The sequence below is a fragment of the Rutilus rutilus genome (genome assembly GCF_951802725.1).
Source record: "Rutilus rutilus genome assembly, chromosome: 13".
In the NCBI taxonomy this organism is placed as follows: Eukaryota; Metazoa; Chordata; class Actinopteri; order Cypriniformes; family Leuciscidae; genus Rutilus; species Rutilus rutilus.
Genome location: NC_140218.1, coordinates 13,895,173 through 14,023,539, shown reverse-complemented (window position 1 = coordinate 14,023,539; position 128,367 = coordinate 13,895,173). Strand labels below are relative to the sequence as shown.

At 38.2% G+C, this 128,367-nt stretch overlaps 11 protein-coding genes across 17 annotated transcripts in view; 6 read left to right on the top strand and 5 right to left on the bottom strand.

Annotated features, from left to right (window-relative positions):
* Nucleotides 1-740: 740 nt before the first annotated feature.
* On the bottom strand, nucleotides 741-3,142 carry tmem18 (transmembrane protein 18). 2 transcript variants are annotated; one of them, XM_084427348.1, is made up of 6 exons: nucleotides 2,961-3,142; nucleotides 2,673-2,790; nucleotides 1,520-1,574; nucleotides 1,337-1,430; nucleotides 1,103-1,217; nucleotides 937-1,069 (listed from the first exon to the last, which is right to left on the bottom strand). In XM_084427348.1, the coding sequence occupies exons 1-5, from the start codon at nucleotides 3,051-3,053 to the stop codon at nucleotides 1,119-1,121; spliced, it is 459 nt and encodes a 152-aa protein (XP_084283474.1). In that variant the 5' UTR covers nucleotides 3,054-3,142; the 3' UTR covers nucleotides 937-1,069; nucleotides 1,103-1,118. The 2 variants fall into 2 exon arrangements, with proteins under 2 accessions (XP_084283473.1, XP_084283474.1); XM_084427347.1 differs by having other exon boundaries at nucleotides 741-1,217.
* Nucleotides 3,143-4,117: 975 nt separating this feature from the next.
* On the top strand, nucleotides 4,118-13,107 carry ccnt1 (cyclin T1). 2 transcript variants are annotated; one of them, XM_084427269.1, is made up of 9 exons: nucleotides 4,127-4,327; nucleotides 5,421-5,502; nucleotides 5,609-5,737; nucleotides 7,345-7,405; nucleotides 8,185-8,247; nucleotides 8,362-8,407; nucleotides 8,808-8,971; nucleotides 9,322-9,392; nucleotides 9,753-13,107. In XM_084427269.1, exons 1-9 carry the CDS (start codon nucleotides 4,158-4,160, stop codon nucleotides 11,019-11,021), a joined length of 2,055 nt encoding a protein of 684 aa, XP_084283395.1. In that variant the 5' UTR covers nucleotides 4,127-4,157; the 3' UTR covers nucleotides 11,022-13,107. The 2 variants fall into 2 exon arrangements, with proteins under 2 accessions (XP_084283394.1, XP_084283395.1); XM_084427268.1 differs by having other exon boundaries at nucleotides 4,118-4,327; nucleotides 8,185-8,407.
* A 2,377-nt stretch (nucleotides 13,108-15,484) lies between these two features.
* pmelb (premelanosome protein b) lies at nucleotides 15,485-32,665 on the top strand. Of its 2 annotated transcripts, none has more exons than XM_084427176.1 (12): nucleotides 15,485-15,617; nucleotides 16,477-16,590; nucleotides 19,037-19,183; nucleotides 19,315-19,455; nucleotides 19,538-19,699; nucleotides 29,688-30,053; nucleotides 30,913-31,104; nucleotides 31,227-31,316; nucleotides 31,396-31,501; nucleotides 31,583-31,788; nucleotides 31,913-32,006; nucleotides 32,195-32,665. In XM_084427176.1, the coding sequence occupies exons 1-12, from the start codon at nucleotides 15,563-15,565 to the stop codon at nucleotides 32,328-32,330; spliced, it is 1,809 nt and encodes a 602-aa protein (XP_084283302.1). In that variant the 5' UTR covers nucleotides 15,485-15,562; the 3' UTR covers nucleotides 32,331-32,665. The 2 variants fall into 2 exon arrangements, with proteins under 2 accessions (XP_084283302.1, XP_084283303.1); XM_084427177.1 differs by having other exon boundaries at nucleotides 15,488-15,617; nucleotides 31,916-32,006.
* A 337-nt stretch (nucleotides 32,666-33,002) lies between these two features.
* On the bottom strand, nucleotides 33,003-36,558 carry LOC311301827 (tubulin alpha chain-like). Its single transcript, XM_084427178.1, has 4 exons — nucleotides 36,442-36,558; nucleotides 34,505-34,727; nucleotides 34,263-34,411; nucleotides 33,003-34,184 (listed from the first exon to the last, which is right to left on the bottom strand). The coding sequence occupies exons 1-4, from the start codon at nucleotides 36,442-36,444 to the stop codon at nucleotides 33,204-33,206; spliced, it is 1,356 nt and encodes a 451-aa protein (XP_084283304.1). The 5' UTR covers nucleotides 36,445-36,558; the 3' UTR covers nucleotides 33,003-33,203.
* A 7,863-nt stretch (nucleotides 36,559-44,421) lies between these two features.
* On the top strand, nucleotides 44,422-47,388 carry LOC311301825 (tubulin alpha-1A chain-like). Its single transcript, XM_084427175.1, has 4 exons — nucleotides 44,422-44,573; nucleotides 45,714-45,936; nucleotides 46,027-46,175; nucleotides 46,254-47,388. The coding sequence occupies exons 1-4, from the start codon at nucleotides 44,571-44,573 to the stop codon at nucleotides 47,232-47,234; spliced, it is 1,356 nt and encodes a 451-aa protein (XP_084283301.1). The 5' UTR covers nucleotides 44,422-44,570; the 3' UTR covers nucleotides 47,235-47,388.
* A 2,251-nt stretch (nucleotides 47,389-49,639) lies between these two features.
* On the top strand, nucleotides 49,640-52,891 carry LOC311302809 (tubulin alpha chain-like). The gene is made up of 4 exons (XM_084428870.1): nucleotides 49,640-49,755; nucleotides 51,064-51,286; nucleotides 51,376-51,524; nucleotides 51,632-52,891. Exons 1-4 carry the CDS (start codon nucleotides 49,753-49,755, stop codon nucleotides 52,607-52,609), a joined length of 1,353 nt encoding a protein of 450 aa, XP_084284996.1. The 5' UTR covers nucleotides 49,640-49,752; the 3' UTR covers nucleotides 52,610-52,891.
* Nucleotides 52,892-53,566: 675 nt separating this feature from the next.
* On the bottom strand, nucleotides 53,567-72,199 carry jph2 (junctophilin 2). The gene is made up of 6 exons (XM_084428869.1): nucleotides 71,407-72,199; nucleotides 64,447-65,266; nucleotides 58,646-58,764; nucleotides 56,299-57,371; nucleotides 55,217-55,313; nucleotides 53,567-55,114 (listed from the first exon to the last, which is right to left on the bottom strand). The coding sequence occupies exons 1-5, from the start codon at nucleotides 71,783-71,785 to the stop codon at nucleotides 55,233-55,235; spliced, it is 2,472 nt and encodes an 823-aa protein (XP_084284995.1). The 5' UTR covers nucleotides 71,786-72,199; the 3' UTR covers nucleotides 53,567-55,114; nucleotides 55,217-55,232.
* Nucleotides 72,200-74,077: 1,878 nt separating this feature from the next.
* On the top strand, nucleotides 74,078-86,752 carry gdap1l1 (ganglioside induced differentiation associated protein 1-like 1). The gene is made up of 6 exons (XM_084428128.1): nucleotides 74,078-74,305; nucleotides 78,589-78,781; nucleotides 81,436-81,609; nucleotides 83,296-83,390; nucleotides 83,491-83,605; nucleotides 84,534-86,752. Exons 1-6 carry the CDS (start codon nucleotides 74,126-74,128, stop codon nucleotides 84,875-84,877), a joined length of 1,101 nt encoding a protein of 366 aa, XP_084284254.1. The 5' UTR covers nucleotides 74,078-74,125; the 3' UTR covers nucleotides 84,878-86,752.
* A 4,897-nt stretch (nucleotides 86,753-91,649) lies between these two features.
* Nucleotides 91,650-93,923, bottom strand: mfsd5 (major facilitator superfamily domain containing 5). 3 transcript variants are annotated; one of them, XM_084427511.1, is made up of 3 exons: nucleotides 93,812-93,923; nucleotides 93,486-93,560; nucleotides 91,650-93,391 (listed from the first exon to the last, which is right to left on the bottom strand). In XM_084427511.1, exon 3 carries the CDS (start codon nucleotides 93,285-93,287, stop codon nucleotides 91,842-91,844), a length of 1,446 nt encoding a protein of 481 aa, XP_084283637.1. In that variant the 5' UTR covers nucleotides 93,288-93,391; nucleotides 93,486-93,560; nucleotides 93,812-93,923; the 3' UTR covers nucleotides 91,650-91,841. The 3 variants fall into 3 exon arrangements, with proteins under 3 accessions (XP_084283637.1, XP_084283636.1, XP_084283635.1); XM_084427510.1 differs by having other exon boundaries at nucleotides 93,749-93,915; XM_084427509.1 differs by having other exon boundaries at nucleotides 93,754-93,912.
* A 1,929-nt stretch (nucleotides 93,924-95,852) lies between these two features.
* Nucleotides 95,853-110,101, bottom strand: nr1d4a (nuclear receptor subfamily 1, group D, member 4a). Its single transcript, XM_084427267.1, has 8 exons — nucleotides 109,472-110,101; nucleotides 102,716-103,015; nucleotides 102,475-102,563; nucleotides 102,248-102,392; nucleotides 98,708-99,270; nucleotides 97,734-97,919; nucleotides 97,218-97,428; nucleotides 95,853-96,495 (listed from the first exon to the last, which is right to left on the bottom strand). Exons 1-8 carry the CDS (start codon nucleotides 109,482-109,484, stop codon nucleotides 96,299-96,301), a joined length of 1,704 nt encoding a protein of 567 aa, XP_084283393.1. The 5' UTR covers nucleotides 109,485-110,101; the 3' UTR covers nucleotides 95,853-96,298.
* Nucleotides 110,102-120,930: 10,829 nt separating this feature from the next.
* rarga (retinoic acid receptor gamma a) overlaps nucleotides 120,931-128,367 on the top strand; it is a 49,812-nt gene continuing 42,375 nt past the window's right edge. For both annotated transcript variants that reach the window (XM_084427642.1, XM_084427640.1), the window contains exon 1: nucleotides 120,931-121,110. The gene's annotated coding sequence lies outside the window, so the exon portion shown is untranslated. The remainder of the gene's footprint in view (nucleotides 121,111-128,367) is intronic.

Here is a 128,367-nt window from a genome sequence, read left to right as displayed (position 1 = left end):
AATAAACTTTTCCATGATATTCTAATTTTTTGGAAAGGGTCTGTACATCACATCATGGAAGAAAAGACTATTGCAACATGTTTCATGCTGACATCCCTGATCCACCAGTCAGCATTAAGTATGTGGTATTAAAGATGCATCATTTATCTAGGATTTGAAAAATGTAACAGATTTTACAGCCATCCATTGTCGCCCTGGAGAGGAAGAGAAAAGGTGGGAAGATGAAGGGAAGATGTGAATATGTAGTTTTAACTGTTGTTGGTGAAATGCTAATAAAACCCTAACCCTACCACACACCCCCTTACAGGCAGCTTTTGCGACCAATTGTAAAGACCTTTTGCACACGCCCATCTTTCGTCACACTTATTACTCTAACCTGCAGATACCCACACTTGCCCTGGGGAATTGGTGTACTGCCCCCTCTACTGGTTAAAGGAAGATACTTCACTGAGACCATTAATAAAAAAAAATATATATATATATATATATATATATATTTACTAATTTAATACTTTTTAAAATTGCAAATCATATAATTAACATAATAGTTTAAGTGAAAGTTAACAAGGTTATTTAAATGAATAAGTATGACCATTAAAAATATAAGTGTTCATGTTTTTACATATATTATGGATAATATAAATTCTAAAACTGTTTATTTCGAGAATTTTCAATGTGGTCTCAGACGTTTGGATTTGTGCATCTGATGTAGTGGTAACATTCAAAAACAAACACAATGATATCTATAAAAAAACAACATTCAGTTTATTCCCATAAATACACAATTTACATGTCCGGCACTCGATAACAGGGAGTTTTAGAGAAACCATTCAATGGTAACAATAAACAAATAAGCAAAAGCAAACTCTGGAATGGTCTATTTTTTATGTACACAAAGCAGTTGCATAATACAGTTGATGGCTTTGTCCAATAGGTTTTGGATAAGAACATGTGCCATGGAACGTTTGCTAGTAGGTGGAGTCCATCAGTAAATCTGAAATCAACACTTAAGAACCTTCACCGCAACTTTTTGTTTTCACCTCATACTAAAACCATGTGTGCTCTCCACCTCTGGACATTATAACATTAGCAAATGGTGCACATCGTGTTCATGTCTTTTATTGGGTTTTCTTGTGGTTCTCCCTGGCAGCTTTTCTCTTTAACTGCAGAATCTTCAATTCTGTCATGGTTGAGAAGGTCCTCCATACCCACACAGCCTAAAACACAGAGAATGAGTTTAAATCAAAATCTTAAACATACTTTGTAAACATAATTAGATGAGATGCATATTGTAGTATTATATATGAAGAAGAATATTCTTGAAGGAAAACATTACCACAATAATAACTGTGTTGAGCAAGAGCGGGACAGAGTACACTAGTGATATGAACATTCCTTTTGAATCGAAGTATTGGAACTTTGAAAAAGACCTAAAAACAAAATACAGACACATTCAGTATATAAGAACAAAATACATAACATTATGTCGGTGGGTTGTGGTGGGTGTATAATTACCTACCTCCAATTCATCGCTGCCAACTCATTCAGATATTCTGCACTGTAAACCATTGAGACTGCAAAACATGAACTACTATGTTATCTGTTGATCACAACACAATCTAAAGTGCCTATTATATATATATATATATATATATATATATAAAATGTGTCCCGCCAAAGCCTTATTTGATCGGTGAGTGATTGCTGCGCTTGTGACAGGGCGAAAATCAATTGAGAATTGACACAATGGTGAAAGATCGGAAGACCGAAGTTTCACGTGGACCATTCGGAGATTTTTTTCCTGAATTTCCGCTAGGTGTGAATTGTGCTAAAAAAAAAAAAAACGTTGCCTTATCGTCTCTGAAAAGCGTTCCGCATATTCAGCTGACATTAAAAACACTTTCAATAAAAAAAAAACGATCTGTACAACACTGAACTCACGAGACGTCTGAATCGGTGTATAACAAATGAGTAACACTTTACAATAAAGTTAAATTTATTAAACTCTAGTTAACATTAACTATTAATAAACTGCACTTCTACAGCATTTATTAATCTTTATTAATGTTAATTTCATCATTTACTAGTAGCCTACATTATTGAAATCAAAAGTTGTATTAGTTAATACAGTAACAAATGTTACTGATGCTCATGGTTCATGTTAGTCAGCCTAATACATTAACTAAAAAAAATAACCACATTTACTCCTCCTAAACACCTCTTAAATGAGAATGTAATTGTGCTTAACCCATTTTTTTTAGTAAGAGTGGTTAGCAAGATTTAACCTTAATAAACTACAGTATAGTACAGGTTATTTATATGACAATGTGATTATATACCAAAATAATTATTAGGTCTAGCAAAGAAGGATTTTATCTTACAAAGCTATGAAATCCAGTGGTAAGTCCAATTTTGACCCAGGAAAAACCCTGATACATGTGTCGATTTGACAGCATTTCTGCACATATATATATGGTGAGATAAATGTATAATTATGTATTTAATATAATTAAATAAATATAAATTATGTTTAGGGTCCTTTCCCAATCTAACCGCATAACATTCACAAATGAGCAGTTAATTTTTCGGAAATGTAATTTTGTATTTCACTATAATTTAATACATTTACCCTTACCCTTACCTTTAACACTTTAATTATTGCTGAAACTCACCCATCAAGAGAAAATGACAGATCTGAAGGCGGTAGTATTTGCAGGACAGGATGGTGAAAGCAAAACAGAAGACATGGAAGGCCAGCAGACAAATCAGCCAGGACTCAGTCCAGTCAACCTGGAAAAAAAGTTTACATGATGATTATTATTACTAGTTCTTTTAGTAATAAATCGTTTTCTTTATTTCATTCGGACCACGTGACCTCGGATGTACTGAAAAATAGCGACAAAACAAAAACTCTGGATTAGCTTTATGCCAAAGAGAATCAAATGTTGCTGTAAACTTACAGACTGTAGAAAGCTCCACAATGATGTGACGCGAACATTGCTGAATCCATCGATTGGAATGGCGCTGATATTTTTAGCTTTGGACTCGGTCATTTTGTTTGACTACACTCCACTAAACCACATACAACATAAACACTTCCGCATTCGTCACTTTCTTTCTCTCGCGACACAACCTGAAGCTCACCAATGGATGGCGCTATTACGCTTCTTAAACATGTAGTTGACGCTAAGACTAAGAGCAGTTTATTCACAGACAGTAACATTAAATATTAAATATTTATTTTCAAATACGGGTTTTCTACATTTTTATATTGAAATAACAGAGAATGCCTTTAAATTCCCGCATCGATTTAAAACGAAGAAAAAGAAGATATGTAGGAACGGATGTCAAAATAAAAGTTCTCTGCAAACCTTTATTTTGCAAACAGCTGGGCGACATGGCAAGCCTACTTATGACAATAAAATAAGATATCAAACGGTAAGAATGTATATGATTATCATATGTATAAAAAAAAGCAGATGTTACAATTTAATGTCAAAGAGAACTATAGCTAGTGTGCATGATGATGACCCCGTTTATGATTCAGTTTTTTATTACTTTTTTAAATAATATTTGGCGAAGCATTTTATACACAAATATAGATTTAAGTCTCCCAGTTTGTAGTATTTAATAATAATAAAAATGCATTTAATTAATTTAATTATCACTTCTGTATATTTTCTTTAAAGTTGGTTGGTTTATCGTTATTTCCTATTTAATTTTTTTTAATCTAGTTTTAAAAAAGATAATAACTTTTTACACTCTCTTATTATCTGCAATAATTTTATCCCTTGGCGTTGAATATTTTTTCTTTTCTTTTCTTTAAGAAAAGCACTTGATTTGTTAAAATCAACTTGAAACTAAATTATTTAGCATTAATCTATAATTTATATTTAAGTTTTCTTGAAATAACATATCCTTACATCTGGATGGTTCAACTGTTTATTGTAATGGCCATTGCAAATACCTACTAAACTGGTCAGGAACTATTTTATTATTGCTAGTGGTAGTATTACTTATAATTTATTCCTGAATTTAGGGTATAAATAAAGTTTGGTTCAGGTTTCGGATTTTTGGTTCAGGTTTGTCGCATTCCAGCCAGCGATGACGCGCTTCCTGTGACGCAGAGAGATTTTAAAACATTGTCCTTCTCAGTAATGGCGGCTACGTTCCCTTCGCCTTCGCTAAATAACAATAAATGGTACTTCACGCGCGAACAAATCGAAAACAGCCCATCTCGCCGAGCGGGACTTGATCCCGACAAAGAGCTCTCGTACCGACAGCAAGCTGCTAACCTGCTGCAGGACATGGGACAGCGGCTCAACGTGTATCTTTTTCAGTTTGTGAGGCGTCGTTCTCGGCATCTGCTGACGCCGGTTTGGGCGGCTTGTGTAGCGTTGAGTTTCAACGTTATAATGACCTGAAACAGGTCTACCAGTAAACACGCCTTTTGTATTGTGAAACGTGTGAATTAAGGCTATTGGAATAAACGAATTATGTCCCAGTTTTGTGTTTTTTGGGGGTTAGTTTAGGCCTCAGGGCCTAGCTTGAGGTGTCTCTCCTACTGAACAATAGCGCAGCCGGTGTCATTGCTTTTCCCACCCTCCGGTTTCCACTATTTTCTTCATTATACCATTTGTTTACACTCCAGTTGTAGACTTAAATGTTGTTTATGCCATTCCAGAGTATGTCTGTTAGTATTGCAATTAAACATATCCTGTCGGGGAGAGATTTGCCCTGTCTGATACAGTAACAGAACATATAGTAATTGGGGAAAGATTATGAGTTGTCCAGATTTATTTTTAGGTTAATTATGTTCCTTAAATTAATGGAGAGCAGTTCAATTCAGTTTTTTTGTTTTTTTTCAGGAGTGGGTGTTTTCACTCTCTGCATTTGAATATTGACAAATATAAATGATTGTTGCTCTAATTAATTAAAATACAAGAATTGAATGTGAATGACAAGCCCATACCACTTTGGGGCGGACGTGTCATTCTAAATATGGTGGTTATGACCCTGTTGAAATTCTGAGTTTGTTGATATGAACAGTAATGCAGTTTCGACATGAAACTGAAGTTACAGTAGTCTTGTCCATGCGAAACGGCTTCTCGAACAAGAAAAGATGTAGATTGGTACTTGATTGGATGGTTGTGGTTTGGTATTGCTGTGATATCATGTGAGTGACAGGTTGCCCCGCCCTCGCGCCAATAAAATCGTCATCAGAGAAGAGATCTTGCTATAAGAGGGAGGTGAAGCTATTTTGATGAAACATTACAAGGGTAGGGTACATGAATAAAAAAAAAATGTGCACAGATAAATAAATTACAATAAATGCAATATTCCATAATGATTTTTAATTTTGATTTCATGGTGACTAATTGCTTTTAATGTCAATGCCATCCTTAACTTTGGACGATCAGGTCACAACTTACAATTAACACTGCCATTGTGTATATGCACCGGTTCTACATGATCCAGTCCTTCACCCGCTTCCACCGAAATGTGTGTGCCTTATCCTTCGACAAGCTTTTTGCTAAACGTTCATATGAAACTGCTGGCTGGATTGGACAGGAATCTAACCTCTTTGTAAATGTCATGTTTTGCACAGGTGATTGCTCCTGCAGCTCTCTTTTTAGCTGCGAAGGTGGAAGAACAGCCCCGCAAGCTGGAGCATGTGATTAAGGTGACCCATGCGTGTCTCAATCCTCAGGACCCGTCTCCAGACACCAGGAGTGATGTAAGTAATGATAGAATTTATGTCAGATTTCTTTCAACTGTCTATGAGTCATTGGTTCAATGTACTTGCTCTGTTTAAATGTAACTTATTAGCAAGTAAGTTATTTTACAGCAACAATTTTCACTGCAATAATTTCGTTTGCAGCAACATTTTTTTAAAGGAATATTTCACCCAAAATGAAAATAACGGAATTTTCCCTTTTTTGAGTGAAACACTTTAAAAAACTTCTTTTTTTTTCATTTTTCAGAGTCCTTGATGAATGGTGGATTTTCAGTTTTGTTTTTTTATAGCCATCTTTCTTGTAAAATGAACTATGTTTTTCCCCCTAACTATTTAGCTTGACAAAAATTCTTTACCAGCTTTTTAACTCATATCAGATCAATGATCGTTTTTATCAAATAGGGCTGGGTTAAAAATATAGATTTCTCGATTTTAAGTGATTCTCGTTTTCAGTTGATGAATGAACAAAACTTTGCAGCGTGCCTCCCATCCAATAAATCACAATAAGCTTTGCGCTTTGATATAAAACAGAGTCTCAGCCTTCAAATTATGTCAATTTAATTATGAAATTCAAACAATAAATATGTTTTTTTCCGCTCATGAATGTGGTGTGACAGATCGCTATAGTGCAGCTCAGTTCAACTGACCATTTCTTCCACATTACTACTAGTTCAAGCAAATAATCATGAATGAACATCAGAAGGTATGCCTGAAAGATACAGTACAGCTTACCAAAATCCGCTTCATGTCTCATGTTAATCGCTTAATCAGTGTTTCAACAGCAGAAATACGTCATTAAAACAGCTTGTAAACAATATATCATGTAATGTTACATTTACCTCGGAAAAACATTCAATGTCCATTAACTCGTTAGTCTTCTACAAGAATGTACTCCAGAGAGCAGCATTTTGCTAAATATATGCACTATATTGCATATTCATTGTATTTTGTATTTAAGTTTTGTTAATGGATATTTGAATCCGTTATGTTTTTATGACAGCCACCATTTAAATTTGTATATTTCAAAAAATGAGTAGAAACAATTATGTCATTAAAAAGTTATTATTATAACATTATTATTATGAAAACTTCCTTTTGTCTAATGTAGCCTATACAAATTGAAATTGTAACCTTTAATATTATATACTTGATCGATATCGAATTGAAATCAGAATAGAATTGCAAGCTTGTGAATCGAAAACGAATCGTGAAATTTGTGTCAATACCCAGCCCTAGTATCAAATGTGAAATTTAATCGCAGAACCACAGCATCAGACATAACATTACTTTTCTTCTCAACAGGTTGTGCAAGCCACAGTTTTCGTATTTCTATATTTTCATTTTGAATCAAAATTATCTAAAACATTTTTTCTCTTAGGTTGGATATGAATAATCTTCTTTCTTCAGTCTTTATCTGTTGTGTTAGTATTATTCATATGCCTCTCACTGTCATATGTTGATGAATTGAAGGGGCATAGCTTGTATAATAAGGTGCCGATTGGCTTGACGCAAAAAAAAGGGGGCATCTTAATTTGACGAGAGCGAGTAAACGTGTAGTCCATGACCAAGAGAACATGTGAGTAACCTGCCTGTCCTCTCAATCTCAGACATACCTGCAACAAGCCCAAGACCTGGTCATTCTTGAGAGCATTATACTCCAGACCCTGGGTAAGTTTGGAAGGGCAAGAATGGGTCAGTGAATCACCATACTAGAGAGATGTACCAAATAACCACATTTATTCTCATTCACTGCTAATTCCCAGGGGTCAACAGGACTGTCACTATCTCCTAATTAAGAGTCATTACTACTCTCACCTTTTCCATTTCTATTTCCATGTCAGTCTGGCAATGCACCCTTCCTGTTTGTGGTTTACGATGCTATCGATTTTGTATGCTGAGCCTATTTTAATCTGGAGTACAGTAGGGATGTCAAAAGTACTGGTTCTAAATAAAAAAAAACATGTAAATGTACCCATCTTTTTGCAGTACCAACTTCAGTCGTCTTGAATGCTTGAATTTTTAGTAAAAGAATTTGTGTAAAAGCATATTAATTTTATAGCATATTAAATCAGGATATTTCACTGGTAATGGTATCAACTACTGACATTTGTTTATCGTGATAACCCTGGTGTAAACCGTCGTCTGTGTCCTGCTTTGCAGTCCTCCGCTTTGGAAAATTCTGTTCTTGTGCCCATAATGGTAATTTGTTTTGAAAACTTTGACTATAACCAAATCGCCCCACAGGCCACTTGCAAGGAGCTTGGCTCAAAGATATCTCACCAGTCAAGCACAGGAAGCCCCATGTTTGTGATTCACTCACTCATCGTGTATATTGTGTGTGGGGGACTTCACCTATATGAAGAGTCAAAGCACTTCACTGCAGTACAAATGAAAAACTAAAAGTCTGTCTCTCTCTCTCTCTCTCTCATCTCCTCTCTTCCCTTCAGCTTTTGAGATCACCATTGATCATCCTCATACACATGTTGTCAAGTGTACACAGCTTGTGCGAGGTGAGAACCAGCTGCTCACTGTAAACTGTCCTTCGTATTGCTCGGTAATGAGTACTTCTAGCCCACCAAGCTCACAGATTTCACATCTGATCACGAGCTTTCCTTTTGTTCCAGCGAGTAAGGATTTGGCTCAAACCTCATATTTCATGGCAACAAACAGGTATGTTCAGATAGCATTACTTATGTAGAAGATACCTTACTTGTGTAGAAGTTTTCTCTGTGTACACTACCAGAACTATGTGAGGTTACAGTTACATCAATCTTTAATCCAAGTATGATGAATGAATCTGGAAATAATGTCAACTTGAGTTTTTATTTGATTTATTTATTTGAAATACAAATAATTTGTAACAGTATATATATGTCACTTGTGATTAATTTAATGTGTCCTTGATTACAAATGTAATAATTTCTTAAAAAAAAAATAGTACTGACCCCAGACTTTTGAACGGTAGTTTATGTATGCATTACTATAGTTCAACAATAGCAATAAATGGTTTCTAACAAATATTTTTCTTCTCCTGTGTTTTTGGTATCTCTGGGTGATCTCATTGCTGCAGTCTCCACTTGACTACATTCTGCCTTCAGTACAGTCCGCCCATTGTAGCTTGTGTTTGTATTCATTTGGCCTGTAAATGGTCCAACTGGGAGATTCCGGTTTCCACAGACGGCAAACACTGGTGGGAGTATGTTGACCCCACAGTGACCCTTGAGCTGTTGGATGGTATGTAAATGTAGCTGTTGTGTGTCTTTTCAAGTGATTTTCTTTTGAAATGGTTGTCTTTTTAATAGAGAGTAAGTTTAATTCTAGAGATCTGGAAAAGTATGTGATTACTTCTCTGTTCAGTGTTTAATTAATGAATGTATTGTAGTTTATTTAGTTCAGTTTACATTTATAGGCAGTTTTACTACGATTTTTAGGAAGTAACCATTGGAAGACCTTCAGTGTAACATTGGACAAAATTTGGGGGTTTTAGCCGGGACAAGAAACGATATAGCCATTTAAATAATTTCTCAAGTAATGTGTGATTTTGCCCCAACTTGCCCTAAATATTTTTGACAATGATTTCACAGAGCTCACTCATGAGTTCCTGCAGATCTTGGAGAAGACGCCCAGCCGCTTAAAACGCATAAGAAACTGGAAGGTAAGTCAGTTTGCCTCCATTTTAATTATATCTGGATAACTGCAAATACTGTGTGCTCACAAAGTACAGTAGTCAACATTTGAAGTGGATCAAAACCTTTCATCAAAGTTATACATGAATTCTTTAAAGAATAGAAAGTTCAAAAGAACAGCATTTATTTGAAATAGAAAAACTTTTGTAACATAAATGTAAAATTCACTGATTGATTTAATGCATTCTTGCGTAATGAAAGTATTAATTTCTTAAAAAAAAAAAAAAAAAAAAATCTTACTAACCCCAAACGTTTGAATGGTACTGTGTTCTGACCATCCAAATTGCATCCTCATAATCTTTTTTTTGTTTCTTTAACTTGTGCTTCAGGCTGCAGGTCAAACTGCCAAGAAATCAAAGGTGCAAGACGGTGATCAGTCTGAAGCCATTATGAACATGATCTCCATGGCATCGTCTGACAGCACGTTGGCGGGACTGATGAGCCTCTCCGCCCCTCCCTCCGGTTCTTCCATGGACTCCTCAGCAGATGATCCCAGCACTGCAGCCTCATCCCAACACTGGCAGCCTTCTGGCAAGGAGCAGCCCACTGCTAACGAACTCCACGCGCCTGCTAAAGTCTCTCTGAGTGAGTATCGGGCCAAGCACGCGGATGAACTGGCGGCGCAGAAGCGGAATTTGGTGAACATGGAGGCAAGTGTGAAACAGGGATACGCCACTGCCGCACAGGCCCTCATGAACCAGCAGAGGAAAGAGAAGCACCATCACCACCAGCAGCAGCAGAGCTCTAGTTCCTCAGATCTGAGCAACCCCTCACCTATCGTCCTCAAGATCCCACTGGATGAGCGAGAACGCAGTTCCTTAAAGACGCGCTTCCCCGTGCGGGGCCAATCAGACGGCGGGGGGCACAGCAGCGGGGGCCACAGCAGCAGTAGCAGCAGTCGTGGATCCGAGCAGGACATTAAAGTGCGGATTCGGGTTCCAGAAAGGCGAAGTGGGTCCGGGGAAGACGGGAAAAGTCGCGAGAAGCACAGAGATCGGTCCAACCACCACCACCATCATCACCATCACCACCACCACTCCTCCTCTTCCACCACCGGCTCTTTATCTGCATCGTCTTCCTCATCCTCAGCACAAAAACACTCAAGTTCTGCCGGCACCTCAGGAAGTAGCAAAAAGGTCCCTGGTGACTCTGTGCGAACGAGCTCTTCGTCATCGTCGTCTCGAAAAAGGACCCACTTGCCAGATCCTTCCACTGGCACCCACCCCTCGAAAGTCAGCAAATCGTCCAGAAACTCATTTCAGTTGCCGACGCTTTCCGGAGTGCCGTCCCACGCGATGGGTCACGGGTCTGACATCCTGAGCCTCTCGCACCATCAGGGAAACTATTCGCACTCCAAGGCGGACAAAGCCGACACGAACGGCCACAATACGGGCGGCCAGTCCAACGAGTATCAGGACACATTTGATATGTTGAACTCGCTGCTCAGCGCGCAAGGGGTGCAGCCGGCGCAACCTCAGATATTTGACTATCGCTCTCAGTACGGAGAGTACCGGTATAGCAGTAGCGCTCGCGGAGGAACCCAGCCGCCACCTTTACCCTCAGAACCACCTCCGCCTCTGCCACCCTTGCCCAAATAAACCCCTTCATCCCCACCATTCATCCGTCCACATACACTGATCAGATCAGTCGTCTTTGGGAGTCCTGGGTTCCTTTTGTGCGTCTAACTTTCTGTGATGTTGAGTTTGACAGCGGAGTAATGTAAGGCAAAAATGTACCTGTATCGTTTTGTGCGGTTGTGTGCGAGCGAGTGTGTTCACAACACCCATCTGTGGCAATAATGTTAAAATAGAACAAAATATTGCAAAAAATGTTATTTATTGAAAAAAAAATTGTACATACTATTTTTGATGTCACTCAGTTTTATATCAGCGCTAACAGAAAAACATAATGGAATTAAGGGTATGTATTACTGAATGAGAGGGACCCATTGTCCTCTTTAAAAAGTGTAACCTTGAATGCAAAAAGGAAAATGTTTTTGGTTTATGTATGGATTTAAGTCTTGCTAACAATATATGTGTCTTTTTTATTGATTATGGTATTTATTATTAGCCTTTTAAAACCATAGTTATTAGCAGTCGTTGCTTGAATGCATCAGGTGATATCTGGATTTTATTTTTATACTGTTGTAACCTGCTTCCCAGTCTGTATTTACTTGATTGATACGTCATGTATGTTTTGAGAATGAACATACGAATCCCCAATATTTGCATCAAAATGTATGTTTCTAATATACGAGTAGTAACTGAAGTAACATTTTGATTTCGTTTGGTAAGTATTTGTGGTCCTTTTTTTTTTTTTTGTAACTTTCAGCTTTGTATTCTGTAAATGACTGAAAATTGACACAAATTATTTTTAAAAATAATTTCCCAAAAACAAGGATATATGCCTAATTTGGGAAAGTATGTCTGGTAAACCTACAATTCAGAGGCAGATGCAGTCATTGTTTTAAATGGTTGTAGAATATCATGCTCATTTATAATACACTATACACAACAGTATGTCCAGCTTGTACTTGTTTCATCTTTTACTTCTGTTTGTTAATAACACAAACCCAAATGGTGTTAGATGCAGGCTATTCGTCATACTATGATGTAACTGACTTACAGTGACCGAGTGAATATGAATCTGTGATGGACAAAAGTACAATCTGATAAAAAAAATAATCTTTCCACCAATTTTCAGTTGAACTAATGTTTGCTTTTTTGCTGCAACTTCATTCATGTCTGCATTTATGACTGAGTCTCATTGAACTGATGGTACTTTTGTCCATCATACCCTTTTTCACATCATATTAAAGAGATCGTTCATCCCCTCCCCCCCAAAAATCTATATTCTTTATAGTAAATCTATATTTACTCGGCCAAAACTATGATTTTCTTCTGTAGAACACAAAAGAAGATATTTTATCTGTATAAAGTCAATAGGGTCCACTGTATGTTTTTGTTTTTTTATCCCCAACCTTCTTCAAAATATCTTCATTTTTGGTTGAACTATCTCTTTAAATATGGCGTCCATTTTATGGTCTGTTAGGTTTATATTAATATCTGTCTCAGTTTAAACACTCAAATCAGCACTTATAGATTGAATGGCGAGCATGCTGACCGTTCATGTTTATTTGTTGCAATACCTCCATTTTTGTTTGACGTTAAGGTGCGTTTACGCCGTGTTGTAATTACCGTAATTACGAGATTTCAGCTCAAAATGACAGCTTTCTGAGAGCTCTTACTTGTACCACCTGACTCTGAACAGAACTCATTTCGAGACTACGGTAATTACGACACAGCGTGAAAGCTGCATTATAACCGTATCAAGGTCATTTTGGTGTTCTCCAGTGATAAGCCATCCAATCCTGATTCATGAAATCTTGCATGAATGCTATACAGTGCACATTAAAACTGCTAGGGATTTAAATGTTTTGAGCCAATCGTTTTGTACCTTTAACAATATTGTCTCCATATTCATATCTTGCTTGATCATGTTTTTGTATGCAGTTAATAGCACAATAATGCAGATTACTATATGGATCAGTCTATGTAACTTTCCTCTGATTAAATGGCATGACTTTCATTGATCAATTTACAGACAAAAAAAAAAAAAAAAATGGAAGCATGAAATTGAGTTTCTACTGTCGGAGTAAATTTTACTTTAATAAATGTTGCGTTCTTTTACTAAGATGTTAGCAGGGATTCCTCCATACTTTGACCCTTTTCCTGATTGTGCCTGTTGATGATGAGGAACATTTCAGGAATATTGTGAAATTAAATGTAACACTATAAGCTAAAATAGATCTGTCACAGTTTTGGCATATATTCCTTATATGATGCACTCCTCATGTCCTGTCCCTGTTTTATCATTTCTAAGTAGAATTTGAAGGTTTAACATGTTTTAGTTTTGTGTTTGCTGGTGTCTAGTCTGCTTCAGTAAGACTAAAGAGAAGGCGTTGTGTGGGTCTAATGCAATTCATGTCACCATTGTATTTTCTATGTACCTCCATTCTCAAGAATATAGCGTTTTATCACATGTATATACTGTTTTCTGTGTTTTAGTGGTACCACATGAACTCTCAGGTTTTGAATTGAATTGAATTGTCGGGGTGTTTCTTGTCAGAAGTTAAGGTTTGCATTTTTGTGAACTCGGTTCCTTTTTATAAATGTGGTTGATGTACAATAATGTTTTATGAGAAACATACTTGTGGGTGTTTTTCTTACCGATTGCAGTGTAAATTGTTATAATGTGACAGACGCTCTACTCAAGCTTCTTGCCGTAAATTCACTTTTATACGACAACTTGACCAGTTTTGCTTCCACCTGATGTCAACAACACCTTTATGGTTTGCCTTTGAATTCAGTTCTGGAATAAAGAGATACAAGAATAAACCAGGAATGTTAAATGTGGCTATTTAGAACACAATTCAGAAAAGCCGAAAATCTGTGTTAACCGAGAAGTCACAAGAGCTGTTGTAATCCCGATTAACTTTCCATTCCAGGCATTGTTGTCTGGCCCTAATGTGTAACTTATTGTTTTATTGACGCCTTATTATTATTATTATTGAGCATTATCTGAATTAGTGGCATAGTTCCGATTTTAGATTTCACCCCAAGATCAAAAGAAACATATTTTCAATTTCTATTATAATGTACCATTAAGGTTGCATTTTGTAGTTATTTTTGTCAATTAAGCAGTGCATTTTCCCCATCCTTATTAGTGCAATGCAAAAAATGTGATGTGAAATACAGTGCTAAATTGAACCTGTTAACCTCTGTGCATTAGTATTCACAGAATGTAGATGATCCTTGCGTGCCCAGACCTGAACAGACTCTATTGTTCTTGGAGTCAGCCATCCTTGATCTCGCATGACACTGTACCAGCCGCCTATACAGCAGGTTTGACACAATTTCCCCTTGGTTTGCATTAAGCATTGTTTCTCATACACATCTCAAAACGAACACTTGCAAGCTTATCTTACCAAACCTCATTCTATTGCATTTGTAAGGATATGTAAAAATAAAAAAATATATATCAGATTTGGCAAAAAAACGTAAGATGCTTATGGCCACTGACCCAATTAAGAAGGAAAGCCTTTAAAAGCGTCAGATTTCCAGCCACTTGCAGTGCTCCACTGATATCACATGTAAGCATTCTCCAGCTTCGTTCCTCATTAAAAGAAGCTCAGCTTGGAAAAGAGCTTGTAATCTCAATGTGACTCTTAAAAAATAAGACCCATTATGTCAAATAAAGTATTTTACATTCTTAAACAAAAGTTTGTTCAGTGGTTGTTTGCAGCGCTTCGGAACTATTTTGTACTTAACATTTTTTTTAAATAAATAATTTTTTTTATCAATCGTAAGTAGATGTTATTGATGTTTTCTTACAAGTTCTTCAAATCTATATTTTGGATTTTTGGTTTCCCCTTATATTTTTAATAATAAAATACTTTAGGTTCAAAGTGGAACCTTTTTTTTTTTTTTTTTTTTTTTTGTGCACATGCGCGACTGATCGGCATAATTCATAAATGAGTTTAATCAATTAGTGCAAGTAATATTTAATGGAATTGTAATCTGATAACTCTTGCACAGCATCACTAGGACATATTGCACATTTATCTGTGTGTGTAGTATCAGCATCCCCGACACCTAGAAGCTTAGAGATGAGGACAAGAAACTCGAGGCTAAAGACAAAGAAGCCCATATAGATATGACTACACCTTTGATTGAAAGTGTGATTATTATATTTTATACTTTAATGAAGTTTTATTTGCCTTAACACTTTTGTTTATTATAAAAAGAAAAGTAACCAATTAAAAGAAATTTAATTGATTACAAAAATTGATTTTTTATTGTTTAAGACTTGAGCAAAAGCACAGTCTTCTGACTAAATTGTAAGCATTTTTAATGCTTATAATTTAGGCCAGACTTTAATTACTTTACCTAACCTGAGAATAAATAATAAGGTTAGAGGTATCAAGATGAAAGTAGCCTACACACTGTGAAACTGTGTGTGTGTGGATGGTCTTAAGTTATGGGAGGGGCTATTCAGCCACAGATGTATGATGTGGCTATATAAAGAGCGATGCTTCTGAAGCCGAAAGTCATTAAAGTGCCAACAACAAAGTGACACAATGAAGCTACTTTCAAGAATACTGATAGTGACCTGTTTGTCTGTGGCTTTAACAAGTAAGTAAAGATTATTTCAATATTATTTATATTTATTGTGTGTTTTATTAATTAGACGCAGCACCATGTTCTTGTATATCATACTTGGAATTGTGTTTACCAGCATTTATATTTAGTGGAGAGGTTTTTTTTAACTTCACTGAAAAGAACACTGGTTATCAGGAAAGTCGAAAGAAAATTGTTCACTTAATAGTTAACTATTTCAGTGAATGTTGCTGGAGGGTATTCTTTTGTCTTTGCTGTACTGTTAAAACCTTCCCTACTACAATTCCTAAACCTTACGGGTGTTTAATGCTGCATGACAACGTCCTTATCTCCTTGACCCCCTTATATTCATTAAAAGTATGTCTTGGAATTTTCCAAGATTAGATGCAATGTGCATTAGCTAATCAGATCAAATAGGAAATAATGTATCCTATGACTTAAAAATACAAAATGACCCAGAAGCATTACTGTAATATGACAAGTCTTTTATACCTTGATTGGCACAGCACCAGCTGTTTCTTGGTTTCAATCATTCAAAAATCTAGTATTGCATTCAGATTTTTGAGTTATGCCTATTCGCTTTGATCGGAGAGCAAGCCTGTCCTTTATGCAGTAAAAACCAAAGTATGGTCACATGTAGCTGACCATCACATGCACAGGATTTGGGGTCACACTGCAGAAAGTGTGCTGAATATCTTATCCGGTCACATGCCCCGACTCTTATTCTCTCAACCAATTGTAGACTTTAAAGTTTGTAAGCGAGTCAGTCAGTCATTTAGAGTTTAAGGGCTTTCAAAGCCGTTTCTCTCAAATCATTTTCAGTTTCCACCAAATAATCTCATTGCAGTTTCCCAACTTTTCATTTCTGCATAAGGACAAGTTGACAGAAGCAACTCGAAACCCAGATTCAATCAATATCAGACATGGAATACAAAACAGTTCCCAGTGTGGAAAGATGGAGACCCACTCAACAAAAACAGCTGGACAGGTAATAAAATTCAGTCAAGAAATATAGGTAACACTTTAGAATACTGTATCTTACTTACTGCATAACTAATAAGGAATTATTGAGGAACTAATAGATAATTATTTATTAACACTTAAGTCACTACTGTTAACTACTAAGGAAGATGTGTTAACTAATTAGTATGTAATAGAATTGTATGATTGTGTTAAGTTTCAGTTAGTTAATCAATAACTAATGAATTATGTCATAACTCTTGAAGGACTATTATTAATTATCTATTAATTAATGTGCAAGAAAAATAACTAAGAAGTAACTACTAATTAACAGTCATACACAGTGGTTACTACAATAAACCGTTTTATTATAGCAGTGGAGTGGTGGATGAAGTACACAAATCAAGTACTTGAGTAAAAGTACAGATAACCCAATAAAATATTACTCCAGTAAAATGATAAACTATTGGCCTATTCATTTTCAAAATTACCTTAGTAAATGTACAAAGGTAATTACTTGAAAAGTAAAAAGCACTGATCAATGTTTTTAATTTTATTTTCTAGCCAGTTTTAGTCATTCTTCAGCACTAATAAGAAAGATAAGTGCAGACATTTACTAGGCTTATATATTGATCTGCAAATAAGGAAACTTTTTATTTAATTACTTTTAACTTATCTATTTTACAAAGGTTTAGATAATACCGTTAATAATGTGTTTTTTACAGTAAGTTTGATTTGAGTCAGAAGTATGTGGTAATTCTGTATTAATTACTAATGAGTTTCCTATATTCTCACTTTAGAATACTGTTCCAGGTTCCAAGTAATTCCTGAAGAATTATCTAATAATTATTTGTTAATTACCAATTAATTTCCTTATATGTTCACTTTAGAATACTGTTTCAGGTTATAAGTAGCCTAATTCCTGGATAATTATTTGATAATTATTTATGAATTACTAATGAGTTCCCTATATTCTCACTTTAGAATACTGTTCCAGGTTCCAAGTAATTCCTGAAGAATTATCTAATAATTATTTGTTAATTACCAATTAATTTCCTTATATGTTCACTTTAGAATACTGTTTCAGGTTATAAGTAGCCTAATTCCTGGATAATTATTTGATAATTATTTATTAATTACTAATGAGTTCCCTATATTCTCACTTTAGAATACTGTTCCAGGTTCTAAGTAATTCCTGCAGAATTATTTGATAATTATTTATGAATTACAAATAAGTTCCCTATATTTTCAGTTTCCCTCAGTCATTGCCTCAAACATGAATTTACTCAATGGCATTCTATGCTGAGGAAAACAGACACACACAGTACTGTATATAAAATATAAAAACTAATCTGAGGTTAGTTTTGTATGACTGTACATTAGTAGTTACTTAGTTATTTTTCTTGAACCTTAATAAGTAGATAATTAGTAGTAGTTCTTCAAGAGTTATGACAGAATTCATTATTTATTGATTAACTAACTGTTACTTAACACAATCATAAAACTATATTACATACTGATTAGTTAACACATCTTCCTTAGTAGTTAACAGTAGTGAAGAAGTAGTTAATGAATAATTACCTATTAGTTCTTCAATAATTACTTATTAGTTATGCAGTAAGTAAGATACAGTATTCTAAAGTGTTACCGAAATATATTTTCTACATCATTACATCAACATGTTAAAAAAATGTGTTTCATTAGTGTTCTGTAGCTCAAATGGTAGAGCATGTTGCTAGTGACCCCAAAGTCGTGGGTTTGATTCACGTGAATTGATAAAAACGTATATCTTGAATGCAATGCAAGGTGATTTACACTCTTAAAAATCAAGCGAAGTGTCAGTTCTGGCAGGTCACGTTAGTCAAGCTCACATTAACTAACTGATCCACGTCTGCTTACAGTAAGGAATACGACGCCTATCACTGTATTCATATGTAAGCTCCTTCAGTATTATCAACAGCTATCGCGTTTCTCAGGAGCTAATTACCCTCCTCTCGTCCAGTCAGGATTTGGCATTCTGATTACCCCTGAATCAGAATAAAATTCTCTAATTATGTTGTACATTTAAATTAATTAATGATATCTGCAATACATGTTGGTTCTGTTCTGTTTACCCTAAGGGGGGTTATTGCTGCTCTCCCTGCTCTTTTCCATGCATGGATGGGAGTTCTTGCCCAGAACGGAACCATACCGCCAATCCAAACTGTATGCTAACTGTCAATCGTATTTGATGATAGTGGTCCTGACAGAAATAAAGGTTCTTTATTGACATCTTTGGTTCCATGTAGAACCTTTAACATCCATGGAACCTTTCCATTCCACACAAGGTTCTTTATAGTGCAAAACGGTTCTTTTGATTATTAAAATACTCTTCACACTAAGAAAAAAAGGTTTGAGGAACCTAAAATGGTTCTTCTATGCGGCATCGCTGTGAAACCCCCCTTTGTCAAATGCATAAATGTACATTTCTACAGGTGGAAAATTGAAGTTTGAAGTGGGAAATGATGCACCCACCTTGACCGGTGCCAGAATCACCTTCACCATTGACATTGTGTTCCCTCACAACCAGAAGGTCCTGCCAGATGGACAAGTTGTTTGGGCAAAAAACGGCACTTTCAACGGTATATTTCTATGATCTTTATCTCGCCCTATTTACAAAGATGAAAATGTATATTCTGCTGCCAGTACTATGACCAACAAAAGTTTAGTTGTATTAATAATAATGCACAAAAATGTCAACTTTCTAATTTAGGCACACAGTTCCATGAAGGAGAGCCTGTATATCCTGAGGAGAACTCTGTAGATGCATGGAACGCTGTGTTCCCTAATGCTCCTCTCCTTTCCAGACAGGGGGAAAAGCAACCTCCCTATGTGTTTGTATGGAAAACCTGCGGTAAGGAAAGAAGCACTTACTTTACTGTAATGTGCAGTTATCTCACCTACTGTACCTGACAATCCACTATTGTGTTTGACAGGTAAATACTGGCAAGTGTGCGATGGCCCTTCCTCATCGTTGACCATCGGCACTGATGATGTTCCTCTTGGCTCTTATATGATGGATGTTGTCATCTATCACTACAGGCAAAAAGATAAATTCATCCCTATTGGATATGCATCCACACAGTTTAGTATTACAGGTAAGCATAATTTAATCAGAATGTCGATCTTTTGTTTAGTTTGTGTAGCACTTGTTTGGATTATACAGTAATTAATTAGTAATTAAGTAGTTTTTTCTGCTGCTTTATTATTATTATTATAATACAGATAATATTTGAATTCTATCAGAAGGACTAGGGATCGCTATGGAGACGGCGGGTTAGCATACGAAGTAACAGACAGACACAAGATTAATTTAGAAATATAATTGTTTCAATTTGATTAGGACGAAAAGTAGAAAATCAATAAAATAAAATAAATGACAGAAACACAATAAACAATAAAACTGACTGCAAATTTCCACCTCGAGTGCACTCTTGTCGGTGTTTTCACATATATACCCACATAGTCAGTTCAACATTCAGGAAAAATAAAATAAATGAAACAGACAGAATATCACAAAAGAGTATAATCTCTCTCTCAAAGGGATTTCAAGTGTCTCTCATGAAAAGTTAAATGTCTCTCAATTCTGGGTGATAGTTGACCATACACCCTCAAGAGGAAAAGAAAAAGAAACAGTTCTTTAAATCGAGTTTGTCGTTCAATGCGGTTTCAGTGGAAACTCAAGGAAAGGATATCGGGCCTCCTCTCCACCACGTGATGTCTTCTTTTCTACAACTGGGTTGGCTCGCCATCAAACTCGCAGTCTACGGAATGTTACAGGAGGTCGTGTAGATCTTCACGAATCAAGAAGGAAGAAAGAAAAGAAAAAAAAAGAAAAACAAAGGAGAGAAAAAAAACCTGGCCTGATCACAGACCAGAACATTCATTAAGTACATTTCAAAATAAGTTCCACATCTAAGATCCAGAATAACATCTAATACACAATTAAAATTTCTTCACGAACTAATATAATCACATTCGTTTACCTCTAAATCACTAGTTCTCTTTCATACAGACACGTAGCCAACAATGGTGACGCTGAACTCTGAAATGAACAAATAATAACCATGCGGTTCACCATGACCGCTCAAACTTAAGTAATTACATACTAGTACATACAAATATCTTTTTCTTCACAGAACTGCTTAACTAAGTTACCTTTATGATCGATTTTTTTTCTTTTGCTCTCACTCGGGCGCACCTCGTGTGTGATCGTAAAATGGCGTCGATGAACTGCAATGTGCAATGGCCATGCGCTCTCACTCAGGCGCACCTCGTGCGTGATCGTTAAATGGCGTCAGTGAACTGCAATGTACAATGACCATGCGGTTCACTTTAGACATTTGTTACCACTCGGATCAAAATACAATTTTTAAAGAAAATAATCAGTCCACAGCAACTAATTTAATGTTTAGTAGCAGTAATTCTATCCTATTATGAAGGATTAGTCTTTTATTTTCATTAATTATGTGATACTGACTCACCAATAATGATTTATTCCTCTATTCAGTCGGCTTCTTGTTCAGAATGCATCAAATTAACTATATCTCAACTTCTCAATACTTTTTTTAAAAGATTTTTAACCTCAGATACATAAAATGGATCGCAACGATGGGATTGCGTCTGCTCTTCTCAATCAAGCTTGTCTCTTCTGTCATCGCGCATGCTCGTCGACACATGACGTTAATGACAAGAGAGCTCTCATTGGTTGATCGCTGAGAATTTATTTTAGAATATTTTCACATATTTTTCTTAATATTCTTAATCTTAATAATCTCTTATCGACTTTTATTAAGGGAAAATCATATAACTAAATTGTGTAAATTAAATATTAACTTTATTTAACCTGTGTTACATTCTCCCCTCCTAAATTCATGCAAGTCCCTTTGCATGTTCTGCTCGGCTGACTGGTGACCACACCGTGTAAACCATTAGGCAGCAAGGGAAGGACATTCAGAGTTTCATCTCCACCAAGAGATTTAACAAAAGCTGAATTCAGACCTTGGAACAAAGATTGGACCACATATATTAATGGGTTTCCTGGCTGAAAATAAGTAAGTCGCTCTGGTTCTCCTCTCGGTCTAACGGAACGCCTCGGTAAGGTGTCTATCTCATCTTCTGATTGTTGTTCGGCTTTTTCACAAACACCTGAACTTTCAACAACACTGGTTACTTCAACTTCATCAACAGAACTGCCCATTACGGCTTCGACTTGGCCCTGACCAGGTAAATTACTCTGTCCAAGGGTGCCGGAAACATTAAGAGGTAAGTGCTCATCGAGTGTGTCGACAGGTAAGTATTCACCCGGTTTATCAACTGGTAAGGCTTCAACAAGTAAATTATTACTTTGGTCGCCCTGCAAGGTGTCGCCGATAGGGAAAGATTGTTCGGCCGAGTTATCAGTAGAATCAGCGTTCACTGTCTCTCTTTCCGTACAGATATCATGAACTGTAGAGAAATGTGCTGTCTCTATACTTGGAGTATGGCTGTACTCGCAATACGAATTTCCTTCTTCGGAATCAGAGAGACAAGTGTCATCAATTAACGGAACCTTAGGATTCTGTCGTGTTCGAGGTCTTGAGATGGATTCGTTTAGAGTGGGTGGTTCAACTTCGGAAGACAGTAAAAACCCACACGGGAGCAACATATCTCTGTGAAGAGTACGCAGAGGACCGTCCTTTCTCTCTGGACGAACAGTATAAACTGGCAATTCAGCTGCCTGACTCACCACAACATACACCTCAGACTCCCACTTGTCTGCTAACTTATGCTTCCCGCGTAGCCTAACGTTCTTCACCAACACTCGATCACCAATCTCCAAAGAGCAATAAGTTACAGATTTGTCAAACCTAGCTTTGTTTCTTTCTGCACTTTTTGACATACCACGTGACGCAAGCGAATAACTTTCTTTCAGATTGTTTTTTAGATGACTGACATACTCCGAATGAGACTGTCGTGGACCATCTTGATACGGCAACCCAAAAGCAAGGTCAACGGGTAACCTGGGTTGACGTCCAAACATCAATTCGTAGGGAGTGAACCCAGTGACCTCATGTTTCGTGCAGTTGTACGCATGAGCTAAAGGTTTTACGAAATCTTTCCAACGAACCTTGTCTTTTTCTTCTAAGGTACCCAACATACTGAGCAGGGTCCTATTAAAACGTTCGACAGGATTTCCCCTGGGATGATAAGGGGTTGTTCGGGTTTTCTTAATACCTGCCACCTCACAAAGCTCTTTGATGGTGCGCGATTCAAAATCTCGGCCCTGATCGCTATGAAGACGCTCGGGGAACCCATAGTGCACAACAAAATTTTCCCAAAGACATTTCGCTACCGTTCTTGCCTTTTGGTTGGGTGTGGGGACCGCCACAGCATATTTGGTAAAGAAGTCAGTGATTACCAAGATGTCTCTCGTATTACTTTTGTCTGGCTCTAATGAGAGAAAATCCATACAGACCAACTCTAAAGGTCTTGTGGCTTGGATATTAACTAACGGTGCAGCTTTTTGAGGCAATGATTTCCTCCTCACACAACGACCGCATGTCCTGATCTTTTGTTCTACCTCCGCAGCCATCTTCGGCCAGTAGAACCGAGACCTTACCAAGTCTAGAGTTCTCTCCACCCCCATATGACCCATACTGTCATGCAAACTGGTCAATACAGAGGGCCTCAGTTTCTCAGGTAGCACGAGTTGATAAGTAACTAATTCCTCTACCTGCCGTTTCCGGTAAAGCACCCCACTTTTTAACTCAAGACGGTTCCACTCTCTTAGAAAAAAAGGAAGATCTGGGAGTTCCCTCCTGACTGTTGGTGGAGGCTTTTCTCCCGACTCTAGGCAAGATACTACTTCCCGAATGACTGGATCTGCCCTTTGATCATCACCGAGGTTCCCTGACAGGTAAGATACAACAGGTAACCCCTCAAAATCACCTTCTTGTTCGTAACTATCAGGTACAGCATCAGGATAAAGTGCAAGAGATTCAACAAACGCAGCACCACACCCAACGTCCGTTGGCTGTCTGACCAGATGTTTCTCACATATAGCCTGAACTACTTCACTTGCGGTGTCACAAGAATCTGCAGCTTCCGTGAGATGATTCTGCATAAACTGTTGAATTCGTTCGTACTCTTTTTGAGATAAAGGATTTTCGGGCAACTGTTCCTGTGGTCGCCTTGATAGACCATCAGCATCAGCATTTAGCTTGCCTGCTCTGTACTGTAACTTAAAAGAAAAAGTGGAAAGGGCAGCAAGCCACCGGTAGCTAGTCGCATCTAGTCTCGCCGTGGTTAGAACATACGTTAGAGGGTTGCTGTCGGTAATGACGGTGAATTGGCTACCATACAGATAGTCTCTAAACTTTTCAGTTACTGCCCATTTAAGGGCAAGAAACTCAAGCTTGTGCGCCGGGTAATTGGACTCACTGCGGGACAACCCTCTACTTGCATATGCAATGACTCGCATCCTCCCTTCCTGTTCCTGATACAAGGCTGCTCCTAAACCCTTGGTGCTGGCATCTGTATGTAGGAAATAGGTAAGTTTAGGGTTTGCAAAGCCCAACACAGGCGCAGTAGTTAGTTTGTCGATAACAGACCGAAACGCTTCCTCACAAAGCGGCGTCCAACGGTTTCCGAACGACTCTTTAGGGTTATGGTATGGACCCTTACTCTCACTCCGTTTACCACCTTTCCTAGTCGGCGGATACCCTACAGTCAAGTCGGTGAGTGGTTTCACAACCCTAGAATAATCTTTAATAAATCGGCGGTAATACCCCGAAAAGCCCAAAAACGACCTTAACTCTTTAAGGTTTGTGGGACTCGGCCAGGTTTTTAAGGTTTGTACTTTCTCTGGATCGGTCTCTACTCCACGCTCTGACACTATGTGCCCTAAATAACGTACAGACGTCTGAAAAAACTTGCACTTTTCAGGGGCGAGTTTTAGCCCATACTCTCTGAGCCGAGAAAGAACTTTTAACAGCCGTCTTTCATGCTCTTCCAAAGTTTCAGAAAATATGATCAGATCGTCCAGGAAGACAAGTACTTCCCTGAGATTGATATCCTCCATACACTTCTCCATCAATCTCTGAAAAGTACTTGGGGCGTTAGTGACCCCCTGAGGCATGCGATTAAACTCCCAAAACCCCAGGGGGCAGACAAAGGCGGTTTTAGGTTTGTCTGCCTCTTCCACCTCTATCTGGTAATACCCAGATTTCAAGTCGAGAACGGAAAACCATTTTGATCCAGTTAAAGCGGAAAACGTCTCCTCGAGATTGGGTAATGCATATGCGTCTTTAACTGTTTGAAGATTTAACTTCCTATAGTCTATGCACAACCGTACATCTCCATTTTTCTTCCGCACCACTACAATAGGCGAAGAAAAAGGGGATTCAGACTCGCGAATAACGTTGCTTGCGAGAAGATCGCGCAGATGTCTGCGGACGGCTTCCAGATCTTGCGGATGGATAGGTCGCGCCCTATGTTTAAAGGGAGTTTCATCGTGCAGATGTATACGATGTTTCACCTTTTGTGTATGCCCAAAATCTAAATCGTGTTGGCTGAAAACATCAGGCATTTCTTTGAGTTTTTCTGAAATCCGGTCCCGCCATTCTTGTGGCAATGGGGACTCACCGAAATTCAAGGCGAAATTAGAATCCTGAGTAGGCAAGTGCTTACTAACAGGGGAAACACTCGGCTGGGGGAGCACGGACTCAACTGCATGCAGCTCTGCTATTATGCATCTTGGGGGAATGGCTATATCGTGCTCGGTTTCGTTTTTTAGTACCACAGGTAACCAGACAGATTGACTAGAAGGAGTAAGTAAGCAGCGCTTCACAAACACACCACCAGGTAAAGAGGATTCAGACGGGTGTTCTACCACTACACACTTATCTATCCCACCGGGTACCGCAAGAGAGCCTTTCACCACGACAGTTTGACCAGCGGACATGACCTCCGGTATGTTGCCTCTTAATCTCACCTGACTCAGAACGCCACTCGTGTTCTGCTTTCGCCTCGTTTCAAGAGTTTTCAAAACCACTCTATACCCAAATAGAGATGGCTGGTGCTTCGGGGATACTGCCACTAACTGCTGCTCATAGAGGATGTCGAGAGTGTTTGTACCTATTAAGATCAAAGGCTGAGTGTGAGACTTTACATCTGGAACGACTAGAGCTACCGTGGCCACTTCAATAGTCGCACCCAAAAACTCCTCAGGGAAAGTGATGTCTACCTTTACGTAGCCTTCGTACGGAACGGAAAACCCATTGGCGCCTTCTACTTCCAAAATATCGTCAAGAGGGTTAATCGGGTGCTCTGAGAGGTGTCGTTCATAAAAAGACTTAGGCACAGTTGTGATCTGCGATCCAGTGTCGAGTAGACAATGACATTTCTTACCAGCTATGCTGACTTCGGCAACACATCTAGCACCAACTAAGCCCTTAGGTAGGTTTGCACTCTGCTTCCTAGGAGCTTGGCATTTCTTGAAGACACGATTTACAATGGGACCACTCGATTTAAGCTCAGTTCCTGTATGTCCCGCAACAGGAACTGCCTCTAGTTTAAATCTACGCTAGTGGAGGGATTCTGTGACTCCCACTGTAACTGTTTCTCCCTTAACAGCCTACGTTTAGTAGCGACAAGCTCGGGGTTTGGCTCAGAACTACAGGACGATGCAATGTGGCCATCCTCACCACATGTGAAACAGTACCACGGTCTAGGTCTATCAGTTGGCTTCTTATTGACCGGAACTACACTCGCAGCAGCCCCCGACTTCCTTTGGTCAGGTGGTGCAGGCCTTTTGACTACCTCTCGCGACGGAGTTCTCTTTGGATGTTTTGGTCGGACTGCAAGATTAGCTAACTGACTCTGCAACTTGACAATCTGCTTCTTTAACTCACGCGTTTCAGTTTCAAGAGGACTCACTCTAGGAGCTTCATCTTGTTCTAACTCAGCAGAAATCCACGCTTTCTGAGAGTGCATAAACGCTCTCTGCTTAGAAGACCCAAGGTGTTGCTTCATTCGAGTTGCTTTCGCAGTATGTCTATCCTCCTCTGTACGAAGCATAAGGAGAAGCTGTGCAAAGGAAGGAGGATTGTTTCGCTTTTGCTCTAGTCGTAGTTCGGCGATCAAGTCATTATCCCAGCAGCCCCTGCAAAACTGCTTTAGGAGATGCCTATCTGCCTCTGCTGGGACAATACCATCTCTTTTGACGGTTGCACTTAAAGCTGACTGTAACCTGTACAGATAAGTAGATGGCCTTTCACCTGCATCCTGCAACGTGTTCATGAATTTCGCTAACAATTCGTCCCCGTCCTCCACAGCCCCGAAAGCGGAGTCCAACAGCTGGAGGTAAGCAGAAGGAGGAGATTCGGGATTCAGATGCTTTATAACATCCGCCGCAGGCGGCAAAAGACTGTCTAGTATTCGCCTAGACGCATGCAAATCGGACAAAGACGGATCTTTCAAAATGAATTCGACACTAGAACGCCAAATGTCGTAATCTACCTCGTTTCCAGGCCTAGGGCATTTTCCTGAAAACACTCTGAGCCTGGGCTGTATCTGCCCTTGAGCAACCACTTCACTGCTCCGCACAACATGCTCAACTACTAGCCTTTGGACCTCAGGCGGGTTGAGAAATTTGGACGACATGCGAAGGGTCGGTTCAATCAAATTGATAGGAGTAGGTTGGGACGGTACATCATCTATCTGACTTGGTGGATTACGAATTGGGTCGAAATTCCCATCCGGAGATGCCCAATATGGTTTCTCACAGGTGTCTTCACCAGTACTACCAGAAACAGCAGGCTCTGGTGGGAGGTCAGCACTCATTTGCGACAGCATTTCACTCAGTATAGACTCAAAGTTGTTTCCGCTCAGTTCTGCTATTTCTTTTAATCTGTCCAGGTAGGATTTTGTTATGCTACTACCAAGTTGCTGTGTAAACACACTGGCTAACGCTCTCACATCATACTTAACACCTGGTTCGCTTGACAGCTGGTGAGTAAACGGCAATTTTGGTCCGAGTGATTGCAACGCTTGATTACTGTTGTACTCAACGATTACGTTTTGGTAGAACTCGGATTCTTTGTCATCGATGCGCACGGTTTTGGCAAATGACCCGTATCGTTTCAGAGCATCAAACAATTCGTCATCGCTCTCAGTGTCTGTTAAACCACTGACTATTACGGAGTTTGGGATAATAATCCCTTCAGCTTCAATAATCTCCATTATCGTCGCTTGCTTAAAAGCAAAAGAGAAAAAAGGAAAATCAAATGTGTAGCTGTTAGTTCTCTGCAACAGCGCCGTCTCCTGGCTGGCTCGCCAAAGTTTATGTAGCACTTGTTTGGATTATACAGTAATTAATTAGTAATTAAGTAGTTTTTTCTGCTGCTTTATTATTATTATTATAATACAGATAATATTTGAATTCTATCAGAAGGACTAGGGATCGCTATGGAGACGGCGGGTTAGCATACGAAGTAACAGACAGACACAAGATTAATTTAGAAATATAATTGTTTCAATTTGATTAGGACGAAAAGTAGAAAATCAATAAAATAAAATAAATGACAGAAACACAATAAACAATAAAACTGACTGCAAATTTCCACCTCGAGTGCACTCTTGTCGGTGTTTTCACATATATACCCACATAGTCAGTTCAACATTCAGGAAAAATAAAATAAATGAAACAGACAGAATATCACAAAAGAGTATAATCTCTCTCTCAAAGGGATTTCAAGTGTCTCTCATGAAAAGTTAAATGTCTCTCAATTCTGGGTGATAGTTGACCATACACCCTCAAGAGGAAAAGAAAAAGAAACAGTTCTTTAAATCGAGTTTGTCGTTCAATGCGGTTTCAGTGGAAACTCAAGGAAAGGATATCGGGCCTCCTCTCCACCACGTGATGTCTTCTTTTCTACAACTGGGTTGGCTCGCCATCAAACTCGCAGTCTACGGAATGTTACAGGAGGTCGTGTAGATCTTCACGAATCAAGAAGGAAGAAAGAAAAGAAAAAAAAAGAAAAACAAAGGAGAGAAAAAAAACCTGGCCTGATCACAGACCAGAACATTCATTAAGTACATTTCAAAATAAGTTCCACATCTAAGATCCAGAATAACATCTAATACACAATTAAAATTTCTTCACGAACTAATATAATCACATTCGTTTACCTCTAAATCACTAGTTCTCTTTCATACAGACACGTAGCCAACAATGGTGACGCTGAACTCTGAAATGAACAAATAATAACCATGCGGTTCACCATGACCGCTCAAACTTAAGTAATTACATACTAGTACATACAAATATCTTTTTCTTCACAGAACTGCTTAACTAAGTTACCTTTATGATCGATTTTTTTTCTTTTGCTCTCACTCGGGCGCACCTCGTGTGTGATCGTAAAATGGCGTCGATGAACTGCAATGTGCAATGGCCATGCGCTCTCACTCAGGCGCACCTCGTGCGTGATCGTTAAATGGCGTCAGTGAACTGCAATGTACAATGACCATGCGGTTCACTTTAGACATTTGTTACCACTCGGATCAAAATACAATTTTTAAAGAAAATAATCAGTCCACAGCAACTAATTTAATGTTTAGTAGCAGTAATTCTATCCTATTATGAAGGATTAGTCTTTTATTTTCATTAATTATGTGATACTGACTCACCAATAATGATTTATTCCTCTATTCAGTCGGCTTCTTGTTCAGAATGCATCAAATTAACTATATCTCAACTTCTCAATACTTTTTTTAAAAGATTTTTAACCTCAGATACATAAAATGGATCGCAACGATGGGATTGCGTCTGCTCTTCTCAATCAAGCTTGTCTCTTCTGTCATCGCGCATGCTCGTCGACACATGACGTTAATGACAAGAGAGCTCTCATTGGTTGATCGCTGAGAATTTATTTTAGAATATTTTCACATATTTTTCTTAATATTCTTAATCTTAATAATCTCTTATCGACTTTTATTAAGGGAAAATCATATAACTAAATTGTGTAAATTAAATATTAACTTTATTTAACCTGTGTTACATTTGGTTTTCAGATCTAATGAAACTATTTATCCCTGTGTTTCTAGACCAGATTCCCTTTGCGGTTTCCCTGACTCAGGTAAATGACAAAGATGAAGGCGATCGGAAATTTATCCAGAACAGAGCGGTGGCCTTCAGCATCACCCTTCACGACCCCAGCCAATACCTGAGCAAATCTGACGTGACTTTTAACTGGAATTTCGGGGATGGCAGTGGCACTGTAATCTCCAGGGAACTCACCGTCACGCACACTTACATGGCATCTGGTGCCTTCAAGCCTCAAGTTATCGTACAAGCAGCTATTCCGGATTCATCTTGTGCAACTCCACCAAACCTTCCGACTGAGACTCATACCACTACCAACACCCTCACCTCTGAGAGCCCCATTGTCCCAACTGAACACATCACTACAGGTGCACAGCATTGTTCTATGTGTGTGTACAGGTTTGGCTATAATTGTGAGGGCCAAATGTCCTCACTTTTATAGTGAAATATTATGACAAACCACTAATGAGGACATTTTACTGGTCATCAGTTAAAAAAGGCTTATACATCGGTCAAAACATGTTTTTCAGTGTTTTTCACATGATTCTGTGATGGTTATGTATGGTTATATATATGGTTATATATATATAGATGGTTAAATATGAGGCTTATGTTTGGGTTGGGTTAGATAGGCAATAGAAGATATCATTAACCTGATATAAAATCAATGGAAGTCTATGCAATGTCCAAACTAATATAATGAAATATATATATTTAGTTTGTGTGTGTGTGTGGAGATACTAAAATACTACATACTAATTGATAGATATTTAGTGACTTACTTTTCGCGGAAAACGTAGAACACTCAAGCTCTGGGGATCACATTACGTTTCTTGGCTCGTTGAGTCGTTACAAGACCAAATTCAGAGTCAGACTCGCTCCGACCAATTCATTGAATCAGTGAGTTGTGACTGTCTGCAATCAGATCACGCCAATTCGCTAATGAATCGTTCCCTGTGATTTGTTAACAACTTCAACGGGTTCATCGAAAATAATCGATTTCAAGTGAATCGAACATCTCGGTTTCGAAATAACGTGGAACGAAACGATTTAAATAAAAACATCAATACAAATTTAAATATCCTAATAAAGTTTGTTACTGGCCACCACTGTTTATTTAGATATGCCTGTGTGAAATACGAGAGAGCATAACATAGGCTATAAAAACATAAGTCAGTGCTAATTCTAGAGTAAAATTATCCTACTTTTTACTTTATGAATTTACAGATGATGCTTCCAGTAAGCCTTCAGCTCCCATTCTGAAATCCACTCCTGCATATACAATGAAAACCATTCCACCTGCACCTACAAATGAATTTCCAATAAGATCCAGCCTTGAGAAGGTCTTTAACCTCAGATCTGGATCTAAGATGTCCGAAACAGTGAATACTGCAACAAAGACAACACTGAAGACAACTAGTGAGTTGCAGTTTTCTTTTTGTCTTTTTTTTTTTTTTTTTTTAGAGATATTTTGAATTATAGTTAATTATAAATGATGTAAATATATATTTAAATTTACATATGATTTTCCAAAACATCAGCTGCTGACATGGAGGCGATTGTGGAGGAAGACACAAGTGACTGTGTTATTTACCGTTATGGATCCTTTGCCACAGATATTGAGATTATTGGTGAGATTCTTTGACCACTTGTATTTTAATGATGCATTATAGACCTTCATTGAAGAATAATGTATGTTTGTATCCTCAGAGGGCATTGAGAGTGTGCAGATCGTCCAGGTGGCTGTAGCTAATGGTTTTCTGCTAACAGAGATGGAGCAGAATGCTGTTGATTTCACTGTTTCCTGCCAGGGAAGGTGAGGTCTGGCAAAGCATGAAGTTGGAACCACAAAATATAGCCTGATGGAGAATTCATGACCATACCTGCTCCTTTTTAGCCTACCCACTGAAGTGTGCACTGTAGTGTCGGATGCAGACTGCCATATGCCAGTTATGACCATCTGCAATGCTGTGAGCCCCTCCTCAGACTGCCTACTCATCCTTCGACACTTCTTCAACGACTCTGGGATCTTCTGCATCAATGTGTCTATGACGAATGATGTCAGTCTGGCTGTCACAAATGCCAGGGTTAATATTAACATAGGTGAGTTTATTCACTGTTGAAATGTCATGCATGGTGCGCCAGAATGAGAACAGTTCTTCAAAATGCTCAGAGCTATTGTGCTATTGAATCATCTTGCATGTCTCTATCTCGGTGCCAAATTTAGCAGGTTCTAGGTTGACATCTGCAGGTGTCGCTGCCCTGTTTTTGGGCATCCTGACTGTTGCATCAGCATTGGGTGCAGTGGCTTTTGCATATAAGTGAGTCATTTTAACACAGCGTAATATCCACGCACTGATTTATTTAGCTGGCATGAATCATTCATGAATTATTATTAATTATTCAAAGTGTTCCTTTAGGTTTACTAAAGCTTAATCAGTAATCAAATTGGTGTGAACATTAACTGGTTGGAAACCAATAAACTGGCCTTATTTTTACACTTTTCTAGACGTCTTAAAGGGTATCAAAGGCTGACTGAGGTCCCTGCATGCCAATCCAACAACGCTGGCGTGAGCTCTGTACCAGCGCTCTTCTGGAGCATGGTGAACCAGCAGATGGTGGATCAGAAAAAAGGAGTAGTGTGAATTTTACTTTAAAGCCAATGAAAATTGACCTGAAAAAGAAATGTTACGTTAGCACTATTTTGAAGTGTAAAAGCATCAACCTTTTTTACCATTTCATTTTTTTAATCTTTAATGTTTGGATTTTTATACACATATTTGACCCCAAATCATTTTCTACAAAACCTTGTTTTTAATTACAGCATTTGTCTTAAATTTTGTACTTTAAACTTGAAGAGGAAACAACTGTCATTTGAGCCAACAAAGCATATTTAACAACATGTTGACATTTAAATGACCTCTGGAACCCTGCATGTTTTTTTTTTTTACGCAATTGAATAAAATATCACAAAATTTGCCATTACTTTCTGGCCTCATTATCTTCGACATTGGTGTCTACAATCAATTTAATTCAGGTTTTTCACTATAAGACCTTTTAATACCATGACCTGCTTTCCTTCTTTCATGCAAGCATACCACTGCTGTAACTCATTTGCACCTCCCTAAAAATCTAGAATGGCCTTAATACCGACTGCTGAGTGACTACTAATCTACTTTTCCTTCATCTGAAGTTGTTGGAAGCCAAACAAGGTTAGTAAGCAGATTACTTCTCTTGAATGCCCAGAAAGTCTTAAAACCAAAAGCCTATGTTAACCTCCACAAAAAAAGATTTTTAAAACATTGCACATAGACAGATTTTTGATCACCATCAATTTATTCAGTCAAAATTTGGCAAGCAAATTCCACAAATAAAAGTCATACTGGCCATATAAATAAAACAACTGATCAAGAATGTGTCTCTAACATTTAGGAGTAGACTTTACACTTGATACCTCATGTATATCGTTTGTAAATTAACGGTCTACTGTTTTCAATCTTAGACATTTAGTGACCATTTTAATACTCCTCGCCCTCTTCCTCTCCTTCACCCTCGATGGAGTCGACACCGACCTCCTCGTAATCTTTCTCCAGGGCAGCCATGTCCTCTCTGGCCTCTGAGAACTCACCCTCCTCCATACCCTCACCCACATACCAGTGCACAAAGGCACGCTTGGCGTACATCAGATCGAACTTATGATCCAGACGAGCCCAGGCCTCAGCAATAGCTGTTGTGTTGCTCAGCATGCACACGGCCCTCTGCACTTTAGCCAGATCACCTCCTGGAACCACAGTGGGAGGCTGGTAGTTGATGCCAACCTTGAAACCAGTGGGACACCAGTCCACAAACTGGATGGTGCGCTTGGTCTTGATGGTGGCGATTGCAGCGTTCACATCTTTGGGCACAACGTCACCACGGTACAGCAGGCAGCAAGCCATGTACTTGCCGTGACGTGGGTCACATTTCACCATCTGATTGGCTGGCTCGAAGCAAGCATTAGTGATCTCAGACACAGAGAGTTGCTCATGGTAAGCCTTCTCTGCGGAGATCACTGGGGCGTAGGTAGCCAGAGGGAAGTGGATACGAGGATAAGGCACCAAGTTGGTCTGGAACTCGGTGAGATCGACATTGAGGGCACCATCAAACCTGAGGGAGGCTGTGATGGAGGACACGATTTGACTGATCAGCCTGTTGAGGTTAGTGTAAGTAGGACGCTCAATGTCGAGGTTCCTACGGCAGATATCATAAATGGCCTCATTGTCTACCATGAAGGCACAGTCAGAGTGCTCTAGGGTGGTGTGGGTGGTCAGGATGGAGTTGTAAGGCTCTACCACAGCGGTGGAGACCTGAGGAGCAGGGTAGATGGAGAACTCAAGCTTGGACTTCTTGCCATAGTCCACAGACAGACGCTCCATCAACAGAGAGGTGAAGCCAGAACCGGTTCCACCACCAAAGCTGTGGAACACCAGGAAACCCTGGAGGCCTGTGCACTGGTCAGCCTGAGAAGAAAACCTGTTGGTCAGTAACCCAACATAATGTATAATTCATTTTATGTTTGTTTATTTGCAACTACCAACCAGTTTGCGAATCCTGTCCAGCACCAGGTCAATGATTTCTTTTCCAATAGTGTAGTGACCACGAGCGTAGTTATTGGCTGCATCTTCCTTTCCTGTGATGAGCTGCTCAGGGTGGAACAGCTGACGGTATGTCCCAGAGCGCACCTCATCTGGACAGATAGGTCATCATGAGTAAATGTTTAGTAAACTGAGTACTCTGACACACACAATATCACAGATAAAATGAAGTCCCATCCTCTTACCAATGACAGTGGGCTCCAGGTCTACAAACACAGCCCTGGGGACGTGCTTTCCAGCTCCAGTCTCACTGAAGAAGGTGTTGAAAGAATCATCGCCTCCTCCGATGGTCTTATCACTGGGCATCTGTCCATCCGGCTGGATGCCATGCTCAAGACAATAGAGTTCCCAGCAGGCATTGCCAATCTGGACTCCAGCTTGACCAACGTGGATGGAGATGCACTCACGCTGTAGAAGGGAATGGGGAAATCAATTTTTATAGTTTTTATAGTTAACAACAAAAAGCCACAAATCTTTTTATAAGGTCGCTGGCTCTCAAGACATGCTCAAAGGCTTTCTTTTGCTCGTTCTGTTGTCATTTGAATGTGTTCAGTGTTTTAGGTACAACAATGGACATCTGACTGACATTGCATCAGAAACACACCACCATAATGCGCTGTAAAAACCCGCTTAAACATTATTTATCTTAAGGTCAGACATACAACAAGTGAACTGCATAGTAAAGACTTAGTAGGTTACCAAAAAGGAAGAACAAAGAAAGCAGTCAGCTCTCTTTATTCAAAGGGAATGAGGCAGCAGAATGGGAACAAGGCGGATGCCCCACCCACACAGAAAAGGCTTGCCAGACCGTGTCTGACTAGCCATTGAAAGAGAACAATAAAAATGTTGACAGAAATCTACCTTTTCCCATTTATCTGTCATCTCAATGGTCTACGAAAGAGTATGGATTTCAATTTTGGGAGCATTAGTTATAGTAGGTTTTTAGATGCAGAAACTGAATGGTATTTTCTCAAGGGCTGTGTCCACTATTTGAAGGGAATTCAGAATATTCTTTGATTAATATGGATTTTTTAATGATCAATTCTTGAATATTTATATTTGGTCAATGCTAATCTTGAATATTTGGTTGAATCTTTGAATTTCCCTGAAGACAGCATGATAAAAAATTAAACAGAAATTAAATGAAAACAATATCAGCAAAATAATAAAATGCATGAACACCTTTAATGTAAAATCTCAATGGAGATAATAACAGCTGTGGAATAGAACAGGAATAGAAATCCAGTCATCTGCTGCACAGGCCTGGCATGAGCTCCTGCAGACAGCTGCAGTCCCCACCCAGTTTACTCCTCATGCAGATGGGAGGAGGGGTGGATGCAAATTTCAAGAAAATTCTATGTTAATATCTGATGGGGGAAAAAGATCTATCTATTTGTGCATTTTTGTTAAGACATCATTTAAGTCACATTCATCAATTAAAATACATGGTGATTTAATTTATACAGCAATTGCAAAAGAATATATATTAGATTATTATATCGTATATAATATATAATGATTGAGACAGTGATAATGCACACTGTTTTGACAATCATATTCAATGCATAGGCTACGTCAAAAAAAAAAAAAAAAAAAATCACTTCATCATGTCAGATGGTTTTGGACATGCACCCTCAAAACAGGTGTACTAGCCTACTATAGCCTAAATATGATTTATAACCAAAAAGGGTTTGTGCATCATCCAAATTTGATTATGTTATTTATAACGGCATTTGACCATCAACGCGTAATTTCGAGCATATTCTGAAGGCACCGTTATGAATGAATGGATTGATGAATGGGTGAATGTAATCGGGATGGCGTTTGCAAAGGCATTTATAAACTAAATGTCAGTACGATGAATAACATTTTTAACTGTAGCATTCTTTGCATTACAGCACTTAAGATTATTAGCAAAAATAAATCTTTGCCGTCGACACGTCGTCGCAATGTCGCGAGCTTTTCCTCCATTTTAAGGACAGGGCGCGCGCTGAATGACAAAGAAAAGCCGCTCGAGCCGCTTTGAAGAATACCAGACGAGCATTATTATGACAAGCACTTTTGGGATAAAAACCTTTGCCGCGTCAATGTTTGAAAGGTAAAGAAAAATAATTATACTCACCATTGTTCTGGAGGGGATGGAGCGATGAGGAGAATATCACAAGGCAGGCAATTTCTTTTTGGGGGGAGTATACTGTGAGTACACTGTCCAAGATTGAGTCAGTCAGTTGAGGATGAAGGGGAGGAGTTGAATGAGCATGACGACGGAACGAGGAAGAGAGATTAAAATGTAGCAAGTGTACAATATAAATCAGTGTAATGCACATCAGATATTGTTTTACCGACTAGTGCATTTCTAGTTTTGATATTCATACAGGAATATGAACCTGTTAACATTAGCCTTGTATTTCAACATTGAATCAATGTCACCTTGCTATCTGGGTCCTAAGATCTGCTGAATGAAAAATGTCCGTTAGGACACATTTATACATTTATTATCTATTCAATGTGTTATTAAACCTGTGATAAATGAAGATATGAAACCATCATGAGAATTTTTTATTTTGTAGATTAGAAACTTTTGTAGATTAACATGCAACATACTGTTACACACGTGTTACCTTTTCAACTGTTTACGTTCACTTAAAGGCCCTTGCACACTGAGTCCGAAATTTGAGTCCGAAACTTTAGTCCGTCAAAAATAATAATAATAATAATAATAATAATAATAATAATAATTCGGATCGGGTTCGATTTTCTGCGTTTTTCGCATCCATACCAAGCATTTGAATGGTGTTTTGACAATTCAGAGCCATAGAATGACGGATACGAAAAAACGCATGCGAAAATTTCGGATTCAGTGTGAGAGAGCGAGAGAGAGAGAGCGCACTTCTGTTGCTTTTGATTGCTGATCGCTCACTTAGCAAATATGCGTCATTTGAACTAAAACTAAATCGGATGTGCAAGTAAAAACATGAACTATAACATGACTTACGAGTGGTCCCCAACATTATTACAGGAAGGTGGTACAGTAAGTAAAAAGTTTTCTGTGCGTAAACATCCGGATCTGGATCCCAGAAAGCTACCTCTCAGCACTTGAATGGACAAATTCACACAAAATTATGTCAAAATGCCTGTATAGGCAAGTATCCATGTGGAACATAGTCGGTTATGTTATGTTATGTCTTAAGGCCCTTGCACACTGAGTCCCAAATTTGAGTTCCAAATTTAAAGAACAGTCAGGCAATACAAAAATTTGTTTAATATGTCCCTGCTGACAATAACAAATCCAATATGTTTTTTTTTTACCAATTAATGTTGGGGACCACTCTTAAGTCATGTTATAGTTCATGTTTTTACTTGCACATCCGATTTAGTTTTAGTTCAAATGACGCATATGTGCTAAGTGAGCGATCAGCAATCAAAAGCAACAGAAGTGCGCTCTCTCTCTCTCGCTCTCTCTCTCTCTCTTTACCATCAGTTAATGTGAATAAAAGCCTAGTAAATTCAATCTGTTCATTATAAAGTGATTGTCTTTTCAGAAAATGTGGACTAAACCTCTCAATTCATATGGATTAGTTTTACAATCTGTTTATGAACTTTTTGAAGCGTCAAAGTGCAGTTACGCAGCTGTCAATGGAGGGACAGAAATTAAATTAAAAAAATATCTTCATTTTTTTTCCAAAGATGAACGAAAGGCATATGGCTTTGGAACAACACGAGGGTGAGTAAATGATGACATCATTTTCTTTTTTGGGTAAACTAACCCTTTAATGCATCTACCGTACAGTCTGACATTACATGAGAACTGAGATCCAACAGTGTGCGAGATGGTTCATACAGTCTGACAAGCAACATTGTGCACCCAGCTTTAGGCTACTGTTTGAGAAAATATTGATACCAATTAAATATTATTTCTGACTAATACTGAATAAAATAATCATTTAATAGGTTAAGAGACCAGCACAAAACAGCAAAGACCAACCATATTGGATTTGTTATTGTCAGCATGGACATATTAAACTAATTTTTGTATTGCCTGACTGTTTTTTTTTACAGTGTTGAGTTTGTGAACGCTACACTTTAAAGTATAAAATCTCTGAATGTAGAAACAGTCAGACAGATGCTATCAGACCGGGCCTAGTGTTGCATGGTACCATGAACCCTCTCACTGTCCTGCTTGCAGTCTCTCCTCCCTCTGTGTCCTAGATTTTGTTGAAATGATGTCATCGTGTTCGTCACGTGGGCTGTCAATGCCAGTGAGCTGTTCACATCTGCTGGGTTTCTGAAAAACTGGAAGCCTGTTTGTGTCTATTTAAACACATTCCTAATTGCAGGGTCTGAGTACAACCAACTCAGTCTTATTTCCTTTATTTTATGTTTAAATACATATAACGGTATAACCTTTAACTATATCAGTTAATACCAAACTTTCATTTAAATCACATATTGTTTCTCCATTCACAAGTGTGCTTACAACATAACAGAAATCTCAAAAAGCATCATAAAGTGAAGCCCCGTTGGCTGGAAAACTGCAGGGAACTCTCACAGCTGCCTGCTACTATGAGAATAGGAAGGGAGGGACGGGTCTGTGTGCAGTTGCCAGTGGTGAGCAAACTTTAAACATAAACCACAAACCCTATTTGGCATTATGCCATTGGCTGTGTACTTAATGTCAGTCTGTAACTCTGAGTCATGGACTTTTTTACATCAGCTAAATGCTTGCAGTTCTCTACACATGAATACAGTATTGCTCCTTTAAAAGACTGCTTTTGTTGTTAGTAAGAAGCCTCCATACTTTTTAAAATCATCATAAAATCAAAACTGACCATTCTTGGGTTTTTTATGGAATATTGCAGTATTTATAACAAATTATTTATACATGCATGGATAGGCATAATTTGTGTGCCCTCATAATCTTTAACTAAAATAACTAGCCTTTGCAGGAACATCTTCTCTTCTCTAATGACGTGTTTACTGGTGTGAGGGCGGGACAACCTGTCAGTCACATGAGATCACAGCAATACCAAACCTCAACCATCCAATCAATTTCTCACGGACAAAATCAAGTCCCGCCCTACATTTTTTCTTGTTCGAGAAGCCATGTTACTCGAATATATGTCACAATAGGGAAGAAAAGACCAGTCCCGGCGCCAGGACAAACGACTTGGGTGGGCTTTTACAATTCTCAGGGGGGCTTGTGTGAAAATCGGGAGGGGGGGTGTAATTTAGCCTACTTGTTTATTTATTCATTTACTTGATTTATTAATTTTATCACGGAATATGACGCGCGAAATATGAACCATCATTTTGCAAGCAATTGTTAAATAAAAATAAAAAGAGTTGAGATCATCATAGGGATAGCCTGGAAAAGACTATCGCAACTTCCATTTTTTCCCTCAGTCTTTATAACTTCAAGATGTTAGGAGGATATTAATTCCAATAAATAACTTTAGAAACCTTAAGAGGAGCATGCTCACTGATAGCCTATGCTATTCTGTGTTTACACATAAATCAAGTGACAAATTAAGTATCAATATTAAACTCTATTGTTCATCTTCTGATATCAAAATGCCTCCGGTGTAGATAGCAGTTAACATCTGGAAGTATAAGGTGAAAGAGAAGCTCTCAATCTATATGAAAAGATAATCGTATCATGTCCGTCAGTGTTTGCATATCAATTTGCATATCAGTGTTTTATCTTCCTGTTATACCCCCTCATGCAGGATAGCAGTAGCCCTTTTTTACGCCTGCGTCATTGACAATATTGATTTTTGGTCCTTGTCTTAATGGGTTGTGCACTGCAGTGAGCAGGATCAGAGATTATGCTGAAAAAGCAACAGAGATGCAATCTGTTTCAGAGCAGTTGATTAATATGGCATTAAATCTTGCCTACAAAAATTGCTAAATGAAAGGACTATATATATATATACACATATACTGTATATACAATAATGCAAATAGTTACAAGCATAATCACATTAATAATGAGTAATTTAAAAGAATACCAATAGGTGTATAAAATACTGAAAAAATGTAAGAATTACAGAGAATTCCTAGCCTGTAGGAAAGCATTAGTATTCTAAACATGTACGAGGAGCTATGTGAGACCGGTAGGCTTACTGTTTTCACTGCTCAAATGTTGTTAGCAACCAGCCTATAAACAGTGAACACTCATGCATAAAAAAAAGAGAGGGAAGAGAGAGAAGAGGGAGAAAAAGGACAGGCTAAAGTAAGAATTTTACATTTATCAATGACAAATCAATAAGTCTAAGAGGTTATGTGCATTGCAGAAGAATGGCAGCAGAAAACATTTGCATGCAAGTAACCATGGCGGAAGACAAACATCTGATGGCTCATAAAATATATTGATACTGGAAAACATAATCTTTTGGGGCTCACATGAAATATACTAGAGGAAATGTACCTTTATCCTCATAATATTGCATTTCATTGTGTTTATACTAACATAACTCTCAAGTTTCAGTGTTTCAGTGTCTCCTAGACTGCCTGTCGAGAAGAGAATAGCTGAAAATATTTACTTTGGGCCACTTGTATTTAAGATAATATACATTTCATAATTTTCATAATTTATTGATTCTCCCTAATTATATAGCCTCCACTTATATCAGAAGGTCTTCTAGGTTTGTGGAATTTCACTCACAGACCAGCCACTAGTCCGGTGGCTATAATTAAGAGGCAACACAGCATTTATCATTTCACTTTTTCTCAGGGTTTTCTCAACATTGCGTCGAATCAACTCCTGACGAACACATTAACTATTATTTGAATTATCACTCCGTGAGTCATTTAACCATATTGTTATGTCTTTGGAAGGCTTTTGTCTTTCAAATAAAAATGTTTTATTATTATTTTTAAATTATTTATTTAAATTTTACATTTCTATGATTTACATAATTATAGCTTTTCATTAAACTCACAAACCCCCTGGACTTCAATCAAGAACCCTATGAAACACTAATGTAGCGTTTAATGAACTTCATAGTTGATAACAAAGACTGGGATATATTTTCTTTATCTATGTATTTTTTTATCAATATGGTACAAGATTATTAAAAAATGTGTAATGTAATGGATTACATTACTAACTTGTCATACTTTGGAATCAGTAATGAACACTTTATATATATATATATACTGTATATACATGCATACATACATACAGATCAAAAACATTAAGGTTTTTTATTGTTTTTGAAAGTATTATCTTCATCTCACCATGGCTGCATTTATTTGATCAAAAATACAGTAAAGAAAGTAATACTGTGAAATAGTATTACAATTTAAATGAACTGGTTTCTGTTGTAATATATTTTTAAAATGTAGGCTAATTTATTGCTGTGATCAAACTTTCATTATTCAGCATCATTACTTTTGACTAGTAGTGTGTATATGTATATACAGTGGGTACGGAAAGTATTCAGACCCCCTTAAATTTTTCACTCTTTGTTATATTGCAGCCATTTGCTAAAATCATTTAAGTTCATTTTTTTTCCTCATTATTGTACACACAGCACCCCATATTGACAGAAAAACACAGAATTGTTGACATTTTTGCACATTTATTAAAAAAGAAAAACTGAAATATCACATGGTCCTAAGTATTCAGACCCTTTGCTGATCATCCTTGAGATGGTTCTACACCTTCATTTGAGTCCAGCTGTGTTTGATTATACTGATTGGACTTGATTAGGAAAGCCACACACCTGTCTATATAAGACCTTACAGCTCACAGTGCATGTCAGAGCAAATGAGAATCATGAGGTCAAAGGAACTGCCTGAAGAGCTCAGAGACCGAATTGTGGCAAGGCACAGATCTGGCCAAGGTTACAAAAACATTTCTGCTGCACTTAAGGTTCCTAAGAGCACAGTGGCCTCCATAATCCTTAAATGGAAGACGTTTGGGACGACCAGAACCCTTCCTAGAGATGGCCGTCCGGCCAAACTGAGCTATCGGGGGAGAAGAGCCTTGGTGAGAGAGGTAAAGAAGAACCCAAAGATCACTGTGGCTGAGCTCCAGAGATGCAGTCGGGAGATGGGAGAAAGTTGTAGTAAGTCAACCATCACTGCAGCCATCCACCAGTCTGGGCTTTATGGCAGAGTGGCCCGACGGAAGCCTCTCCTCAGTGCAAGACACATGAAAGCACACCTGAAGGACTCCAAGATGGTGATAAATAAGATTCTCTGGTCTGATGAGACCAAGATAGAACTTTTTGGCCTTAATTCTAAGCGGTATGTGTGGAGAAAACCAGGCACTGCTCATCACCTGTCCAATACAGTCTCAACAGTGAAACATGGTGGTGGCAGCATCATGCTGTGGGGGTGTTTTTCAGCTGCAGGGACAGGACGACTGGTTGCAATCGAGGGAAAGATGAATGCGGCCAAGTACAGGGATATCCTGGACGAAAACCTTCTCCAGAGTGCTCTGGACCTCAGACTGGGCCGAAGGTTCACCTTCCAACAAGACAATGACCCTAAGCACACAGCTAAAATAACGAAGGAGTGGCTTCACAACAACTCTGTGACTGTTCTTGAATGGCCCAGCCAGAGCCCTGACTTAAACCCAATTGAGCATCTCTGGAGAGACCTGAAAATGGCTGTCCACCAACGTTGACCATCCAACCTGACAGAACTGGAGAGGATCTGCAAGGAGGAATGGCAGAGGATACCCAAATCCAGGTGTGAAAAACTTGTTGCATCTTTCCCAAAAAGACTCATGGCTGTATTAGATCAAAAGGGTGCTTCTACTAAATACTGAGCAAAGGGTCTGAATACTTAGGACCATGTGATATTTCAGTTTTTCTTTTTTAATAAATGTGCAAAAATGTCAACAATTCTGTGTTTTTCTGTCAATATGGGGTTCTGTGTGTACAATAATGAGGGGGAAAAAAATTAACTTAAATGATTTTAGCAAATGGCTGCAATATAACAAAGAGTGAAAAATGTAAGGGGGTCTGAATACTTTCCGTACCCACTGTATATATACTCTGTTGACAGAATGTGGTATTGGTGTAACTAAATAGGGCCAGATGGAAGAGTGGGTATTAAAAAGGATGGGCCATCCCCTCATTCCCTGCTGGGGCAGCTGCATCCTCCCCCTGTGTGCTGCTATTCAGATTCAGGGTCATGTGATCTACACATAATGGCCGTTAATGTAGGCTTGTGTGTTGGATACTAGTCAGTATCTAAGCAACTCCGTTATTCATCGCCTAGCAACGGCTGGAGGATGGGTGGAGGGCATGGGGGGTTGGGTGTCCTAGTCCCATCATGGCCTATATTCCTAACGTCTATGCTGGGTCATTTCATCCCATAGCTATTTATGACTCAACATTTTTAAGAAAATATTCAAATGCATTTGTATTCCTTTCTGAAGAGGAATAGTGAAGCTGAATAAAGGCTGCTGATTTTCATAAACTATAAACTATTATTTCTTGAGTTAGTGTGTGTTTGCTACATCCTGTAAATCCTTTATAGTTTCACACAAAGCCTTACAACTTACCTTTTCACCCCAGGTTATCATTAAGTAATTTCAGCCCATTTCTTCTTTTAATTTGCTCAATTGCACCTTGGATATGCTATATACAAAAGTCCCTATTTTAGTACCTTTTCTAAGCACAATTTAAAGAATGGGAAAAGAATATGTGATAACTAAGTCCAAAATGTACCCCAGGCTAATCTCTTAAAAGGGGCAGAAGGTGTCAAAGAGAACAGATGGAGAATAGGTTGATCAAGTTACACAAAGTTGCTTGTACATAAAGGTTTACGTATACAAGGTGTTCGTCTAAAATTATCACTAATGTAATATGATACAAGTGTTTTAGAGTCATTAAAAGCATAATGGGAGGGGTAAGGGAGAACAACTAAAATTGATACAAATTTTAAAATCATAATTTCACCTTTTCTTCGTTGATCGTTGATTCCTGCACAATCATGTCTTGGATTAAAACGTTATTCAGTATTTCAGATGTATTGGGTGAGGTTCTGGGAGGTGTTTCACTAAGCCTAATCTTTCTGACAACCAATAGAAATTAGTCTGCCTTCTGAACTTGGCAGAACTCATCGCGTCTGACCAATCAAATGTGAGAAACGTAGTCGCCAGGACAACACGTATATAAAGTGAGGTCAGTCCGTTATAACGTTATTATTCTTACATCGACCCCTCGTTGTCGAACTGTAAGATCTCTCCGTTGAGAATCTTTCTCGCCCGGCCAAGCAACACTTCCAGAAACAATGGTGAGCACAATTTCATATACTTCATATTGCTTATTTTAGGGAAAAAAAAATGTAATTCAACGTATTTACTGTGTATTATGCGTATAATATTTCGGATTTAAAATAGAATATGGAACAAGAAAATACACCTTTATACGTATTCTGCAAAAAAGCGGTGAAAAAAAAAGATTTAGTAAATAATGTATTTAAAGGTTTTTTATTTTATTTTATTTTTTTAAGCTAATGTATGTATTTAAATGTGTGCATTTTACGTGTAGTCATTGATGCATTAATAACCTAAGAAAGAATGTGAAAAATAAGAGAGGTTTTATTAGGGGTGTGATGCACGCTAGAACGAGACAACAAAGAGAACAGAGCCGCATAAATGATCTGGGTGTAGCCGTCTCCTCCATACTGTCCGGTATGGTTTCATTTTGAATCATGGACAAAAAAAGAGATGCAGCGCCTCCCAAAGGATATGGTCGTTGGTCAGTTATTTATTTTAATCATATGTCCTATTAAGAATATAATTTAAAAAAGTTTATTCGAGGGACGAGTAGCGCGATTAAATTTAAAGTGATAGTTCACCCAAAAATGAAAATGATGTCATCATATACTCACCCTCAAGTTGTTCCAAACCTGGGTGTATGAATTTATTTTTTAACCAAACATTTGATTGGCCCCATTGACCTGGAAGTCAATGGGGTCCATCAACTGTTTGGTTATCGACACTCTTCAAAATATCTTATTTTGTGTTGAGCAGAAGAAATTAATTTATACAGGTTTGGAACATCTTTAGGGTGAGTAAATGATGACACAATTTTCATTTTTGGGTGAACTATGCCTTCAATTATTCTCAGAAATCGTATCACATTTCAGGGCTGTTAGTGAGGCTGTTAAATATTCATGGTGATGTAGGCAGCATCACTAATGCAGCTGATGGACATTATCAGTAAACCAGCAGTTGAGGGTGTAATGTGATCTCATGATATCTAACATGATATCTCACTGGTATACGACTGCGCAGAAACAAGATATACAGGCTGTAGCCTTAGAAGTTTAGATGTGAGATGAAATAAATAAAGCTTCGCTTCACAAGAGAGTGATATTTACATGTTTTTTTCTTTAGTTAGATTTTAAACTTTGCACTTTCCTTCACAGCGTGAGTGCATCTCGATCCACGTTGGTCAAGCTGGAGTCCAGATTGGCAATGCCTGCTGGGAACTCTATTGTCTTGAGCATGGCATCCAGCCGGATGGACAGATGCCCAGTGATAAGACCATCGGAGGAGGCGATGATTCTTTCAACACCTTCTTCAGTGAGACTGGAGCTGGAAAGCACGTCCCCAGGGCTGTGTTTGTAGACCTGGAGCCCACTGTCATTGGTAAGAGGATAATACTTCATTTTATCTGTGATATTGTGTGTGTCAGAGTGCTCAGTTTACTAAACATTTACTCATGACCTATCTGTCCAGATGAGGTGCGCACTGGGACATACCGTCAGCTGTTCCACCCTGAGCAGCTCATCACAGGAAAGGAAGATGCAGCCAATAACTACGCTCGTGGTCACTACACCATTGGCAAAGAAATCATTGACCTGGTGCTGGACAGGATTCGCAAACTGGTAGGTAGTTGCAAATAAACAAACATAAAATTAATTATACATTATGTTGGGTTACTGACCAACAGGTTTTCTTCTCAGGCTGACCAGTGCACAGGCCTCCAGGGTTTCCTGGTGTTCCACAGCTTTGGTGGTGGAACCGGTTCTGGCTTCACCTCTCTGTTGATGGAGCGTCTGTCTGTGGACTATGGCAAGAAGTCCAAGCTTGAGTTCTCCATCTACCCTGCTCCTCAGGTCTCCACCGCTGTGGTAGAGCCTTACAACGCCATCCTGACCACCCACACCACCCTAGAGCACTCTGACTGTGCCTTCATGGTAGACAATGAGGCCATTTATGATATCTGCCGTAGGAACCTCGACATTGAGCGTCCTACTTACACTAACCTCAACAGGCTCATTGGCCAGATTGTGTCCTCCATCACAGCCTCCCTCAGGTTTGATGGTGCCCTCAATGTCGATCTGACCGAGTTCCAGACCAACTTGGTGCCTTATCCTCGTATCCACTTCCCTCTGGCTACCTACGCCCCAGTGATCTCCGCAGAGAAGGCTTACCATGAGCAACTCTCTGTGTCTGAGATCACTAATGCTTGCTTCGAGCCAGCCAATCAGATGGTGAAATGTGACCCACGTCACGGCAAGTACATGGCTTGCTGCCTGCTGTACCGTGGTGACGTTGTGCCCAAAGATGTGAACGCTGCAATCGCCACCATCAAGACCAAGCGCACCATCCAGTTTGTGGACTGGTGTCCCACTGGTTTCAAGGTTGGCATCAACTACCAGCCTCCCACTGTGGTTCCAGGAGGTGATCTGGCTAAAGTGCAGAGGGCCGTGTGCATGCTGAGCAACACAACAGCTATTGCTGAGGCCTGGGCTCGTCTGGATCATAAGTTCGATCTGATGTACGCCAAGCGTGCCTTTGTGCACTGGTATGTGGGTGAGGGTATGGAGGAGGGCGAGTTCTCAGAGGCCAGAGAGGACATGGCTGCCCTGGAGAAAGATTACGAGGAGGTCGGTGTCGACTCCATCGAGGGTGAAGGAGAGGAAGAGGGCGAGGAGTATTAGAAATTACAGAAAGAAGTGTGCGTCTAGGAACCATGAAATGGAAAAATGTAATGAAATGAAGGTTAAATGAAAGTTAAACCTCACAACCAATAAAAATCTTGTTGTTACAGTTCTTTTGGACATCTGAAATAAACCTTCTTTAAAACTAATTAAAGGGTGTCTTGTGTTAAATTGTTGTGTATAATTATATGAATAATGTATAACAGATATAGCAATGGTAGTGTTTTAAAGATCAACCATCAAACAGGTGAAGTATAACTATTATTAAAATGTATAAAACGTTTTGAAAAAAAGTGGGAAAGCATGCTTAAGTTCAACCATTTTTCAACATGACATTTAATCAGTAGCGGCTCCTGGCCTTAAATTTATGTAGGGTAGAGTCTGGGTCTTAGTGCTAGTTTATGATTAAACCTTTTTGTAAGCTTTATATTCTAATCGCTGAACACATCAGACACACTTTTGGCAGAATTCAAGAATAAACAAACTATTTCTCCTAACTTACCATCCAAAAAGTAACATCCATGGCTGCCAACTCACGCTTTTCGCACTTTTCATATGCTCTCACACATCCATTTTCCTACGCAGAGAAAAATAGTGAAGCAAAGAGGAAACTTACACCGACAGACAAGACAGAGCAGGTTACTTTTGATATTAAACAAATTCTCAGCTCTCAGATTCTGTACATTTTATTACGAAATTCAAACAATAGGCCTAAATACCATTTTGGCGCTTGTATGTGACATGACAGATCGCTGTAGCGCCTCAGTTCAAGCGGCTCGTGAACCGATCATCTCTTAATCTTTAGTTAATAGTAAATAAACACGCATGAACAATAAGTATGTTAAAAGATATGGTACAACTTACCGAAATGTATATGCCTCATACATACAGTTGGCTAATATCGATCAATCAGTGTTTTTCAACTTTGGAAAGAAGTCAATAAAACAGCTGTAGAACAATATAGTTACAGTTACCTCAGGAAAGCCATTTAATGACCATAGCAGGTTAGTTGGCTAGAAATATAGCTATAGAAAGGAGTATTTTGCTAAATATGTGCACTAGCCTATATTACATATTTATTATATTTTTACTTAGGCTATATCATTAAATATTATAACGTTGTTGTTATTATAATAAAAAAAACGCATCATATTTAATTTGAGTTGTTATTTTTAACCTTTAATAATAATACCAGCTGACAGGGATCTCTGTATGTTAACAGCATTAGGTGACTTTTTTTTTTCTTGAGAAAAAGAACATGTATCTACTGTAATAATTATCCAAATGAATCGATATTGAATCAAGATCGAAATCAAATCACAAGAATTGAATTAATTGCATTGAAATCGTGACATTTGTGTCAAGCCATAATAACAGTAGCACCGTCATTGTACGTAAACATTAACATGTTGTCACTAAACATAATAAAAATCAGTTTAGTTACCAAATGTTTTGACAACCACAATACACTTATTGTGATGCAAGGTTTTCTTTTTTTACATCCCCCCAATCCACCCCTTTCCATAATTCTCACTCTAAGCTAAACTCAAAAGTTGGCAGCCCTGCATGAACACAACAGCAGCATTAGCCTACGCAATAACAATCTGAACATTACTGCAGTAAATTACAACAATTTTAATGGAATACTTTTTTGACTATTGTAACTATTTTTATTCTTTATGATCCGGTTTTAAAACAGATCAGATCTCTTCTCTGCAGCAACATGTCCATGAGAACAATTCGGTCTGTGTAACTATGTGGGCAGTGCAGATATAACATTACATTTCATGCAAATGCCATCATTGTGAGGTATTCTGATGAATACATATACTTATATCATAAAATGAAGGGGAAAAAACTGGGTGTATTTTACTCATGAAAATTAAAACCATTATCCGAATTACTGAGACAGTTTACCCATGCCAAGTCTATGATTAATGATATAAACGCTGCCTTTTCTTTCAATGGCAGGTAATTATGTATGCAAATAATAATCAATGCACTTATTGTCAAAGACTTGGTTAACTGGTAAGCTAATGAAAAATAAATGCTAAATACAACAGCCATCTGCCCATAATTATGTACAGTGCTACACACCCTATTTTAAACAAAACAAAAACCAATCAAAGACAAAATAATGTTAATTTTCTTTAATTTTTTTAAAAGGTCCATTTTATGACCAACATTCATCATTACACACCGGTTCGTACCGCCTTGGCTTTAACAGATTTTCTAAAACAAACGTTATTGTTCAATGGTTAGAATCAGCCAATGGGGTGTCACTGATTCTCAACCAAACCAATGGGAATGTGACAGGAAGCGAAACGTCTCCTCGCGCTCGCTCCGCCTTGTGACGACTGACAGAAAAAGTATAAATATTCCCACCCCGCATTTTCCAAACACTTCATTCTCTCACCAGACTCATAAAAGTCAACCTGTGAGAGCGTTAATAACAGAAAAAAACTACGGTTTTCTATCTCCTCATTTTTTTTTTAAAGCGAAATATTCATTTTTAAAAATGGTGAGTATAAAGCTGTTTTTAAATTGTGTAATTTATGAAAGAGGTATTGTTATTTATCATTAAGATTATGTGTTTTTACGTCATCTGTGTAACGGTTCTTTTACTGGGCATTTAAAATTATAGATTATTATTTTAACATTTAGGTGATATACTTTGGTTCTGATTTTTTTTTTTTTTTTTTTTTTTTTTAAAGCATCAAACATAACCTACGAAATAATATTGGTCTCATTTAGGTAGTTGGACTCGCGGTTAATTAATTAATGAATCATTATTATTATTATTATTTTAACATGTTTAACTGATTGAATGCCAAGGAAATCGGTTAAAATATATATTTGATAGAAACATGACGTCCATGAAGCTTGGTATAATTTGGCGCACAATTCAATAAAAAAAAATTGCCGTTTTCTACCTTGAAATGACATATAAAAACGCAAATCTCATTATCAAGGTCGCTGTAAAGAGGTAAGAGGATTTACTGACGTGTAACGTTAAAGTGAAACATCCTCCTTTTGTTCTGATGATTCTGCACAGTCACTTCCATAGACAGTATAAGAAGCAGTGGGTACCGGCACAGGAAGTGAGTCAGGAGGACCACGTGCGTTCTAATGAAACTTGATGAATACTCTTGTGTCAAGAAGTTTAAGCCTTAATAAGTTCCTCATGGTTATGCTTAGTGGCCATCTGGTTCATGCGCATGACCAGCCTAAAACAGAGAGGTGTTTAACCCAAATTATTTTTAAATTGTATACAATATACAAGGCTTAAATGCCCTTCCATTACTAAAATTAATGTTGTAGCTTGGTTTGAGGGCTGTTTTACATTGTGTGTGCTTTAAATTCCATTTTAAGTGTTTAATGAAACTCTTAAAATATGTTTTTGTACTTCTAATATACTTAAAAATTTGATGATGTAATTTTAAAGGAATGCAGGCTACACTATAATAAAACCAAGCCAACCCGCCCCCCCTTCTTTGAAACAAGGGCTGGTCTGTTACATCAGCTGTTTGTGTGGTCCGGGGTTTGTGCAACTATAGCAGTTTCTGATTCGCAGCGGAGGCATTTTCTATCAGTGCTTCTTCAATGCAATACTTAAAATAAATAAAAAAAATGCTTGGGTATACAAAGATTCCATTCCTGTATATGTTAACTTGCGCATCATCAAAGAGCCTTTTGTTTGTTTTATGACCTAGTAAAAGTGGTTTTAATTTGTGAAGATGCGCAACTGAATGGTTAAATCATTACTTGCAATTAAAGAATGTTGCCTTATGGTGTGTAATGTCTATAAATCTATCTCCTCTCTTCACAGCGTGAGTGCATCTCCGTTCACGTTGGTCAAGCTGGAGTCCAGATTGGCAATGCCTGCTGGGAACTCTATTGTCTTGAGCATGGCATCCAGCCGGATGGACAGAAGCCCAGTGATAAGACCACTGGAGGAGGCGATGACTCTTTCAACACCTTCTTCAGTGAGACTGGTGCTGGAAAGCACGTCCCCAGGGCTGTGTTTGTAGACCTGGAGCCCACTGTCATTGGTATGAAGAGGATGTATTAAAATTTTTTATCATATTTTCTACCATTATGTTTAGTTCTCTAAATATTTACTCATGACCTATCTGTCCAGATGAGGTGCGCTCTGGGACATACCGTCAGCTGTTCCACCCTGAGCAGCTCATCACAGGAAAGGAGGATGCAGCCAATAACTACGCTCGTGGTCACTACACCATTGGCAAAGAGCTCATTGATCTTGTTTTGGACAGAATTCGCAAACTGGTGAGTCATTCAATTAACTTCAAAGGCATTGTAATTTAATTGTGTTGAATTATGTTTAATTAAAATAATACTTGATTGCACTTTTTAACATGAATCATGTCTTTCAGTCTGACCAGTGCACAGGCCTCCAGGGTTTCCTGGTGTTCCACAGCTTTGGTGGTGGAACCGGTTCTGGCTTCACCTCTCTGTTGATGGAGCGTCTGTCGGTGGACTATGGCAAGAAGTCCAAGCTTGAGTTCTCCATCTACCCTGCTCCTCAGGTCTCCACCGCTGTGGTAGAGCCTTACAACGCCATCCTGACCACCCACACCACCCTAGAGCACTCTGACTGTGCCTTCATGGTAGACAATGAGGCCATTTATGATATCTGCCGTAGGAACCTCGACATTGAGCGTCCTTCTTACACTAACCTCAACAGGCTGATCAGTCAAATCGTGTCCTCCATCACAGCCTCCCTCAGGTTTGATGGTGCCCTCAATGTCGATCTCACCGAGTTCCAGACCAACTTGGTGCCTTATCCTCGTATCCACTTCCCTCTGGCTACCTACGCCCCAGTGATCTCCGCAGAGAAGGCTTACCATGAGCAACTCTCTGTGTCTGAGATCACTAATGCTTGCTTCGAGCCAGCCAATCAGATGGTGAAATGTGACCCACGTCACGGCAAGTACATGGCTTGCTGCCTGCTGTACCGTGGTGACGTTGTGCCCAAAGATGTGAACGCTGCAATCGCCACCATCAAGACCAAGCGCTCCATCCAGTTTGTGGACTGGTGTCCCACTGGTTTCAAGGTTGGCATCAACTACCAGCCTCCCACTGTGGTTCCAGGAGGTGATCTGGCTAAAGTGCAGAGGGCCGTGTGCATGCTGAGCAACACAACAGCTATTGCTGAGGCCTGGGCTCGTCTGGATCATAAGTTCGATCTGATGTACGCCAAGCGTGCCTTTGTGCACTGGTATGTGGGTGAGGGTATGGAGGAGGGCGAGTTCTCAGAGGCCAGAGAGGACATGGCTGCCCTGGAGAAAGATTACGAGGAGGTCGGAGCTGAGAGTGTGGACGGAGAAGATGAGGAGGGAGAAGAATATTAGAAATGCTTTTCACTTCCACTGCCTGTTCTGTTTCTTGTCCATTGTAATTTTTATGTTTCCTTTTTCTTCACTTTCCAGCTGTCAACTGGCTAAAAGGTCAATGTGACAAGCAGGGCGTGGTCGAGGGCCATGAGAGAACGGCGCGAGGCCGGTGGTGTGATTGATGATGCGCAACATCTGCGCGTTGTACCGTCTCATTCTCTCTCGACCCCGCCCTGCTTGTCACAGTCAATCTTGCATAATTATTATGCTCTTGAAAGAAATAAAAGGTTGTAATATTTACATGCTCTCCTGTTTTCATTCCTGTCTAATGACCCTATCTTGGGGATGCATCTTTGTTGCATTGATTTGATTTTAGGTCAATTTAACACCACAGGCTAAGGGACTTGATTTCTATTAATACAACATCATACAGTTATTTTTTTTAATAGTCATTTGTAATTTTGAGTGTAGTATGATCTATCTGCTTTGTTTTGAAGGCAGAGGGCAGTATTGCTGTACAAATGGCAGTTCTAATGTGTTGAACAGTGCAGCAGAGTAATTAAATGTGAATTGACCAATCTGTCTTGTAAGCTTTCTATTGCTTCTGCAAATGCTTAAGTGTTGACGACTTACCACTTTATCGGAATGAAATATTCTTTCATGTTCCTGAGTAAATGGTGTTAGAAGAGGCCTGTCAACCACCCTAATCTAAAATTGGGCCTGGCATTCAGACCCTGTCAGGGGAGAATATGTCAAGCTGGTGGACAGGTGGAGTTTAAATATATATTCTTTGTTCCCACTTGCCGCTTCTTCAACAAGAGAAGATTCAGCATAATATAGTCTTTGTTCTTATTTGCCTCTTATCATCGATAGACATTTTGTGGTATTGAGCTGACAAAAATGCAGTGTAAAAGAATGCTTCTAGAAACAAAACGTTCTAATGCTGACTCTCAAAAGTAAAGAGATTGACAGATGTGCAGTTGAAGGAAATTTATTTGAATTGTGTGGTGAATTTTATCTTATTGTAAGTGCTGAAACACAAGACGCTAAGTGGAGAAGAGGGAAATTTGCAGGAACTTTCAAATAGAGAAAACCTCAAGTAATGAAAGGTATCATAACCATGCTGAATACTATTTCTTTAATTATTAGCTAAATGTAATGCATATGCAAGTCATGTTACAGAAACCATCTGATGAGCAACTTGTATTTTGTACAGCTCGAGCTACAATTCTCTTTGAGAATACAGCATTTATTCTAAACAAATACATCTTTAAACTTTTAAGGTCGCAAACCAGTGAAAAAAACTAAATGTAGTGATTTTAAGGCAAAAGGGTTAAAACAATGGGTTAAAATCTGTATTTTGAGTCTCTAATTTGTAAATTCTGAATTAGGACTTGTGAATGAGTAAGATAAAACTATTCTAGATATGACTATTTATAACACCCCTTTATTTAATCAATAAATAACGTTTTGGACAGTTAACACCGTATTTCCAATAAGACCTTTACAAATTTGAGGTAATATTTACTAGTATACAAGGGGTAAATTGAGAATTTCTAATACTGCATTAGATATAATAATGAAATGTGCATTTATCTGATAATGTACATAATTTAAAAATGTACAAAAACACTCAAATGTCCACACATGCATAAAAGACACTTTTGTTGCACAACCTGGTTTGGACATTCTCAAATCTCTTGCATACTGTTTTATGTCTAATACAGGCAGAAAAAAATGCTGAAGAACCATCACAAATTCACAGTACAACAGTTAGGAAGCCACAACGTTTCTTTTCTGGTTCCATTCAATAAATAGTGGTATTTTAATATTCTTGTTTAAAATCTCTCATGGCAACTTTTGGAGGCTCTCTCTATAGGGATGCTTCAGCTTAATAAAATAAACCTTTTTATCTTCTCAGATCTCATTTTCATAATTAAACCGTTCTTTTTTCCAGCCATGTTATTCTTTGTCATGCAGGGGAGACTTTAAGACATTGAATGTGCATACAGCATCTGAGATTGTGATGCATGACACCACCTGGTGTTAAAGCATAAGTGCACTGGTGGATTTTATGTTTGTTCTAGCCATTAAAAAAAAACTAAAAGAAAACAGTATCGACCCATTTGGTAATGTCATAACTATTTTTTTATTCTCCAAAGATGAATATTACGTGTTAAATGACATATTCTGCTCTATAGGATATTTGACATGATTGTGAATGTGCTCAATGTAAATTAGCCCTTATTATAGATGATTCGCTTCCAGCTGCATTAGATTTCAACAAAACTGTTAAATGCAGCAGTACCTTTCACAAACAAAGCAAATGCTTTATTTTATAATGTTCAGGCACTGGGACACACCGATCATTTGCGAGCACTCGGTCCAACTGCAGATGGCAACCATCTGAGTAGCTCAGGAGGGCTGCTCTGAAACTGGATAACGCAACAACAGAGCCGTTAATGGAGCGCAGTGCATCCTCACAGCTCCTCACGGTAGTTTCTTTCACCTGGATGGTTTTGGCTAGAAAAAGGTGTAATAATACCCACAGTGTTTTTACAAGGGGGAAAATTAATAAATGCATTCAGAATTTGCAGAATAGAGGTAGGATATGTAGCAGCTTACCTTAGGCTTTGTCATCTCAAGACAAGATGTGAACAAAAAGAATTGCCAAACCAATGTTCAGGAATATAACCATGCAGATCATAATCGTGTTTGGCCCCTAAGAAAAAATAAAAGAGTGCACAAACGTTAGTGTCTGTTGTGTAAAGTATAATAATCAAATGATGGTGATCCAGGTGGCATTTACTTGTGGAATTGCTCAAAGGCCACTTTACAGCAGTTTAGCTCCAACTCTAAATAAACACACCTGAACCAGTAAATCAAGCCTTCAGGGTTGCTGGAAATTTCCAGGCAGGTGTGTTGGAGCTAAACTCTGCAAGAAGGTGGCCCTCCAGGAGCAAGATTGGACACCGCTGTCTTAGAGCAGGAGTGTCCAATCCTGCTCCTGTAGGGCAAGTGTGTTGGGGTAGGCTGGAGCTAAACTCTATACAGGACACTGGCCCTCCAGGAACAGGATTGGACACTCCTGTTTAAGAGGAACCATAGAAATAAAATCCAAAATTGTTCAGATGCAATGGGTAAAAGTCCTTCTGCTTACGAATAATTTTTTTCTATAGGAGCAGCTCGGTGTGGAGTATGCTCGGTGAGCCACAAGATGCTGCTGTGATGCAATGCAATACTGGGTTTCTGACAGACCACAAGGGGCTTTCTGAAGGTGAGAATTCGTTATTTTGAGGGTTCAGCCTTGTGAATATGCCTGATTGTGAAAAAATGGGGCTGGACTGGGGCCAGGGCCAGATTTAAAGGAACACAATCTGTCTGTGTTTCAGAGCAGTGTGTTTCTCTACTCAAGAGCTGTTTAGAAGAATGAGCTTTCTCATTCCATGGCCCAATGGGAGGACATCTGAAACTAAGATAAGGCGGGCCACTGTACTCTAAATTGAGATTTACTGATTAATGCAAGAAAACAGGCAAAGGTTATAAAAAGCAATTTTGCTGAATTTGTTTTTGTTATGCTATGCAAGTCTGGAAGTATGTCTGCAATCTTTGGGATGTCTAGTTGGATTCAAATATTCATTGAAAAGACTAATTGAGACCTTACTTGTTATCACAAAGAATATCAAGGGTTGATTTGTTAGCCTTACCTCATCTAGTTCCAGAGACTCTTGTGTGGCTTCACTAGAGGCTTTCACAATAGACCTCTGCCTCGCCTCAATTTTGGCCTCGACCTTGGCAACTGGTTTAGCAACCGGCTCTTTAGGCACTGACTTGGGCTCAGGCTTTGGTGCAGCTTTTGGGGCAGGGCTTGGTTCTCGTTTCGGTGAAGGTTTAGGCTCAGCCTTGTTGGTTAATTTCTTCTCCTCCCTGACTTCTGTCCAAGACCTAGGCTTGATTTCTGTCATCGAAGCTGGGCGCTCTTGGGCAGCTTTTGGGGCAGGGCTTGGTTCTCGTTTCGGTGAAGGTTTAGGCTCAGCCTTGTTGGTTAATTTCTTCTCCTCCCTGACTTCTGTCCAAGACCTAGGCTTGATTTCTGTCATCGAAGCTGGGCGCTCATTTACAGGCTCCCTTGTTTCAGCTCTGTGTTTGACTTCAGCTGCCTTTGGCTCTGGCGTGACTGCTTTAGAGGACAGCTTATGAGCAGGGTGAGGTGCTTCTTCTTCGTCAGTAGGGCGGACGAGGCTGGTTCTTACTGGCATTGCAGCAGGGACAGGTTCTGCTGCTTTTGACTCTGAGTCCATTTTCTGCAGGGCTTTGATTTCCAGGTCCGAACCCTGCTCTGCTTTGGCACTTTGGCGGCTAGGGGTACGGGATGGGGCCTTGCTGCTGGGAGCAGAATGCTCCTCAGGAGGGGCTGCTGGAGCGGGAGCAACGGCAGAAGTAGAAGACGGGGTGGTGGGTCTACTGCTCGGCCTACTACCTGCTCGACTGCTGCCTCTGCTACCACTGCCTCGACTGACCTTGTCTCCATTCCAGTTGCCAGGGCTCAAGAGATTTGGATCTTCCTTGCTGGGTGTGTGAGGGACGATGACTGGAGTGGGTGAAGGGGTGCGTGCAGAGGTGGAGCTTGGTCTTGGACTGTCCATCTCATGCATGAAGGGGCTCTCTGGGGGTGTTGGTTGGGGATCTTCACCCAACAAGGGCTCGTGCATCCCAATGTCCGTGTTCTCATGCCTCTCAGCAACCTCCTGCAGGGCCCGTTTTTTCAGATACTCAGGACCTGAGGGACACCATGTGATGCATGCATTATTACAATATAGGTTCAATAGATGATATTGATACTGGCTGATTATAATTTAACTCATTTTACACATACAATAATTATTGAATGATAGTTTTAAAGGTGCACTAATTAAATGCTTATGTTTTCCAGGCTTTTATTTATGTTCCTAACCAACCAATACAATTAGGCTCTCTGCTGCGCCTACAAGTTGATGTTCTCTGGAAAATGGTGTTTGAGGTAATTCATCTTAGGTTTATGTTTATTAACCTGTGATACCCATCTTGTGCAGAACAAAATACCTTTTCTAATCACTGATATGACCACTGTACATTTACAGTCACTTTTACAGTTGATATTTACAGATATTTATATTAAATTGAAAAAAGAAATGGTCAAAAGATCAATTCATTTCTTGAGATATAAATGTTACCTTTATTTTTTCATTTTTTCAATCTTTCATTTTGCCATTCCTGACAATTGCTTGGTCTCAGATTCATGCTCAAAATATAGTATCATAAAGGAGTGGATGATAGAATAGACTGCATATTATAACTATTTTAGTTTTGATTAAAATTCTTACAAGTGCTGGCAGTTATGAGATAATTGGAAGTGCATGCTAATGTATTTGAGGGTATACTGGAGTCCATGTGCTGCCTCACTGTCTGTCTATCTCTGAATCTGTATCACATTATCACATTTCTTTTCAATCATTTTCACAAAAACGCAAAAGAGGCCTATACTTACAAACACAAGAGCAAAAGAGGCCTAAACACAAGACCAGGGTCTTGAATAACATGTTCAGTTTCAGGCTAACAAAAGCCAAGAATGCAACCACTCAGGGACAGAATAGAAGAAAGATGAAATGTGATCGCTCTTCTTCAGCTTTGTCTAAGATTTTGGAGACAGACAGTGCCAAAATAAAACCATCAAGAGCTTAGCAGTGCCCTTCAAATGGACAGATAGAAACACGGTGAGCTGATGAGGGGCTTTTGTCCCAGCAATCTAATCCTGTTTCAGACACTCAGAGATGTTTGCATGTGTTCTTTAGGGACTTAAAACATTATCAGCACCTAGACTGTTCTGTAATGAATGCTGCCGTACTGCGAATCTGACTTTGTCTGGATTAACAAGCATGCATGCTACATTTACTTCTCTGAGCTCACATCCGTTAATCAAACACGCTGTCATTGGATCGGGAGGATCTTATCCAGCCTCCGCTCCTGTGGCCTCGGTTGATGTACATTTAGCAAACAATGAAATCTTCTACCTACCTGGTTGATGGAAGGAGGGAGAGAGCTCTCTGGCAACCACACGAGCTATACTAGACTCATTGTTAGCAGCGATAGCCGACTGTTCTGCGGCGTCACCTTTGCTTTTGGCATGGGCCGTTCTGTGAAGAAGGAAAAAGCATTCAGTCATTGGTATTAAATCAAATGCTGGGAAATCAAGTTAATGTTGTGGTCAATAATGAGATTGGTGGGGGGTAATGGTGTGAAAACTTAAATTTGCCCTTTAAAATTTTGTTATATAATGTGTTTACCAGGGTTGGGCACAATTCAGAATTGAAGAATTGTGTTCCTTTATTAAGTTCCTTAAATTAAGTGAATATAAGTTGATATTTATAATTTAATAAATATCTATTTTTAATTTTATGTAATAAATTACTTGTATGTATAATGTTTACGTATACTTGTTTATGTATATTTGTATTGACAAACTTTTAGTAAGAAATTGCAGCCACATGAATTTCTTTTAAATATCAATTAAAGGCATTCTCAATTCTATTCTGAACGGTGTGCATTCCTGCTTACATATTTGGCAGATGTTTTTAACCACTCGCAGTGTATATTTGAGATTCATTTTTTGTAAGCATTTTTTATGTTTTTGTTTTTGAATCTTCTATTCCCTTTGAGCCAAAACCACAGTCTTGGTAGTGTTGTTAACATGCGCGAGCCATAAGGACTGAGCATTTCTATGGCTTCAATAAAACCAAAATAGACATTTATTAGGACTGTATGTTAACACCTGTCTACAACAGTGCATATATATGATATATGTTGTGGAAGTGTTTCAGAGGTGCACTATATTAAAAGAAAACTTTTTTTAATTTCTGCCATTAGATTAATATTTTCATGTGGCAAAGATACCATCTTCAGTTCTCATATAGTTGGATTATTTGTTATGTTATGAGATGTGACCCTTTTCCGTAATATTAGACGTGTATTTGTCTAATTTCAACCATATCTTGCTAGTAGAACTAGAGCAACCTAAGACATCCCACCTCGTCTTTATTTAGAGAGATGGGTTAGCAGTTGTCTGCACTATAAAAAGTAACATTAACATCCCCTCAGCACTTAAGAATCCCATGCAGTACCCATCCCAGTCAGTGCATTAGAACAACAATAATACTGAAGAATGTTCCAGAGAACGCCCTACTGACCCAAGAGCTGCAAGTGTTTAGGTTGCTCGCCGTATGTTTGACTTGAATACAAGAGGAAGAAGTGTGCTGGGGGGTCGTATGACAGGGGGGTTATTTATAGCAGACGAGGGTGTCCTCTTCACCCATTGAGCCGAAACTAAAATAAATCACTCTTTTAACACCCTGCGCCTCACAGTGAGAGATGAGTACTGCTGTGATAGGACACGTTGCTTTAGAGAAGACCACCATTTATTCTTTACCGCATGCACTGATTACATTCTTGAAATAAATTATTCATGTGTTTTATTGGTGTTGGTCACATTAAGAATTACTGCACTGCAAAATTACAGTGCAGGCCACAAAACATTAGTTACAGCGTGATTTGACTTCTTTTTTTTTCATATTTACACATTTTTTCAAGCAGTTATGCAGAAAAAACAATGTTTTACACATTTATTATTTTTAACAACGCCTAAGTTTGCATTTAAAGTACGTATAAGTGCTTTTGTAACGTGTCTGTCTTTACACATGCATTTAAGGCAAACCTTCACTCTTAAACATTTTGTTAGTCACTTTGATTAAAAACTGCTTTGTAGTATTTACTCTGTGATATTTTCCATACTGTAATTTCATCCTGAGTTCAAAATAGCCCTACCACTTAAAGACACTGTACTGAGGGTGGCTGTAAGTGGAACGTTTAGTAAAGTTCAGACCCTCCCATTAATATGTCATAGATATACATTTACAGTAATGTCCGCATTAAATTCTTGGCAGATACTTTCATAAATTCTCTGTAACCAACTATTTCTTAATGCTGCCATGCATGTACAATATAAAAACCCTGATCAATTTAAAATAATGTTCATGCTTTCAGCTATTGCAGTGTTTTATTTTGCATTACTAGGTTAGTGGCTTGTTGACAGATCTGTGATAGATGCCGTTTTCTGCAAAGATACTTTTAGAATGTGTGATGTTAGTAGGCTAATAATGAAACCGTAAATTCATTAACGTGCAAATCAAGTTCTACTTTAGTAATGCTTCTCATGTGGGAACTATTCCACTGTATATCTATCTTTGCAATTTAGCATGTCACACCGCATTACAGGTCAGCATTCCAAATATATGATGTATGTATCAGAATACTACCAGTTAATTTTTTTATTTTTTTATTGCCTTGCATATGTTTTTAATCACCTTTTGTACTTAGATATGTAGCAGCAAAGTATTATCTGACATAAACTCTGAATTGGTTTTTCTTTAGATCCATCATGTTTGCCATCCTAATTTTATTTGCATAAATAAGAAAATATTTACTTAAAAATGCAGAAAAAGCTTAAAAAGCACTGAAAAGCATCATAGTCTATAATTATGCATCCGGGTATCATGTACTCTGATAATCACCAATAAAATGAGCTGCAGTGCCTGAGTTCAGGATCTAAGCAGGGTGTTGTACATCTATATACTGCCAGCCTTCTCACTCATTTGCAGGATAGGCAAAATTTATATCCCATGAAACGATCCGACACCATTGCTGACGCATTTTTTTATGTGATACCATCATCAAGAGCTCTTTTGTACTGGTTCCAAGATCAGCTCAAAAGAAAACAGGACTTTCAGGGTATATATTATATATTCATATTTATATTAGATAATTAGATAATGTACAATATTTTTATCTATATTAGTTAATTATATATATTTCTGGAGGAATGTGAGGGTGGTAGATTACATCAAGTTCGTCTGTGTGAGTGTCTAAGAAGCTGAGGATAGAAGAGGCTATCAGCTGTTGCATTCCCCCATGATTGTGATATAGCAACAGTGCCTGTCCTTTTTTAGGCAGGCCTCCTTTTCTGACACCAGACCCATGTGCGTCATTTACACCCAGTGCCGTGGCCTCCCGAGGAGTCTCGTCTTCCCTCTGCTGTTCTAAATACACTATGGTTAGAGCAAAAGGGCTAACCGGCACCTGGACCCCACTGAACAAACTCTACGGCCAATAGGTTTCCTCTCTGATCTCACCACACTGGCAGAGGGCAAGGAAGTCTGGTACAGATAGGACAGGGGGTTGCAGATATGGGATTAAAATAGTAAAAAACTTCACTTTACTTTTACTTTTACTTTTACTTTACTTTACTTTATTTACTTTACTCTATTTTTTTTTTTTTTTTTTTTTTTTTTTTTATTCCTATTGTGGGCCAAAAATCCTGAGTAAAAAGGATCCCACCTAGCATATACCATTGTTGCCTGATTCATTATAAGAAATAACCAAATAAGAAATACCTTGATTTTTAGTTGTTTTAACTTATTTTCATGCTTGTTTTGTTTTATATATATTATTTTAAGTCCCCTAGAGTGCCCCGGCCCCCAGTTGAGAACCACTGTAAATTATAGGGTATTGGGATTTTTTTATATGCCATACACCATTCAGAGGTAAAAGTGCTTCTGCTTATCACACTTTGACCTACTGAATGACATCAGAAAAGTTCACTGTAGACGGATGTGTGTTGGTTTTGCGATTGTTCTCTCGGATTTGTCTGGTTTAGTGTAAGGAGTCTGTTTGTCTCTTTCCAATAATGATCTATAAACAATGATCTGGCATTGTATGACTGCACACATGAAAAGTGGCATGGAGGTGTTTATTAACAATAGGCTCCTTATTTGAATAATCTTTACTTAAACATTACTTGAATGTTATTCTATGAAGGTAAAATGATGCCAAAAAGATTTGCATGCGCAGGGTGAGATTTATGAAAGTGTACACAAGATTGCAAGGCGTAAATTAAATTTGCATGCATAAGAGAAGCTTTGTAAATCCCCTTTCAAGTGTAAGAAAAAACAATCAGATAAAATCAGTAAATCAAGAGTCAGTGAGAACCTTATTTGATTGGCTACTTGAAGACGATGGACCCGCCTTCCCCCTCACGCTTGCAAAACTCCAATGAGTGAGAGAATCATGCCAAAACTGTAAGTGCAGCTAAAAGAAAGACGGAACAGTATATATCGGGTTATTTGAGGAACTTTTTGCCTATATGTACATTTTAGAAATTTGCAATAGTTTTTTTTTTTTTTTACACAAAGGTATGGCTTTACGCAGTCAATCTGTTTTGCAGTTATTGATACTTTTGTTTTCTCTTGCAAATCGCTGATCACAGGGTTGCAATGCTTTTGGCCGTATTTTGGAGGAAAAAACTGTAAACCGGAAGTCAGAAGATTACAGATCATATTTATTTTGCGTTAACATGAAGCTGCAGTTTCAAAATACATGAATTACACTTACCAAAAAAAAAAAAAAAAAACAGTAAAATACTGCAAAAATGTTTTTCAAACACTTGAAGTTGATTTACACCTTTACAAAGCCTTTACAAAGCCTCTCTTGGGCATGCAAATTTACTTTACACTTGCATTCTTATGTACACTTTCACAAATCTTACCCATGCGCATGCAAATCATTTTGGCATCATTTTACCTTCATATATTCTGGCAGATATGAATGTTTTGCTTATGTATAAGGAATGAGAACAATGAAGTCTTGTTTTTTGTTCCTAAAATGTGGGCTTTGATTGACTGGTTTTCTTGTCATTGTGTGCATTCTGGTTTAAGTCTGCTGTCAGGTTGTCATCTTTAATAATGCATGAATTCATTTTTATGGGATGAGCATCAACAGCATGCATTTGATGACTGAGAACCTAGGGCTGTTTGTCTTTGGTTTGTGCATCTCCTTACAAGGAGGGAAGATTTTATCAAAGCCGCTGCACCTGAATTTGGCATGCTGTTTATAACCGTTAGCATCTGATAAACTGCAGATGCTGTCAGGACTGTGTGTAAATCTAAATATTTTACCCTGGAGGGAAGCTGTATTATTAGTGTCAGTGCTTTAGACTCCTCTTTATCATGTCTGGAGTTAGGCCTAGCCACCAAGACGCCACGAATAGAAAAGAAGCTTGGAGCATGTGGCCTGCTTTGAGACTGTTTGTTTCTGCATTTGGACAGACTGTCTGGAAACCAACACCAAGGTGGTATCAGGATGTTTTTTTGTTCTCCCACAACGCACATCCTCTGGCTGGCAACTCTGTGAAAGTGTTGACATATTTGTTATCAATTCATTGGGGGAAATATATATATTTCGGTTTTTATAATTATATATTAGTTATATAATATACACTGCCTGTCAAAAGTTTGGAATAATACATTTTTTAAAATGTTTTTGAAAGAAGTTTTTAATGCTCGCTATAGCTGTTTTTTTTTTTCTTTTTTTTTTTTCTTTGCTTTTTTGGCATTTGATCATAAATACAGTAAAAAAAAAAACACAAAAAAAACAGTACTATTGTTTTTATTATTAGAATTTAAAAGAACCTTTTCATTTTAATATATTTTCAAATAGAATTTTATTCCTGAATTCTCAGCATCATTACTCTAGTCTTCAGTGTTGCGTGAATTCTATTACTTAGATTATTATAATTTTTTCTGTATTTTTACTATTATTTTATTTTTATACTGTCTTGATCATTCACTGTACATTATCCCGTATATATACTGTATATATATATATATATTATGTATCAAGGAGGATATATTATATGTATAAAACAATATTGTATGCATTCAATTTCAATTATACACCCAAACAAAAAACGCAACCGTTCAATGATTTACCTTGAGTTGGCGATTTCGGCCTTCTGTTTTGCTATGGCAGCTGCCCTATGGGCTCCCTCCACACTTCGCTCCACTTTCTGCTTAATCTTAGTGCCCTTCAGCTGAATCATCTTCTTCTTAACAGACTTCACCAGCAGGTTGTTAACATACTTGCCTTCTTCTTTTCCACCCTCAGCGAAAGTGGTGCACCCATAACCGTGACGTTGGTTGTTCAGCCATTCGCCCTCATATTTAAGCCCACTAGAACGTTCACTGATCCCATAACCTGACCGCTTGTCGTTTTTCCACTCTCCCATGTAGACTTCAGTGGTGGTGGCGTCAATGTCCGACTCCACAGGGGGAAACTCTTGACCTTCACCTTCCCCTTCGCTCTCACCCAGGCTGATGGTGGAGTTGGCATCGCTGGCGGCGGAGCTAAGAGCTGACTCACTCCGCAAAAAGCTGATCTTGCTCTTCTGGCTAGAGAGGGATGTGCGGGAGTCAGACTTCTTCAACTTGCCAAGAAGTGAGCCACGGCGGAAGAGGCTTCTCTTCTTGGGCTTGACCGCATCTGGGTCCACTTGCAGGGTGAGGGCAAAGCCACCACGAGATGGGCCCAGAGGCATGGGCGCGTTGACCATGGTCTCCTGGCCGGATGCGTTGGTGGCGGTGATGACCGGGACGTCCTGCTGCAGGAGCGTCCCATTGCTGTGTTCACTGCGCAGAGAGCTCAGAGAGTTCCGCAGAGGAGAACGCACCACTGCTGCCATGCCGTAGGGAACGCTCTGACGCACCCCATAGCCGTGCCGCATGCCACCAGTGAACTGGCCCTGGAAGGTACCTGTATTGCCAAAGACATTAATCAGGCAACGTTAAAAACATAGTTCACCCAAAAATGAACATTCAGTCATGTCGTTCCAAACCTGTATGACTTTTTTTCGTCAGTGGAACACAAAAGAAGATATTTTGAAAACTGTCTGTTTTTCTTTTGTCCATATAAAAATGATATTTCAAAGTTGTAAATAAAAAGATTATTGGAGAACATTTTACAAGAAATACTATTTTAGTCTTTCTACTTCAAAATTTCACATTTAATTTAATGTTAAGACGCGTTCACACCTATAACCAGTGTTGGGTGTAATTACTAAATAATCGTATTACTGTAATTTAATTACTTTTCCCTTGAAAAAGTAAAGCAAGGGTTTACGATCATTTTTATGTCATTTAATTACAGTTACTTCTTATGTAATTGCATTAAATACTATATAACAAATCTCTATAAAACAATAGTGGATTTAGCATAAAAACTGAATATCTTTTGTTAAAGTGAATGTTTTTAATGTAACCTTCTCCCTTTACACACTTTGGTCAATTCAAGAATAATTTCTGCAATTGTATTTTGTTTATTTGAAATAATTAAAAGTGCAGTTTCGTATCTATCCTTTTATTGTTCGACTGGTTGAGGTTGATATGTGATTTAGGAATTAATAAGTTGTAAGTAATCCAATACTTTTTAGAGGGAGTAATTAGTACAGAAATCTAATCACACTGTTCAAGATGTAATTAGTAGCTATTAATTAATTATTTTTTTAGAGTACCCAACACTGCCTATATGTTACGTTTCAGTCCAGTGATGATGGAGATTCAAATAGAAGTATCTTTATTAACACAAAGTAAACTCAGGGAATCCACAATGATGCAAGACAGCGTGCAAGCGCAAACACACAAACAATACCAGACAACAAACTGAATGCAAGGAGGAACTTAAATACACAGAGATAATAAACTAAATACAGACAGGTGTGCTCGTTAAATTAATGTCCATGACAACTGATTAGTGGCGGGAAACTGAAACAAAGGAAACAGGTAACAGAAGAGAAACAAACTTAAAGTCCATGAAAATGAAACTAAAGGTAAACTGAACATAATGGTGACAGAACGCCCCCCACCGGAAAGGCGCGGCTTTGAGCCGTAACAGATGGACAGAGGGGGAGGGAGGGAGGGTGGGGGCTCTGGAGGTGGACGAGGGACTGGCGAAGAACCAAACCGAGAGATCTGGAGACACGAGTGAAGCCGAGGCGATGACAGAACCGGACGACAACGAATATCGGGTGGAGCAGCAGCGAAGAGCCAATGAGGTGGAGCCAGGGTGCCGGTAGACTGAGGTAACTCCGGTGCGACCGAGGACCAACGTGGATCCGGAGGGAAGGCAGAGCCTGATGGAGCCGAAGGGGTGGAGGGATGAAGCACAAGAGTCCCGGAAGTCCGCACAGGCAGACCAAGCTGGAGCTGAGGGACGAGGGTGCTCGGTGAAGCCAAGAGGGCGAGGAACCAAGGTGGAGCCGACAGGTCGTTGGGCCGAGGTGGAGCTATGGGTATGGTGGCCCAGCAGATCCAATACGGGCAAAACTTGAAGGGTAAATGCAATGATGGAGTCGAGGGACTGGAGGGCGCCAGTGAATGTGGGGCCAAGAGACCAGCTAGCCTGGGCAGAGGAAGTGGGAGAGGGAGGCAGGGTGGGTGTATTATCCACAACAATGAAGTCTTTAAGCTGGGCAAGACCAGTGGCGATGAAGTTTTAGAGCTCGGCAGAACCAGTCTTAGAGCTGAACAGGACCAGCGGCGATGAAGGCTTTGTACTGGGCGGAATCAGCGGAGGAAGGCTGTCTTCGTCCTCAAACTCCTCTCTATTTCCCTATGGCTCATATGTAGAAGTCGGCACACAAACCTGGTCAGACTGGGCGGCGACATTCGGCTTCGGGAAGGACGTGACTTCAAGCTCTGGCTCCGTTGCAGGCATTGGCATTAGCTCAGGGTCCGTGGTGGGCGTCAGCACGTTCTCCAGTTCTGTGGTGGGCTCAGGCTCCTTTCCTTTTGTGGGAGAGTGCTCGCGCTCTGCAGTGGTCAACAACACATCCATCAGCTGCAGGTATGCACACTGCAGACAACGGGGGATCGCCTCTTTCCAGGTTCCTTTTCCCATGTCTGGCAAAGTCAAAGGGGCTGTAAAAGTTCGCCCCATCCAATAAAGAGACTTTATGGTCTTGTTATCTAAGTTGGATCTTGCAGTCAGTTGACTAAAGCAGGCAGAGTAAGAGTAAGAGTCCAAGAGAGATTCTTACTGGCTAAGTTGGTGAGTGTCGCTGCAAAATCCATTTTCTTCTCAATTTGGTGGTTCGGTATTCTGTCACGTTACAGTCCAATGATGATGAAGAAGATTCAGATAGAAGTATTTTTATTTAAACACAAAGTAAACAACGATGTGAGACAGCGTGCAAGCATAAACAATACCAGACAATGAACTGAATGCAAGGAGGAACTTAAATACACAGAGATAATGAACTGAATACAGACAGGTGTGCTCGTTAAATAAATGTTCATGGCTGAATCCGAAATCGGCCCTAAACACTCAATTCCCTACATTAGTCCACTAATACAGTTTACTTGAAGGACTGAATGAAAACGAGGGAGTGAATTCAGACAGTCGTTGAGTGTACATTGGCTGTGCACTCGTTATTGCGGTGCAATGTGGGATTGAATGAGTGCACTCGATAACGTCCACTATGGTTTTGGACACCACTACAAATGGATGTCACCTCGAATAATGCCCTATTTGAGGGTATAGGGGACGATTTCAGATTCAGCCCATGACAACTGATTACTGGCAGGAACAGGAAACAGGTAACAGAGGAGAAACAAACTAAAAGTCCATGAAAATGAAAATAAAGCTAATCTGAACATAATGGTGCCACCATAACAATAAGTAGATTAGCATCCACACCAAGGGACGATAATGTTAATTTTGAGAGTGCACTGCATTTATTCCATCTGCTTTTAAATGCTTGTGTTCTTTAAAGTCAGGTGGATTCTGATTGGCTGTCAATGTTCTGAATCATCTGAAAAAATAAAACGTTCTGAAAGTGATTCCAATGATATTGTTCTTCTTTGCCATTATAGTTGCAGTGTGGACTTCTCGATTCTGATGGAATTAGAAAGATCATTAAAACTTTATAGTTAGCCTTATAGCTATCATCTTTGGTGAGAACGGGCCTTTGCCGTTTCTTTAATTATCTGGGAAATTTACAAGCAATTTGTTAGTGAAAACGGTTTCAAAGTAAATCCTACACTATTTTTTTTTCCTGTGTAGCAGTTAAAGTCAGTGGTCTCCAATGCTGTTTTGGACTCCACTGACATTCTTCAATACATAATCTTTTGTGTTCCACAGAATTAAGAAAGTCATACAGAACATAAGTGAGGAAATGATGACAGAATTATCATCCCTTTAACTAAACTCCAGATTGTGTTACAACACTGCATTGTATTCAAATTCAGGCTACCCGTAAGCTCATTGTCACTTCAGGCATGAGAGACAATGGTATTTGGAGCGGTACAACTGCTAGCGTGCTGTGTCTTTCATAACTACCTCTGGGGGTAATAAACCACGTGTGGTTATTTATGTCATGGGGGCTTGTGGGTCTAGTCCTGTCATGCAACACATGTATGAGATCCATCAGTCCACAGGGATTGGTAAGGCTATTTATTGTGCCTTTATTCAAACAGTGCTGAACTAGCACTTAACATTACTAATGGTGATGACTCAGCTACCGGGTCAATAGATACAGTATATAGGAAAACACATACACTTGACACACATGATGTAACTGCATCCTTTTCGACCAATAAACAGTAGCCGCAGAATGTATATGGACATTTAGCCGAATTTTGAAATCTATGAATTTTAATTCAGTTTTAGTGGATAAGTCATTTTTCTACAGGTATTTTTCATCACAGTAACTATAAACATATTTCATTACATAAGACTAAAAATGTAAAGGATTTAAAAGAAGGGAAAGTCAGTCGACGTAACAGCCTAATGTGGCTCAACAAAAGAAAAACAACTTGGCCACTAGTGAATGAGCCTTTTTATTTGTACTCACACCACTCGTCTAGAAAGAACAGGATTTGTGACACTAATTTGTAACCACCCTCCATTCTGCAACTGGCAAATGTTTCTTAGCAATAGGCATTTACCCAAAAGGCCATCTGTGGCAACACCAGGGTTCCATCAGTGTAAGCCTCATGTTTATACTACTAACATGTATTCAGTGAATGACTGTTCATCTGAATGTAATAAAGATTTCTTTTTTAGAGGTATATTCATATGAAACTTTTAGCAATGTAAAAGGATCAGTGTTGGGGAAAGTGACTTTTTAAAGCAATGCGTTACAATATTGCATTACTCTCTTAAGAAAGTAGCCTAACTAATTGCATTACTTAGTTACTTTTTATGGAAAGTAATACAGTACATTACTTTTGTGTTACTTTTTCTCATCTGGGCTGGGCTTGCTTGTTTGTTTTTAATGTAGAGGCCCTTTCACACCAAAAGTGAAATCAATAAGCCTCAGGCTGAAATTAGGACAAAGTAGAAGAAGATTTGACACTCTCACTTCAGCAATAAAAACAACAGCAAACAACAACAAGAAACACAAACGTGATGTTTATCTAAAGTCATTTTTGCTTAGCATGGTTGAATTGGATCATCGAAGGTCAGCAGCAAAACATGCACAGGTAATAAAGTGAGATTAAATTCATAAAGTAGGCCTATATTTGTGATATTTAGCATATTTAATTATTCCAGGTTTGTGTAATACTCTGAGTTTGTTTTTATTCATTTTGAGGAATACTAAATCTTTTTTGTGTGTGTGTGTGTGTGTGTGCAAGTGAGATGAGTAAATGCATGCTCACATTTACACATTCACAACTACAGTAACCAACACCTGCACTTCTGATTTCTCTCAACATGGGGACAGGAGAGCTGTCAGTCAGTAAATATGAAAACAAAGCAGCTTGTGTTACTCATTTAAAAAAGAAACTCAGATATTTTTTTTATAAATTTAAAAGTAATTTGTTACTTTACTAGTTACTTGAAAAAAGTATTGTATAGAAATGACAGTATTATACTGGATGTGAATTTTATTCACACAGTGATATTATCTTTCTAAAATATTATTTGTATTCATTATTTGAATCAAAAGTTAAGATATTTTATACAAAATTGGATTAAAATGCAAAATAACCATTTCCAAGATGACTTCTAGATGTTTCAAGCTAAATTAAACATGTAAAGTAACAAGGCAACGTGACAAGCATAGTGAAGTTATGTGTAGCAAAGGCTACTACTGTTAAACGCATACCATATAATACAGTTTAACTTAGCTACTATTTAAAAACTAGATGAGTAAAGTTCATAAACAAACTTGGAAGTTGACTTGACAAAGCTAAACCAGAAAGTTTGAAGTAGTTTTAACAGCTTTAAGGTTTTGAATTTACAGATTTTAATATTATTCACTAAATTGTGTATTATTCAATCCATTCCAGTATTCCATTCTAAACATAGTCACTGTATTTAGTGCACTAGCTAGGCTACTTTTTAGCTTGTGGTAACACATAGCGACCAATGTACTGGAACAAACGATTCATATGATTCGGTTTTAGTGAATCAAAACCAAATAGGCTTCAGCACCACCATCATAAGGGCAGTAAATACAAATAAGAATAGCATTTTTTCCCTTTAAGGATTTTAAGTACACTGTAAAAAAAAAAAAAAAAAAAAAAAAAAAATTGCTGCTTTAAATTTTTAAGTATAATCAACTTGGATGTTTAAGTCATCTCAACTTAAATTTCATTAAACTGACTTAAAAACGAGTTGCATCTTGTATAACTTATATATTTTTGACTTAACTGCTTGACTTATTTCGATGAGTTAAAGCAATGTAAAAACATGTGTTAACATAACTTATTGATCATATCATGTTTTACAGTGTACTCGTTTTAAGAACTCAATTCCAGTCGGAATTGGAAACCGACTCTTGAACTCCTCACCCCCGGGTGTAGGCATTGCGTTACACACTAACCCTGGTCTTAAAATGTCAGCTCACAGTATGCAGTTTGCACTCACAAAAGTAAATTCTCCGACCTTACCGCCATCCGCATAGGTCTCCGTGCCATAACCATCCTGCAGTCCGTTATTCCAAGTGCCCTCGTATCTGGCACCGCTGCCCTGACTGATGCGCGTCCCGTATCTGCCTTTGAATCCGTGCGTCCACTCTCCCTTGTAGATCCAGTGTCCTTTAGTCTCCACACCTAGACCATGACGCTTCCCCTGGGACCAATACCCCTCGAATGTGTTTCCACTCGGCCAGGTGTAGACTCCCACCACCTCGAACCCGTAATTCCAGGAACCGGAGAACTCTCCTTGTCCTTTCGGTCCGGTACAGATCCCGTGCCCGTGCGCTTTACCTCCCTCCCAGCCTCCACAATAAGCTCCGCCATCATCGAACTCAAAGCGACCTCCGCTCATCACTCTCAATGCAATTACTTCTAACTTTTGAAACTTTCAGATATGACTGAAAATCAACAATAACGAACGACTTAATCTCTATCAGGCGCTGTTAAATCCATCTGTCAAATTCCATAGATGCGTAAAATGGAGAGAAGATCTTTTCCTGGTGCTGAACTTGTAGAATCGTCGTATAGGCTCATCATTTGTTGATAGGTAGGCTATATCCTTAAAATAAACGTCCTAAAGCTTGAAGTTGAAATGACTTGGGAGAGGGAGGATTGGTTTTGTTTGTTTGTTTTTAATTTTTTTGTTACATGATATTGTTTGAGTTTATCTATTTAATCGAATTGAGAGCCAGTGGTCTTTCATGGCTTTCAACCCCTCTCCCCTCTCCCTGCCTCCCCTCTTTGCACTTGGTGCTGCTGGAAATGTGTTTGCTGTCCCAACAAGGCTACCAGATCCCAACACAGTTCCAAAAATACAGGCCAATCGGCCCTCAGCACCCAGGCACTTTTAAAAGCGCTGCCAGATCACTTGCAGAATAGGGTTTGGGCTCAATGTCCATATCAGGGGTCGGTGGAGTCTGTGTCTGTTATTTTAAGTGTTTATTTTTTAGTTTATAAGTTAGATACTAGAAACTGTTAATGCAGGAGCATCCTTTTTTTTTTTTTTTGCTATACAGGGCACACTGCTTACACACTTTTTTAGAGTAATAAAGACAAAACATAAAAGGGAAAAGTGAGTACACCTCATACAGTAAACAGATCATCCTAAGCAGTCACTGGGTCAAGATTTGACCTTTTGTGTTTTGCAGAGTTTAACTGAGTAACATCAGAATGATTTCTGTTGTATTTTATATTGGAATTCTGATTATTTATTTGTTTGTTTGTTTATAAGATCTTAATTTTATTCTCCTCTGTTTTATTTTCATTTTCTTTGTTTACCTTACATGTTTAACTTAAAAAAAAAATCTAGCACTTGTTTTGTACTTGACTCTTGATTCGATAGATAAATAAATAAGCAAATGTCTATAGACACTGATGTTGTTTTTAAAGTATTTTAAACTGAAGATTTATTAATTTATTATTTATTTATAATATTTACTAATTATTTTTTCCTTTTATTTTAGTCTCATTTTTCTTCTTTGTTTACTTTACTGTATATTTTTTCATTTTGTCTGTTTTCTAACACTTTTTTATACTTGTTAACAAAAATGTTTTAAATGAAAGCTTAATTGACTGACTCTATAAATAAATAACCAAAAGTCTATAGACACTGGTATTGTTTAACAGTATAGTTTCAAGCTGAAGTTTAAAAATATATATTTTTTCTCTAGGGTAAAGTGATATCTCAGTCTTGGTCTTAGTCGAGTGATTGTTGAACAGAGGCCAGCTTGCACTCATTATCCATGCTGATAATGCTGACAGAGAAACCTGAATGAGCTCCACTTGATTTCACAGAAGAGATTTAACATGCGTGGAGGGAAACCGCGCCCTCTGCTGATTTCTATTTAGTATTGCGGTTGTCAGATGTAATTACAACAATATTCCTTCTTACTCAATCTTTTTTTATTTTTATTTATTTTTTTTTTTTATTAAACATTTAGTGTGTTTACAACAAAACCCAAGATCCGCCCATAATCATAAGTACCACAAATAAATATGACAAGAACTTAAAATAAAATTTTGACCAAAACAAAGTCTTTTTGATAAAGTCTCAGTAAGGTCCAACCAAAATTCTATTGTCTTTCTGGTGGCGCCATGCACTTTAGCTGTTGTACACTCCAAAAGGGCCTCAATAATGTTTAGACGGTTCACCATTCAGGGATCATATTGTAATAAAGACAACAACAAAAAAACTGTAAATATAATTTTTTTAATTTTTAAAAATATTTCAATGTTGTTCAAATCAGTGTTGTGTAACCAATATGCAATTACATCACAGAGAAGACCCCTGCAAACCCTCATGACTGTGTCGTGACTTTATATATATACTTTATAAATAATAAATAATATTATTATACACATTATTGTGTATTATTGTAATAATGTGTATATAATAATAATAAGCTGTAAGGGAAAATAACCAACATGAAAACAAATATGAGATTTGTGCATTTTGAACTAGATCTCTGAAATGCTTATTTTGCATGAATCCTTCTTTATCGCGGACAAACAGAATAAATGAGCAGGTCGAAAGTGCGGCTGCCGATGGTGTGGATGATACCCCTGTTCGTGGTGCTGAAACCTCCAGGCGCTCGTCCTCTCTCTCTCTCTCTCTCTCCCTCTCTCTCTCTCTCTCTCCCTCTCCCTCTCTCTCTCTCTCTGCTCCTCTCTCACACGCACAGAATCCTCTGTCATGGCGTCTTCCAACAATGTTACTCCCACCAACTGTAGCTGGTGGCCCATATCAGCCATGGACGAAGATGGTAAAATCACAGACGGAGAGGAGAGTCAAGAGCCCACGATAGAACACAAGCCATACAACAAAGACCGGCTCGTTCTGTATCACTGGACTCAGTCCTTCAGCTCTCAAAAGGTAAGGAAAAACACAGCATGAAAATGGTGGGTGAACCTATACTATGCAGTGGGACCAGTATTGCCAGACAGATAATATTGCGCTTTCTCTGGGTGGACGCGTGTTTTATTGGCCTACCTGTCTGTTCCGTCCTGTGTGAAGACATTACGAAACCTCAGCAGAAGATGGAACATTTTGACTTGACTGGCTCTAAGTAAACCGCATCCCAATATCATCGATCAGTTTTATGCATAGTGTCTATCAGATTGATTTATGGGCAAATAAATAGCGGGTTTTACTGTATATAACGGGCACAAAGCTATTGTTGAAGAGTTGCGTGTTGCTTTGGTCTGGAGGATGATGGAACTCTAAATTATTCATTAAAATGAGGGAGCTTTGTGAAAAACAAACGGTGATTTCGTATTCTGCTGTCAATTGCTTCGTGCACATTTCAGTCAGGGTCTGTCTTATGTGTCCTTCATGAACGTGTATACAATGACTTTAACAATTAAAACTGGCACCAACTTTTAATGGGTTATTAAAGGCATTTTTATTAACATATCAGCAACAAACAAAGAGTACATTTATCTTATTTTTTATTGTCTTTGGCCAGTGTTTTCATCTTCTCCCTGCTGTATTATATATTATAATTATTTAATTTATTTTTGAAATGTTTATATATATATATATATATATATATATATATATATATATATATAAACATTTCAAAAATAAATTAAATAATTATAATATAATTATTTTAATGTAATAAATACATTTTAACGTAATAAATATATATGACAAATATATTATGTAATAAATATGAGACATTTACACAAACACACACTATAATATATATATATATATATATATATATATATATATATATATATATATGAAGAGTTCAGATGCAAAAGCCTCTAAGCATCATTTTTATAAAGCTTGACAATTAATAGGTAATTTGCATTGCCATTTAAGTGAAATTATTGAAATCATTCTAGAAGAAAATTTCAGATGGCACTTAGAGGCTTTTGCATCTGAACTCTTCATATATATATATATATATATATATATAAACACATAGGTGTATATATATTTATATATATGCACAATCTAATTCAAAATGATATAGTATTTTTTCAAATCAAATTGCGCATATATATTATTGCTTTAAATGTTTAGCCTATATATATTTATATGTATTCTATACATTTGTGCATATTTTAAATATAAATAAATACATAATTTAGAAATAAATACATTCATGTATATATAAATATAAATAAATACAATATTCATTTCACACATTTACACAAACACACACTATTATATGGATATGAAATAGGATAGAATATTTTCCAATCAAACTGTGTGTGTGTGTGTGTACACTGTATATATACATATATATATATATATATATATATATATATATATATATATATATGAACTAGAAACATATATAGGCCTATATGTATGTATAAGCGTTAAACTGTCTTTTGTCTTTCTAGTAAACACCCTGTAGTGTCATGACCTTGAGGCTATGAGGCTAAATGGCTAAATATGACCGTCAACCCTTTTTTAAAGGCATTGAAAATTCCAACATATATTAAATGTTAAACGTAGCATGAGATACCACAATGCAATTTCTTAAGACTTAAAGACATTCTTTGTCTGATAAATTGTTCATTCTAATAAGATTTTCATTTAAAAAAATCACTGGAAAAATGGAAAAGGCCCCATATTTGGTGGAATAACACACCAGGTGTGAGGCTTATTATTTGTTGTTCAAGAGATGCCTCTCTCCACAGTCAGTCTGCTGTTGCTGTTTGCATGATTTGAATGAATGTCACGTGTTACCTAAGCTAAACCTGACACCTGACAACAATATTAAATTGACCAAAACACTGGTGAGGCTCAGATCGCGAAGTGATTCATTTTGCTGATTACAGTAGTTACAGACTCGCATGGAAAGCTGAGCAAAAAATCAATGACCTGCCAAAACCCATCTCCTATTTACTTACCAGCAGACTGAGAAATACAGTTAAACATGGGAGAGCTTCACACCACTGAGTGTTTTTCTCTTGATGCCAATTACTTTTTGACTCCCTTTTTATAGAAATATTCATTGGAGAACATTTACTGGAGATGAGCATCAAAACAGCCCTGTCATCTCAGAAAATAGATTGGTGCTACTGACCTTTCAATATCGCTGCCTTGTTGTGAGTTTGTTTTGTGATGAATGGCATTGAATCAATGTATCTTCTTGATGAAGCTGTAAAAGGTTAAGCCGGGGCTGCCACCTTTTGAGTTCAGCTTGGAGTGAGTGATTCAAATCATGAGCTTGCGATTCTATTTCAATGTCGATTCAATATTCATTTGGATATAAATTTTCCTCAAGGAAAAAAAATCTAGTAAACTACACAGGGAAGCCTGTCAGCTGGTACATTATTATTAAAGGTTAATTAATAACTGATTTGTAGACAATTGCATATAAGGCTCTTTTTATAATAATAACATTATGATAATACATTGTAATGGTATTTGAGTAAAAATATAATGAATATGTAATAAGTGTAAATTTTTCTTGCTAACTAGGCTACAGTTTATGGTCAATGAATGGCTTTTCTGATGTAAATGTAACCTTACCTGACTCATTGTTTACAATGTTTTATCCATGGTGGTCGACAAACTGATTGAGCGACTACATGTGACACGATACATTTCAGTAAGTTGTACTGGTTCTTTCAACATACCCTCTGATGTTAATTCATGTTTATTTTTTACTGTAACTATATCAGTGAAGATCGGTTCACCGCTTCGCTTGAACTGAGGCTCTACAGCGACATTAAGAGTGCCAAAACGGTATTTATTGTTTGAATTTCATCATAAAATGTACAAAGTTTTAATGCTGAGACTTTCATATCGAAGGTAACCCGCTCAGTTTGTCTGTCAGCGCATTGTCGCATGTTTTTTCACTCTGTGAGATTACGTGTGGCATGAGAACTAGCAAGATGGCAAGCTGTAGGCTAATGCTGGCTGAGCCTTTCCCAGTCGATTATTTTGTGTCTGTTCAAATTCAGACATCGCACAGTTGTTGTGAAGTGCTTTATCAGATGTGTCTATTGGCTTTTCAACACTTCCCAGGCACAAGCTGGCATTGCTCAAGCTTCTGATTGATGCTTTTCACTCATCAGTCAGCGCTCCTTGTTTTTTCTCGATCGATTAATCTGATTTTGTAGAATGAGACAGGATTGTATCTGTAATGCTACTTCTAACCAGAAGAAAACTGGATGCCTATTGTATACTAAGCAAGCAGCCTATATGTTCTCTTTAAATAACTATCTGAATCATATTGTGTTGTTTAGCTTAATGCCAGAATGTCAGGGCTCAGGATACAAAATCTCTGAACAGACAGCAAGGCTTTTTTCCCATATTCCCATGTTATGTTTTATTAATATAGTTTCTATATGCATAGTTGCTATAGTTACTGCAGTAGACCTTTAACGCTTAAAAGAAAAGGTTCTATATAGAATCTTAAAGGATTCTGTCAGGCGCTTTATATAATGAACCTTTTAGGGGTTCTCATCATAGGAACATTTTATGGATTTAGTTTGAATTAATTTTTCATTTTAATTCAATGTTATTATGAAAGTATTATGCAATCGTTTAAGACATTTATCCTTGTTTAAAACCTTTTTGACATATCTGGTTCTTTAAAATCGAGGGTTCTAGAAGCCCTTTGAAACTTTTTTTCCAGTGTAGAGAGTCACTTTTTTATACAAACAGGCAGTTTAAAACTTGCATTGTGAGTAAGAAATAAGATGTCACATTGGTTATCAATGTTTAGAGCCAAATAATAACAACAAAATTAGAATTACACAGTGATAAAAGCAATCTGATGTTTTATTAATCTAATTTCTAACAGCTGGCCAGCCAGACATTTAATTAAAACCGGAATGCCTTCCAAACTTGATTTTAATGATTGTCAAATAGATACAACGTTGAAAAAAATACAGTGGAAAATCTCTCAACTGGTTTGCGTTGTACGTAACCGACATGAAGTGGGACCAAATGTCTCAGACCACTGTGAGAATGCTTTCATTTAATACAGTTGTCTTCATTTCAGATTATATTATCAGCAAAGAATACTACTGAAAATGTAAAGCTGAACTGCAAAACAAAGAATTTTCTAGTATTTGATATTTAGTTTTAATGACGACATTTTCTTTTTCAAAATTCTAAAACTCTCCGTCTTGAGGCAGCATGATGTCATGATGATGTCATGTGTGTGTGTTTTCTGGCAGGTGCGTCTGGTGATCAATGAGAAAGGGTTGCTGTGTGAAGAACGGGATGTCAGTATGCCTCTCACTGAGCACAAGGAGCCTTGGTTCATGAGGCTCAACCTAGGGGAGGAAGTGCCAGTTTTCATCCACGGAGACACTATCGTCAGTGACTACAACCAAATCATTGATTATATAGAGACCAACTTTGTCGGAGGTATGGCTGACAAACCACTTACTCATGACTGCAGAAAGATACCTTGCTTGTTACTGTACCTAACGCTCTACGGCAGGGGTGTCCAATTCTGCTCTTGGAGGGCCACTGTCCTATACATTGTTTAGCTCCAACTTGCCTCAACACACCAGCCTGGAAGTTTCTAGTATGCCCAGGTTGTGTACGAAATCGCATTTACCACCATTCCTAATCGCACCATTTCCTACATTAGTCCACTAAAGTCCACTTGATGGAGTGAATGAAAACGAGTGAGCGAATTCGGACACCGAGTGCCTACGGTTTTGTATAGTTTTGTATAGCAGCTCCAGTAGTAATGATAAGATTCATCTTAAACTCTGTTGTGGAAACTAGCATGGATAAACTTTAATAAAAAATAATAATAATCAAATAAAAAGGAATGTATACCTGTATGATATTACGCCATAGCCACATTGGACCAGTGGTTTGGAAAATGGATCATCTTCTGGCGAGATGCGGGAATTCATATAGCGCACGACTCTGACAGTGCATTATGGGTATTCTCTAGTGGTTGAGCGTGCATCTGTTGGACACTCGTTACTGCAGTGCATTGTGGGATTGAATGAGTGCACTCGATAATGTCCACTATAGTTTCGGACACCACTACAAATGGCTGTCCCCTTAAATAGTGCTCTATTTAAGGGTAGAAGGGGCGATTTCGGACACAGCCCTAGTTAGTAAGAGCTTGATTAGCTGGTTCAGGTGTGTTTAATTGGGATTGGAGCTGAACTCTGCAGGACAGTGGCTCTTCAGGAGCAGGATTGGACACCCCGCTCTATGGTATGCATTTTATTTATTTTTTTGACACAAAATAGTAAAAAAATAAAAATAACAATTTGTACATAAATAAAGCTGCATGCCAACTTTGTACCAATAATATTACAGGTAGGATTTTTTACAGGCAGTAAACATTTCTTCTCTACCTAAATTCATGTATATTTTTGGAAATTCTACAATCTCAAATTGTATTCATTATCATTTATTCCTTGAAAATTGCTGTTAAAAGCAGAGCCCATCCTCAATGTTAGTCAAATATGCAGTCTTCTTCTTGTTGCCATATGTGTGTAGAAAGTTAAAGATATGCCTAAGCAATGCAAGCACTAAATCACTATCAACTGTAGTCCACTACATTTTCTCTCACACACAGTTGCATGGCTATGTGTCATTTTGAATGTCTTCACAGTTTGAGTGTGGGAGTGTTTTCAACACAAATGTATTACCAATATAATTTTAGTCATAAATCTGTTACATGAAACTTGATTTTCATTTTGAACACTGACTATTTGACTAACATTTCCACATTTGATCTTTGACCAAAAATATATTTTGAAACGTATAAAAAAAGAAAATTGTTTAAAAAACTAAATTCAAATTGAGTCTATATGTTAAATGTTTCAGGCTAAAGTAAATGCAAAAGTTTAATATTTAGTGCATTGCAGACACTAAAATAAAGCCTAATACTCTGAATGTATAAATATAGTACATAAATCATTTGCATGACATGTAAAAACCTGCTTGACATATTTACAGTATGATTCTCGTTTTCTTTTGTTGTGGATGGTGTTAATGAGTTTAACCGCTGTATTATTTATGCCAGGCCAGTAGTTGGCGATGTCATTTTGTAAAGAAACAATACGCGCCTATAGACTGAACGCGTAATACGCATGCGCATGACGTCAATTTGCGTTTTTATAGTTTACACAGAAACGATAACGGTATTGTTTTCAAAAATTGCACTTTGAAACTTGTTTTCATAAGTGTGTGTTTTCAGGTCCCAAATGAAGCCACAAATGAACAGCCAAAACGCATTAAAAGTTTTCCGGTTTTATTTGAAAATGGTGTCCTGTAAACAGCCCCTTAGTGACAATGCAGATTTTCATGTTGTTTGTCTTGGTGATATGGCATATTTCAGCTGTTTGTGTGCTAGAGAAACAGAGAGATATTTTGATATTGTTTTTATCGGATGAATTGATCTTCCACAGTGAGCTTGGAGAGCTGCAGGTCAGCATGCTGAAGGTGCAGAACAGTGTAAAATGAGATACCCCTTTGTTTTTATTCTCTATCTGACTGACTTCTTCAGTCTAGAGATCACCAAGAGACAAAGATGTCTATAATATCTAAAAAAAGCTTTCTGTTAACATTTTTCATTCATCTTAATATCAGTGGCTTGCAAAAAAAAAAAAAAAGTTATCTACCAAAAGGGGCAAGAACTTTGACCAGCCAAACTTAGATTTTGACTATATATATGTTTGATTTTGTATGAGAGGTCAATCATTGACCAATTTGGAAACTAAATGCACCTAAAGCCTTACGTCTTATCATGTTCTATTTCACATTTGAAGATGATATTTCTAAAACTCTGTGTTTTAGTAAATATTTTTTAAGACCATGCCATGTGATTTTATTTAGAGAAGAGTCTAAAATGCTAACTGATGTTAGTGGCCCAAATCTGATATTTTTGCTCATATGTGCCTCAGAATTTCTTCATTCATGTTTTGTCTAACCCTGCACACATTCGCACATCTCCGGCCTGGATATATGGCCAGATCAGAATAGTCGTGGGTATATTAATGTATATTAAAATACTTTGTGTGTGTGTGTGTTTTTTGTTCTTTCAGACACAGTAGCCCAGCTGATTCCGGATGAAGGCACTCCAATGTATGAAAGGGTACAGCAGTACCGTGAGCTGCTGGATGGACTGCCCATGGATGCTTACACACATGGATGCATCCTGCATCCTGAACTCACAATTGACTCCATGATCCCAAAGTACGCCACCGCTGAAATACGTAGTAAGTGATGCTACAATTCAGTGCACCATTAATTCTAGAGATACTGTACAAAATTGCAATGAATGTCTTTTATTTTGTGAAATATGTATACTCTTAAAAATAAAGGCATCTATGGCATCAATTTATTGACATCTATGGTTCCATAAAGGACCTTTAACACCCATCGATCCTTTCCATTGAACAAAAAGGTTCTTCATAGAGGGAAAAGGTTCTTTGGAATTTTCAAATTAGATTTAAAATATTTAGATTAAAATCTTTAGATTTTAGATGATTAAAACTAGGGATGTGCCCGAAGCCTAATTCCGAATTCGGAAAGGCACGAACAATGAGTAACGCACTCTACGGAGCCCCTAAAAAGACATGGTTAGGCTTGCTACAGTAGTCAGTTACATTACATTACATCAGATGTCACTTATCACACAAAGATGGAAAGGAGAGATGACTGACAGGACGCTGTCAGAGGATTTAATGTGCAGCAGATCCTGAGCGGGACTGAGAAATATCTGATCTTGTAAAATGTGTGGTCAGTACTGATGCTCCCTATACACAGAGTATGCGTGAGTAAACAGCGAACGTTCATTCAAAACCTTGCATATTGGTGGCTCCCTGATTCCCACAAATTATATACAATAAAATTACCCAACTGTATAATCCTGAGAGAACACAAAAGCACTGAAATATCTTTTTTCCTCCCATCTCGTATTTTTTCCATCACCATGTCCCTTTAGGGGCTCAGTAGAATGCCTCCTTTCCTTTTACGAACACAGTTTTCAGCTTCGGCACATCCCTAATTAAAATGTTCTGCACACTTACAAAAAAGAAACAGTCAGTTTCTGAGACGTGCACTTACTACGGACTATAAGTGACTTTGCAAGTACATATCAGTTTATTCTACTAACCCTAACCCTAACACCTAACCTAACAGTCTACTACAGTCTGCTTATACTCTGATGAGAGTTAGTTGACATGTAGTTGCAAAGTTATTTATAGTTAGCAGAATGTGTAAAGTGGACCATTGAAATAAATTATTAACCAAACCCCTTTTTTGGAATCTTTATTTTTACGTATGTAGAAACTAAATTCTGTTTCTTTGCAAAACCTGCTTAGTCTGGGAATCCTTTTATTTCTCAGTTTTCACGTTTTGAAGCAAATTGCTGTCTCAAATGTTGACTGTAAAGTGACATCCTCTCACTAAAATGCTCTAATGCTCTGTTGCCCTGAGTTCATCGATATTAAATCCAGTGTAAACCCGCAATGCTCACCTATTACGTAACGTGCCAGTGTAATGTAAATCAAGCCAAAGAGTTGGTCCAGCCAATCTACTGCAGCATAATAAATTGTTATGGAAACCCAGCATAATTGCAAATAAATCTCTTTTATGCTTTACAACTTGGAAGGAGTCCCTTTGATAGGTGTTGTTTATCACAGTCACTGCTTTGATTTTATGTGTAAAGTCTTATTAAATCCCTTAATTGCTTGTCAGGAACATTAAAACTTTGCAGAAAATAGTGCCAGTTCACACGACAGTTACAGTATTAACTATTGTACACATAACTCATCACGAAGGAATTGCTAAGGCTACAATACCTGGGAAACTTTACAGATTTCTGGGGTTTTATGATGTAAATATGTAAGCAGATGAAAGCTCTCTTACTGACATAGACATTCTGCTCTGATTTCTCTCAGGACATTTGGCCAATGCAGCATCTGAACTGATGAAGTTGGACCATGAGGAACCCCAACTGACAGAGCCATACCTCTCCAAGCAGAAAAAGCTCATGGTAAGCTAGCAGTTTTACATGCATATATTATGTGCAGTCATATCTTAATCTGAAAATGAAATAATAGCTTGTCATGATCTTAAATACTTACATTTGGTAGGCTAAGATCTTAGACCACGACAATGTGAACTACCTGAAAAAAATTCTTGGAGAGTTGGCAATGGTGCTAGACCAAGTAGAGGCAGAGCTGGAGAAAAGAAAACTGGAATATCAAGGTATGTTTTTTGTTAACGTTTTTCTTTTTTTTCTCTTAATTTCAACAAATAAAATAAATATAAAATAAAAAAATTAAATTGTATTTTATTTTAGGGATACTTCACCGATTAGCATTAAGCTCTGTATCAGTAGAAACCCGGCAGTATTTCCAAATGACTACACGAGAGACTACAGCCAGTAGTAGGAGCTAATTCCGCATGTTTTCAACCCACCCATAGGGGGATCTCACGATAAAACGGCGTCTTTTCAGTTTCGAGTCAACTAGTAGCCTAGTTGTATCATTTCTTCCGACACTGCCCTCTGTAACCGGTAGGCGTGGCTTGGGAGTGGCCTTGTAGGGCAGCGAAGCAAGTGCATTCTGGGAGTTGCTGTCTTTCATCCACATGAGCCAAAATTACATTTTCTGGCTTTTCTCAGTCTAGAGGGCACCAACTTCTAAAATAATTTCACATTTCTACTACATAAATGACCCAATTTAAATACACATTCATCTTTCCAGCGGTGAAATATCGCTTTAAAAAACAGCATTATTAAAAATATATATATAAATGTAACCATAATAAAATAAAATCACCAACCTTATTTTAATATTTTAACCATTACCATCATGTTTAAAAGTATTTTGTATTTTATTTTATTAAGACAAAAGAACATTAATACAAATTTAATTAAAATATATTAAAGGTTACTTTAATTAAAACAATGCTATTTTATTGGATTTTATTATTAAAAAATAAGTATTTTTAAACATGATCTTTATTGATTTTTCTTGGTGCATTTTGTCATGTTATTCCTGTTTATCTCATGTAAATCACAAGAATTCACATTTGTCATTCTGTGTTCGTTTACATTAGAAACATTAGCTTTGAGAACTGCTGTTTTATGATCTTACTTATGATCTACAAGTTGTCTTTCCTGTCTACACAGGTCAAAAATGTGAATTATGGCTTTGTGGACCTACTTTTACACTAGCTGATATTTATCTTGGAGCCACATTGCACAGGCTCAAGTTCTTGGGACTCTCAAGGAAATACTGGGAGGACGGGAGCCGGCCGAACCTGCAGTCGTTTTTTGAGCGGGTTCAGAAGCGCTACGCTTTCCGCAAGGTGTTGGGGGACATCCACACGACCCTGCTCTCGGCAGTTCTACCCAATGCATTCCGAATGGTAAAAAAGAAGCCGCCGTCCTTCTTTGGGGCGTCCTTCTTAATGGGCTCTCTCGGGGGGATGGGCTATTTTGCCTATTGGTTTTTAAAAAAGAAATACATGTAGTGAATGTGCTCTTGTAGTGTTTTGTGTCTGTGTATCTGTGCGATGGTTGAACTTTTCGGTAACTGTTTTACGAGAGCAGGAAAATCAAGACAATATACAGAGGTCAACACTATTACTTACTAGGGTGAATACTTAAATAAATATATAATGAGAACATTCCAAGACTAGGAATTCTTCTTAACAGCACCTTCTCTGGTAATTGATGCCTTCATTTTTGTTTTTATGATTTAAATGTCAGAACACTACACATTCTGACATTTAGGACACCTGTATTCATTTATAAGGTATAGCACAACGGCCAAAGTGTATTATAAACTTAAATCCCAAAATAATGTTTGTTAAAGGTGCAGTAAGCAATTTCTGAGAAAGTCCCTGTCCCAAATGGCACACTTCATATGCACTTGCGGTCTTGTGGACTTAAAATGGCCTCCGCGTACGCGTCTCTGTTAAGTCCACAAGACCGTAGAGTGTCCCATTTGTAATTTTAGGTTTCAGAAGGGCGCTCTCAAAGCGTCGTCTTTTCGGCCGATATGCCCCCTCGATGCAAACATTTTCTGAGCCTGCAAGCTCCGCAGCAGACTTCAACTAGATGGTCAAAGCGGCATTACATCACAAAAGTGGACGGAGTGGAAGATCGCGAGGGCATAGGGTTCCATTTGGGACAGGGCCAAACACTACGGCTGAGCAAAAACTCTTTTTTCCGTTTAATCGTTTTTACAAATGTTCTCGATTCGATATCGATTCTCAAAAGCCACGAATCGATCTCTGTATGTATTTCCGCAAACACTTAACAATATTTGATTGATGTTAATCTTATAATCTTCTCCACTAGATTTCATCCTCTTATTTACCTTGCACGTTGTTACAGAGGAGACTCTGTAAAAAGAGAGGGGAGCAAAAGAGAACCCGCGCACGCTGTGTGAGAAGTTTTGTGTGCGCACACACCTGAAGCAAACACAGCTGCACGTCTCAGACATTGTGAAAAAATGAGTTGTCCTTGTGCTTAAACGGTCAAATTTACAGACTTATCTAAAAATGCCCGCCTTCGGGAGTATCCAAGTAAACATAGTCAGTTATGGCTTAAGTAAACAGTGGAGAAAGAACGCATGTGTATCATTATATTGTATCCCGGCATTAGTCTTAAAGTGACAGCAGTGTTCTTATGTCAGTCAAACTACAAAAGACAAAGAAATCACTCCCTGTTCTTCACTGAATAACGTTTTCGTAACTTTAATAAGGATGAACATTTATTTAATTTTTACAGTGAAGATTATATGCAGTGTTATTTTACATTTGATTTGAAATTTGTATTAAAAGTGTTTTAGCTGTGGTATCGTTATGGTTACATTTTACTGGTATCTAAAATTTTGGGTGTCACAACCTTATTTATTAAAATACAATGATACATGGTCAAAAACAACGAAAACAATAACTATTTTATTTATTACTTTCTTAGTGGTGGGGTCAGTGAAAATGAATCACTGAATTCAGTGAATCGAATCGAGGATTGAATCAAATTGACATATTGTGAATCGGAATCGAATCGATACCCAGCCCCTACCAAACACTGTTGATATTTTATATCAACCCTAACAAACAGAGCCCTCCCTTCATTCATACATCATTAGGCTACTTTTGCCAGTACTTTGCGGCAAGCTTTATGCGTGCGTTTGAGCGCGAGGCATATACTCCGTCCCCCGGTGGCCTATATGAGTCTTTGAATCTGTAAAAAAAAAGTCAACAGGTTGAAAAAAATAAAACCAAAGTTTTATTAGGTCATATGTAATGTAATCTTGTTAAAACTGATTTCATAAAAGTGGTATCGAAAAAAGTATCGTTCAGGAACCGGTCTCGAAGTCAAGGTATCGGTATTTGGAAAAAAAATTGGACGATACCCAGCCCTACTCTTTCTGCAAGGCTCAGTCTTTCTTCAAATCTCCCTCTTGCTCTCTTTCCTCCCCCATCATGAGTGTATACGCCCCCTACTGCTGATTGGCAACAGCGTTTTTCAGAAATAGCTTACTGCACCTTTAAAGTACCCTTAATTCTTAATTAAGCATCTTTTCTTTTTTTTTGTATTATCAGCCATTGATGGGTTTCCAAACACTTTGCACTTAAAAGACTCAAAATTATGAGACTATTCTGCAAAAATTGTCAGCATTCATTCACTTTTTAGTGCACATTTACATGTGAAAAACTGTTCATTAGCAGAATCCAACGCTGCACATTTTTCAGTCCTAGCAAACATTTCACAGGCCTAAATCTTCCGAATATTACACATCTTACCAAGAATGCAAAAACAGAAAACACTAAAGAGAACAGAATGTTTTCCTCATACAAGACTGCCAATCTAAGCATTTTCTTTCCTATGTAATTTTTTTAATTTTAGTTTTTGTTATCACTAGCACAATTTCTCAAAAGTCTACTAAACCACAGAATGAGTAAAGTTTCTTTCTTGAAATGTTGGTGGTGTAGAAATGTGAATGTGAAGTGCCAGCTCTGAGTGTAAAAGATACTGGGACATTTGGTGCGAAAACAAACACACCATTATATTCCGTTACAAAACTAGGCTTATAATAAAAATCAAATGGCCATTTAAACTTGCATATCCATTTTTAAGCATGCAACTGTTTGATGCAATGGGTTTATAGCCAAAGACAATGACAGTTTTTTTCTTTCTTTCTAAGTTTTCAGTAATGTTCAGAAAATAGGAGTTTGTGTACATTCTTCTTCTTAAGTCATCTTAATTTGACTTACCAAAAAACTGTGAGATCATTAAATGTTTGCCAGCAAACTCAAGAATATAACTGAATATTATATGAAGTTCTATATCACCTCACACACAAGCCATATACAACTGTGCAGATGTATTAATACTCTATTATTTTATTTTATGTACTGCTGTTAGTCATTTTCAATACTATAACTGTACAGTACGTCTGAGATTAATATCTCAACACCTCGAATCTCACACAGAAATACACTTATTATGGAATGTTGGATTTAAACTGAGATAAGTGGTGATCCCTACGCTAAAACGGAATGACTGGAAGTTAAATTAATACATGAAAAATATATTGATATCTGTGGTCATTAGACTTCACAATAAATTATTTTATTTTGTAATTTTTATTTTTATATTTTTAAAATATGCATTTATTTACAGTGCTTTCTAAGATGTTTGTTCATGAGCCTTAATTTGTTCAGTTGCCATCGATTTCAATAAATGAAAATGCTTACCTTAACCTTTTTCGTATGGTCTGTGTGCAGCACAAGCTAGATATATAAAAAATGATCTCATTCAGTACAAAAACAGCTGTTCAATAAATGAAACAAATGCCTATTTTTTTTTTTATAAGAAATGCATTGGACTCTGCATAGTGTAGAGCAATAGTGTTATCAATGCCAAGGTTTGATGCATGAATTGAACTGCTAAAAAAATTATACCATTACCTTGAATGCATTAATGTAAATCGCTTAACCCTTGTGTGGTGTTCAATACCCTATAACCCTCGGGATCTTCCCGGTCAAAAATGACCGGACTATAAAAAATAGCTTATAAATCTCTCATTATGCAATTTTTTTTACCCAATATTGGATTCAATCTTTTTGTCCACTTGTTCTCTTTCAATTAGGACTGGTTTTATATTTCTATTTGCATCTAATTAATCGTAGGCCTCATTTATTTGACAGTAGGGATCTAATTTTTTGAGTAAAAAAAACATTATTTTTGAATAATTTTGGAAATATTAAATAAAATCTGAAGAAAATTGGCACTGTTTATCACACTAGTCTACTTTAATTTTTCACCAGGAATTTTGTTTTGAAAAACTTTTATTTTGTACAAAATGGCACATTGTCACACTTGTGGTCTTCCCGGTCAAAAATGACCGGCCTACAAAAAATACCTTATAAATCACTTGTTATGTTGTATTATCACCCAATATTGGATTCAATCTTTTTGTCAACTTATTCTCTTTCAATTAGGACTGGTTTTATATTTCTATTTGCATCTGATTAATCGTAGGCCTCATTTATTTGAGAGTAGGCATCTCATTTTTTTATTTAAAAAAAACATTATTTTTGAATAATTTTGCAAATATTAAATAAAATCTGAAGAAAATTGGCACTGTTGATCACACTAGTCTACTTTAATTTTTCACCAGGAATTTTGTTTTGAAAAACTTTTATTTTGTACAAAATGGCACAGAGTTACTCTTGTGGTGTCCACTGGGCCATTGAGGGCCATTGTTTCAATGGGCCATTGAAAGTGAATGGGAGAGACGTGTTAGAAGTCCATGAGGAATATCTTTAGATCTGAGTGATGGATTATGGTAAATTTGGGCTCTTTTTAATCTTAACAATCTCATGTAAATAATGTTGTGCCATTTTCCACAATTTATGCATGCTTCATTGAGCTGTGAGTTAAAACGCGTCATACGTGCTAGGCTACATCTATATTCAAGGCTCTGTGAGCGCCTGTGGGGGTTCGTGTGTTACAACTCCATTAGGAATATCTTTAGATCTGAGTGATGGATTATGCTGAGTTTGGGCTCTTTTTAATTGTGATAGTCTACTGAAAATAATGATGTACATTTTTCTACGATCTGTGCATGCTTCGTGAAGTTATGAGCGAAAACCAAACGTGAGTGCTTCACGAGTATATACTTGGCTAGGTGCGTCTGTGGTATTTTTTGTGTTAGAACGCCATGAGGAATATCTTTAGATCTTATTGATGGAATATATTGAGTTTGGGCTATTTTTAATCGTGAGCTCCTGCTGTAAATAACGATGTGTCATTTTTCATGATCAATGTATGTTTCATGAAGATACGAGTAAAAAGGCCAAGTCTAAGCTACCTTGCTAGGCTATGTGAGTCTGTGTGTCTGTGGTATTTTTTGTGTTAGAACTCCATGAGGAATATCTTTAGTTATGAGTGATGGATTATGTTGAGTTTGGACTCATCTTAATTGTAAGCATCTGCTATAAATAATGATGTGTCATTTTCCACAATCGGAGCATGTTTCATGAAGTTACGAGCGGAAATGTGTCTAATATTCCATCATCCATATATAGTTTACACATGGGTCTCTTGAAGGGCTTCTTTTACAAAAACCTCGGTCAAGTTTAGTAAAAAGCCTGAAACAATTATGCTGGCTGTATTCTACTCATTGAGACCTTTCAAATGACATATGACACAGGACTATCTGAGATGTAGTACGCACTTGCAACTTTGGGGCGGCAGGCCACCGGCCGCCGCGTCAGGAAGTCTCGCGTGATATCAGGTCTCGCGATGTAAACAATTGCTTTACGGCCAAAATAAATCTGCTAAAATGCCGTCATTATTGCGCTCCCTCACGCTGTTCGAACCCGAATGAAGAAGACGTTTTAAAGAATATCCCATCTGCTTTGATGTCGTTGATCTGATAGCCTCTGGTGTCTGAGAATAGCCAACGAGTTTTTACAACAGTGTTGTCAAATATCTATTCCGAAGCTGTGGGGGAGCTCTAGAGAGAAACCTGCGAGCAAAAAGCGAGAATACAGCGAAGAAATCCCGAAGTTACTGAATGCAGCTTTAAAAAGCTGAGATTCTAAGCTTTAAAATGATACATATTTTGTGTTGTTCCATTCATTGGTTGCATTGGTATCTCCCATTCACTTTCAATGGCCCATTGAAACAATGGCCCTCAATGGCCCAGTGGAACACCACAAGTGTAACTCTGTGCCATATTGTACAAAATAAACGTTTTTCAAAACAAAATTCCTGGTGAAAAATTAAAGTACACTAGTGTGATCAACAGTGCCAATTTTCTTCAGATTTTCTTTTCTTTTTCCAAAATTATTCAGAAAGAATGTTTTTTTTTACTCAAAAATTGAGATGCCTACTCTCAAATAAATGAGGCCTACAATTAATCAGATGCAAATAGAAATATAAAACCAGTCCTAATTGAAAGAGAACAAGTGGACAAAAAGATTGAATCCAATATTGGGTGATAATATTGCATAACGAGTGATTTATAAGCAATTTTTTGTAGGTCAGTCATTTTTGACCGGGAAGACCACAAGTGTGACACTGTGCCATTTTGTACAAAATAAAAGTTTTTCAAAACAAAATTCCGGGTGAAATATTAAAGTAGACTAGTGTGATCAACAGTGCCAATTTTCTTCAGATTTTATTTAATATTTCCAAAATTATTCAAAAATAATGTTTTTTTTACTCAAAAAATGAGATGCCTACTCTCAAATAAATGAGGCCTACAATTAATCAGATGCAAATAGAAATATAAAACCAGTCCTAATTGAAAGAGAACAAGTTGACAAAAAGATTGAATCCAATATTGGGTGAAAATATAGCATAACAAGTGATTTATAAGCAATTTTTTGTAGTCCGGTAATTTTTGACCGGGAAGACCACAAGTGTAACAAGGTGACAAAACCCCCCCTAAAAAAGTTAAAAAATTGTCAAAAAACATTTGAGAAGTAGTTATACCATCTGTGAATCAAGTCACTAAATTTCAGTCCAAAGCGTTAACATTAACTAGTATTTTTGGGTAAAAGAAAATTCTCTCCGGGTCAAAATGACCCGAACACCACACAAGGGTTAAAAGAATCTGCCAAATGCATAATTGCAATGTAAATTTAAAATGAGTCTTTATTGCAAAATAACGTTTAATTGATTTGCTGATCATATTCAATATTCAAATGAAGTGTAAAATTAATTTAAATAATCTGGTATTGCTTTTCTGGATGGATTGCCCAAGTACAAACATAATCAGATTTGAAGGTGTTTATTGGTACTATTGACATTGCAGTTAGAAGAAAAAAAAATAAAGCCATGTTCTTTCTGATTAGTTTTACCCATAAATACATTTGTTTAACTAAGACAACATTCATAAAGAAAACAAAGCATACAAAAAATAACCCCAGTCCTTATATTGAAATCCAGTGTCTGTCTTTCTACAACTCAGATTTCTCCCTCTAATTTGGTCCCCTCTAGTCTGAGGTCTGCATCATTCCTGCCCACAGTGAAAAGGCTGACGACAGCAAGCAGAGCGGCCAGCATCATCCCCGCACAGCCTGCAAACATGTGTCTGGTGCCACTGCCAGCCTCACCCGCACCGGCCCCCGACACCTCCCCGTGAAGAGCCAGCAGCCCCAGGCAAGCCAGGAGGTGAAGAGGCAAACGAAACCAAGCCAGCACGGCAGCTCTGCGTTCCATGGGAACCACTCGGCCCTGGAGAAAACTTACCGCCGGGAAATAAAGCCCGCAGGCTAGTTCCAGCAGAAGGAAGGCGAGAAGAGATTCCCTCGGCCGGGGCTGGCCGGGCACAGTGGAGAACGTCAGCATGAAGAAGGAGAAGAAAGCTAGTAGAACGGCTAAGCAGAGCAGGTGACCGGGCTGGAGTCGATACGGGGCCGACGTGGCCAGTCGGAAAAGCGTGGAGCCGGCCAAGCTGGCCGCCATCAGACTGGAGAAAATGATTCCCAGCGGCGGGCCGTGTGGGTCCAGTACAGGAGTCCAAAGAAAAACAAATATATAGAGAACGCTTTCAAAAAGTGCCTGAACGCCACCCAAAAGCATAACGCGGCGGTCAGACAGCAAGCAGCGCAGGGCGTCCACACAGCTACGCCAGAAACGGGCCCGCGTTGACATTTGCAGCTTAGGGGCGTTTAGAGGGTTGAGAAGGGGGGCGTTCTTGTCTCCGTGTGCGCCCTCCTGTCTGTCCTCCTGACCCCATTCGGACAGCACAAACCAGGCACAGGCGGCAAGGCTTGGGATCGCCAAAAGAAACGGAGCGACCGGCCCCAGCCCGAGCCATTCGGCAAACAAATTCGCCACCAGCCCGGCGCCAACTGCCAGTCCGTGATTCCAATTTGCGACTTTACCGAAGGTAACAGGAATCCATTCTTTGGGAAAATCATGGACGTCAACGTGACCGTGCACATACCAGGCCTCAAAAGTGGTGGTTAGCAGAGAGGTGGACAGGCCTCCTAGAACACGTCCTAGTATGAGCACAAAATAGTCTTGTGACAGCTTGGTAAAGCAGCAGATAGAGTAGGCCAGGCAGAAGAGGAGACACGTCTGTCTTCGCCCAAGAAATTGCGGTAGCCAGCCGGCCACTGGGGCAAATAGCACGCAAGAAGCCAGACCGAATACATATAGGATGGCGATCTGAGACTCCAGGAAGTTGTAATGTCGATACAGTTTATAAAGGTAAGGTCCCTGTAGCCAGTCGGCCCAGAGGGCCAGGAGATACGCCTTCAGAAAGAGCTTCTGAAAACGCTGGAATGCCGGATTGGCGACAGCTGTCTGTGTGGCCTGGAATGAGGTGAGACGACGGGCTGCAATCTCTAAAGCCACGCACAGTCCTGCCAAAACTATAAATGCCAGGTATGCTGTCACAAACATGATGGACAAAGGTTTTCAGGTGACTGGAGAAATCCTAAATAATCCTAGATCATCATCATCATCCTCCTCCTGGAGCTCTTGGTCCAGTGAAATCTATAGTTCATCTGAGGAAAGAGAAAAATGAAAAATGATGCAAAAGGTGCATTATATAGACCATAAATGTTAATAACAATGGTTTAGTACCAAAATAGTTCTTACCAAAAATGACATTCTTCATCATGTTCTGGATGAACCCAGTGGAGAAATCATCATGTCAGACTGTCAGCTTGACTTCTGAAATGAGCCACATGGTTACTATCAATACATTATATATCTATCTATTTCTATCTGTCTGTCTATCTATCTATCTATCTATCTATCTATCTATCTATATATATAGAGAGAGAGAGAGAGAGAGAGAGAGATTCAACTTGACTTAAGCTTGAAACATCCATAAATGTTTAGTTAAAAGCCTTAAATACCTTACTCTTAACATTGTCCAAAAGAGTTTGCAAGGTCTTCGCTGATTTTGGGAGATAAAATACCTTTTCTATGCCATGATTTCAGATGATTTTACAGCATAAATGTCTGCAATATTTGCCTTTCTGCTCTACAATATCCGTGTGTGTTTCCGGGTTACTCAAACGTAATGACGCAAAACACAAGAATGACATCTTTGCGTAGCTTATAAATATTAATGACGTATTACGGCGTTCAACCCAGTAGGGCTCTCTGATTGGTTACAAAGCAGAAGTTAGCAACGATTAATTAACCAGAGCCGAATAAACGAATTCTTCTGTTGTTAAAGATTGACTGACAATGTTAATTAGGGTATGTAGCAGGACGCTCCATCAAGTTTACCAAGCAACGTTGGATTAAGCGTGAATGAAACGTAAGCATGAGTTATATTCATTTTCTTAAATTGAAATGGCATTTCGGTACTGCGGGTGGCCACACGATGTCACTATAACACCGTTTACTATGTAAAGCAATGTCTTGAATAATTTCATGGATGATATCTCTAATGGCTCTCAGATTAACTAAAGAAGACAATACCACTAAAATATGATAGCTTCTACAAAGTTTTTAAAGCATAAGAATAAAATAAAATAAAATAAAATAAAAATCTGGCAACATGCATGTGTTTTAACTGATTCTTTTAGAAATAGATTTTCCAGTGTCCTGAATTAAAGTGGATTAACTAAATTTGACAACCAAAATGTAACTGACAGTTTCAGGCCAGTTAAAATTATTTCTGCATCACTCTAAAAAGCTGAGGAAAAACATGACAACCATTAATGGTTTGTCTACTTATTTATCTTTAGAAAGAATAAAGCATGCATTGATGCTGTAATATGTTACAGCAGGCAAAGCTCACCGAGGCTGCATTTATTTGATCAAAAATATTGCAAAAATATAGTATATTATTGCAATTTGAAATAACTGTTTTCTATTTTAATATATTTTTAAATACAATTTATTTCTGTGATGCAAAGCTGAATTTTCAGCATCATTACTCCACTCTTCAGTGTCACATGATCCTTCAGAAATCATTATTATATGCTGATTTAGTGCTCAAGACACATTTCTTATTATTATCAGTGCTGAAAACAGTTTTTGCTGTTTTTTTTTTTTTTTTTTGGATACTGTGATATACTACCAGTTTGAGGCAAGTAAGATTTTGGGATGCATTAAAAAGTGACATTATAGTGTTACAAAACATGAATTTTTTTTAATTAATGGTGTTTATTGGAAGAAAAAAAATTGTATAATGGTTTCCAAAAAAAAAATGTAAGTAGCAAAAACTAAATGTCACAGGTAGTGTGTGTATAGCTTTAAAAAACAAAACAGACAACATCAGAATAGATAATCTTGTATTTATATTGGTTCTACAGAAGAAAACAATTTACAAAATATACATTTCCATTGAATAACGTAACTTTATCAGCCATAATAAAAATCAACTCAACTGATCAAATCAACCACATGGCAGTCCAAAATGCCTTCTTGACATGCTTTGTGATCTCAGTAAATGCTGTACAGATACTGTGCTGGTGCCAGAAGTTCAGGGGCTCGTTCTCACAACACACAGATAAACAGTCCATTGCTTACAAGGCACCAGACGCCCCGTCTCATTCAAACACACGACTGCGAATCCTTCATTCTCTGAACAGGCAGTTCAATCAGTGTAACTGTAGAAAACAACAAAATATAACATGCATAGGAGAGAATGCTGGTTTTGTATCCCTAGATTTAGATATATTCTTAAAGGAGAATGTTTGGAAATATACTTTGACACACTGTATTCAGCTTGATGATGATAATAAAAAAGCAAACAAACAAATATGACAATTTTATCTAATCTCAAAAGTTAAAATGTTTCAGTTGTTTCTTTTATTTTTTAAATAACTTAAATGGTTGTTGCAGATACAGTAAATCTCCTGTAATTAAATGTATACTTTATTGTCTCAAACTAAAGTTTTAATGTGATGTAACTGTATAAGTGATATCTATGGCTTATGTACATGGTATTTCTGTCCCTTTCTCAAACACACAGGCACATACACTGACACAATTGGCTTTAAATGGTCCCTAAAATTACCTTTCTACTGTATACATGGTCTACTTGACTAAAGACTGTGTATTTCACTTTGCAGGCAGTAAAGAGGAATGACCCGTTTTTTGGTCTTCAAAAGTTCTGTGGTAAGCTTATTTATGATGATATGACTGGCAAAACTTCCCCTCGGATAAATATAATCAACATTGTTCTCCAGCCGAGCTGAACAGAAGGGCAATGCATGTATGAAAATGATCCGTGAAAGCTTAAATGAAGATATAGTCTTGTTTAGAGCTTGCTGAGAGCCATCTGTTCATTGTGTTCCTCATTAACAAGCATCATAACCAATGGTTCCTATGGGAACACGCTCAACGTCTCCCCCTAAAATTAGCAGTCTTTCTCTTAACCAGGAAAGGTGTTCTCTGATTGGCCAGCCGTGGCCTTTGGTTGAGTTCCAGCTGCAGCGACTGATAGCTCAGGGATCGATACGGAAGGCCAGCAGCTTGTCGGAGTGAAGGTTGTTGAGGGTGCGCAGGTCTGGAAGACGCAGGAGCAGTTTGGGAAAGAGGGAGTTGTCGTCAGGACGGCGACGGTTGATTAAGGTGCGCAGCGCTCGGAGGAGTCCTTCCTGTAACTGTTCGACAGCCACAAAATCCAAAATGCCAGAGCAATCTGTGGATAAATGAAAAACCATTTATTATCAAAAGCCAACAGAAAAATTATAAATAAATGTTTAAAATAAATAAAAAAATATTATAAATAAATTGTGTGTATATATATATATATATATATATATATATATAGTCACAATATATGTTACCTATAAATACGATTTTTTTCATTTATCGGTATTCAATATTGTATATTTAAATATACAGTATATGCATATATTTGGTTGATTGGGATTTTTTTTTTTTTTTTTTGTTATTTAAAAATGTTTTTTAATTTTATTAAATTTTTTGCCTGTTTTTTTTTTCTTCTTTTTTTTCATACAATAAAAGTCAGTGAGATTCACTGTTGTTTTGGACCCCATTGATTTTTTTTTTTTATAGATAAAAACTGCTGACAAATTCTCCAAAATATTTTCTTTTGTGTTCTGTAGAAGAAAGAAATGTATACCGGTTTGGAACTACATGAAAAATGTGTTATAACAGTGTTATTTTAAAACTATTTATCTGACATTTTTGGGTTATAGGCTAGAACACAAATATTAATAATAATATTAATATTGCATTTAATATGAATCGCTATTATAAATAATTAGTTCAAATCGCTAACACTAAGCATGAGCATTAATTCTTTACTGTCTTTCCCACTGAAAGCATACCCTGTGATTCATGCCATAGCAAATAGCACTAATTAACTAATGACTCCGATTCCAGTGTTGCTCTTACCTGAAGAAACCAGCACCACAGCCATGAAGAGTGCCAACTCATCTGACTCCAGGCCCAGACAGCTCAGCTTGGAACTGAACTCAAACATGGCCTCCAGCAAGGAGCCCATACCCAGACCCCTAAGGGTGCCCAGCGGGTACGTTTGCCCATTCAGGAAAGTCAGTGATCGTTCCTTGTGGTTGAACAGTGAGGAAAACCTCACCATTAGAACCTGTAAAAGGCAACAAAATAAGATGGAAGTGAAAAGATTGACCCAGATGATGTGTGTATTTTTCACTCACAAAAAAGACAACAAGTTAGCGTTTAGGTTGATGTCCCTAAGGGGCTTAACACTGCTCCACTATCTACACATTGCGGTGTTTGTTTTGAGTGATTTTACAGGCCAACCTTTGGCTTAACCAATGGCATGAGTTTGAAATAGGACGAATTGGGAAATCTGTTTGGGTAGTGCTTCTTTAATAGCAATAAAAGTAATGTAAAAGGTCAGGGGAATTAAAGTGGTTATGTAATCAGTACCTGGAAAGTGCCTGCTTTGAGCAACATGACTTGATCATGCTGGCAGAGATCCTGGAAGCCTGGAATGCCCTTTGCGAATTCGACCACTTCACGTACAGCCGGCGTGAAGCACTGTGAGAAAGACTCCCACACCTGCTGACTGGAGACGCCAGGTGCTGACACGGGGCATGCGTTCAGTGGACAGGCCTATGAGAGAGGCAGCAGAGACATCATGCTTAATTTATTGGTCTATTCTTGTATTTTGATCTTAAATTATACTTAAACGTACTATTTCTGCTATAATGAATGCTTACATGATGACTGAATATTCAGAAAATGGCAGTCAATTATTCATAATTCATTGATTCTCCCTAATTCTTCTTTTTATCTATTTAATTTTCTATTCAAAAAAATATGATTGCTTATCTATGTTCGAAATGTTTTGTGGAATTGCACACACAGGCCAGTCACTAGTCAGTATTTAAAATTTTTTTTGTGTGTGTGTGTTTTTTTCTTTTCTTTTAATTTAACATTTTTAATATTTAAAGGGATAGTTCACACAATTTGGGGGGGGGGGGGGGGGGGGGGGTTGGAACAACTTGAGGGTGAGTAAATGATGACAGAATTTAAATTTTTGGGTGAACTATCCCTTTAATTAATTATTAGCTTTCCATCAGTTTAGGAATCCAGTTTAGTTCCTTCACAAAACCCAGTTCAGGAAACCATGCCATAATGTAACGTTTAATGCACTTTATGTTGTTGATAACAAAGAATGGCATAACTATTCATTCTCTTTGTATTTTTATATCCATATGGTACAAGATTAAACTAAGCTAAACTTATTAAACAAAAGTAATATAAAAGTAGTCAGATTATATTACCTAAAATGTGTAATGTAATTACATTATTAACTACACTTTTCATGATGAAATCTGAATTCAGTAATGGGCTACATTTTGTAAGTAATCTACCAAGTACTGTAAAACATTCCTCACCAGCACTTTGGAGCCAGCAGCCAACTTAAACGGACACGAGGCCTGGCTTTGGGACTTGCCGGTCACGTAGCTGTTGTATTCGGCGTGAGTGGGTTGTGAGGGCAGGCTGACTCTAGACTGGGAGTGATTTTGGCTGAATGAAGACTCGTAGCTGTACCGACTGTTGTCCACCAATGAGACCGGGCATTTGCTGTCGCTGGAAGCAACTGGGCAGCTAGGCGGTGCCGGGAAGCTTTCATGGGTAGTTGCGTGGTACCCTGCGAGAGGGTTTGCTTGAGGATAGTTGCTGTCCTGAGAAGGGTGGTTTTGAAAGGTGTTCGTTCCGCTGTTGCCCGCACGCTTCTTTAGGTGGTCCTGCGTGTTTGTGAAGATGTTTTGGTAGGCTCGGGATAAGGCACCAATAGCCTCTTTGGATTGGTTCTCGCTGTTGCTGAGAGGAGGTTCAAGTGGTGGGGAGGTTTCCATGCCCATGCTGGACGATTCGTTGAGGCTGTTCATGTAGCTCTGCATCTCATCCAAAAGCCGTTGCTTCTCTCGTTTGGGGATGCGGCCGAAACGCACAGCTAGGGGTCAGAGAGAGAAACAATAGGTTTAAAGACATGAAGTCTTAATAAATTAATTTGCCATTATTGTGCCTGGTTCAAAAAATGTTTTATTATAATGCTTTGACTTTTTTTCCCTCTGAATAATGCAATTTAAAGAGATAGTTTCCCCAAAACTGAATTGCAAAGTCTGTCATTATTTACTCAGTCATGTTGTTCCAAAACTGTATGACTTTCTTTCTTTTGTGAAACACAAAACAACAAAACACTCAGTGGGGTCCAAAACAACTTTGAACCCCCTCTTTCATTGAATGAACAAAAAACTATTCTTCTTTCTATATCTTCTTTCATATTTAACAGTCGAAAGACAGTCAGGTTTAGTAAGTAATGACAGAATTTTCATTTGTGGGTGTACTATCTCTTTAAATGCATTGTGAATTTTCATTTCAAATTAAATATCTGGGATGAATTTAAGTAGTAAATCGAGTAGTCATACGCCATGTTAAAAATAAAAAATGTTGTGAAACTACTGCTTTTTCTATGCAAATGACTGATAAACCAGGCCATTAAGAGATCCTGATGATCAGTAATCAAAATGTCCATGACCTGTTTCTTTTATAATAAAGTGCATGTTGCTATCAGAAATAACCTAGTGTGAAAAAATAAATGAAATACTGTCTGAAAATTGCTTTGGAAGTTTTTGAATAGCACAGCCACAGTGTAAGAGACAACTCGCTATCCAGTACTGACAACTGTATGCTGAATTTTTGGTCATTGTGGTGTCAAATATGGATGAACATTAAATGTGTCAGTGCTGTTTTCTATGCTTTCGCATCTTTTAAAATCCCCTCACTTATTTCTCCCTCACCACCCCTCCGCTAAGAAAATCTGTCAGCTGTTGAGTCTAAAAATAGCACCATTGCAACAATGTGTTAACTCCCCCCACTCTTCATCACTCTCTCCGTCACTACCTCCCCTTCCTATCTTCATCCCTATGCTACTCTCACTCCTCTCTGAAGCCGTAAGTAGGGCAGTGGGTCAGGCAGAACTTGATGGCAATGCCACGGTAATTGGGAGAGAAACTAATGATTGTGAGAAGAGAAGAGAAGAGAAGAGAAGAGAAGAGAAGAGAAGAGAAGAGAAGAGAAGAGAAGAGAAGAGAAGAGAAGAGAAGAGAAGAGAAGAGAAGAGAAGAGAAGAGAAGAGAAGAGAAGAATACGTCATTTGGCAGATTGAGGTGACAGTAGACGTAAGGGTTTGTGGTACATACTGGTTTTACCAGATGTGAGAAGGATGCTCAATATATCATATAAGTCTCACAACACCTGTAAATGAGAAAATTAGCCAAGAACGGTGGGAAACATCTTTTTAGCTTTCTGTAACAAACATGCATTGGTTGTGTGTGTTACCCTTCCGTATGATAAATATGGTTAAATACACCATTCAGAATTGAATTAAAAATGCCTGTTAAATTGCAATTCAATTCCTGAATTTCAGCTCAATCAGAATTGGGGTAGCAAACAGGATACAGAAATTTGCACTTCAAATTTGAACGCAAGGATGTAGAAATACAATGAATTGAAATTCAATCAAATTAATATGACTAATTTTAACTAGAAGAGCAACGTTAAAACTTTGAATGTTGATTTGACAAAGCCTTACTTTAAAGTTAGTTTATAGCAACACTTCATTTCCCAGAATGCATTGCCTCTGTTGAATCTCTTTCAGTTGCAATTCAGTAAATTCCTATTCCTGTCATTCCAATTAAAATTCCAATTCAGCTTCCAGTGGGGTGTGGCCAATTCAAATTCCAACACACCAAATTTGAATTTTACTTGAACTTGATGAACCAGAATTCGGTTTAAAATGTTGGTTTGAATCTGATATCAAAACTACAAAGGTTCATCCTGTGCAAAACAATGTGTGACACATATAGCTGCACTGATTACTTGTCTGCACAAAGGCAAGATCAAAGCGGAAGTGAAACCATGCTAGGCCATCGTGTCAAACCAAACATCTGTTTGTATAACAAAACCAAAATTAAACAACTGACTGAAGTGAAGTGAAGTGAAATCAGGGCGTCTGCTTTATTGTGGCATTTGAGGCAGTTAAATGAGGTTTTCCTGTTTGTGCATGAGAACCCGTAAGAGAAACAGGTTTCTAGGTTGTGGGCTCTAGCACTTTCAGGAACCATGGTAAAAATGACTGTTTACCTCCCTCACTTTGCACCCAATGGACTCATTTCTGTTGGTGCCCTCTTAGAACAACATCCATTGCAATCCTTGTTAACAGGCAACCCTACACTGTCACGCACATCCGCTGGTAAACGCTGCATGAAAATCCACCGAGAACCTGACAGAAGTCAAACCCAGCTTAAATGGGTCACAATGTACTAGTATAATATTTCCTAAAATGTTTACTTTTCATTCCAGTGTTTTTAAAGTTAAATCACAGCCGAAGGCAAATGGATGAGGCATTATTCTTCAGAAGAGTTCAGATGTGTGGCTTTTTCTGCATCCCTTGCTTAATTTTTGCTGCAGAACAACATTAATTGCTGAGGATGTTATAAGGGCATGAGCGAGGTAATCAAGTCGCCCGTGTTCCAATTTCTCAAAATAATTCCTGTATTTGCTGCAGTTTTCCAGATGACAGATAGCTTCAGGGACTGCGTGACTCCATCCCTCATAAATCATTGTCTCTAGGAGGGATTGGGAGGCAGAGCTTAGGGAACGTGTGAGGGGGAAGGGTAAACCGATGGAGAGAAGGAAGCGAGAAAAAGGAGGGACCACAAAGGGCAAAGCTAGAGATGGAAAAGAGTGCACAGCCAAACTAAAAGAAACTTGCTCTCTTGAAAGTTACCAATGGTGCAAGTCTAAAAGAGGAAAGTAGGTTGAAGGGGGCGGGTGTGGTGCTGGGCTGAAGAATAAGATGAAAGTACGACTTTCTGCTATTTGTCATACTGTATGTCAGTGACCTGATAACCTCCTAAAATTCTTACCGTCGCGGGACATGCCAACAGACAGGCATTTTTTGAAGCGGCAGTGTTGGCAGCGGTTGCGGTTCATGCGCATTATCAGGCAGTTCTCGTTCTTCACGCACATCTTGTAGTTTATGTTCTGCTGAATGCTACGGCGGAAAAAGCCCTGCAAAGAATGAAAGACAAACATTATAATAAACCACAATGCTAGAAAAGACTTATTTTATCAGAGGCTCATTATGTCTTACCTTGCAGCCTTCACATGCATGGACACCATAGTGGAAACCTGATGCAATATCTCCACATACTTTACAAAGGAGCACCATGCCTCCTGTTTCTGCTCAGATAAAAATAGAAACATGTAGAGAATGAGGTCAGGATGTAAAAGAACACAAAGAAGGTGTCCTAAATAATAGGGACTCATTATTCTTTTGTGAAAGAAGATGCTGACTGAGTGTGTTGCGGGTTTTAAAAAGGGAAAACACTTACTGGTAAACGTGCCTGTGAATCCACAAGGCCTTTTACCGGCGATTGGATGGGAGTAGCTGTGCGGGTTTGATCCTGCCGTGGAGTTACTGTAGATTTCAGGGAACTGAAAGACCCGTTTTGGAGAAGCTGGCGATCCAATACTTCCTTGCTGCTTGAGGGCCCCAATCTCAGTGAAGGTGACCTCCTCTGGTGAAGAGGGCTGGGAGTGGGAAGATGGAGACTGGGTTTGATAGCCACTAGAGGGGCTTCCTGGGCTTGGACAGGCACTGCCATTGGTACAAGCGTAGAGTATCACACTCCCTGTAGAAACACAAAAGTATATAAAGCCCAGTTTATTAAAAATGGAACTTTAGTCAATCGCATAAATTATAAATGAATTTAAACTGATTCTTTAAAACACCTTTAAACATGTTAAATCCCTAATCAAAAGTTAGGGTTATTTGTCCTGTCATGACAACTCTCAGAGAGTTTGGCATGGTAATAATGTTAATGTGTTTGGTCTCGGTGGAATAGATCTATTACGCAGCTGCTGCAGAACAAGTACGGGACTTGCCACTGCCAATACACACAACATGCTTCTATGAGCAAGAAAGACATGCTGCTGCTGTACAAGCATTCATGAATCACCCCCATAGCAGATCTATACGGGTGGAGCTGGGGAGGTGGAGTTTCTGAAAGAGTGCAGCAAACTGCTACAGCAAACAATAGGCAAGAATTAGAATGTTCAGCAGCAAGCTCATTGGCTACCAATTCAGCGGGAACCAATCAGCAGTGTCCAATAGAGAATTATTTAATTGCAAGCAGATTGGGTTAAGGACTTATGAGCCTATGCCTAGAGTTTCATGACAGAACTTGTTTTTTCATGTGTCCCAATTCAGGTTGTTGCATTGGCTAATTTGCAAATCAAATCCAATTTGATTCAGTCCGAGTCGTTTGTAAATCGACTCAACCTATTGACTGAAAATATCTGGTTCAAATACTGACAACACTATTGCGTGCCTGTTTAATGGCTATCTGTCAGGAAAATAGGGTCATTATATGCAAGATATTTCATACGAAAAACGCTTACAGCAGCTTTCAGAAGGAGGAGATGTAGGCTAATAATCTAACTGACTGGGAGTGAGTGAGGTTCCCTCAGTCAGAACGATCTCACGCGCTAAAAATAGTGACGGCTGCACAGCAACATAGTGCAACGTTCCCGTTTGATGAAATAACCCAGGATGTGTTGTATGTTTTGGTTTTAAAGGCATATTTAATAGGCATGGGTATTTTAAATAAAACCGTTGGCTTGTTTTATTTTCATTTCCCCGCAGGTTTTGTCCCTCTGGTTTTCTGCATCCTATCACATTCACATCCTCTCCGGTCATGCGCGCAGGATGAGCTGAGACACGGTCTCACGTGTTCACAAGCTCTCCCGCCTCTCCTCTCCAATAATAGCCCTGGCATAGTGCCCCAACCAAACTCCACAACACCTGACCGCCGCCTCACATGGATTCCTGACACCGTTCCTGCCCAAACTAAATCCGCAGTCTCGTGTAAACTGCTACAACAATCGCGAGTCGCGAGCATCAAAAACAAGCATTCACAGGGGGCGCGCACCGGAGGATGCCGTGTCAGCTTTGCGATGATGTTACAGTTCCCACACAGATGCATTGCCTGAGAGAGCAGGGCAACGAGGAGTCACGTTTTGTTAGAATGTGATTAACTTTTTAAACAAACCGAGGACACAGTCGGTCTCGGGGCCAAGAGAATGTGATTTAGAGCTGCACTGTTCAAAATGTTTCGGGAATCACTGGCACCATGATTACATAAGATCACTAATGGCAGACATGTTCTCAGCATTCTGCATGATTTGAGGTATCATTAATATCTGTAGTATATAGGCTATATGGCAAATTGTGTACTTGTATAGTTTTGAATAACCTCTAGCCTTAAATGCTCTAGCACACACCACTAGAATATATTGATTCACACTGACACAAACCTAGAGTGCATGGGATAGTTGACCCAAAAATTCTCTGAACATTGCAAATGCATATGAGTATCTATTTTTAGTTTTTCCCTGTGCAAGGCACGTTAATGGTTCCTATCCGCTTTTATAGTATGTTCCTGATTGATAAATATCTCAACATGAGCAACAAGAGGATGAAAGTAAATTATAACAAAAAGGTTTTTTTTTTTTTAGGTACACTAGGCCTATGTGTACAATGAGAAATGGCAATAGGGTAAATATTTCCTTAAGCAATTTTCCTCTCTTTCAAACTGTGTTTTATGGTGTACAAAGAATTTGGAACCCTTATGCAGTAAACAAGTTCAAACTACCATCAAATATCTGCCCTGCTCCTTTGTGTGTGTTTTCTCATGCTGCAAACAGTATTTATTTATGCTCAAGTGTTTTCGTGATCCCTCCACAGGCACGTGCAGCGCCGGGACTTATTATTGACATACTAAAGCGCTGGATTTTACAGCCTTGTGATAGTGAGCCCTACCTGAGCAATGCTACTCAGCCCTGCCCATGCTTAGTAACCCCACCTACATACACAGAAATACTCACACCTGACACACACAAGGCCACAGAGTTTAAAGCGACATTGACATTAAGGATAACAGAACATGCTCCTTAAACAAATAGTGGGGCGCAGCTGCACTTATTTCAAATGATTGCAGAACAATCAAAACTTTAATCTGAAATGGGTATGTGCGATATAATTTTCTTTTCTTTGTCTTGCCCTTTATTAAAAATAACCAGCTCGTAATGAGAGGGACAGTGCAGCAGTTTCTAAAAGCTACACGAGGAGCCATGCACACGTCATTGCAAGTCTGTATAAATTGGGGTCAGTGAAACACCAGCATTAACTGAAGAATCAGCAGGTCTCTGGCAGCTCTTTGTGATCTTAGGCAACCCATGCAAACACTAATCTGCTAGTGAGCTGAGACAAGCGTAGAAACGTGAGGACTTTGCAGGGACAATAATCCCCTCCTCCGTTGCCTCAAACACTGGCATGGTCTCCCTCCCACGAGGAAAATAGCTGAAATGCTCTACCTTGCATGACCGCATCCTTTGTGCATTTTACTTGATGTACAACATCTTAACATATCTGCATATGTGTCGGTTGGGGATGCAAGACATTTGTGCATAATCCAGTTGTATAAGTGAAATTATTATTAAGAAAAAAGCACAAGCTTTCACACTTTTTTTTCTTCACTTTTTGTTTTGAGTAGAAGCATGCATTTTGTTTGCTATTGAAGGAGATATGCTAACTTATAATATTATGTATTAATTGGGTTAATACAGACAGAACTGTCATTCTAAAGTGGGTCAAAGAATATGAACCCTTTAAGGCAAAGAGTTTTTTAAATATTAACATTAAATATTTGAATATTGCATTTTTGTGACAAATATATTTTATTTCTTAATGTTCATATCTCCTTGCAATGTATATTAAGTAGCCTATAGTTTGTATTTGCGTTGAAGGTTTGAGTTTATAGCTTGCTCACATGGTCGGTATGCTCTATAGAAGCTGCTTTGAAACTATATTTATTATGCAGTTATAAAAAAATGTTTTTATTGAATTTAAAAAATATATCTTATAGGGTAGAAAAAGGACACACAATATACTTGATACAAAATAAATATTTTCCATTATGTTTAATATTTTCATAATCTGTTCTGGCTTAATAGTATAGTGTTGTCTACAATGCTGAGCCTTTTGCACACACTACAGGTATTAAATATGATAATATAGCACCTGTTAGATTTTAGATAGATAATCAAAGAAAAAAGAGGTCCAACGATACAAAATGTTTAAAAGCCTAACTATAAAATCCTAAACTGCCCTCAAATAGAACCCAAAATGTACGTTTGGGAAGGGCATTTCGTACAATACAGAATGTTCTCATGCTGTCATGAAGCTGTTTATGCGAACCGCTCCAAAGAAAAAGTTGCATGAGGCGGGAAAACGTGATGAGGCGCTACACTGACTGCATGAAATCGCTGACCCACTGACCAACCTCCCCCTTTCTATCTTACAATCTGCTCCAAAACATAGAATCACTGAAAGAACGAAGCGGTGATGGCGGGGGCGTGGAAATCACGCGCCGCACGCGGCTGAGAGAGCGCATGCACGTGAGGACGATTGTAGGCGCGAGGGATGCGTTCGGTGGGAAGATGCGCGCGCCTCGTTCCTCTCTTATAACCCAAAAGCTCTATAAAATAGAGCAAGCGGCTATATCGAATGGTGGGGGGGGTGGATGGTCCGTTATCCGGCGTAAATCGCATCTGGAACCTCTAATTCACCTTGTATGAACTGGTGTTAACTGAGTAGCCTATAGGCTGAATGTGTGATGTGCATTTAATCACGAACATGTTCCAGAGCGCCAGAAACGTAATATAGCCTAATTGTTGCTTTTCACGAAGAATGAAAATAAAGCTAGCCATATAAAGAAAATAATTCAAGGTCCTGTTGTTGCACAATAGCTCACATTTTCAGCAGAGATTTCATAAGCGATTTTCTAAAGCATCTGAAGTCAGTAGGTTAGTGAACCAAACCATACCCCCAAAAGTTGGGGAATAAACTAGTGTACATGCTCCAGTAGTCCTTTTGAAGATGATTTTTTTTATATATGATTTAAACCCTTTAATGACTTTTGATGGTCAGGTCAATATTTTTGACCTGAATGAAAGTAGTTTATTTTTGTGTTACGTTAGGATACCTGAAAACATTATTATTGTATAGACTACATTATTGCTCCGCTTCATCCATGTAAATGGAGATGCTATACCGACCTTCTTCTTTTTTTTACCAGTATCAGACTGAATCTACTTATAGGCTAGCTATTTTTTTTTCTTTCATATTTCAAGTTTCAAATATACTGTACTGTACATTAAAATGATTAAGCCTGATTTCACTTGCAGCATGTTAGTGTGAACAGTGTTTTTTTTTTTTTTACGGTTGTATAGATAGTATAGGTAACAAACATGATATTGATAATGGGATATTATCAGTATCTATCAGTCAAAATTGCTATATTTTTGCATCCCTAATAAAAATCCACGTGGGTTGGATCTAAACTCAAAGTCACATGTATGAGTTGATGTGTAGGCAAGCCCTTCATTTACTTCTGAGTAAATAAATCTGTTTCCTTGTTTCCTGTTGTCTACCACTCAAAGGTCATGTGTTCGGATGTTATTATTTCCCTGTCTAATGACTTCATGCACCATGTCATTGTGCCTCGTATTTGTTTTCTAGGCTTTCTGTCAAACGCAGAGTTGAGAGGGTGCGCCATGCAGGCATGAGACAATGTTTCCATCACCTGTTCTGGAACGTGACTGCAGCTTTTGTAAATGAACCAGCTGTAAATTAACATTGAAGTGGACTTGGGATGACTGAGCCAGCATGTAATTGGCCCTTGGCTAACCTCGGTAATGAACCACTACCCAAATCAGCTTAACCGGTTAACCTGCTTGGATGAAGGCTATAGTGCACGCTCAAGTAAAGTTAAATTATTATAAACTTTATGAAATATTGCATTAGTTCCAATGTTCATCAAGAGCCCACCAACCACTCAGCTGAGTGCTGAGACTGTGAAGGATGTCTTTTGACTTTTTTCTTTTTGCCTTTCTATTTATATTCTATTTGCATAAACAGTTTGTTTTGAATATCTCATATGATTAATACTCTTTACACTGGTGAAGTGCGTTCATAAGCCAGAGCCAAGTTTAACAGCGCTCTTATCTCCAGCTTGGACCATCTACACGTGAGTTTGTTTTCAATGCTATAGCAGGAAGTTGTCAGCACATGCACGTGATATTAAGCAGATTCCCTGAAAGCAATCACAGAGTTCATGACAACAGTTACAGCAGTTACTCTAAGTATGGTAATGTTTATCTCCATCATTTATGTGATTCACACAGTAGACTGATACTATATATAGATGCACTTTGTAGTCTTTATGGTGCACTGATGAGTCTGCCCAGCGCAATCATCAAAGCAAGCCAATACCCTTCATGACACATGCTTAGATCATCTATTGCAAACCATGTGAATCATATAATTCATCACAACACTGTAAACCCCTACCCTATGAAAGAACATAAAACCTTCTCTTTTAACTGCATTGTGCATCTAAACAGTTTAATCAGACCAATCAATCACACAGCATGAAAATATGCTTAATTATGAGCTAAGCATTTGCATGAATTGCCAGAATATTTACAGTAATGATGAATATAACTCAATTTGTTAAGAAGCTATCGGCAAAAACCATTGCCACCAATAATATATAAATAATAATAATATAGGTCACACTTCAGATTAGGGTCCAATTCTCACTATTTACTAACTATTAACTATGACTTTTGCATAGTAACTGCTTATTAATAGTTAGTAAGCTAGTTGTTAAATTTAGGTATTGTGTAGCATGTAGAATATGATCATGCAGAATAAGACATTAATATGTGCTTTATAATAAACAGCCAATGTATTATGCATGCTAATAAGCAACTAGTTAATAGTTAGAATTGTACCCAAAACTAAAGTGTTACCTTATAATAATAACCCTTATAAGAGCAAAGCATGCACTGAATTATTTTCATGAAATTATTATTATTTAATATTATTATCATTATTTTGTGGTATTAAGCACAATTACCAACATAAATACAACCAATGTTATTTTTAATATAATATAATATAATAAAATATAATAATAGACTATATCAGCAAGAAGAAGGACAAGAAGAAATGTATTACTTACCAGGACTATCCATCCTTGATATGCTTTTCAAGATCCTCCGTCTTCAGAAACCTTGTCTTCGGGAAAGTCTGTTTGTGTCAGTATGTTAAAGTCTGGTGAAAGCAGGTAAAAAAGTCACGAAATGCCAGTGCATGCAGTGAGCAGCCCAAAGTATCTCTCGCACAGAGCATTGGTAGCGGAGCCAAACAGTCGGTCGAAAATACAGTCTGTCACAGGTGTGCAGATGCCCCTTCCGCGCGCTGCTACCTGTCCTGTGTTCCTCTGTTCCTGAGCTAGTGTGAAGGACGCAGTAGGGATGCCTAGTGGTGATGTCTCATTGCCATCAGCATCTCTGTGGGACTGTCAAACTTCACTTCCAACCCTAGCCAAACACACACCCTTCCACACCCACATAAATCACGTTTTCAGGTGACTGGCAAATGTGACTGGATTTAGGGAAACCGTCAACCTCTGTTGTTTTCTTTGACGGGGATTTATCTCACGTGCCCATGATCTCCTAGCTTTCTCTTTTCCTCTTGATCATAGCGTGCATGTTCATTGGCGGGAGTGTAAGCGGAGAGCTGAGCTGGATGTGCTTATTCGAGCGCGCTACGTGCTGGTAAAGCCACGCTGCATGTGCCCTCTGCATGTGCCGCGGAAAGCGCTGTCCTACTGACACACTTTTTTTTTTTTTTTTTTTTTTTTTTTATGTGTGCAAAACACAACCCGGCGACATGAGAGGCACGCACATGTACTGCAGGCGAGGCTTTGCGTGACTGCTGCCGCGCGCTTCTTTTAAAATCTCTTCTGTCATGTGAATGATGCATGGAGTCATTAACAAGTGCATAAAAAACACTTGAATTGTATATAAGATACAGTCATATGACATTGTTTTGACCAACAAATGTTGCAATCAATAATGTTAATAATTGATTTTTTAAATGAGATAATTGCCCCAGAACATCCGACAAAATGCTCTTATCTGATCTAAACAAGTCAACAATCTAACTTTACTGTAGCCTATAGTTGATTGTTGACTGAATCTATGCTATGGGTTTTGTTGCTCACTTGTTTACCCAATAGTTACAGCAAAAATATGATGATATAGGAGGTTTAGATTGGAGGACAAAATTCAAAGATCGTATTCCAATTTAAGGCGGCTTTGAAACAACACACACAACCCCTTGCTAGAGATAAACAAAAACTTTGGACTCAAATGTGCACAATTACTGAGCTATAGCCTAGCTCTCTTAGCAACTTCCCCTTGTGACAACTAGCCCCCTGTCTTCTCCCCCTCCACACACACACACGTGTTGTGTTTTCGTGATTTATGGGGACTTTCCATAGACATAATGATTGTTATCCTGTACAGTACAGTAGTTGGATTTACTTTAACGAAAGCATTGTGCTCATTTTATTAGAAACAGAGTTTTGAGGATAATAATTTGTAAACAATATCGAGTTTGAACTGAAACAGCGGCCTCTTGTGGTAAATTTTTACACCTAATCAAAAACTTTTTAGCCTATATGCTGTTTTGGTAGTTTTTGAACAAATATTTGACACAATATAATTATATATATTTTACTTGGCATAAAAAATACATGATATTTGGCAATATAAAATCATATAGCCTGTATTTTTTAAATAGTTTAAAAAGGTGTTGTCTTGCAAACCGAATTAGGCTTTTTAGAATTAAACTTAATATAAACTCGACCAATCACTTTATCCTTACAAAGCCTTGTAAACAGTAGAAATAAGTCTTATACACTTTTATATTTTCTAAACTAGTGTTGTGCTACTTGTACGGAGTTTTAGGTTATAGTAAAAAAATACCAAGATAAACCTGCGAAACACAGTGTTTACAAACAATTAAAGTGCGTAAAATGTAGAATAATTATAATTTATCATTATGAAAGGGTTCTTGTTTACAGTGTTTTTCTTTTCTTTTTTTCCTTACAGTGCTTTCTAATACTGTCTGATGGCTTGATGTTGTGGCTTTACGTTGCACTTCCTATGTTGACCGCTAGGTGTAGCTGTAATGCAAGAATTGTCTCTTAAGGCCCTACCACTTCATATCTTAATTTAGCATTAGGCCACACCAAGAGATCACTCACAAACTTCCCTTTCAATTTCTTCCTCAGTTCTTAATATATTACATCTGTTTATCGTGAAACCACTCGCCCTTCCTCCATACATACAAAATATGCCTATAAATGTGTACTAAGTATCTGAGATAGTTTGTGGTATCAGTAGGCAACAGGAGAGACTGTTAAACCAGAAGTATGCACCTCAACATATCGGCTAATGAACCTCCTTTCAAGGACTTTATTTGGACATTGAGAAGAATCCAGTCAGACATGAACCTTTTTGCTGTTCTAAATCCAGAAAAACTCCCGTTTACAGCAATTGTGCGCTTGACACTTTGATTTAAATGGTACATTTCGCACAAGATAGAAATAATCTGAACAGAATGCCTCGCCTTACGTAAACCCTGTTTCTGTGGTGTTTTGACAGTTGCCAGGGTTAATTGGCTGTGTTAAATTTGGAGATCTGTTCCACAGCTATGAACCCATGACTGTGGGCGACTCGTGCACCGAGGAACATGTTATGGCAGGGCACGCCGATAATTACAGAGAGAGCGGCAGTGTTTGGGAATCGAACAGGGGCCGCTGCCAACATGCACACAGTAGAAACACCTTGTGCCTCGGGCTAGGCAGACAGCTATCAGTGTCTGTCATCTTTCTGTTGCTCTCTCCTGCCCACCAACACTTACCTGCTCAAACTCTTTCGCTCTTTTATTGAAAGATCTCTGTTTGTGAAGTCATGCCAGATTCTCTGAGGCTGATGAGCAATTTAACAAGTTTAAACCAAGCTCAAGTGTGGTAAAGAGGAATAGAGGAAAGTGTATATGCGACTTACAAAATGCTTTCAGATTCAAAATGCTTTCAGATTACTCTCATGTAATGATTTAGAACTTCTTAAAGGCTTTTATTCCCCCAAAAATGAAACTTCTGTCATAATTTACTCACCCCACACGTCGTTGCAAACCCATAAGACTTGCGTTCATCTTCAAAACACAAATGAAGATATTATATATCCCTCCACAGACGACTTTGACGTTTCCAAAAGTTCATAAAGAGATCGTTAAACTAATCCATATGAATCAAGCGGTTTAGAAGAGACACGATCGCTTTATACGATGAACAGATTGATTTTAGGCTTTTGTACACATATAAACATTCATCAAAGGAAGCTCAAGCATGTTCGCTTGACGTGCGAGAACCAATGAGGTTTATTCTTTTTTTATTCGAGCTTCAGCAAGAACCAGTGACGTGACTTGTGTGTTACGCAGCACGTTTGAGCTTTCTTATGTGATAAAAGCCTAAAAGCGATCGTTTCAATGCATATGAATTAGTCTTACGATCTCTTTATAAAAAAATTTAAGCGACAAAGTGGTAGTTAGACTGTCAATGGAGGTCTTATTTTGAAATCTGTTCCCCTAAGTTTCCTGTTAGGTTACTCGTACAGGTTTAGGGTTAGACAGACTTCGACACAGAGGAACTCTCAGATTTCATTTAAAACACCTTCATTTGTGTTCCGGAGATGAATAAAAGTCTTACAGGCTTGGAACAACATGAGGTTGAGTAATTAATTCATATTTTTTGGGTGAAGTAACCCTTAAACGATGCAACCTGTGTTTTATGACCTTTATTTTAACAAATGTGACAACTTGCCCCTATATAATATGACAATATTCTCTTATCAGGTTATCAACATTTCTTTAAAAAAATAAATAATAATACCTTAGTTTTCGAAGTTGTAAATAAAACAAAGCTTAGGCCTATTAGAGTAGGCTACATTTTACAAGAAAACACTTCAAAAATCCTTGTTTAATTCAATAAGATGCAATTTAGTAATTATTGTGAAATTCACTAGACATTTCTGAGTGAACATTAATTCAAAGTCTTTCTTTTTTTCAGTGTACAATGGCAGTTTTATTTGCTAAGGAGAAGGCATTGAGAAGGGGACCTTTCCTCTTGAGCACAAAGATTTGCCTCAATTACTGAATTGCTTCCATATGTGGATCTGGCAGTTTCTCCCGCTGCCCCCTCCAGCCCCTCTCTAGCTCCTTCGTTCTCTCTCCATGTCTCTTTCTTCCCCGACTTCTATCTGTTTTTTAGCCGTAGGCTACTAAAGCCTATTTTTCCCGCCTTGCTTTCTTTCCCTTAGTCCCGCGAACGGTTTTTGAAAAGCCCACCTTTTAAAACAAAGTCCGTCTTAATCAGAACATCCTGGTACTTTTGGCAGTGCGCTTCACGTGTGCTGATTCAATTAGCGCGAGAGAGCCAGAATGCGCGTGGACCAGAAAACCAAAGGGAGAGAGAGAGAGAGCGAGCTAGAGGGGGGGCATGAAGGGAAAGAAGAAAGAAAAAATGTGGTTTTACCAAAAGAATTCGGACCGGAGGGAGGCAGCCTGGTGAGTGCAATAGGGAAAGGTGGAAAATGAGAAGCGAAGGAGAGGGAAAGAGCGAAATGTTTTTTGACAGAGGTCGGTTCAGAGAGGGTTCATGGTGACATCATGGCTGATGTGAGGAAAGTATAGACAGGAGGGCCATTCACCTTTCATTGGACACATATGTTGGAGGGTAGGCTCATTTGCATGCGCGAATTGGCACTCTGTTTGTTAGGGTTTTTTCGACCACTCTGTTTGGACCTCCGAAGCGCGCTCGCGTTTTTGACTCGCGCACACAAACATACAAAAATAAGTGCAAGCATGCGCACACATGCAACCGCAGATTAAATATTACATGTGGCTTATACATTTACATGAACTTTAATGCAAAATATACACCACAGCCTGACCCTTTTTTTCCCCTTAAATCTTTTTCCAAAAGCTCTCTGTTGTTTTTCCCCTGTGTATGTTATTTTTTTTCATGTCTGTTGGAGTCTAAATGTGTACATTTTGCCAGGCGGAATGAATGAGGCCTTTTATAGCCGTGCGTTTGACTTTGAAATTGAAAACTGCTTTCCGTGTGCGTGTTTATGTATGCCTTTACGTGTGCGTGCTTTTAGTAAATGGACGTTTTACTTATTTGCGCGCGAGGGGTGCGCGCGCACATGCCCGCCTCTCGCTCTCTCAGCATGTCTCGTTGCAGCACAAAACTTCACATGACATCAATCTGCATGCAAGGAAATAGTGATCTCATTACAGGCATCTTGTTCCTGATTAAAACCTGCCGTAGCCACCAGCCTCTCTTTTTCTGTGTCTCTCTATCCTCCCCTCCCTTTTTCGTTTCCCCCCTTTCCCTTTCCACCCAAACCCACTAGTCCTTGGCACAAATAAATACACTTCTTAGTGGAGATGTTGTTTATTTATTTGCACTGAGCTATGACAATTAACAGAGGGGAAAGGCGGGTAATGGACAGGGGAAAAAAAATAATCAGAGGCCTTTAACCTCCTGAGACCCGAGAGCTTGCCTGGTGTGCATTTTATAATTGTTCTTGCTATTTGGGATAAGTTGGACCTAATAAGTATAATAACTAAAATTTGTTTTTGTACTGGAAGTAGTTTTTGCAGAAAATGATGTCCTCATGCGAGGACAGTGGGTCTATGTTTTACCATTAAGATGTCCTCATGCAAGGACAGTGGGTCTATAATTTACCATTTTACTAGCAATTATGTGAAGTGTCAGTACAAATGAAGTGATAAACACTTGACAAAATCTTTACTATTATATATTATTATTTACTATTATAAAATTTTATAATAGTACTGGTAATGGCCAGCAGGGAGCAGTAGAAGGCCACTTATTGGCTCACTTTCATTTTGAAATTCTTGATTTTTACCAGTTTTCTGCACTACAGCAAACCAGTTTTTCCATGTTAACTCAATAATTCATGCTTACACACACACACACACACACACACATACACAAACAGACAAATGTTGTTTTTTCAATGCTATTGTGATCCGTCTAAAAATTCCCAAGTTTAACTAACCACATGGTAGAATAAATAACGTAATATAGTCCCAATGTCCTCAAACGAGTACTTCACATTTACTGATGTCCTGGAGTGCTACTATTACTAAAATATGTCAAATTTTAATCCCCATATGATGATGGAGACAGTATTGTACATAAATACATTTGTTTCATTCATATAATTTGAATAGATTTTTTACCTGGGTCATTTTTCTTTCGGGAAGTGTTTTGCTGATATTTTGCTGATTTTCCAGCCATTTTCTTCTCACTGACATTGGTGTAATGTTGTTATATCACCACAAGATGGTGTGGGCAGTGTCCCTAAATGTGGCCAACATGTCTAAGATTTACAAATTTGACTATCATTGTGTCAAGAGGCAAAAATGTAATGTCCTCATATGAGGACGCAGGGACTCAGGAGGTTAAGATGAGTTATGATGTCATATAGGAGTGAAGAAGAAGAAACCATTAGGAGCGAAAGAGAGGGAGAAGTGGAGTGAATGACAGAGAGGCTGCCTAGATACTTCTTGATCGTTGATGGGTGCATACTACCGCATCCACCTTATTGGCATTGAGACATGCGTTATTTGACCTATGACCTGTGTGTTAATAACACTGCAATTTAGCAATTTACTAAAGGTGTTTCAAAAAAGGAATATTTAAACCCAAAGAACAACATTCACAACTTAAAACAAGCCATGTGGTTCACAATTCTCTGTTTGTTGTTGTTGTTGTTGTTGTTGTTTATTTAATCTGATGGCTCCTCAATACTGTGACTTTATAGATAAGTGTCCGATAGCATACTTCAAAATCTCAGCTAATATTTAATGACTGCTACTACTCATTTTATGAACTGCTTATTCATGCATGTTCGAAGAAAGAGTCATTCAGTTATTAGTATTCTGTATTGAGACTGTATAATGTAATGTCAGGACATTACTGGTTAAGTTCACGGACATTTCTTTTTTTTTTGAGTTCTACTTAGAAAATCTACTTCATGTGGTAACATCTACAATAACTGGTTTTGTTGAAATGTAATAAAAGATTTAAGATTACTGATGACTAAATTCAACCAACCTGATTTTTTTATTTATTTATATACTGTCAGTAGATATAATCTTATTTCTTCAGCAAGGTAAAATTAATTAATAAGCTTGATATATATATATATATATTCTTTATATGATGGAAGTCATTTTCCATCTTGCTGTAAATATACTAATAAACAAAATATTTCCCTTAATTACATTGATTAATACACACAATTTTGTTTAGATTGTTCAAAATAAAACAGGAAAGTTGGGTCACATAAGTTAATTTAGAGGCCAACATTAAAAAAATTGATCTTGAGTGCCCACCCACCCTCTAAGCACAAGCGCTACTCTTCAGCACAATGGTAACCACAAAATTCAATAACAGAAACAACTCTATATGTCCAACATAACTGAACATTAAACATTAGCATAAACTATCAACATGTTTCCCTTTACTGAAAAACACATAAAATGACACTTAATCCCTAAAATGACTCTCCTAATGCAGTCCCTTGCAAAGCATGCTGGGAACTACAGATCCACTGCCCAGAGCTGCACTTCTCAAAAGCATCGTGAGCTAAGTTGATCGAAGAGACCATTGGTGGCAATGGCTCTACAATCTAATTAGGCTTACGATGCCTGGTCGGAAACGCAGCCCAGTCAACAAAAATTATTCATCGTGTTACTTTAGCTCATTTTACTTTTAATCATTTATTTAATTAAATTTGTCATTTATTTTTAATAATAATATTTACTTAAATAATGTATTTTATTTTATTTCAATTAAATAATGTATTTTATTTTATTTCATTTCATTTCATTTTATTAAACTGAATAGGCAAAAAAAAAAAGTGTACATTTTGAGTGTATATTTGTTTTATAATGCCAATTGTGATTTTCACTTTGATGCAACATAGCCTATAATAACCTCAAATCACAATTTCTAATTGAAGCAAAATTCGCCAATCAGCACGGTGCAGCCAAACACCAACCTTTTCTTCTTCTTTTGCCTTCAGAGCAGATGTCCTGTAGCTGACAGGAGTCACGACTATACTGCCCTCTATGGGGCTGTTTACACCTGGCCACTTCATGCGTTTTCTGTAATCGGATGGCTATCCGATCGTGAAAAAAGACCAGGTGTAAACGCCCTCCGAAACCCATTCGAGACGGATTTGAATCCGATCGCTCAAACCACTTCAGGAGGCGGTCTGGGCCATATTCCAGACGAAACTGAAAGTGTAAATGCATCTGGTTGTTGAAACCATATGTAAATGCTACTCTAAATGTTAGACCTTTGAATGCAACTTGAATGAATGAAACTTTTCATGCCATTTATTATGTTCCTGAGACAATTATTATACAATTTTACATTACACCTTTTTGTACTTCATGAAAGAATATCTAAACAATCATACATTCCAGGGGCATTTTTATAATTACCGTATTAAATGTTATCTTATATGTCAAATACTTCAATTTAGTCAAATTATTCAAACAATCAGAATAATGAGATACTACAGGCTATTACCAATACAATAACAAAGCAGCTATCTTTACCTTGAGAGGTGGAACAGAAGCTACATCTGATATTTACACACACAGACTGTTTAATGCGGCAAAAATGTATATACAAGACAATTGCACAATTTTATGAGAATAATGTTATTTAATATACAAAGTATATACATAAATTATGAAAAAGCTCTATCCTGAAAAAAGGTTTAAGGATTCTCTGATGCCTCTTTTCATTTACACAGAACCAAGGAGCATCAGAACTCCCCGCTGCACGGACAGTGACTTTAGTCAGTCTCGCAAAAACTCCCGCTATGATCAATAAAGCTGACTACACACTATGAATCTATACATCTGCACTTGTTTATGATGAGAGAAGTCGTGAATGTACAGAACTGAGTCCTGACTGAGTGTCAGTGCGCATGTGCTGAACTCAAGTGTTTTCAGCAGATTTCTTCTGTTGACTCATTTAAATGCCTTTGATTGGCCATTGCATGCATGTGCTCAACAGACACGTCTGTGATTGGTTGTAATGCTCAACAGCTGCAAAAAAAAAAAAAAAAAGCAACCTGAGCAGATCAAAATGTAATGCTGTTATAGACATTCTTCATTCATTTTCACATTTCACTTTAATCAGTCGATCAACATTTTTGCAAGAGACAATTCAGTAGTTGCTGGGTATTAGGGACATGTCCCTATAGCGTCCCAACTAAATTGGACACCCCTGATGACATCTCTTCTGATGATGTGTTTGCTGGCGTGAGGGTGGCACAACCTGTCAATCACATGAGAACACAGCAATAGTAAGCCAAAACGATCCAATCAATTCCCGATGGACAAAATCAAGTCCCGTCCTACATTTTTTTCTTGTTCAAGACGCCGTTTCACTCTTATATACGTCACAATATAGAAAAGACTATCACAACTTCCGTTTCATGCTGACTTTAGAAGTATATTGGGCCCTAAGTTTACTGACTTTTCTTAGAGCGTACAACACATTTGACACACTGAGTTTTGCATGCTAAGTAGGAATATACAGATGAAAGAATTCTATAAAAGCAGGTGAAAGTGTAACGTAATGTGAAAGACTGAAGGACAAAGACAGAAAGAAAGACTGAGAGATACATAGGTAGTCTGGGAGAAGGAGGAGAGCAAGAGAGGAAGAGAGAGAGAGAGATAGCAGTCTGATCTATCTTCATTATCCTCCACTCTGCAGTCTCCCAACACAGAGATCATAAATCTCAACCTCCAGCACACTTCACTGACAACGAAACACAAACACTGCTAACCTCTGACCCCTCTCCTGCTACTGACACGCAGACACATACTCACTCAGAGACACGCGGAGAATGACAGCACATACTGTAATGTTATTTGAAATGGTAACACTTTAGTTTAGGGTACAATTCTCACTATTAAATGCTTATTAGCCTGCCTATTACTACGATTATTACTTAAAAAACACACATTAATGCCGACCATATTATTCTACATGCCTTAATCCTATAACAACTACCTTATTAACTATTAATAAGCTGTAATTAGGGAGTTTATTGAGGCAAAAGTTGTAGTTAATAGTGAGAATTGGAGCCTAATCTAAAGTGTGACTGAATTAACTCATATTTTGCTTTGGACAGATAGTATGTTTTCATAGAGTAATCTGCAGATGAAGCTGTGTATTGTACAGTTGTGTGGCAAAGCACACCACTTCCTGTTGACATGTATTGAGACTTATAATGCCAGCCCTGCTAAAGTGTCCTACTTGCACACTTTAGCTAAGATTAGCAAATAAAAATCTGTTGAGTTCTGAATGCTGAAAATGTTTTTAACTGTTATTTGACAGGAAGATCATATTTAGTCCAGCACAACCTGAATGGAACCTTTGTACACAGCAAAGTTGTTTTGTGTGCAGCTGTCCAGTCAAAACACATCAGAATATGATCATGTGTAAATATATTGTATATTGCGAGTTCTGTTTGATTTATTTTCTTGACTTACCGACAGACCCAAGGCTGAACCTGATGTACCACCTCCCTGAGCTTGAGATGGCACCGTCAAAGAGGAGCCAGTTAAGGTGTGTCTTCATAGTGAGGTTTGTGGGGGTTTCTTTTAACCAAAGCCAGTGCAGAATGGCAGCTGTAGGAAGAACCAGGCAAACGCCCAGAACCACAAACAAGCCAGCGCAGAACTGTTCCATACAAACACAAACTGCACACTGTACTGATATAAAACACATAAAGCGCCATTTATACGGTCACACCATCGGCACTATGAAGTTTGGAACAGACTCCCCTCATCAAAAAGATGCCGTGTGGACTTTTGTAACAAATGAATTATTATTATTCATGACAATGAAATTATTCATCAATGGATGTTGACTGTTTTATGCTTTTCAACTCGAAATGGTTAAATCCAGTACGGTTTTATGTTTAACATTTTTACATGTTTTATATTTAACACTGTTCATTCTGTACCTTGTGTTCGTAATCCACACTGTATAGATTTGGCACCATTTAGGGTTTTCACACTTTCATGCTGTGTTTTAGTGCACGGTTATTGCATTTTGATGCATATCACAAAGGCATTTTCCTCCCACTGGAATAACATGCACCAGTGATTCGTTCACAATAAGACCGGGAACATGCATCAGTCAATTTTGATTTCATGTTGAGGGGAAACTGTATCCACTTTAAGGAGTTACTCATTGGCATTCCTAAATCATGTGCTACTCACTCAGTGCATGTCACTTTGTGAATACACAGAGTTCAAGGAGTGAGAAAAAGAGGGAGAAAGAAAGAAAGAAAGAGAGGCAACGAATTAAAAACAGAAATTTAAGCTTGCCTCTGTTTCTTCCCTCTAGGCATTTTGTGGCTTGTGAAAAATGTGCTGTATATTTGAAGGGTGGAGTCACGTGACCCAGAGAGGGTTCATGAATCAGAGCGCATAATTATTTCTAAGAGAGACGAAAAGAAGAGAAGGAAGGAGGGAGGGAGGGAAAGAGAGAGAGAGAGAGAGAGAGAGGCAGAGAAAAGGAAAAAGATAGAAAGAAACGACCGTGTAGTGTGAAAGGGACTCTGATGAACGGAGAGCGCGAGCTTTTCTTCTCCTCGCGGATTTCAGTCACAACGGGTGAGTTTAACTTCCACAGAAGCGATCAAACGATGTTTTAAATGAGTTTAGCCTACTCTCTTATGTCTGTCAGATATGCTACATATAACAAAGGAGAAACCGGAGTGATTTAAAACTAAACTTGAGTAGGTGCGAGAGAGTGATAAAAGAATCGTATTCGCTCGCAACTTTTTGTTCGTTCGCTACGCTCGCGCGATTCGGTTCTCTTGAATTCATCTAATTGCAGCGCGTGCGCTGTGCGTGTGTTTTCATTTATTTTCGTGCGGCGTTGATGTTTGGCGTGCGAGTGTTTTCTCGATCCGCGATGTGTGTGAAGAGACTGGTTACGTTTCTCGTCCTTACGCATACCTTTTCCTAGTGAGTTGTACCATGACACACGTAAAACATTTCTCTGACAGGTCTTTCTTGCCTTAAGTGTTGTGTTTAGCCCTCTGTGGTGTGGCTGACACGTTTTAAGTGTTTGTTTGTAAATCTGAGATTAATGTGTGCAAGTGTTGTCTACCTACAACTTGTGGTTAAGGGAAAGGTGTTTTCACAAGCATATCATGCAACGTAAAAACGTTTAGTCATTTAACCTAAAATGTGGTAACCGCTAAATTAACTTTGTTTTTGTTTTGTTTTTAAGTAAAAGATATGATTTAATGTTATAAACCTGGATACATTAAGAGACATCAATGAAGTGTAGTTTAGTTCTATAAATGGATAGAGGATAACATTTTAAAAATGTCGTTTCCTTGCATTGACAATGAATGAATGGTGACTGAAGATGTTGCACCTTAAAACTGATGCAAACTCACCATAATACAGTCCTACAACGCAGAGCCATTTGATAGCGACTGTGCAAGGAGCAGATATAAAAGTTTTCATCCGCTCATCATTTTGACATCTGCCCTAGCTCTTAATGAGAAAAGTAGTCATTTGTAAACTATTTGGTTGATCCAATTCACAAAACTGATCTGAATGATTTGTTCCGGTTCTTGAGTTGCCTCAATAGTCCAGACACAGGAACATTGTCAGTTAAAAACTTTAATTCATATGGCTTCCGAAGCATGCGTCATGTGGATGCTTTTATGATCTTTTCTTAGTGATCCTACATCCCTCTTGAGGTTTGAAAGCATTCAGTTCATTATAATTACATGGAAAAAAACAACCTGGAAATTTTGTCCAGCAGACAAAAATAAAATGTCATAGCGGTGAGCAAGTAATGACACACTTTTCATTTTTGAGTGAACCGTTAAGGTAACAACTGCATAGTGCAATCACTTTGAACAAGTATTCCATTTGTTTCATTTTCAAGTAACAAAATGTAGTGTGGTTACGGAAGTTTTTGTGTTACTCTTTTTATTGTATTACCTGATGGGTGAACTTACAGGACTGTGAAACTCATTGCATTGATTGTAGCACCTGTTCTTTGTGCTTTTCTCTGACTCACTCTGTGATCTGACAGAATTTGCTTTCTTTTGCTTTTCAACATGTTGTGTGTGAGATTTTCATGAGTTGAACGTTTTTTTTTTTTTTTTTTTTAGTTTATGCCAGCAGTGTTTAATAGTGTCAAAGCCAGCCGTGATTTATGAGGTCTTCTTTTAACATGTGACAGAATGTTCACATCCAAACACACATCTGGGGCTGTGGAGAAGTCTGAGCGCGTTACAACATTAAAACCAACAGACTTACTCCACACATGCACAAACAAATGTATGCACGGCTCCTTTTTTTTTAAATGAGAAAGGAATGGGCCAGCCCTATTCTGTCTTGAGCTGTTTATGTCTCACAGATCAGCAACATGAGTTTACAAGAACTCAGACAAAAGAAGCAGAGACAAGGAAAAACAAACTATTGTCAAACCAGATATTCACGTTCCACCAAAACCAAAACTCCCACTCTGACTCCAGCGGGACTGTGGAGTCTGATCTCAGCGGTACAGTAACTGTAATGGAATACGGGAGTGTCTTAATGTGTTTGTGTGTTTGGGTAAACTGCTGTCATTATATTCTTGAGTGTATTTTCCTTCTCTTTTGAGTGACAGTGAAATGTGTCTTTTATTCACACTATATCAACCAACGCTAACCGCAGTATTAGATTTACAGAGTTACTTGCTGGATCTTCTAGTTTATTCATAATTTTTTTTTATGATTGACAGAATGGCCCTTTGTTTTTTGTATGCATGTTTAGGTTTGACTTGTTGCTTGGACCATGCGTGTTATTGTATGAATAAATGAATGTTTTCATGCATGGTTAGACACCCCCCACACACACACTGTCTGTCAATCTGTCTAGATCCCAATTTTACTTCAGTCTTCATAGCTCATCTGGCAGCTTTCTGACTTGGAATCATAAATCCAGGAGTTTATCCCTGACTCTCTCAGGAATCTTGGGGTGGGGGGGGGCAAAAGAATATAAGTGGCAGGGAGGAGCTGAACAGGTGGTTTATGGGGGATCTGGGAAGGTGGAGGGGATTTTGTTCTGTACTCTGTAATTATGAAGGAAACCATCAGATCACTATTTCCCTTGTATATTTTTGCAGGTGTGCAGGGATGTATCTTTTTGACTATAAGGCTTTATATGTCAGGCTGTGTGTGTGTGAAGGGGAGAGAGTGTCCGACATCTGCTTATAGAAGTTCCTGTGTGTGTCAGGGCTTTTATTAATGTGTCTATGCTAGTGTGTGTTTATACTCATGAGCGTGAATGCTTCCCCGTGCCAGTGCTACTGTAATGAGCGCCATCTATTACCTTCTATTGCCCTGATTAAATAAACTGTGTTCATCTGAAATGGCTAGTTTAGCTCAGAGGCCTTGTCGTTTGTTTTTATAAATCTGATTTCTTGTCTGATTACGCTACGTAATAAACCACAACTACAATCTAGCGGTGATCATGTTAATGCTCTGATCCTTAACCAATTATTTAACCCGGTTTCCCACAGAGGAATACTGCATACTGCAAGCGTAAATAAGCTCACCGCTCGTGTTCGTTTCTTCTCCGTTCAGCAGTTTTATTTCTTTTTTTTATGTTGTTTATTCGTTCTTGCAGTGTGCCTGGGCTCACCTTGTCCACATCACATCGTGGAACAGAACTGTCAGAACTGTCAGAACAGTCTTTCGTCCACTCCATTTATCCCATCACTCTTTCCATTGCTCTCTCTCTCTGTCTTCCATGTGTCACAACCACGTCCAAACCTTGGAAGTTTGTTTATTTATTTATTTAAAACCATATATAATACAATTTATATAACATTTTCACTCCAATTTTCACTTGCTAGTAAATTGCACAAATAATTACAAAGAATATTTAAGTAACAGAATGAATTAAACATAAAAAAACGACTGAATTAGCATTGTCTTGTAAAACGTACAATAAAAATTTACAACTTAGGTTTTTTACATTATATATTACTTATTAAAATGTTTTATAAATAAATAATTTATAAATAAATAAATTAAAATAATAATTAAAAAAGTTTATACGTGTATATATATATATGATTATAATATATATTATTATTTAAATATTAAATATAATATTCATTAAATGTTTTATAAATATTTTTCAAATTAATTAACAGTAATTTATAGAATAGTTTATATAAACCGTTTTATATAATATATATAAAAATAAATAGAAACATTTTAATTAATTCATTTAAAAACATTTCTTTTAATAATATTTAATATTTTTTCTAAAATGTAATATATAATATTTTTGCTAATTAATACATATTTCTCAGACTGCTTCAGCATAGTGTTTTACGATCACAGCATTGATTGGTTTAGTGAGGGAATCACTAAATGACAGCGTTAAATAATATGCAGTGGAATTTGAGGTAGAAAGCTCACATGGTTTATTGTGAATGAAGTGTACTTGAGCCTTACAGCTGGGGCTGTGGCAGTACATACTTTTTTAAATTATTACCGAGGGGCATGTTATAGTGGCGTGATAGATATTATGGCATTGTCAGTGTTGTATACGGTGATTGGGTGTGAAGAATGTTTGTTGGGTGCCAGGAAAGGGCTCAGTGTCAGACTGGTTTTAATTGATGGGATATGTGACTCCGAAGCAGAAGATCATCTATCACTCTTAATGTTGTGCTACCATTTGACCTGTCAGAAGGCAGAGGAATTCGAACGTGTCAGTTTTATCTCCCACAATAAAAAGGTTTATGAAGGTCTTTGTCGGAAATGACTGCCTGATGACAATGATACGCTTTGTTTAATTTTGCAGCGGTCCAATTTGGCAAGGCTATATTTTACTATTGTTTATTAATGTCGCTTGACAGGACTGCAACCAATGTCCCCTGCTGTGGTGCTTTCATAGGGGACGAAGGAAAAAAATATTGAAAGATAAATAAATTAGTCATTAATAAATTATCTTTCTGCATTTCTTGTGTGTGTTAATGACGTCTGGCCTTTGAACCTTCAGCACTCAGTTCTGACCCTTCTTCTGACCATGTGACCTCCACAACGCCTGGAGGTTCCTCAGCTGCAGACTTTCCACACAATACGTCTCGTCTCCCAACATCTTTCTTCAATTGATTCCACACAGATTTCTTTCAAGGTTACAGCACATTGTGCTGTGTCTTTTTGTAATATCTCCCATGCATAACAAGCAGACATCTAGTTTTAACCATCAAGGTTTGCTGTAAACATCCCTCGGACACATATGCTTGTGTTTTACGCAGGATATGACAATTGTTTTCCCACAGAAAATATGTAAGCTACAAGCAGATCTCTTATTTTCATGGTTAGATGATGTGGTTTGTGTTTTCTTGTCTTTTTTTTTTTTTTTTCGTATTTAAACTGTTAGACTGCCTCTGAAATACAAGGCGTTTTTGTGAAGCATTTAGTGCTTTTAGTTAGTACTATTTTTGGGCAGTTGTGGCCTAATAGTGAGAGAGTCAAACTTATAACCCAAAGGTTGCGGGTTCGATTCTCAATACCGGCAGGAAACGACTTGAGCAAGGCAACTAACCCCCAATCACTCCCCGGGTGTGTGTGTGTGTGTGTGTGTGTGTTCACTAATGTGTATGCACTAACTTGGATGAGTTAAACGCAGAGGACAAATTCTGAGTATGGGTTACCATACTTGGTCTTCACGTCACTTCAGCGTCACCTTCACTTTTACAGTGCCTTTAATTCAGTGTGTTCTCTGAGAATCAAACCCCTAGCCTTAGTGTTGCTAGCGCCATGCAACACACAACTTAAAATAAAGGTTCTTTATTAGAACTGATGGAGAAGAACCATTAACTGCCATGGAATCTTTCCATTGCACAAAATGTTCTCTATAGTGCAAAAAGCTTCTTTAAATGTTATTCATATTCGTTCTTTAGGGTACCTAAAATGGTTCTTTTATGGCATCACCCCCTTTCGGAACCTTTATTTTTGAGTTCCGATTCCATTGGGTTCCAATGATTCTGATTAGGTGAAAGTGTCTTTCTCTCCTCGTTTTTCCTTGCTTTTTTTCTTTTTTTTTTTTAGGAATGGAACAGTTTATACTTGCTCTTTAAGTGAGCTTGATGCCTCTCGTAGAAGTTTCCAGATCCCTCATCCACAAGACGTTTGATCTGAATCCATACGCCCCACTCTTGTGGCCTCCGCTATACAGTTCCTCTGTCTTTCTGGGGGTGTTTTGAGTGTATACGGTCGGATGTGTCAATCCGTCTTAGCGCTGATCGACAGCAGGAAGGCTAATGTGGAAAGTTAAAGTACCTTTTAAAGTAGAGCGCCGTGAGCTTAGAATGAAGGAGTGGAAATATTCAGAGTTGTAGACAGGAAATGAACCCAAACCGCCGTACCATCCCAAATCCGTCACAGCTTTGGAGGAAGAATGGATTGCGGTTTTAGCCAGGCTGAGGGAGGAAAAAAATAACTCACCATCGGCTCAGACTGTTAATGCCTCCTGTGACGCCTCTTTTTTTTTCATACTTTTTTATTTGTGTACCAGTTAAGAGCGACTCTTGTGATGGCTCGACTTGGTCTCAAATGGTTGTTTTCCAAGTGAGAATGTGATACCTTCGGCGGTAGGGACACTTGATCCGTCCAGAGGCAGTTCTCTTCTGAGTTGAAATGGATACTTTTTTTTTTTTTTTCTCTAAACACAACCTGCTTACCCTTTCGCAGTGGCAAACTGCAGTACTTCAGAGAGTAGACGTCACCAGCCCCGGCTCGGCCCAGCCCCGAGGAGCCATGAATCACATAGAGCTGATTCTGTCAGAGATACACAGCGCATCACCCAACCATGCCAGGAGCATTTTCTCTCTCGCTTAATCTTTCTTTCTCTGTGGCTAATAGGCCTCGGCATGCTCTGCTAATGATGTGTTTGTTCTGTGAGGAGCAATGTAGAAACGGTGGTGAAATCAGGGTTTTTGGAAAGTCCCGGCCTGTTCTTATAATCCCTGCGAAGGTCGGGTCTAGCGGTGGGTGCCCGCCGTTGCCCTCCTCTCAACCCAGAGCGGGCTGAGAGTTTGAATAAGCGTGTGTGTAAGGGTCAGCCAGAGAATAGCAGTAATAAGAGAACATGTGTGTATGTACTTATACATATGTGCATGTGTGTGTGTTCGCCCCGGGGGCTTGTGCCAGAGAGAGAGAGAGGGCGAGGGCCCTAAAATGAGCTCACTTTCTGCAGAGCCTGCCTGCCATAAAAGCAGAACATACTCTGTAAAACTCTTTGCCGATGTGACTCATGAAAATACACAGGCGCCAAGTGTTTTATTAATTCATTATTGTGTTTGGGAAAATTGTAGGAACACACAGATCCCTTTTCAATCAGTTCCCCTCTTTTCAAATGGTTGCATGAGATTTGGATTTTCCCTGGCTCCTTCCCCCCCCCTTCTTTTTCACTATTTTTCTGCTTTTTTATTTTTCTCCCTGTAAAATTTTTTTTGGGTGTGATTTTGATGTTTTTCTCCACTGTATCTCTCTCTCTCTCTCTCTCTCTCTCTCTCCCGCCGTTCGTCTTGTTTCTTTTCTTCAGCTTTTCATTTTATTCCCAACATTCTCCTTATTTTGTTTCTTGATGTTCTTACTACTGGCAGAGTCAAAAGTTCAGAAGACTTTGAGTTAATGCAAGCCCTGAAACTTTATAGTGAGAGCCAGAGTGATATTGTATTTCCAGTAGACTCTTTCTTTTTTTATTGAGACAATTTTGTAATGCTGTATTTAGTCCAATACGTACTCCTACTTTTTTTTTCTAATTGCTGGACAACTCATTTTCCATACTGTTATCAATAATCTTACTTTTTAAATACATAAAAAAATAAAAAAAAAA

Bases quoted from the DNA above. Each gene is read 5' to 3' on its own strand.
- tmem18 (XM_084427347.1), bottom strand. From the start codon at position 3,053: ATGACCGAGTCCAAAGCTAAAAATATCAGCGCCATTCCAATCGATGGA. The intron at 1,575-2,672 runs GTGAGTTTCAGC...CATGTTTTGCAG, and splicing joins CTGTCATTTTCTCTTGATGG to TCTCAATGGTTTACAGTGCA. The intron at 1,431-1,519 runs GTAGGTAATTAT...TTTTGTTTTTAG, and splicing joins TTGGCAGCGATGAATTGGAG to GTCTTTTTCAAAGTTCCAAT.
- ccnt1 (XM_084427268.1), top strand. From the start codon at position 4,158: ATGGCGGCTACGTTCCCTTCGCCTTCGCTAAATAACAATAAATGGTAC. The intron at 5,503-5,608 runs GTGTGTGCCTTA...TGTTTTGCACAG, and splicing joins TCACCCGCTTCCACCGAAAT to GTGATTGCTCCTGCAGCTCT. The intron at 8,972-9,321 runs GTATGTAAATGT...ATGATTTCACAG, and splicing joins GACCCTTGAGCTGTTGGATG to AGCTCACTCATGAGTTCCTG.
- pmelb (XM_084427176.1), top strand. From the start codon at position 15,563: ATGAAGCTACTTTCAAGAATACTGATAGTGACCTGTTTGTCTGTGGCT. The intron at 15,618-16,476 runs GTAAGTAAAGAT...TTTCTGCATAAG, and splicing joins TTTGTCTGTGGCTTTAACAA to GACAAGTTGACAGAAGCAAC. The intron at 19,700-29,687 runs GTAAGCATAATT...CTGTGTTTCTAG, and splicing joins CACACAGTTTAGTATTACAG to ACCAGATTCCCTTTGCGGTT.
- LOC311301827 (XM_084427178.1), bottom strand. The intron at 34,412-34,504 runs GTAAGAGGATGG...CTATCTGTCCAG, and splicing joins CCTGGAGCCCACTGTCATTG to ATGAGGTGCGCTCTGGGACA. The intron at 34,185-34,262 runs GTTGGTAGTTGC...TTTTCTTCTCAG, and splicing joins TGGACAGGATTCGCAAACTG to GCTGACCAGTGCACAGGCCT.
- LOC311301825 (XM_084427175.1), top strand. The intron at 45,937-46,026 runs GTAAGAGGATAA...CTATCTGTCCAG, and splicing joins CCTGGAGCCCACTGTCATTG to ATGAGGTGCGCACTGGGACA. The intron at 46,176-46,253 runs GTAGGTAGTTGC...TTTTCTTCTCAG, and splicing joins TGGACAGGATTCGCAAACTG to GCTGACCAGTGCACAGGCCT.
- LOC311302809 (XM_084428870.1), top strand. The intron at 51,287-51,375 runs GTATGAAGAGGA...CTATCTGTCCAG, and splicing joins CCTGGAGCCCACTGTCATTG to ATGAGGTGCGCTCTGGGACA. The intron at 51,525-51,631 runs GTGAGTCATTCA...CATGTCTTTCAG, and splicing joins TGGACAGAATTCGCAAACTG to TCTGACCAGTGCACAGGCCT.
- jph2 (XM_084428869.1), bottom strand. From the start codon at position 71,785: ATGAGCGGAGGTCGCTTTGAGTTCGATGATGGCGGAGCTTATTGTGGA. The intron at 65,267-71,406 runs GTAAGGTCGGAG...TTGGCAATACAG, and splicing joins GGAGACCTATGCGGATGGCG to GTACCTTCCAGGGCCAGTTC. The intron at 55,314-56,298 runs GTAAGGCTAACA...ATTTTTTCTTAG, and splicing joins AGTCTCTGGAACTAGATGAG to GGGCCAAACACGATTATGAT.
- gdap1l1 (XM_084428128.1), top strand. From the start codon at position 74,126: ATGGCGTCTTCCAACAATGTTACTCCCACCAACTGTAGCTGGTGGCCC. The intron at 81,610-83,295 runs GTAAGTGATGCT...GATTTCTCTCAG, and splicing joins CGCCACCGCTGAAATACGTA to GACATTTGGCCAATGCAGCA. The intron at 83,391-83,490 runs GTAAGCTAGCAG...TACATTTGGTAG, and splicing joins CCAAGCAGAAAAAGCTCATG to GCTAAGATCTTAGACCACGA.
- mfsd5 (XM_084427511.1), bottom strand. From the start codon at position 93,287: ATGTTTGTGACAGCATACCTGGCATTTATAGTTTTGGCAGGACTGTGC.
- nr1d4a (XM_084427267.1), bottom strand. The intron at 102,564-102,715 runs GTAAGTGTTTTC...TTATCTGAGCAG, and splicing joins ATTCACAGGCACGTTTACCA to AAACAGGAGGCATGGTGCTC. The intron at 99,271-102,247 runs GTAAGAATTTTA...TCTGACCCCTAG, and splicing joins TGTTGGCATGTCCCGCGACG to CTGTGCGTTTCGGCCGCATC.